Source organism: Hetaerina americana, unplaced genomic scaffold, assembly GCF_022747635.1.
Source record: "Hetaerina americana unplaced genomic scaffold, ioHetAmer1.1.p SCAF_5, whole genome shotgun sequence".
Taxonomy (NCBI): Eukaryota; Metazoa; Arthropoda; class Insecta; order Odonata; family Calopterygidae; genus Hetaerina; species Hetaerina americana.
Window position 1 is genome coordinate 34,166,322 of NW_027287095.1, and position 144,179 is coordinate 34,310,500.

The window sequence follows — 144,179 nt, forward strand, 5'->3', positions numbered from 1 at the left end:
TTGTTGATTCCCTCACCCCACAATGTCTTTTGTTTCACATCCTTCTTAATTTGTCCATGTAATTCCCTCCTGCTCTTCCTGGCAGGATCTTCCCTTCAATTTTTCCTTCTAATATGTTTCTAATTAATCCATTGTGTCTTCAAGGTTTGACCCATCCATCTAGTTGCTCCTTGCCATTGAGTTCTCCATATTATCCTTTCGTCTTCTGCTCTTTTACGTATATAATTCCTCGTCCCTCACTTTATCTGCCCATTTCATCTTCAGCATTTTCCTCCAACACCATGTTTCGAAGGCTTCTATTCTTCGCTGGTTATCTTTTCCAATGAACGTTGTCTATGATTCGGATAGTACCTTCCTTCATATGTGCGTGTGTGGGTGTACAATAATTCACATGGATATATGTAGATATAAGGAAAAAGGATTGGAACACACATACAAGTTCCCTCTGAAAAACCGTCGAAATGAAATTTTTAACAACGGCACTCGATAATTATATCAGGAAAGACGATTTCATCATATCAGGGCTATCCTAGAAGTTGTGGTGTCATGTCTTGCAGTCTCCCAAGGAATTTTACGAGTACATTCAGAAAATTATCTTCTTATTATTAAAATGCAGCCTCAGGCATTGTAAAGCGCAGATATGTCGGATGGTATCTATTCATTTTCCATAAAATTACTTCCTTCGCAGAACAGAATATTGCTTGGTATGCGTAATCACTTGGTTATGCAATGGCTATCTCGAATAAAAAATAACTATTACATCTGATACGCCGGCCAGGTTTACCAAGAGAGGAGTGTGGCTGGTTTGTTTGGAGGTCGAGGACTCCTGGCCTAAGTTACCTCAGCTGGTCAGCTGCCTCCTCTAAAGCCACGCACTACTCGAGGATTCGTGCCTCACGAGGAGATTGAGGTATTTAGTGAAGTTTTGCCTGACCGCTGTGAAACATGCCTCTAGAAATCTGATGAGAAATACGTGTTACTTTCTCTTGTAATTCAAGTGAAATAGCGCTCGTTTTAATGTCGCATGTTGTACCCGAGTCGTTACCAGATTTTCCTAAGAGGAAATCTATGTAAAAATTAATTTGTAGGAAGATGACTGGTACACTAAAACGGTATGATACCATTAAATTTGGTTTCGGATTTCTTCTAACGAATAAGAAGGTATAAGCCACATGATCATGGGATAATATTTTGTGACATATATTCAACTCCCTTTTTAATCAATAAGCACTAGCCCGGCTAAAGGGTTCTCACAGCTCTCCACTAAAATTCTTTTATCGGTCACCCTCTTGACATTTACATTACGCATCTCTTCGCTTTGACGTTGGTCACCATTTGCTTCGACCGCGGTCTTCCTTTAATGTTCTCCCCCTTACACCGTGCCCTTTTCAGGAAGATGCCGTGTCTCAAAATATACCAAATGAGTTTTCCCCTTCTTCTTTTCAGCTTATTCCATGTAAGCTTCGTCCAATCTTCCACGTTAGTCACTCGGCTAGCCCTTTCTATCTCCATTGTTCCCCGCAAGCGACCACATTTCCGTTGTCTCCTAAATTTTTTTCTCTGCTGTTAGCAGGTTCTATATTTCGCATTTACTCTAAAATATTTTACGTGTGTACTCCATTTCTTTACAAAGTGTAATCCGATTTCTAGATATATTTTTCCGTTTCGTAGAGATTTTTTCTTCTTGTGATGAAAATCTTATTATTTTGTGCTGTTCTGCCGACTTCACACCTGCTTGATTTTTCGTAAATGGTGATTTCACTTCCACAAAGAACAAAGCTCTTTCAATTATGGACTCCCATCGCCATTTTTAGATTTACTTTACTTTCTGCCATTCTTAAAAAAGGCGTTTGTCTTGGTTTTGTTCCTCTTGGAGATGTACTATTTCATAATTTTCACTGAAATGAACAGTACTATTCTATAACCTCCTCCCTTTAATTTAGCTGTATTCGATGGCATTGTCTGTCATCGGAGCATACTGACTTTTACCTCTACGCTTACGAATTACTGCGGTATTACAATCCACTTAATGGATTGTCTTGCCAGTTTAAAATTTGACAGTGGCGGTCGAAATTACAAATCCTTGCCAAACTCCTTCGTCATTGCAGTCTATCAGTCTGTACGATCATCAGAACCGGAGATCTATTGAAGCCGATATTATCAAATTCTTTCTTCAAATCCTCGACTTATTTCCATTTGTTCTTTTTTCATCCTCTTTTCTGCTTGTAGCTCAAGTACTAAAAATACAGGGACTCTTATGCCCATGCTCCGTCAAAATCCGAATATCTCATCGCCCAGTAATTCGTTTGCTTCACTTTCCATTCTACCGTAAATGAATCCTGTCAAGCTTTTACTCTTAAAACACGTATCGCAAGGCTGATGTACCGAGACTCACATTCATTTGCTATTCCGTTTCGCCAATATTCACTACTTTTTCATTTTAAATCCAATGAAATTTTCCCCATTGAGCATGTGTCATATGCAGCATTTTGCTGCACTTTTGTTACAGAGGTGTTAGTGTTCAAGCGCTCTCTATAGCAATCTAAGCAGGGAACGGGATACGATTGAAAAATCAAGCTACCTTCTAGATTCGAACCCGGGCTCTCGGGTTCGGACACCTGTACATTAACCACCGCACGATCCCAATCCTCTTAAACCCTTGTCTTGGTCTTCTCTCTGAGCCACGATATCCCCAAGGAGGTTGAATGAAAGCAAGAAAAGGTGAGGCCTTATTTCGCGCTATTCATTTCCGACCTGAGGAGCAAACCCAAAAAAGAATCCATTAGAATCGCGGAACAATATGGCGAGACATAGCAAGGAGGTACTAGGGGAAACGGATTACCGAATGTAGCAGAGGGGCGAAGACCAACCCTTACCTACTCGAGGGGAGAACTAGAGAACAGTGGATAGTCTGAACCGTTTGCATCACACCCACGGACATCGTGGACATGTAATTGACCCCAAAGGAAATCGGTTATGTGTAATAACTAGCTCAGTTCAGCACTAATAATGAGCATAAACACACTAATCAACCCGAAGGTCGGTTAGTCACCCAGTACTAAGCCCGACGGCGTATGAAATTCAGACATCAGGGTAGGGGGCCAGTTCCTTTCCCTGGGCCGGTTATAGTTTCCCTGAAAGATCTGGTACTTGAAAAATCACATAGCTTGGGTGGAGCCCAAAGAGGCTTGCCCAGGAATCGTAACCGAGCAAGCCTCCCTGGGCTCCACCCCTCATGTCATTAGGCCCATGCTCTCTACCCCTGGACTACCGCGTCCCCACCGATAATGATAGTTAATAGAAAATCATTTTCAGCTTTGTAGCTATGAATGATCTTCTACGTTGTAGCCCACAAAGAAAAAAAATTTTATTGATGAGATGCTAATTAATGTTGGATGGATTTTAATGGCCTACAATTAAAATGAAATGTTTATTTTTGATCGGTCTCGGTACTTCAGGGTTAGAGGGTTAGATTACTGACCAAAGGGTCTACTGGCTCGGTTTCTTTTCCTGGGAAAGTCTCTCCGGGCACCCTTAGCTCCATCCAAGCTGTGTGATTTTTCGGGTACCAGATCTTCCTGGGAAACCATAGCCACCATAGGGAAAGGTTCTATCCCAGCCTGACGTGTGAACTTAATACTGGGTCCACCATAATCCTACTAAACGGACCATCGGGTTGATTGCTGTGCTTATTGTGTTTTTTATGGTTTATTTTTGAGCCTTTGAAGAATCAAGGGCCTATATAGAGCAGTAAATTTTAACTAAATGTGAAATTTTTAACGGATTTCACGATGGTTAGAAAATTCTAATAGAATACACTGTTTAAAGGCAATAAGTATCTTATCAGGGGCAGAAAAACACGATTTACCTTACAATCATAAAATGTGATATAATTCTGAAAGCCAATAAGACGCTAATAACCTCGATTTTGTTACATTTTAAGCAATCAATTCTATGCAATTAAATACGACATGTAAGAGCAAGTTGATAATTATTCACCCACATTTTATCATACATTTACCGCTTGTCTTGATTTCATGTACGCGGTTCGAAAGGTTCACTAGAGACACAACGCTGTTTTCATAGGGCTTGTAAATCTTCGGTTCGAGAATTACTGTAAAGATATCTTAAGGGTCTTCCCTATGGCACCGCACTGATCCCATCCTCGTTCGTTGACAAATCCGTTGAAAATTGGCTCAATTAGGGTTAACTGAAACAAGTTAATGATACCGAGAGTTTCTGCAAACACACAAGTCACTTCGGTAGCTCCCCAATGCCCGCAATGGAATTGCCTGCGGAGCGAGTGCAATCGTTGAGCCACAAGCAAAGAGATTTTGTTGCACTTTGCTCACTCTATTGGGTAACGCTAGAACTAATTCAACGTTGTTCAATACGAAAGGCACAGCTTCTTCCACCTAGCGGAACAAAAACTCAACGGATAGTTATCTTTTATTTGTTTTTTTATAAGAATCATTTTTCCCTGCTGTTGAAGTTCCTGGGAAATCTTATAGGTGGCGTGTTGATCGTACATGTTTCCAGCGTCTTGGGAAGTGTTAAAGTAATGTTTGTGCGGTATGAGTTATGAGTAAGAAGGAACTGAAACTGTGAAAACATGCCGGAGGTATTGTACAGGTGAGATTCTTTTTCATGATGTTGGAATATAATTGCATAATTTTTTAGAAAGTTTTGTCATGTACTAGTGTATAAGCATGAGTAGTCCCGATAAATTGCTTTAGAGGTAAGACCTGTCTTTAACATGGCGTATTGTGATTATCAGACACATGTTTAATATGTTATGTCTCTTATTCATGTCTCCGTTTGTTGTACTTAATGGAGGCATATCGAATGAAAATATTATTTGTCAAGTTAAGACATTTTGGGCTGTTCAGGTTATGAGATCTTATATTCTTTAATCGTATTAATTTGTTTAGTTGAAGTTCCAATGTGTTTGTTTTTATTTCATCAAATGCTAATATGTTTTGGTAATTATTCTTATGAATGATGTATAATTAAGTGCCGTTACCAGCACTATTGAGATAAATATATCCTAGACGAATCGACTACTATTTTTTACATGGTTACAAGTTGAGTCACAATAAAAGTATTTATGTATGGCGTGTACATTGCTGCTAGCTGTTACTTTTGTTGTATGATATCACTTGTCTGTAATAGAAAAACTCCATTCCATTATTCATACGCCTAATCTACCAGGCAAGTACGATAAATATATGAATCCCCTTTGATTGGTTGAAGTGATGATTCGTTTTGTGGCTTTCATGTTTGCCTTGTTTACACCCACGAAACTAAATAGTGTGTGGATTTTAAGTTCAACGATAGTTTTACTTTGTCAGGCAAGTTACTTTGCATGCTGTGCGAACGGGAACGTTAACCACGGGGAAGTGCCACTTTCAGCCATCTTTCGTCTCTCGTTTGCGATGCACCTCATGATATTCGTGGAGATGCTGACTTGAATACAACTCATATCAATAGGTCTTCGGAGGTGTTAAAGGTAGTATAATAATACTTAATTGCAAAATAACACAATTCCGACGTAAGCATATACAGATTTCAGCGTTATTTACATAACATGGAATGTATGATGGAAATTCCAATTTCACAGATAAGTCGCTATTTTTTCGTATCCAATGTCCGCTTCTTATTTAATATATAATTATTAATTCTTATATGATAATATGTCACTGATTGGAATGAAATCTGTTCCTTTGCCAAAGTAATGGTGAAATCGGAAATAACCTTTCTTCAATCCCAGTCAAAAATTCATTTGTTATAACAAAGGCGCATTGACAATGATATAATTTTTGTGCCAAAAAATACATTTTTATTATTTTTATGCCATTGCTTCTTAGTTAAATGAAAACTGATGACATAAAACCATCGCCTTTTCGGCTCAGCCTTGGCGAAGATGGTTTCATGGGCTGAAGTAGTCGTGTAGATGTACGCCGCATTGATTAGGAGCTACCATATTTGCCAGCCGCTTCATCTGGCAAGATTTAGTTGTAATTTCAAGGTAATGTTCATTTCTTTTCAATATGTATGCCAGTCGGATGTTTTATCGGTAAAGGTGGTAAAGTCTGTGCATTGTTTCGACAATAATAGAGCGGCTAAACGCCACGCAATCATATTAAACATTAAACGGGTGGGTTAATTTAGATTCATTAGTTAGTTATTAATATTGAATTTTCACGTTAATTCTAATAAAGTCTAACACACTCAGTTCATTTAGCGTCCCTTATTCATAGTGGTACGACGTACGAAAGTGGCGTAGCCATTATCAGTAATAAAGCAAATGTAGGTTTTATCTGTGGTACATGCAAACAACTTATATTTCCACGTTGTGTATGTGTTCTGCCCTGTAGTCGGTAGATTATTATTTCAGAGTATCGTGTGATGTTATCGATTTTACAATTTTCAACGAAATTTATCGTCTAGAGTTAAGTTTAAATTAAGGCAAGGCTATTAACGTGGTATGAAATATTTTATCGTATAATTGACGTTTTATATTTCATTTACGATTTTATAGTGAATGGCCGGCAAACATACTATGCAGATGAATGCTTGCAGGTGCAGCAGGCGTTTGCCTTAGGGAAACCTTTTTGACACAAGGTGTTCAGCTTAGCAACCGCATGGTTAATGCCGCTCGAGGCATGATTGCTAGGAGGCGAAGGGCTAGGAAAAAGGCCGTGGTGGTCGAAGCCACTGCTGTTGCTGGGGGCGAGGAGGAGGAAGAAGAAGAAGGTAATGGTGTTGGTACAACGGATTTGGGGGAAAGTGAAGTTCATGTTGAAAATGGAGACCATAGAATCCCAGAAGATTCTGATGGGGTGGTCAACAACATTTCAGGTAAAGAATCCTATGTGGAGTCGAGTATGCATGAGAAAAAGTATCGAATTCACTAGAGTAACCATTTAAGTATCTCAGATATTATAACCCTATTACACAGTGTAAAAATATTATTGTTATACCTTGCCAGCTGTGGGTTACCCATCTAAAATTGGGATGTGCATGATGTAGAATATTTTACCAACCAAGGCATGAACCTTCAGTTGTACAGGGTTCACTTGAAAATATTATTGGATCTCCTTGGCCATTGGTTGTTCCAATGTATTACCAATCATTTTGTTTTTAATTGTAAATTATAAATTAAAGGAATATATTTTAACTTCAAGCATTTGGATAATGATAAATATTCTGACGTAATCCTATATAGTCATGCCCAAAAGGATATTTTAAGTCTTGTTTTCTAATGACCTGTTCTGAATTTTACCATTAAAATACTCAAAGGCCATAGAATTTGGCTGTATACCCTTGCTAAACTCCAGGCAAGTGTTTTTTATTACTCTTTTAACTGTTTTTGAAGGAAAACATTTTCATTCAATTCATTTCCATGGAAGGCCAAACTATTCTCAATAGATAAGCTTGGAAGTTTATCATAATTAAGAAATATGTTTTGGTGTTGATTAAATTTATATGGGCAAGTGATTCTCTTTGTATTTTCTTAATAAAATGAAGAGAAGTGTTTTCTAAAGGTTCAGGTTCATACCCTGAACATTTTTGCCAATGTATTTTTTAATAAGTGTGCTGAGTACAGAAAATTAGTGAGTGTTAGTCTGGTAATTACTCAAATTTAAATCAAAGAGCCTGAGTGTGTTTCTTCCTTTAATATATTAACAATTTTTCTATGCCTCTGGTTGGCTCATATCTCAGTTTAAAAGTGCATTTATTACAAAAATGTACCTAACTGGAAACAAAGTTAATGGTGATGTTTATGATAAAGTAATGAGTTGCAATTTAAAAGCTGACATTTTTACCATTTTAGCTTTCTAAATTCAAGGATGTTTACAGTGCTTAATAGCAATAACTTGTAGTAATAATTATTAAAGAAAATATTTGTAAGAATGAATAATTAAGAGCAAAATATTTGTACTGTGTACTGCAAAGAAAGTTGTAATTCTTTGATGAAACTGAGTGTAAAACTGGCATGACCTTATTGTGCATGGATATATAAATTTTGACATCCTTAGAGGTTTTCATCGGAGTGGCAAAGTAGATTTCGATTTGGTGGCTACAATTAATTTAATCCCTGGGAGAATACTGTATATTAAAATTTTTGAGCCTGTTATAATCACTCAAGTGCCATTGGATGTGGTTTCTCATTTGATTACTGCATCATTTGAAAGTTTTTAAATTGGCTGATCTAAATTGCTATATTCTGAAAAGACTTCCATTGATGTTCAAATAAAATTAAATATTAAAATGCTTTGCGTGAATCTCAAATGTTACACCTAACAAAACATTTTCCTTTTGAAAAACACAATGTAAAATTCGTTCTATCAAGTATTCAGCTTCCTCTTTAGGGGATGAATCTGTTAAGATTAATGGTGTAGTCATTAAGGGATATCTGTGGGTCTTAATCATTTGTGATCGTTACTTCTTAAAATGGGTCATGGGCTTAGAAGTTTAAAAGTCAATACTCATGGCCAGGTCAAGCAATATTGCCACATTGTTTCTGGAATGCACTGCCCCAAAAGACAGGCATATATAATATTAAGAATTAAGAAAGAAGCTACGTTAATGTTACATCACTTTTCATTATATGGCCAAATAAGGTGACCTTTTAACAGTCTATATATCTATACACTCATTATACCATAGATCTCTTAATTCGTGTCTTAGCTCGAATAAAATTATATCACCAGCTTTTTTACTTGTAAGACAGGAGAGTTGGCTACTGTGGAATAATACTAGGCAACTACAGCCAACTTTTCTTTTTGCTCCTCCATAACCATATTGGTAGTACATTAATAAAGAACAAGTATATCTGCCCTCCACAGTAAGTTTGAATAATCTTCTTTTTATAATTTACCTTGCAAATTATTGCTGCAAATTTTCTCACATTTAAACTTTGGTTTCCCACTTAGGAAACCACACTTGGTAATGACAGCCAGCCACACCCCTCAAGACTTGACACCTTTGAAAACTTCCTAGTTTACCCTTAAAATTGTTAAGACCTAATAGGTCATAATAATAGCATTATATTAATGAACCAAATCATTGAATTTCTTATCAATTTTTAATATTATTGACATAAAAATTTTTTAATAAAAAACTTCATAGAGGGTAGTATGTCTTTCCTAGGCTAAATGGAATATTCATTTGTGTGTATTTGGTAAAGAAAAATATCATGCCATATCTATTTGTAATATTTTTTACAATTGAAGCTAAAGCTCTCTCATAATTGTCACTAGCCATAAATATTTACTTCGTAAGAATAAGAAAGGCTTTGGGTACCATGCATATACCTAAACCCATATTTATTCAGTTCATATCCTTTAAATATATCTCTCGTCTTGCCTATTATTATTATGCTACCCCATCTAATGCCTACCAATATCACCCTAATCTTTAAATCATTAATACACCCTTTGCACTAAAATATTTTGAACTTCTGCTAAGTTTCTGTTAATTTAATGCTTTTTTGCTGCCATGGTGAACTATTTTTGTTGTTTAATGAATAATTTGATTTGAACTAAAAATATATTTCAAATGGAACCCAGGGGTAATCAATTTGGGGGACACTACTCGTAGATATATGTTATTCTTGAGAGGTTTTGGTGAGTGGGCACTATTGCTTGCATGCTATAAAAGTTAATTCAGGCTCTTAATGTGGACTGGTGCTGTTAAAGGTGCCACGTTCGTGGAGGTGAGGATGAATGGAGCCCTCAGTGATCATCTTGTTGAGGAAGAGGACATCGGGAAGAAATATGGCAAGCTGAGGTGCCTGATTGAGAGCGACGAGAACGTTAGTGGGAGAGAGATGTTGCTGGTGGCGGAGGATGTCGGGGACGGCATCGGGGAGTGCTTGGTGATGGTGGAGGACGATGAGTGCATGAGCGGAGAGGTGTGGGAGGGCCTGGTGGAGGAGGAGGTGGTATCGGAAGAGACAATGGTCTACGAGGAGGTGGTAGCAGTGTCGGAGTCGGGCCAAGAGGAGGTCGCCCCACCCCAGGATGGGGCCGTGTATGGCACAGAAGATGGCGGGGACATCCTCGAGTATCGGGAAGAGGAGCTGGTCACCAGTGCCAGCCAGGATACGAATGGGGAGATTATCCGGGAATGGACGGTGGCAGGGGTTGACGAAGAGGAGGTGGTGTCAGAACTGGTGGAGAGTGTGACCGATCTAGAGATGGTGGAGAGTGGTAAGGAGGAGGGGGTGGATATGGTTGTTGCAGCAGAAGAGGAAGTGGTGGAGGAGGGAACCACAGTGGAGAACATTGGGGAGGAAAACACTATGGACCCATCAGACATTGAAGGGGAGATGTTGGCATCACTCCCGAGGTGCTCCCCTGCCTCCCACGTTGAGGAAGATGAAGATGAGGAGGACAATGAGGAGAGTGTTGTCATCATGGGCAGTGCATCATCAGGAGCGCCCTGTCTCCAGGAGACAGTCACAAAGGAGGGGGAACGAGGGAGTTCAGTGAGAGACAGCAGCACAGGTGAGGAGGACACGGGTGATATTGAGGATTACGGTGTTAAATCAGCATCGAGGACACGTGCTGGTAGTACAGACACAAGTTGTTCTTCGGATGGTCCCCACGGGGGTTTGACGGTTGGGGAGATCCCATTTGGTTGCCCTGAGTTGGATTGCGAGGATTTGGGTTTGAGGAGGAGGCGGAGAAGCAGTCGTATTCGTTCACTCCTTGTCTCAGCAAAAAAGTGTGGAGGGAGTGGCTTGACCAAGTCAGAGTCCCACTCAGAGGATAGTGGAGGAGTGAGAAGTACCAGTGTGTCCAATGTCGTTGCCCCCCACGAAACTCAGTCAGCCGTAGCGATATCGGCATCCCCCGCAGACATTCCTGTGGCCTCATTGCCACAGCCAAAGCCACCCCAGCCATCGCCTCCTCTCTCGTTTCAAGATAGCAGCAAGCCTGTAAAAGTCAAATCTAGGTATGTGGTTTTTGTTTTATGTTTTAATATTGTCTCATGATATTTTCTTGCATGTTGTTAGTTCTCTCTACTCTTATCTTTTTGTTTTAGTCCTGTTTGCCCTTGGGTATTAAAAAGCATTTGGGTAGAAGGACCCAACCAAGCATTATTAAGAAAATTGAGTTTTACTATAATGCTCATGAGGTGTGTGCCTCTGTAGGCATCATGGAGTAAGCATTTGGTATCTCAATTGCCTTTAAAGCAATGTCTTTGTCTCAGTAATATAGGAGCACCAGTCTCTTAGAAGAAACTTAGAGTTGCAATCAATTGGTCTCTTGATTTTTGATATCTGCTCATTTGAAAATATCACCAGTTGGAGGTAGTAATTAAAATAAATCAATGAGTGCACCATGACTGATGAAATAATATTTTAGGGCAGTCCTCGGTGATTCAGGTTGGTCTGGTGGGAATTGATAATAGCAATGTTTCTTATTTCCCAATAGACTAAACAAATATGTTTGCAAGTATAAATTTATTTGTACAACATTTGAAATAATGCATAACTAGTGTAATCGCATTGCACTTCTATCATCAGAAAATATTAAATGTAGCCCTTTTCCATAAGAAACTTGTCCACTGAATAATGATGCTAGATTTAAAAAAAGGACATTCACTACACTCTTAAAATTAACAAATATAATTTTAGGGTTCATACAACGAGAGGCCTTGTTCAGTGCAGAAAATGGAAGTATTTAATGTGTAATTTGAATTTTGTAAATTATCAATTGAAATAATAACAATGAAACATTTCTAAACTGCTTAATGAGAAGTACCTTCTATATGAATTTTGTAGCGTACATTATTTTGAAGGGTCACTTAAATGTTATTGGCAGCCTTTGGCAACTCCGCCGTAATTTTAGGGTTCAATAGTTAACTCACATGATGATGATAGGGTGCATTGATTACTCAAGTATAAATTTTTATATCTGTATAGATAACACTAGTGCTGACTGCTATATTCCAGATGCTATTCTTCGAAGCCATAATATTTTAATCACTGCTTTTAGCGAAACTTGTGTATTTCTTCCTTGATTCCTTCATTCATTCAAATCCTTATGACAGCTTGAAATTTTGTTGCCCTTTTTCAATATAGGCAAAGGCCAAAAAATTAAAATCAGATTCTCTTTTAGGTAATATTGACAATGTGGTAAATAAAATGAACAAGCTTTGATGTTTAATGTTTCTCATTTGGAAGAAAAAGAAGCTCTTTTTATCCGGTCGAGTGCTTTAGCCACTTAAGCTACCGAGGTGTCCTCTTAAACTCTGAAATTTTGGGGCTTTTAAAGGAACAAGATGTTGTGACGAAATACCGTACATACAATGTCACAGGCATTTGTATTCGTGTGCAACGCGCCACAGTCCACGAGATTAAAGCCAACTTTTAAACACTTAAGCTGTTTATACCTTGAAAAATTCCAAAGAAACTGCGGGAGATGCCGCAACAGAAACTTTTAACGGAGACATCCGCTAATGTGCATTTCATTCATTTCGTTAAAAGTTACTGTTGCGGCATCTCCCGCAGTTTCTTTGGAATTTGTCACAGTATAAACACCATAAGTGTTTAAAGTTGGCTTTAACCTCGTGGACTGTGGCGCGTTGCGCACGACTATGAATGCCTGTGACATTGTATGTACGGTATTTCATTACAACATCTTGTTCCTTTAAAAGCCCCAAAATTTCAGAGTTTAAGAAGCTCATTTGTTTAAATATTACTTGAAGATAAAGTGATGTGAAATTTGTAATGAGATCCGTTCTCTTTTGGCTAGAGTAAATATACTACCTTGATCAAAAAGTTCCCGGAATAACCACCGTGTGGCGCTCCCATCGTTCCGATTTGAGTTCTGTTTTTTTTGTTACATTGGTACATCTGTTGTTGATATTCCCTTTAAATCTTAGTGTCATAACTTGACATTTGCAAAAGTTACGTAGCCAAGAGTACATCTATCTCTGTGTGTGTTGGCGATTTTTTACAATTGCAGAAATGGATTTAAATTTGCAACAACGAACTTGTATTAAATTTTGCGTAAAAAACGGATTTAGTGGCGCACGGACGTTGGAAATGTTGGAAAAGTGTTTCGGCAACGATTCTCTAAAAAAAACGGTCGTTTACCAGTGGCACGAGCGGTTCAGAAGTGGTCGTGAGTCAATCGAAGATGATGAACGCAGTGGCAGACCATCGACATCGAAAGTCGGTGAAAAAATTGATAAAGTAAAAGAAATGTTGGTCAATAACCGCAAATTAACCATCAGAGAAATAGCGGAGGACTTGAACATTGCCTATGGATCCGCCCAAGACATTGTGGTTAATGATTTGGGTTTCCGTGGTGTAGCAGCAAAGTTGGTGCCAAAAGACCTCAATTTCATGCAAAAAAGAGACCGTGTTGACGTCGCAAAAGACATGATTTGCGAGGCTGAATCCGATCCCACATTCATCAAAAGGATCATTACTGGAGACGAGACGTGGGTTTATGAGTACGACACGCAATCCAGACATCAGGCAAGTGAATGGCGTTCACCAAATGAGCCGAGACCAAAAAAACCACGTCGTTTTCAGTCCAAAAAGAAGGCAATGCTGACGGTTTTCATGGATTACAACGGTGTAGTGCATCATGAATTTTTGCCAGAAGGCCAGACAGTAAACGAAGAGTATTATTTGGGCGTTATGAGACGTTTGCGTGAAGCAATTCGCCGAAAGAGACCAGAAATGTGGGCAGAAAACTCGTGGATTTTGCACCATGATAACGCACCGTCGCACAGTGCTATCATTATTCGTAATTTTTTGACGAAAAATGCAACAAATACCATCCAGCAGCCACCGAATTCACCTGATTTGGCTCCCTGTGACTTCTTTCTGTTCAATCGAGTTAAAAGACCATTACGGGGAACGCGTTTTAGCAGCCGAGAGGAAGTAATGGAAAATTCGCAGGAAGCACTGATGGACATACCGAAAACCGAATATAAAAAATGGTTCGAGGATTGGATCAAGCGCTGGCATAAGTGTGTTGCAGTCGATGGGGATTACTTTGAAGGGGACAATATAGATTTAGATGAATAAACTTGTATTTTTAATTTTCTGAATAAATTCCGGGAAATTTTTGATCAAGGTAGTAAGTGGATGGTGCCAGAGAAGGAATCAGATGGCATAACTTAGTAACTCTTCCAACGAAGATTTTTTCCACTTGAATACTTATTTTTGTACTCTTTTTTTAATAATTGGGCCTTACAGTATATATATATGTATATATTAGGTCATTTTTGTAAGTTGTTCAAGTGTATTTTTTATAAATTCTCTGGGACTTATCTGTCTGGTTGATTGTTGTCATACAATTGATAACTTCAGCTTGCCACAGTATGTACAGCACCAGTTACTCGGAAATGAAGACCCTCTTTAAAGCAGAAGTGATTCTCTGTTCATTGTCCTGAACAGCACACTTTTTTCATATAGACTCCAATCATAAATGTCTTTACCAGAAAATTTAATGTCCGGTGCCTTCCCTAATTTTACATGTCCGATGGAAAGGCCAAAGTGCTGCTTTTTGGACTAATGATAAATAAATAAATACCTTAATCCAGAATCTTCTTCAAATCGGGCATCTAGGAAGATGGTATCAGGAGGATTTATGCCCTTTTTGTGGATAGTAATTTATATAAGAGTTCTAGCTTTGGGCTTTGATTACCCTCCAGACAAAACAACTGTGGCTTATTGCAACAAGTTTCAAATGAGACTTTTAGAATTTCTGCGTCATTTTAAAGTGGATTTTCAGATGCATTGTCAAAGCTGCTGTTTCAAGTGTGCCAGCTTAAAGAAATAACTTCCATTGCAAAGTTTTTGTATTGTGATTGAAGTTTGAGAAGATTGAAGATTGAGAAGGCGGGGGGAGGAGCCTGCAACATTTCCGTGCGTTTTTATGACCACACACTTCTCACCGTACACTTCCACTAAATGGCGATGCATTCATATTGAAGAAGCATTGATTTTTCATTTAAAAAAATAAGTGACCATACTTTATGAATCGCCCTTGTATCTATATATTCATATAATATAATACAATATACACAAATATATATATATACTACCTTGATCAAAAAGTTCCCGGAATAACCACCATGTGGCGCTCCCATCGTTCCGATTTGAGTTCTGTTTTTTTTGTTAAATTGGTACATCTGTTGTTGATATTCCCTTTAAATCTTAGTGTCATAACTTGACATTTGCAAAAGTTACGTAGCCAAGAGTACATCTATCTCTGTGTGTGTTGGCGATTTTTTACAATTGCAGAAATGGATTTAAATTTGCAACAACGAACTTGTATTAAATTTTGCGTAAAAAACGGATTTAGTGGCGCACGGACGTTGGAAATGTTGGAAAAGTGTTTCGGCAACGATTCTCTAAAAAAAACGGTCGTTTACCAGTGGCACGAGCGGTTCAGAAGTGGTCGTGAGTCAATCGAAGATGATGAACGCAGTGGCAGACCATCGACATCGAAAGTCGGTGAAAAAATTGATAAAGTAAAAGAAATGTTGGTCAATAACCGCAAATTAACCATAAGAGAAATAGCGGAGGACTTGAACATTGCCTATGGATCCGCCCAAGACATTGTGGTTAATGATTTGGGTTTCCGTGGTGTAGCAGCAAAGTTGGTGCCAAAAGACCTCAATTTCATGCAAAAAAGAGACCGTGTTGACGTCGCAAAAGACATGATTTGCGAGGCTGAATCCGATCCCACATTCATCAAAAGGATCATTACTGGAGACGAGACGTGGGTTTATGAGTACGACACGCAATCCAGACATCAGGCAAGTGAATGGCGTTCACCAAATGAGCCGAGACCAAAAAAACCACGTCGTTTTCAGTCCAAAAAGAAGGCAATGCTGACGGTTTTCATGGATTACAACGGTGTAGTGCATCATGAATTTTTGCCAGAAGGCCAGACAGTAAACGAAGAGTATTATTTGGGCGTTATGAGACGTTTGCGTGAAGCAATTCGCCGAAAGAGACCAGAAATGTGGGCAGAAAACTCGTGGATTTTGCACCATGATAACGCACCGTCGCACAGTGCTATCATTATTCGTAATTTTTTGACGAAAAATGCAACAAATACCATCCAGCAGCCACCGAATTCACCTGATTTGGCTCCCTGTGACTTCTTTCTGTTCAATCGAGTTAAAAGACCATTACGGGGAACGCGTTTTAGCAGCCGAGAGGAAGTAATGGAAAATTCGCAGGAAGCACTGATGGACATACCGAAAACCGAATATAAAAAATGTTTCGAGGATTGGATCAAGCGCTGGCATAAGTGTGTTGCAGTCGATGGGGATTACTTTGAAGGGGACAATATAGATTTAGATGAATAAACTTGTATTTTTAATTTTCTGAATAAATTCCGGGAAATTTTTGATCAAGGTAGTAAGTGGATGGTGCCAGAGAAGGAATCAGATGGCATAACTTAGTAACTCTTCCAACGAAGATTTTTTCCACTTGAATACTTATTTTTGTACTCTTTTTTTAATAATTGGGCCTTACAGTATATATATATGTATATATTAGGTCATTTTTGTAAGTTGTTCAAGTGTATTTTTTATAAATTCTCTGGGACTTATCTGTCTGGTTGATTGTTGTCATACAATTGATAACTTCAGCTTGCCACAGTATGTACAGCACCAGTTACTCGGAAATGAAGACCCTCTTTAAAGCAGAAGTGATTCTCTGTTCATTGTCCTGAACAGCACACTTTTTTCATATAGACTCCAATCATAAATGTCTTTACCAGAAAATTTAATGTCCGGTGCCTTCCCTAATTTTACATGTCCGATGGAAAGGCCAAAGTGCTGCTTTTTGGACTAATGATAAATAAATAAATACCTTAATCCAGAATCTTCTTCAAATCGGGCATCTAGGAAGATGGTATCAGGAGGATTTATGCCCTTTTTGTGGATAGTAATTTATATAAGAGTTCTAGCTTTGGGCTTTGATTACCCTCCAGACAAAACAACTGTGGCTTATTGCAACAAGTTTCAAATGAGACTTTTAGAATTTCTGCGTCATTTTAAAGTGGATTTTCAGATGCATTGTCAAAGCTGCTGTTTCAAGTGTGCCAGCTTAAAGAAATAACTTCCATTGCAAAGTTTTTGTATTGTGATTGAAAATGTTTGTCTAGTTAAGAGGTTTTCCATGTTCTACCTCGATAAATCCTGGGCCAACTGTATACATACACCTAATATAGATTATTTGCATTTGGGTTCAAAATGTCCGAAGGTATCAAAATATTTACAAAAATTTATTGAAGATTTGTATGATGTTGTCATCCTCGTACAAGAAGTGTTGTTACCACTTGACTGACCATGGAATTCAGAATTAATTTTCGAAAGCATGAAATACAGCCACCATTTTAGTACATAAAGATTGGAATCAATTTTAGATCATCTTCAAAATTGCTTGAGCCAGATTCACGTTCAACAATCATTATCTTTGCACATACCCATTAGCAGTAGCTCCATTAATTATAGTTAAAGGTAGTCTGTTGGCCATGCAAGGTTTTGGAAGGACCCTGACATTATTAGATAAGGTTGTGTCATAATAAACTTTGAACTTCTCTAGCATCATGCTACTTTATGCTTTTGTTTTTGACCTTATTATATGTCATGCTTCTTCTTCTCAGACTAGATACCCTTTAATTCTTTGTGACAGTTTCTCTGCTGTAATTATCACAATATTCTTCTTTGCGTCTTAGTAATTGACATTCTATCAGATTAATGTCTCCTCTTCCAATTTTTCAATTCGTTTTTCCTTTCTGTTATAACTTGATGTAGCTAAAACATTGAAATTCACTTGTAGTAACAAAATATGAGTCATTCCTGTTTCTACAGATCAAGGTCAAACAAGAGTAGATTTAAAATACCATATAAAAATGAAATTGACTGATTAAGAGTAAACAGCTACCCAGTGGCATTTACTGTGTAAACAGGAAGTAAGTAAGTTTGGAAGGATGGGTAAAGGAGCTCCAAATATTTGTGTGAGGAGAATTCAACGTCCCTCTTGGTGAAATGTCTTCATAAAGGAAAAGCATTTGAGTTATTTCTGCTCAAAGATTCTTCCCTGTGTAGACTATGGATGCGTAATGCCACAATGGATTGTTGGATTCTGTTTAGGTTTGCGTTAGACTATGTACTTTTCTCAAATGACACTGTAGCTATCTACATGACAGTACAGTGTTGCCTGGAACCAAGTTTCTCAACACTTAAGTTTGGGCATCCATGCATTGATTCATTAAGGGATCCTGAAGGTCATGCAATAATTTGATAAGAAGTGGAGACTTTTGGATTTTGTGTGGCATATGCCAATAAAAATAAATGTTTGCATTTTTATGTGTGAACTTTGCATAAAAACTCTGTAGATAGTGTTAAATTTACCTATTGAGCATCTTTTACTTGGTTTAGGGATCAATCAGTCTTAATGGTCTTCAATGGATTAGTGGAAGTATTATTATTGTTGCAATTATCTGGCATAATGCTGGGCTGAACATTCAATTGGTACACTTATATCTTCAATTCACAGTCTAAAGCATAGTTGTAACTGCTGTGTGCAAATTTCTTAAAAGTGTTGCAGCATTTAGCTAATTCATTATGTCATAAGGTTGGTCCCCGTGGTCATTGGAGTACATGAGCAACATCTTAGTGTAAACTAATTTTAAGAGAGTTGTGAGGCTAACATAATTGTGTGATAAGTGGCAGAGGGAATAGAAAATGAAAATCTAGTGTTACAAAATTAATTAATGGGTTACTCGGTGCCATGAATGTTATTTCGTGTCTTGTGAACCGTAGTACTCCTCAAGTATTCCTTCTTATTGTAATAAGGCCCTTGCACAATCTTGAGAGTACATACTGCCTACTTCAATGATTCACTCCTACTAAGTGTCATCTGATCCTCAAATTTCTTGTCTTTTATTTCTTGGGTGAGGTATGGATTAGTTGTGTGGTATTCATGAATCAATGGTTGCATGGTATTTAAAACGTGAATAGTCCTCTAATTATTCTAATGAACTCATACATTTATATTCTAAAGGATTTAGTAAATGTTAATATGTACAAGACAAGCAGGAAGATTAAATTTTTGTGCATGGAGAGAGATATTGGAGGGGTTGAAGCTGACAGTTAGAATGAAGGCCGTGGCAGATCTAGAAAACCTCTATTAAGTGGGGAGTTATTTTCATTGATAAGCATAACTAATTTATAGACTGCAATGCACCCTGCCACAGTAGATAATTATATGCTTAGGGAACAGCCACCCTTAAAAATTAGGTTAGGGCATATGGGTAATGTTAATTTTAAAATTTGAGCTGAAAATATTCCCCAAATCAAGTCAAATGAAGGGGGGCTTAGGCCTCACCTCAGATATTTGGCTTAGGCCTGACCCTGGACACTGGTACAAATCCAAAAGTACAAGAACTTTCCATCCGAGGTGCTCAGAATTGTGGATCCAGGGTTTGTGGCAGAGTAAGCAGTGCTCTCACGCCCGGGTGTCTCTCACCGTCAGGTGGAGGCGCTCAAGTGAGCTTGAGATGGGCGGGGGGAGGAGCAGCGATGGTGAGACAAGGACGACGCCTCCACCACCCGCCTCGCCCCGGCTGCAAGCGCCACCACCACCCCCTCCTCCCCCCGTGTCCCTGCCCGGCCCATCTGCCACAGTGCCCCCCCCTTCCGCCCAGACCACAACTACCACCACCACCCCCGAGTGTTGCTCATCCATCACAGACCAGCCTCCCTCCACGTTCATCACTCCCTCTTCCAGGACCGACGGGACCGAAGCGAAGAAGGCCAGCGAAGGGAAGAGTGAGAAGAGGGAGAGAGAAATGGAAGAGAGACTGAGGAACTTCGACATAGTTGATGAAAATATTTATCTCACAGAAAGGTATGTAAAAGCCACAATGTTAATTGATTGGTGTGAGGTTTTTTGGTTATTGGTCTTGGAAATTTTAGGAAATGAGTGACCGTTTGTTACATATAAATTTGAAGAAAATATTGATCGCAAGCCGATTTTGTTCCTTTTTTAAATGGGGAAGGCCAGGCAGTTAGATTATCCATAAAACTGTGGCCTTCTTTTAAATTGAAAGCTTTGAATCCTCTTACTCCTTACACATGCCTTCGCACTTGCATATAAATAAATGCTTACGTATTTTTTTACACACATACTATAATGATGTTGTTTTAAAGTAATTTTTGTGCTTAACATATACTGTTCTTTTCATTTAGGTATAATGGGACCCCAGGCACTAAAACCTTTATGAGGCATTCTTATTACCTTTACTCAATTTACCATTTAGTCTACCTCTTATGTAATGGAAATTGTTGGCCAATGAATACATAACATGACTCATTGTGGTAGGGACATGGTATCTTTTGATGTATTCCCTCATATTCTTAACGGTTTTATTTTCCTGAGAATTGGTCATTTTCAGTCCAAGTAACTGGCAAAGCCATGACACTAACATTTGTTCAAATTCTATAAAATGTTCTATAAGGCAATAAAATGTTCTATAGGACAAGGCCTATAAAAAGTCAGTTGCATAGCTTGAGTCTCTTTGAATATCTTGTAGTTGAGATTTTTTTGGGAAAAACATAAAATTTTGTTTTAATCATGTAAAATGTTATATTATTTAATAATATCATGGTGAGGTTTCTTCCTTTCTACTAATGCATGATAACAAGTTGATGGGTTGCTCAATGTTCATAACTGAGCTGCTCAGAAATTTCAAGTTTGATACATTTTAAATCGAAGCCATAATATAAGTCTGATAATAGTAATTCAGTTCCTTGGAATTGAAAATTTTGGGCCACTTCACTATCAAGTTATAAAGATAATTTCTGTTTACTCCTTCTCATTTATTTAAAAATTTAATGGGTTAGGTGTAAGCTGGATATGATTATTTTTTACAGCAATGGGATTATTCATTAACAATTTTTTACAGCTTGCGGGAAATTGGGTTTAAAGCTCAAATAATATTTTTTCTTATCTTTGGAAATAAGAAGTCTTAATATACGTAAATATCGTAAATACCTGAAAACAAAGCTACCATTCATTTTTTTCATCATTGATGTCTGCCACTGCATTATTTCCCTAATTTCCCTTGATAGTTAATCCAGATTAAAACGATAAAATATTTTTCATTTACAATCTGTATTGCCTATCTCATACATAATTTTATCTCATCATCATGACTGAGCTCCTGTGGTAGTCTCCTGAAATAAATAAATGTTGCAGATAACTTCTTCAGTTGTTACAGCATGCTAAAAAAATGCCAATTTTTAACATAATGCAAAAACCCTGGGACAAAAATATTCTTAGTGTCTGTGCATGCATTTCACCAAAAGAAAATAATGGAGTGGTAAAATACCATGATGCAAGGGGATTAAGATTTATCACTTGCCTTGAAAAGAATCATATGAGCCGTGGATCTTCCTCTTTTGGAATATAACCTACCCTATCAAATGTCAAAATGGAAAATTGTGTGTGGAACTTTCTTTGATAAGGTCATATATCCATAAATCTTAACCAATTTAAGTAATTAAAACGATTAATGGAATTGGTTCTACTTTGCTGGAAAAGGGAAATTAAAGTGCCTAGGATGCAGGCCGCCAGGAAAATTTTGAAGATAAGATTCCTGCAAGCCTCTGCTTTTGCTGACACGTATAAATCTTTTATTTCATTCGGAATATGACATCTTACAAAATTCCAAGCTCCACATATTTGTATTAACTTGGAACAAGAGTAATCATGGAAATTTTTATTTATGTAATCTTTTCCCACAGATATGTGCTAATTCATGCTTTTTTGTTGTATTCCAGGAGTTTGATAGGTTATCTCTTGAACCTGGGATTGAATGATTTCATTTTATTTTTATTTCCATCCTTAAACCATATTTCCTGCTGTACATGACTGTTTTAAAATCCATTGATCATTTTACCCCTCAGGACAAGGAGTAAGGAAGCCAAGCGCATGGTATGCGATTGCACACTGACCAAGGAGGAGCAGACGAGAGGGGAGCCAGGTTGTGGCGAAGACTGCCTTAACAGACTGCTCATGATTGAATGGTGAGTGATTGGGTGATGCATTGAAATTTTGCAATTATCTCATGTAGTAACTGGATTGTTGGTCAGAGGAAACTAGATTTTGTTTAATTTTGGGGATACAACTGTAAAAACATTAAATTACATGATAATTGATAAAATTCAGTCTCTTGCTATCATTGTCACTCACTCGTTTTCATGAGAATTGTTGTTTTCAGTGGTTCACGTTGTCCTGTTGGAGATTGCTGTACAAATAAACGTTTCCAGAAGAAGGATTATGCAAAAACCGAAGTCTTTCGTACCGAGAAAAAAGGCTTTGGTTTACGAGCATTGCAAGATATGCCAGTGTGAGTATGAGCATGAATTAATAAAAATAAAAAGAGCATTTTTTTGATTTATTTTTGTGGTGTTGAAACTTCATGCATGATATGATGTTTAAAATTGTATTTGTAGAAGTGAGATGGCTCAGTGCAAGTGGTGATGTGCTTTCCAATTGTTTATCAATCATTTCAGTGGTACATTTGTGATGGAGTATGTAGGGGAAGTGCTAGATCCTAAGGAATTTCGCAGGCGAGCCAAGGACTATGCACGTGAACGTAACCGTCATTATTACTTCATGGCATTGAAATCTGATACCATAATTGATGCTACCCTGAAAGGGAATTGCTCACGTTTCATCAATCATTCGTGTGAACCAAATGCTGAGACTCAAAAGGTAAGACCTTCACGTATAAAGTGTATACGTAATATCTAGTCTTGGATCTTGTGAGTGAAGGACAAGTATTTATGAAAACCAGTGTTTTCAATTTAAACCATAGGTACTCCATTTCATAGTTTTCTGTGTGTGTGGAATCATGTTTTTGTTTCATTCTTGCAATTTAAATTCAATATTCTATGCTGTTTGATTTTTAGCATGCACTTTCTTTAGTCCTTTCAGTCAGCGTGTATAGTCTTTGTGAGCAAAGGATTTTCCCATTAAGTTCAAGTTTTCTCTTAGCTAAAGCATGAACAGAAACTGGTGTGATGTTCCAATGATTTGGAATTCACTGCAATGCGTTATTAAACTGGGTTGAAAATGAAAAAGCCAAGGAAATTGTTAGAACGAGCAATGTGGAGATTAGTAGAAACTTGATCGATGGAAAAACAGACATGCTGTTCAAAAAGGTGAAATAGTAAATGGTAGATTATAAAGAAAATGTGATATCAAGTATAGGTGCTGGAGATCTATTGATGAAAAGTTAAAATGGATGGAAATTGAAACACATTTAATTAACTATATTTTTAATGGCTGGTTTTGAGATTCAACAAGGAATTTGAAAATATATACTTTTATACTCTTTAGGCTACCGCCTAATATCAGGGTTATTAATGTCAATGTCAATAAATCAATTTTGGCAGTTCTTACAGCTTTCAAAAATTTGTAAATAACAATAGATAGGATAAAGCCAACTTCTTTTTCCACTTGATATAATATTGTTTTTCCAAAGCCCTTGCTGCATTACCTTTGAAATATTTTGACATGTGAGCGAGTAATTGAAACAATGAAATTTGGCATTTAGTATGGCATTGAAATTGCTAGAGTATGAGGATCTGAAGTAAGCAATATTGAAGGTGCATTGATTTTTCTATTGTATTTTGAAAGGTTGCAGATGGCGACTAGGACGTATGATAGTTTTTAGTTGTATCGAGGTAAAGAATGCAGGCCTCATAGTATTTGTTACATTCAGAAAGCATATTAATGTGGAGACCTTAGTACGTTGGTTGCCTATTTTGCTTATAGAGCTGGCTGTATATGGGAGAAAAACTTGTGGTAATACAGGAGATGATGTTAAAAATGGATCTATGTCTGTGATTGCGTTAGGAATGTGGAGTTAATGGAAATGAGTTTTTCTAGCAGATAAGTTTATCTTGTAATAATTTCATTTTTAAACTCTCTTTTAAGCATTTATGTAGCATTAGCATTTTTATTTTTCCAGTGAAATTTTTATTGCTGTTACTGTGGCATAATAATAGAAAATTACTTTGTCTTACAATCCAAGCATAATAGTGGATGGATGGTATTCCTTTTTAATTGATGTTCAAATAGATTGCATCAAGTTCTAGAAAAGGGTTGTTTTCCTAACAAATTTAATTGTTTTGTAAGGTTTAGGTGACTATTAATTTTATATTAAAAACGCCCAATTTTAATCATGTTTTGTAAAATAAAGGAGAAAATATGAAATTTTGAATCGTAATTTCATATTAATTTTTCTAATGCTTAAATTCTTATATACCTAGTTGTCATTTGTTAGCATGGTTGGTTAAGTTAGTTGGTTGGTAAGATGGTTATTCATTCTAATTTTTCGTTTGATTTTATGAAGTATATGGTTGACTGCATATGTATTACAAAATATAAAGAATAATATATAATGTTAACTTGTGTTATAGTAATACTTTACTGTTATCAACAACTTAAGTGGCATTAAGAACTTCTCTTATTCTTGGCTCTCCTAAATGTCTAGCCTTGAAAATTGGCACTGATATTGTTTGGCAAGCTTCAGTAGGCAATGTTAATTTTGGATTCAGCAGGTGTACATATGAAGAAATGTTGCAACTGCAAATCAGTTCATTATTTAAGGCAAGATGATGAATTGAAAATTGCAGTTGTAAATACTTTGAGCATTTCTACATGATTGAAGGACCTTCAAGATTTCATTGAAGCATATTTGTCTCTCTCTGTACTTTGCATGCATGTATAATGTTTGTGAGAAGTAAGAGGTACGATGATGCTTAAAGTGCTTTCTGTCAATTAATTCTAAATGAATACAATTTTCTCATACATACTTTTCGCCTTAATTTTGCAAACCATTTAATGCAATTTCGTTTGTCTTTTGTTCTGACAGTGGACAGTGAATGGAGAGTTAAGAATTGGGTTTTTTTCCAAGGACTTCATTCCATGTGGAGATGAAATCACTTTTGATTACCAGCTACAAAGATATGGGTAAGTACAGTTTTGTATTTTTTAATACCTAGATGTGCTAAAGCCCTGGTGTGCCATGCTGAAATTTATGGAGTTGTTTCAGCTGTAATTGATTACTCCATTTAATTAAGGGCGTTATTTAATATTATTTGGGGTAAAAAGTTGCCATCTGAATGCAGTAGGCTCTTTTTCCAATCTCAACCAATCAGGAATGTGATAATTGGAATGGGGATGAATATTTTTGCTGTATTTTTTAAAAAATTTCAATGAAAAGATGTGACAAAAAAGTATTCCAAATAAACTTTACCGTTAAAAAATGAAGTAAAATTTCATAGCGTAGACTTTTTCTGAGAACTGAGGTATAGCTGTGTGTAGTTGTTACAGTATTATATCATTAGCGTGATCATTTTACGTGTCCTCATTCTGATTACTAATAACTTACATCTTGCCCTATGAGTGAAGTTCACTTGACATTTGGATAATTAATGATTTTTATAATTCGGTAGCATTCTTTTTTCAGATAGTTTGAATTTTCTTGATGTAGCATTTTCTACTGTTGTGATAATGTATTGAGAGAAAAAAGAGGATTTTGTTATATTTGTATATTTTCCAGTCAATATCTCTTAATATCTTGTCATGGTCCTACCTTCCAACCTGATATGTAGCTAGTAGTATAACCTCATTTTCAACATTATTATCATAATTTATTTTCTGCAATATCTCATAACCTTGTATCTGTGAATGTCATTAAAATTTTAAGTAGCCATTTCATGGCAGCTAATTTCACTGGTATGACTAACTTTTATGAAAGAATAATAATGTAATAAATTGATATGAATGGGTAATTCAAAAAAGGAATGGTAATAATGCCCATCCCTCTTTCTTTTGAACGTATTTTTTTAACTCAAAATATCATTATGATTTGAGGAACCTGCTGGTAGAATTTATTAAATAACTCTACCATAAAAAACATAAGTCAATATTTAATATTGGGTACACATTAAAATATAGTGACCTTACTGGAAAATGAAGGAAAGTGTCTACTTAGAGGAAAGGGAGACAAATATTTTGGCTGAAAATGTGTACCACCAAAAGATTCAGCATTGTAAAGTGAAGAATGGATCATAGAATTCAAGAAGTAATGGTATTAAATATTTAATGAATTTGTGAATCAGGTGGGGGCGATTCTATAAATTGTAATCAAATGGCTGAATTATGTAATAATAAAAGCCTACTGCATACATTTGTTGCTCCCTTTGTCGTGACATAATTAATTTGTATAACCTTATGGTCTAATGCTATCAACATGAATTACCTTATTGCTTGTAGGTATTATTCTTCATTTTTTATATTTGTGCTGAAACTGCTGCCTATGTTGGAAACCTCGACATAATCTAAGAATAGAACAGATGATTAAGTTGCAAGAAGAGCCAAATATTGACATGTGTTCACTGAATCCTTTCAGTCATACTTGTTCATGGTGGTTTCATGGAATTCATTTGATGTTGGAATATCTATACAAATACTGTAATTGATGGCACTTAAGAAACACCAGTTTTTCCAAAATTCAAGAAATCAAGGATTTCTTATATATGAAAGTTCAAATTCCATGTAGCTCATGAAGTGTTCATTACTGAATGTTATTTTAACCCCAGAAGGCTCTTTAGACTCTTATATTAAGATTGTTATAATTACTTGTAATTTAAATGAAGAACACAATGTATTTTTCCACTGCTCTTTATTTTGATACTTCTAGTTTCAACGCTTAGGCGTCATCATCAGGTACCCACAATAATAAATAACAGAAATGGAAAATAAAATACTGAACAGTGGAAAAATGCATTGTGTTCTTCATTAAATGAACATGAACTCCCACAAAGTTGAGGCAGAAACAATTGAATGAATATATATTTACTTGTAGTATTTACAATTACATTCAATTGAAAAATGTTGTGGAGGAGATTGTTACTATTAAGCTCATCGCTGTTATTTGACATTAATATTGTTTTGCTTGCTTCTGCGATGTTAGAAGAGGAGGTGCAAGTGAGATATTGAACGAACTCGATCTTATTTTATCTCAACTGATCATAACAAATCAGTGTGTGCTCTTCTAACTGAGACTGCCTTTGAGTTTTCCATGCATTTCATTATAACTCTTGCATGAAATGCAAGAGTTATAATGAAATATGACCGAGGCTAGCAGTGTGTCATGCTTTTGTGTGGTCTATAACTTAGCCCCTATGTCTTTAGTCATGCAAATCGGCTGAACCGGTCTTTGATGATAGAGTAATGAAAAGCAGTGGTGTGTATCATTTATTTGTGTCATTTCTTCTCTTGGTGATTAGGAAGGAGGCTCAGCGTTGCTACTGTGAGAAGGCTTTGTGTCGGGGATGGATAGGTGAAGACCCAGAAAAGGCAAAACGGGGGAACGCAAGCAGTAGTAGCAGTAGCAGCAGCAGTAGTAGCAGTAGTAGTAGTAGATCTTCAACAAGTGGGTTTGCTCGAGAAAAGAAAGAGAAGGAGGCTGCAGCAGCTGCTGCTGCACGTACCAAAAGGCGGGAGGAGAAGAGAAAGGACCCGAGGGAATTTTTTCAGGATATGGATGTAAGTTCAGAGTAGTGTGATATGTGAATTCTCGTCCTTGAAATAAATAAATATTGTAATTTATAGATGGGTGGTAATTAGATAATGGTATTAGTTCTTATGAGCTGGAAAAAAATCAAGAGATTGTAATGTAACATGTAAGATTGGGTGTATTCATTGAAGTATTGTGGCGTTTCTGATATGTTGGTGTTATGCTTTCAATGGAAACTCCGCCGGTGTGTTATTTGTAGGAGAATGGTTTCTTCATTATAAAGTAGCTTAGTAAATTCATACAAGTTGTCAAACCAAGCTTCCATCACTCCTGTGATTAAATTGCATTGTAGTGGTACTAATGCAGTTACATAATCACGCTAGAATATTTCAAATACTAAAATTTTGCCAAAAATTATGGGAAATTCAAACTTTTGTATGAAATTTCTGCCTTTTAGTTAAAAGAATTTGGAAGTCTTGCCGTAAACTGTGTTATCCTGAATCATTGAACATTACAAAGGATATTAAGATTTATCAATCTCAATTTCGCCAATATAAAGTATTTGTGTTTTATCCTCCTAACATCTCACCTTATTTTTCCTTATGTAGTTGGAGGAAGAAATAGAGAAGTTGTGTGCATCAGGATTGAAAAATCGTGCCCACACACTTACTCTGTGCCGACTGATGGTGAGGGCAGAAGAGCGTGGAGCTCGTAGCCGGCTGCTGGCTCTACTTCGAGATGGTGAACAGGCCTGCCGGAGGCTATTTTTAGATTATCATGGCCTTCGTCTTGTCTGGAGTTGGATGATAGACATGGGTAGTGGGGTATCCTCAAATGCCATGGACTGGGAAGATACGTTGAGCCTAAGGTTTGAGGTATGTTGTGCATCCACTGTAGATCTTTTAAATTCACCTTTCTCAAAGCCAAAATGTTTTCTTTGCTGTTTTCTTGGCATAAGTAATATTCACTGTCTTATCTGGCTCAGTCATGAAACACACTCAGATACTGTATTAGATCCCATTTTCTGTTTCCCACTCTTCTCATTTGAGTGCATTTAGAATCAAAGAACATTGGAAGTTTTGCACCAGTTCATTGCAAATAGTGGTTGGTTGCCAAATCACTGTTGCTAAAGGAGCGTTGGACCTCATCTTCCATCTCATCATTGTCACTGAAGTGCCTTCTGGTCAAATGTTCTTTCAACTGAGGAAGCAACTGGCAGTCGGTGGGTACGACGTCAAACTAAAAGGTGGATGGTTGATGATTTCCCATCCAAACTGTTGTCAGAGAGTAACTGTTTGATGGTCTACATGAGAGTGAGTTGTGTGAAAGGCTTTCTACATACTTGCTCAATATTCCTCTTCTCTGGTTCTGAATTGCCCCTTCTGAGTTGCTTGTTAGTCTTGCAATACCTGTCAGTATATGTTGTAGTCCCAGGAACTATTAAGTCAACCAGCAATATCCCGTTTCAATCGTAAAAACGTTGCCGTGTTTTTGCTGGCAGATATTGTTTGCATGAATTTTGCAACTTGGGCAAAGAGGAGTGGAGTCACTGGAATGATTGCGGTTTATGCTCAAGTGCGAAGCAGAACACCCAGATTTCATCCATGATCACATCCAAATCCAAAAAGTTGCCCTTTCCGAATGCAGTATGCCCAAGATATTCACTCATAAAGTCAACACGTTACAATTAGTGGTTTGCTCTGAGCATTTTTGGGACCCATCTTCATCACACCTTCCAATATTCTGACTTTAAGTCAAAATTGTATGAATAGTGTTTCGAGAAACTTCAAAATTACTCTTAATGACACAAGAATTTTCATTGTGTGTGTGTCCACTTTTCATGTGAAGTGAATTTAAATATGTTCCTTGGTTGTTTTTATTTTTCGGTAGGCAGTGCCATTGTTGATTAGATTTTTCCCCATAAGTATCTGCATATTCATAATTATTGAACCACTTGTTTAGGCCTTTTGACTTAAGCCAAGAAAGAAAGCGTTTTTCTTGGATAAAGCACCCCGGCGGAGTAGCTGAAGTTGTTTGTTGAACTGATCTCTGGAATCATTCTCCTCATGTAGCTCATTACAGCTCAGTTTAATCAAGCATAGATGCTCTAATTCTATATAATTGTAATAATATTTTGGAATTCAGTTCAAGATTAAATTGTAATCTCATCAGGTGATCATTATTAAGATTTGGTATCTTATATAATATCATGCTTGATTTTTTTCATGCTCTTATGTTTTTCTCCATCAAATTACTTATTCCATCAGCTTTGAATGGAATTATCCATGTATAAGGGGACGTTTTTTTGAATCATTGAAAATGAGTTCATTTAATATTGAATGAAATGATTAACATTGAGAAAGAAAACAAACAAAGCAGCAGACATGGAGGTAACCCCATTATCACTTGTCCGGCAAACTACTTCAAAAGCCTTAACAGTGGAAGTTCAAGTGTGAGAAATTCTAAAATATCAAGTTAGGTCAAGGGAAGTGATGATAAAATTTCTGTGGCTGCTGCCTTGCTAAGCCAGTTATTCCCTGTGTTGCGAATTTCTAATCTGTTCTTCTAATCAGTGTAATTTTAACAAATTTGATGGATGTTTTTAATTAAAAGACTCTTGCTTAAGCTTTTTTTAATAGAAATGTTAATATTAATTGAAATGGCATGAATTTGACTAGAAAAGTTAGTATTTACTCGTTTAATCCCTATATAGTACTCCATAAGTATTTGCTTTTCTTTGTCAGATATTGGAGACTCTCGCCCAGCTACCCATTCCAAATAAGACAATGCTGCAGGACAGCAAAGTCTTGAGTGTGGTGCAGCGTTGGCTCTCTCAGCCTCTACCCCCTCTCCCAGCCCTCAGCTCAACCAATTCAACGCCATCACCTAGTCCAGGGACATCCCCTCCACCACGTCAAAATTCCAGTGTTAATGGGAAGGAGCAGAGCAGGACCAAAGAAAAGTATGTTGCTGTTACATTTTATTGACTAGTTGTCATGATATATTTATAAAATTTGAATTTACTAAAAACATCCCTTTTTTTAGTCTTTGTGTATCTGTAAGCCAACATTATGCATTGATTTCATTTCATTAGCATGTGTTTTGATGGACTGTGAAATCTAAATACGTGTAATGAGCATTTACATGATCAAAGAAGTCGCCTCTGTTGAGTGCTTATTATCACGGATGCACTTTTGGCATCAATCATTAGCACATTCCTATGACTTTCAGAATAAAATACCCATCACTGTGGATATTTTATGAAGGTTCTGTGTGGAGATATCCTCTGGGATACTACTATTTTTGTTTTATTCTAGCATTGTTGTGATTTTGCATGATTTTTGTAGGATGTGTTGTCGTAATGTAATGATATTAATCTTTTGTAACTTTTGATCTCATTGACTCTCAATGACTCAATAAATATAGTTAGATACCAAGAATAGGTTTGTCATTGGCAAGAGGTTATTGGTCACATCTTGAAATCAATTGCACGAAACATAGTAAAGCAAAGGAAAAATGTTTAATGTTTTACTATAATTGGTCATGTGATAGATTTATTTGCTAAAAGAATTTTGCTAAAAATTTAAGGATCTGGGTTTGAATCCCAGTCTAGTTCAAGAATTTTTGCAATTGTAACTCTCTCATTTGTGTGCACACCCCTATAGACTCCACAAAAGAAGTCACTACTTTGACATTTCCTAAATTTTCTTTGAAGTTTTCCTTTGCTTGCATCAAATCACTATTAAAAATGCAGATTTTCTGTCCTCTCTTTAATTATATTCACATGAATACGTGATGTTTTTTGATATTTTTTTTGCTGTGAAGCACACATTGCGAGGTGATCTTTTCGTAAGGTTTATTGCTATTAGGTCTTATTATACTGGTGTCATCATATGCTGTGCTTGTCACATTAGGATTCAACTATATGTTATATTGTTTGATTAAATCATTCCTTGCCATTGCCTCTTTGTGAAACCATTTGGACTAAATGGTGATTTTTTTTTTAGTCATTACCATTTCACCAATCCTTGATAATTTGTGATACAAAATGGACTAATGATAGTTGGAGTGATGTCATAATGTCTAGGGCTTACTTAATCAGTCTATTATCTTCTTTTGTTAGTTTCTGCCAACCATGACAAATTTTTAAGCTGTGGTTTTCATTTTCTGTATTTTCAGTCATTTTGGTGTAACTGTTTTTATTACTTCAGGATGACATTAGTTGAAGAGGATGTTCCAAGTGACCTCGAGGCGTCATCGAGGCCACGGGGTGATGTGGACGAAAAGGCAGGCGAGGGACCCACAACACTGACCCTGGAGAATGAGAAGCAAGTGGTGGATGCAGAGGGGAACAAAGAGAATGAGGAGAAGGGGAGCAGGCCGGGTGGCAAGGAGGGTGGTTGGCAGGGACAAAGGAGTGTTCGGAGAAAGGGTCAGGCGGGTGGGGAAGATGGAGTAGAGGATGCTGAGGAGGAGGAGATGGATGAGGAGGGGGATGAAGATGAGGAGGAGGAAGAAGAGGAAGAGGAGGAAGAAAGTGGGAGTGCAGTGGAAGGGAAGACTGTGGTGGTGGATGGGGGGAAGGTGGAGGATCGCGAGGAGAGACAAAGGTTGCTGTCGGAAATAGCATCCTCCCTCCTGCAGGGTTGGAGCTCTCTCAAAGAAGTTTTTCGGATACCAAAGAAAGAAAGGATTGAGCAGATGAAGGAACATGAGAGAGAGGCCGGTAAGTGTGTCGATTTGCAAACTGCAATGTATTCGTTCAGCCCCAAAGGTTGCTTTGGTGGCTTTCACCTCATTCGTGCACGAATTAGTCACTGTTAAAATTTTCAGTATTAGTATTTGAAAAGATAGTTTTGCTTGTTTGATTTTGATAGGCCTGTTCCTTCACTTCTTGTGAAACTTCTCACAAAACCTCAGGGCTTACTAATCTTCTGCACTTGATTTATAGGTGACTTCTTTTGAGCATAAAAAATATTAGAATCTAAATTAAGTAAAACTCCATATTTGGACTCTTATAAGGATGTCAGAAAAAGTGTAAAATGTGGGAAAATGCAAATAGCGTGGGAATCAGAATTGTCACTTTTACATGCTTAGTTACTGATGTCGTTGTCTATAGTACCATCATCATCACGGATAACCGAGATGAATTTCTTTATCACAATCGACATAAAATCCTTCTATCTTAAGGCCATTATATTTTGTAGAATCCTTTACTTGATAACAGGACAATGAGGTGTAGTGCGAAGCATCCATCACATTCAATTTGATTGTCTTTTTATTCCTACCACAATCATGCAGGGCCCTGAATTTCTGAACAATCATTCTTTGATATTGTGCCTCAAATGAGTGAATTATACTTAAATCCAGGGGTTAGTGCTCACTCGTACAATTTGCAGGAAAAAATTTTATTTACATTTTTCAAGTGTGCAGTGAGTAGGCTGGACATTGATCAGTAAACTATAGAATATTCCTGTTTTGAAGCCCCATTTTAGCATCCAGACCATGAAGCTCATTCTTAAATATTTCTGAGGTCATTCATGATTTGGAATTTTCTGTATAGTGGGCAACATTTTTCATGTGAGACCTAGGATGAATTGATCAAGTATCTTTTTTTGCTCAGGAGATGACCTTGTTACCCTCTGAAGCATGGTATTTTGGGTTGCAGCATCTTAAAAAATAACCCTGTCATGTTTAAATTGAAAAATTTGGACTATAGCCGTCAAGAAGTTTCTTCAAATCTGACACCCTCCTCCGAGTTGGAGTCTCAACATCAGCATTTCTACTGGCACCACACACATCCTTGTATACAAGATTGTGCCTATTTTTAAAACTATAAAACCAACCATTGGATGCTGTGAAATCTTCGATTCCAAATCTTTTGGAAATGTGCAATACTTTTTCTCTAATGATGATGCGTTTCATGGGGATACTTGATTATCCATCGCTTAAAAACCACTCTGTAAATCTTCCTACTTGTATTTCTTGACATATTTTCTCTTTTTAGACAAATGTCCACTCTGGTTTGCATGTTTCGTAATCATGATTTTTCACTATTGTATTAGGTGTAGAGGCCTGCAATCATAGATGTTTCACTAGATCAGTACAGATTCCATCATGAGGATCAGCTTGTTTCAAAATATTTATTTAAATCTTAATTAGAAATGTTCCTTTTTTACCTCATCTTTTAATTGTCAAGCTGGATAAAATTGTTCCTGAGTAATTGAGAAAAACTTGACCAAACAGAATGTTAGCTACCTTACTTTTTGACTAGTGCCAACAGTTGCCAGACGTCAAAATTGTTTGAAGAGCATTATTTGTGATTATGTATAGCTTTAATTTTTTCAATGGTAATCTTTGATTGAGTTTCAATACTTAAAAATATTCAGGAGCCAATCAGTATTACATCTGTTGTGTCAAGGCAGTACAAATGATCCCAGTTGTCAGTCACCAGTTCTTGCATTTTTCTAGCATTATCATGTTTGGATCAAAGTCATGTGCTGTATTAATAGTATTTCTCAGGTGTTATTACAATCCATACATTACGTAATTATCTCCTAGTTGCACAATACACTCAGTTCATGGCATGAATCTTTCACTGACAGACTGAGATTATGAATTCAAATAGTTGACATTTCAGTTGCTAGTGGCATTCTGTATTGCTTCTCTGTACAATTCTTAACTGAAACCATTGAATTGAATTCTCATTACTACTCTCTCCCATCTTATTTAAATGTACATGTATGAAACGAATTCAACATTTTTTCTGAAGGCTGATGCACATGAGTGACTGTTCTAGAAATGTGATTTTTTTTAATCCAGCACTTAGTGGGAAAATTGAAACTATATAAACACAAGATTCCACATATGTTGGGAAAATAGGAAATTGGGACATAATAAAAAATGTTGTCCATTGCAGGGAAACAAATTCTGATTATGCAAATATAGGATTTTGCTGTTCATTGCAATTTGCCAATAATTTCTCAATTTTGATTTTATATTATATATCACCATGGATGATGTATTCTCTGTGTGTACTTAAATTTCTTGGTGTGGCAAATTTTCCAGACCTGTACTTTTTACAATGGAGACACTAAGGAATCTTAATCTATTAATTCATAATTTCACTTGTGAGGGGATTTAAAGCTTATTACCTCATTCTTGCTACTCAACTACACCCACTCGAATTAGGTGTTACACTGCCATGAAAATTCAGGTGCAAATATAACTCTTAAATGGGAAATATAGCAAAAAATGATCTGTATGAAGCAGAAAAGAAAAATACCACTTTCCTGGAAAAAGCATTATGCTTAGTAAGCATTAATTACCACCGTAGATATGCGATTGAAAACTGTCCATGCCCAGCTGAAGGGTAGATTTAATTTGAATATGAAGTGACTTAGGAAGGATGTACAGTGTGGCAATTAATATCATGGACCATTGAAAGACATACACCAATTAACTGGAATTTCAGCTATCCATACTAAATGTGCTAATAATGTTGCCCCTGCATCCCATTATTTCTATTGCATTAACCACAAGCAGCCTATGACCCTGTAAAGCTACAATTCATTGTTCTGTACCAAGATGCACACAAATGATTTTGCCAGGAGATGGAGTTATATAAACATACAAGTGAAACGATCATGTGAGTAAAATATTGACATCAAAGGCCATTATCTGCCATACAAATGATGAGCTGGCACTTAAATGATTTCATATGTGTGAAAAATAGCTCTGTGATATTGGTTTAATATTCAGTACCATGTATTGATGAACCTATTCAGCATGTGTTGGTGTGCATTGATCCAAGAAAATTAAATAAACTGATGGCATTGTTAATATGGTGCAGTTTATTTTCTCTCTAATATGAAAAGTATTGTGTAAGATTTGTTTTTACATGGAATATCACTATCTGACATGTCAATTTCTTCTGTATTATTTCAGATCGAGGTTATAAGGAATATTTGGACAAAGAAGGGCATCATAATAAACAATCATATGACAGGTAAGTAGATTTTTCATTTTACTTAACCTTTTATGTTAGTTCTTCAGCCTTGGGAAATGCATTAATACTCAATGTTTTATATACCTTTGCATTTTATCAAGTAAATCATAAATTTACCTCAGAAACCAAGTTATATGAATAAATATTTCATAGGAAAGTGTTGTCATCTGTGAAAGTGTAAAAAAAAATCATAACTTGGCATTTACTGAAAGTGCATACTTTGTTGTAGTTAAGGCATTTGAATGCATAAGTTTTAACTTCCTTTTAAATTATTATTAATTATAAAACTAAATTTTTTGTGTTTATAAAATAAACCAGGCCCTCGTAATGTTGATCAAAGGAAGAATGTTTCAAATCATTTCAGCCTTTCTGAAGTTTAATGTTCCTAATTTCAAGGCAAAGCATTCATTGCATGATGCGTGAGAATGGATACAGTTTAGAATGTTATTATATAGGGACCTGCCTTGAGTTAAAAAAAAAGTGGCTCAAACCATTTGCAGTTTCAGAGCGTATCTTCACTAAAAGGGGAGTTTCATTGAATTTTATATATAAATAGCTTTATGTTATGTGTCTACCATTTCATGATCCTCTCTCCTGAAAAATAGGCATTGGAGGCATGACAGATTTCGAAGTGGTGATCACCATGACAAGAGGGAAAGGAAAAGAGGGCGTGGCAGCATTGATTCAATCAATAGTGATAGACCAGCCAAGAAAAAACCACTACTTGCTGACAGGTATAGTAAAACTGTTAAATCTTTTTCCTCAGAATTTACATCCATGTGCTTAGAACGTTTCATAGCCAATTCCATTTCCATGTAAACTTAAAGAAAGCACATCTCTGACCATTAGAGTTGTGCAAAAATTTGTTGACTGTAATTAGGCTTGGCATAAGTATAGGCTTTCTTACTCAGCCATTTTCCAAGAAGGGAAGGTCGTATTGATGTAGTATTTGCATATATGTGTATGAATTCATTGTTTTTTTTTTATAAAAGTTCTATGTGAAACAGAGTTTAGTAGAAGTTTATAAGAGAAGTATAATTTGATGCATGTGCTGTTACTTTTCCAAAAAGTGCCCCAAAAAAAATTTCCATTATTTTTATTATGATATTTTATTGGAGGAGCCAGGCTCGATTCCCTGGGATGCCTCTGACCACCCTCAGCTTCACCCAAGCTAAGCTGTGATTTTTCTAGTAACAGATATTTCTGGGAAAATATATGTGCCTCAGGGAAAAGAACCAGCCCCCTACCCTGATGTGTGTCTGTTGGGCTTAGTATTAGGTAAACTCTCACCTTAACCTATCAAACCAACTTTCAGGTTATTAACTGCTGTATGATATGGGAATATCTATTGACTCCAGTTTGTATGATCCTTCAGGAATCCTAACATGAGCAAAGCAGAGAGGCGTCACCTGTTTGCAATGAAAGTACAACAAGAGGAGGAAGAGAAGCAAAGGCGACAGGAGCAGATGTGGCAGCAACAGCAGCAGATGCAGCAGGCAGCATTGGCATACACTGATCCGAATATACCAACCACCATGTATGACCCTGTCACAGGCTATCCGCTGTACTATGACCCAGTGTCAAATGCGTGGGTGCCATATCCTCAGGTGCCTCAACAGCAGCAACCATCTGCCATGATTCCAATCCCAACTCAGCCCATTATGCCTCATTCTGGTAAGTATCCGGTTCAACTAGGGCTTGTCTGTTTACCCTTAAATCATATTTTTCTTTAAAATTGTAATTAAATTTTGATCAAGTTTTTATATGAATATCAAACATTTAGATGACTAATGATTGAACTAAATGGAACTAACTAAATTGAACTAACTATAATTGTCTTGGAGAACTAAATATTTTTAATGCTTTTTGGGTTAAGGTCAAGGGAAGTGGTTGCCATCAAATAGCATTGAGAAATTTAATCTAAGTCCAGTATAAAATTTATTCATGAAATATCCCTCTCTCCTATTAACAGGATCGCACAAATGTTATTCCATATTTCTTATTACAGTAAACCTCATTCGTATAAATTGAAACGAACAAGAAACTGCCTCATTACAGAATTTATCAAGAACATTTTTCATTGTATATTGATTAGATAATGCTGGGGGTATAATGTTTGCCCACTTCTATGTTATTACTTCCTTGAAGTATTTAATACTTAATACTCATTAATAAATGGAACGTAGTAGAGTGTTGGACTCCTGACCGGAGGGCCCGGGTTCAATCCCTGGGCATGCCTCCCCCTGAGCTGAATGGTATTTTGGGACTCAGATCTTCCTGGGAAACCATAGCTGACACAGGGAAAGGCTCTGGCCCCGGTACCCTGATGTGTGATTGTCATTCGTCATTGGACTTTGTAATGGGTGAACACTACCATGACCTATCAGACAAACCTTTGAGTTGATAATTGTGTTAATTTTTTTCACTTATTAATAAGTATTTACTATATATGTTACAAGCCTATAGTTATAATAGTTATTTCTTATTCAGCTAATTGCAAAATGTAGTGTATATATTATGATTAGAACTAAATTATAAGTTGTTTTATCCAGAATCATATGCCCGAGTTGAATAATCAGAATGTAAACAAATTATCAGGGCTTGGTATGGTTAAAAAAACAGCCTTGTGTTAACGGCGTAATTTTAAAAGTTGATCTGTCTTTGACTGTAGCTTAAGTAGGCTTTTACATGTATTTTCTATTTGCTTTTCATTTTATCCCCAAATTTAATTGTTTATGTAATCTAATAACTGACATGCATATGTTTATTATATATTGTATATTTTAATATCATTATATATGTATATTGTATATTTTAATATCATGGAAATAAGGGCCCATGCTAATGCTATCTATGGTGATTTATTTTTGTCTCCTATTGGTCAGGATGCCAAACGATTTTGCTTGCTTGATTGGTTATCAATCTGATGTACTTCTCCTCTCCTTCATAGATCCAAATGGAATGCCTCATCCTGAAATTGGTGGGTATGAGCCTCACATGACAAACCCTCACCCTTCCCCTCACCATTTCCTCCAACTGAATGCTGCAAACCAGTCTCAACCTCCTCAGCCGCAGCAGTCACCCCTCCTACCCACACCTCAGCTCCCCATCCCCAACCAACCACAGCCCAGTCCCCTCCTCCCACCCCCACAGTCGCCACACCCGCATCAGTCATCACCCATCAATGGCGGGCCCCCACACCAGCCCATGCAGTCCCCGCTCCTCCCCACACCGCAAATACCCCCCCTCCTGCCCACCCCGTCCCCCCTTCATCCTAAACCTCCCCAGCCACCACCACACCAGTCATCCCCACTCCTGCCCACGCCTCAAATTCCACCTCAGCACCCACCCCAGCACCATCCCATCTCACCCCTCCTGCCCACTCCTCCCCACCCACCAATGCCCCAGCACCAGCCGCAACTCTCCCCCCACCTCCCAAACCAGCCGCAGATGCCACCCCATCAGCATCCCCCTGTCATGCCAATGCTCCCCCCACTCCAGACCCTGCCACCACCGCAACCGCCCCTGCCTCCCCTCCTTCCCACCCTGCCACCCCCCACTCACCCCCAGCCCAACATCATTCGTCCACCCCACGTGTCCCACCCACCACCCCTCCCAACTTCCATCCCACCCCAACAAAAGGGGTTCGAACACAATGGACATTCGACTCCAACGCCCCTCTCCCCACTCGACATCCCGCTGCCTCCAGGTGGGCCACCACAACATCAAGCAATCCCCCAGTCATCACCATCGCCATCAGTATCACCCCAGTTGGCTCCTGCGCCCGAGTTCATTCCCCTGCCATCTCAGCCTCCACCTCCCCAGTATTCGGTGAATCCAGCTGTATCCACACCACAGCCTGTTTACACTCACGCTGTCCACCACACTCAGGAGGTGAGTTTTCTGGGTAATAATGATCTGTGTGTAGTTGTCAGTTCAGTGTTATCAGCTATACATGGAGTTAAAAATCCGGGAACTTGGACAGACATTTCAAGTAGATAATTTGTTTGGAAGTAGTTATAAAAGATAGGCTCAAGCCCTGTTTATTTCTCTCCGTAAAATCCTGTCAGGTGTTAGAAAATCATTAATGGTGCCTTAGCAGAAGTTTCAGATAAGATACTCAAGAAGACCAAATGACCATCTTTTCGTACAAATTTCTAACTTCCTGTTTGTGTAGAAAACCACTGTGCATGTATCATCACCCTGCAATCTTGATTCTACATAACACTGACATAGATAGTCCCCAGCTATTATGTTATGCTCTTTCTTATTACCCAGTTATTTTGTTATATAATTAATATTAAGTTCTACTGTATTGTTAGTAAGCCAACAGTGACTTACATGGGAATGGCATGCTTTTTTTTATTTGCATTGTAAATTGTGTTTATATTTATTAGTCTTTTATTTCCATCTGGACATGGCTTTTGATTGCTCTTCAAAAGCTTAGAATTGAAGGAATAGGGAAAATTGCTAACTTATGGCAATACAAGGGTGGTCTGAAAAGTGTCCAACCTTACAAAGATACAAGGCATTTTATCTGAATTTTTTCTATTGTTCAACATAGTCTCCTTGTAACTGTACACACTTCTCTCAGCGATGCTCCCATCTCTGTAACCCATCCAAATAGTACTCTGCGATTTTCTCTGCAAAATAATTGTTCTTGAAGGCAATTGCCTCCTCATTTGATGAAAATATCTGTCCTCCGAGCGGAATTTTTAGATGAGGGAACAAAAAGAAGTCTCTTGGGGCTAGATCTGGTGAGTAGGGCGGATGGTCAAACAGTTCAAACCGTAATTCGTGGATTTTCGCCATGGCAACCGCTGAGGTGTGAGATGGTGCGCTGTCTTGGTGAAACAGGATTTTCTTTTTCTGCCAATGTGGCCATTTTTCTGCAAGTTCTGCCTTCAGCTTGTCAAGTAATGATGCGTGGTATGCTCCTGTAATGGTTTCTCCTTTTTGAAGATAATCTATTAAAATAACTCCATGACTATCCCAAAATACAGTTGCCATCACTTTCCCAGCCAAAAAAAATAGTTTTTGCTTTTTTTGAGCCGGTTCCCCCTTTGCAGTCCACTGTTTGGACTCTATTTTTGTTTTGGGCATATAATGGTGTATCCAAGTTTCATCTACAGTGATTAATCGGTGCCAAATTTCAGATTTATTGTGCTTATACTGCACTAACAGAGCGTTGGAAGTGTTCATTCGAACAAGGTTTTGGTCTTAAGTTAGCAAACACGGCACCCAACGCGCGGACAGCTTCCTCATGCCGTAATGGTGATTTAATATGTGACAAATACGTTCTTTTGACATGTTCATAACCTCTGCTATCTCTCTCACTTTAATTTGGCAGTTGTCTAGCACCATTTGGTGAACTTTGGCTATGTTTTCGTCGGTAGTTGCAGTTTTTGGACGTCCCGAACGTTCATCATGCCCAAGCTCTTACGGCCACGTTTAAATTCAGCTGCCCAAAATTTCACTGTGGTAAATGATGGTGCAGAGTCCCCATACACAGAATCCATCTCATCTTTGATTTTCGTAGGCGTATTGCCTTTCATAAATAAATATTTAATTACAGCTCAATACTCGATATTGTCCATTTTCACAAAAACACATCAACTCACTCAAACGACTGTTACATAACAAATGTGCGTCCAAAATGGCTGAAACTTTGGTGAGTAACTATCGACAAACGAACAACAAAATTCACTAGCTTTTATTTAAGAGTGCTGTAATCCTCATGTGGAGGTCGGAAACTTTCAGACCACCCTCATAGGCTGATCTGAATAAAACTTAGAAGCTAAACATGAGAGAATGGATTTAAAGATATAAAAACTCAGGGAAATTAACTCAAATATTTTTTGAAGTCAGGGAAGTTTTGCTGTATTTCACACTATAGTATTCGTTTCCACTGGGTAATGATAATATATTGCATAAATGTTAGGCAGTTCTGTTGTAGAAAATCCTGAATTGGCAAGTCGCCTGTGTGCTTTGTATGATTTTGTATTTAATGGTTAATTTATTGCCTAGTATTAATATTCTTTCTCCATAATTTTCCAGGCTCCCCTCCCACATGGTAATCCACCCAATTACAACCAATCAGAGCAGCAGCACCCTCCAGTTTCAAATGTGGGACAGTCAGTTGTCAGTCAACCCTTGCCAGTGGCCCCACAAGCCACTGCTGTGGTCACAACGCCTTCCCAGGCTCCCCCGTCCTCCTCAGACCAAATCACCCGTCTCCCCTACCCCCTCGGGGTGGTTGGTGGTGCTTATAACCCTCCTCCACCACCACCTCCACCACCCCCACCAGTGCAACTGCCCCCAAAGTGGAAGGCGGCAAAAGACGCAGAGGGGCGAACTTATTACTACCATGTGAAGCTCAGGGTGCCTCAGTGGGAACCCCCAGCGTGGCCCCAAGAGACAGAGGGTGCATCGTCCAAAGTGCCAACAATCTTGGAAGAGGTGGAGGAGGAGGTAGAGTCAGAGGAGGAGGATGAAGAAGAGGAAGAGGAGGAGGATGAGGAGGAAGAGGAGGTGGAAGAAGAAGAAGAGGAGGAGGAGGAAGAAGAGGAGGAGGAGGCCGAGGAGGCAGCTCCGGCATATGAGGAGGGCATTTCAAGCTCGGAAGAGGAGGAAGAGGTAAGGCATTTGAAACAATTATACTCCACCAATGCCCAACTTCTTGTGGAGTAAGTCCTGCTCCTGAGTTTTGATATCCAGTGACCTTTTTAGTGCCACTTCACCTAAAGTTTTGTCCAATAATTGCCATGCCATTTGAGACATATTGTACCATTGGAAAAACATTTTATCATTCCAAAGGTTTGCCTCTAGCATGTGAAATATGGAAGCATTATCATAAAATTGAATGCCAATCTTGGGAAACCTTTTAAGTTAGATAAATTCATTAGAATGCCCGGAAATTGCAATATTCCGAGTTGCAGAAATTATATTCTAAACTGAATAAGCCAGCTTTTAGTAAAGGATTCCAAAGTCTCGGCAGGGTAAATAGGTAATATGGTTGAAATGAACAATGGATACTACTGCTTCTTACTTCTTAGTCCGATCATCGGAAAATTGTGCCAGCTTGGATAACTTATGGAATGTCTTTCTTCCCTCTTGTAACATTCCTTATGTGTGATTAATTTCAGTTGCATTAATTTTTTTGTTATTCAGGGGATATGTCTTTAACTTATTTATTGATATAAAACTGATTTCTTGTTTTGTGAATGATTTTAACTTTCTTTTGATTGATGATATGAATAAATACTAAATGGCAACCCAGAGATACTTCCCTCACCTCTGGTGAAAGTTAAGTGTCAGTTAAGCCTTCAAAACACCTTTGAACACTGGATGAAAATTCTCCAAGAAACTCAGGAAATTTTTGATGACTTGATGGCAGGAAGACTAAGAGTTGCAATTTACTGTGACCAGCCTAATTATTTAATTTTTAAATAGCTAAAAAGGGCATTTCTCTGTCAAAATTCATCTGATTAGTCACTGTACTGGATATTTTCTGTTGGAAAAATTTAAATGATGGACTGGAAATGTTGGGAAAATATGTATAACCAAACAAGGTTTCCTTGTTGATGTGCTAACTTTTTTCCCATGAACACATCAAGTAGTGGTATAGATAAGATGAATGGGAAAGTATTTTTCAGAGTCACGTTAGGAAAATGTTTGTGTCAAGATTAATTGGAAACGTTGAGGATAGACACATTAGCCAGTGGTATTATTAGCTAATCAAGGTAAGGCCAAGTCTTGGTGGCTGGCACTCGAGACTGCTGCCTGAATTGGGTAAAATCACCGCTGCAGACCCTTTTTGCTTCCCCAAATACTAAAGGGCTTTATGATCATTTGTGAATTTATTTTGATTTTGAATGTCCTAAGAAAAAACTCACATGCTTCATAGAAAAAGAATTGTTTTTGTAATAAGTAGAACACATTAACCACTTTTTGATTAGAATGCTTGTAAAAGGTATGATTAACTTTTAATCAAAAACATAACTTTTCTTTTTTGTTAATATTTTGTGCAATATAGCATAGCCTGTGAGTAAAATTGAGAAATAGCCTTTACTCATTACAAAAATTAACCCTTTTGTTTATGTGCACAAGTGAGGATTTCTGACAATGTTTCGTTATTAAAGCTGCAATTTGAGCATGCCTAAACTATTTTTAAGCCTGATTGCATTACAAAAATTTCTTCCTTTCTCAATCTCCCAAATCCCTGAACTTGGCGCATCTGCCTAATATCTTTAGGAAGGTCATCACTCCAACCAATTTGGAAATTCCCTCTGGAATGGCCAGCCTAAGTTCTCAGTAGAGTGGTCATGAAGCTTCACTTCTTTATTTTGGTTGTTTTTAGAGCAGATACTACTGATCCAAGTATTTTATTTTTATTCTGATACTTAATAGGTACCATTTTTTTAAATTCACAGCTTAAATATCTTCACTTTCTGAACAGTGTCACCCACTTAATATAATTCATAAGTTCACAAGTAAAGAGCCTTATTATAATAATTGCATCAAATTGTTGACAAAGTGGTTTTGCAAAAGCATTTTCCAATGTTTATATATATGAAATGAGCAATTAGTAATTTTTTCTTTACTAAATTTAAAAAATAACTTGAGATTTTATTGTTGCACATAAAAATGTGATTTTTAAAGTGTGATGATATGGTTCAAGTAAATGTGTAGAAGAATGAAATCAGCGCTCATGTTTCATGGGCTGAGCATGAAAAATTCAGCATTAAATTTAATGAAATGTTGTCTCAGGAATAAATTTATGGAATTCTCCAAGGTATTTAAATGAAGGAAGTAGCTTTGTAATTCCACGCACACTTCAATTAAAGTACGACCTAGGTTTCGGAGTCAGACAGTTTTAAATAATGTCTCTGTGGAATTACAAAGTGGCTTTCATCATTTCAGTTACATTTTATGATTGGATTCCATAATGTTCAAAGAATTATTTGAGCTTTTACCCACACTGTGAGTAGGTGCTGCAGCTTGGATCTTCTAGAGTAATTTATTCATTCTTGGTCTCCCAATGCATCCTTTTTAATTTGAATGCATCGTAAGTTCATGAATGCCATGGTGTGCCAATCTGTGACATTCAAGAGAAAAAACCTTACAAATTATTCCAGAAATCGCACCCTGGAAAAGTCATTTACCTATACTAAGGTTTGAACCCAAATCTCTTTTTCCACCCAAGTGATTTGGTCACATATGCTACATCCATCTGCACTGTGAGTTTTTAGTGGTTTTAAAGTATTAAGATATTCTGTGATTTCTATGCACGCAAGTCTATGAAGTAATTGTAGTCTTGTGAATTGTGTTACAGCCCAAAAGTCGGCAGCCAGAATTTAAACACATGAGTGTTAATGTTGGATTCATTCAAAGAAATGGTGGAAAATGCCACAACAGTGTCAAATATGGTTGAGTTACCTGCTGTTGGTGTGCGCACAAGTTTGAGATTTTTCTTGTAATAATATTTCAAATTCAGATCCATAAATGGTCAGCTGAGTGTTTCTTTGAATTCTTTTATTTTTATCATTAGCTCTTTATTTTGTTTACTAATAACTAATTGCCGATCACATATTCTTTTGTAATTACAGTGGAATCCTGACATAATGACTGCAACAAATAATGAGTATTGCCCAGGTGCAGTTTATTGCCTCATGATTTGCATTCAAAGTAAATTGGTAACAGTGAAGCCTGCATCTTGCACTCACAGTGATCATTTGATATTGCAAGTGATTCAGTTTGTCCTTAAAAATGAAAATCTTGAAGTCCAACCTGTAGTTTATTGAAAGGCGGATACATTTTCTATTGTCCCAGTATATCCATTCATAATTTCCAGGCATGCATGCTCTTCATGTTTCATTTTGTTTTTCATGGGACCTAGTCACTTTGGCCAGACTGCTCTACCATAAACACTTTAAAACGTATTCAAATTAAAACTCCTGACATCACATCATCTGGATTGTCTTCTTGATTGATTTTGTTAGCAGAGATCAACTGTTGTATAAGATGCTTACGTATCTGTCTTACCAGTTATATCAGCAGCCGAAGTTACCCTCCTATTTAGGTGAAAGCTGGGGGAGGGAGAGGAAATGTTGAAGGTTATAATATTCCGATTACCTTTTAACTGGGATCAGGGAAATGTTCATATGGAATTGGCTGCCAAGTTCTTCACTGCAACATGGAGAATAAAAATAGTAATAACACCAGCATTATTATCAGAAGGTGAATGAGGAGGACGTCTATTATCGCCTTCCTGATGAAACACTTTTTGGATAATGTGTCGCTGAAATATGGTTGCATAAGGATTATTTTAACATTAAGAAAAAATTCTGCCATCCACATTAGGGCATTGCATTTATGCATAGCATAGACCTGGAAACGAGATTAAATAAATTTATTATTCCAGCAATTGTCACTCTAATCCTTGGTTGTACAGATGTTGTGAAGTACCAAGATTTGACATCAGACGTCAGTATTGATGAAAATTTCAAGCAATACACATGCTCTTTATTTGAAACATGATGGGGTTTTTTCATTTGCTTGTTTTGTTTATCTGATTCTACTGTTTGTTAGCCTATTAATAAACAGGTTTTCATATGTGTTTTTATTATCATTGTTTTAGCAGATGTTGAGAATATGCTACTTTGTGCCAGAAACATGACTGAAAATATGAAAGGGCAACATCCGTGATACTCAAAGAAATTTTTGAGCATATATCTATTTAAAAAATTTGAAAGCTTTCTGTTGATAGTCAACTTTTCAAGCTATTCCAAGATGTGACGTACATAGTCTGTCCCAAAAATAAGTTGAATAAATCTTGGAAAAACATTTATAGCAGAGCTTAGTTCAGATAGATTACTAAAATTATTTTAAATTGCACCCTTGTGCACTGACATGCTGATGCAGTGTCTGTGCAATGCTTCCTGGAAGTCATTGATAGGAAACCATGTTCAGGCATCTTATCATGGCCTATTTTGAACCTATCCAGCATTCCTAATTGGTTTCCTTTCAAGCTCCTTTTTATTCTTGGGAGCAAAAAGAAGTCCAGCAGTGTTACATTAGAGATGTAGGGCAGCCGGGGCAACATCAGCCCCTTGTCAGTGGCCAAATACTCAGTCGTGAGGAAGTCAGTGTGAGATAGCACCTGTCATGGTGCTGCCTACAGTTGGCTATGATCTCCTTCCTGACACAGGGCTCTTTCTGCAGTCTTTCGAAGACTTCAACGTAAAACTTACTGTTTACTGTCTGTTCCTTGGGCACCCACTCTTTGTGGATAATACCTTTTGAGCCGAAAAAGATGAGGACAGACCCTATACAACCTCTAGCTATGCCATTTATGAGAAATGAAACTCATGCAAACCAGGATCAGTTAGCTAAAAATTAGAAAAATATGGCATTGGAAATTGTTATAAGTCTCAAAATGTATGATAAATCATAATTGATAGTTTCCCAGTTGATATCCTAATAGCAGTGCTGTAAAAAACTCACAGCAATAGCTGAAAAAGATGGGAGTCAACTAATGAGTGAGTATAAAATTGCCATTGGTGATGATAACTTGATACAGTGAGTAACGTTTCAGGGATTCTGAGCTCTCATTAAAGGAGATTTTGCTGCGGAAAGATTCTGAAGGCCTACAGTTTTTATGATTTATTTTTTAGAGTTTTGTACCTGTGTTAATTAGTTGATGGTTTGAAGGTATGATTGAAATTTTTGAAAGGGGTAAGATACAAATTGAACTCATTTGGGAAACTGTGATGTAGTTATTTGATTTTGCGTTACTGCACCATTGGAATCTTTAATCATATAGTTTGAGCTAAGATATGAATTCCAAGTAATTTTGGTGATTTCTGTTTCATTCCTGTAATATTAGGGTCATAATGTTAATTTGTTCTTCAATTTCGATATGATTAAGTGCTCTTGTGGCCATTTCATTGAGTAAAATGGGATGCTCTTCAAATATGTTTAACTAATCTTATAAAACCTAATTTCTGTAATGTAATGATAGAGCCTGATTGACTGCGCCAAACAATTTGTAATTACTTTAAAAATGCTATTTAATTGAGGTTAATATATCCGACATACACTGATTTTTAATTTTATTTACTAATTTGTTTCACATAATTAAGTGAAATTTCCCATTGCAGATAATGGTCTCGAAGTTCAATCTTTCTCCAAATATGTTACTTGCCCTGGCATCATTGTCCTGTTTTTAACCTGTTAAGAAATTAGAATAGTTCGCAGTTTTCTTTTCCTTAATATATTGTGTACAGTAACATTCCTATACTGCATTTGTTTCTTATTTTATTGATCTATGCATCAATAACACAGGAATCCACCTCGCAATGTATCATTCATGCTAGTATAATGCTTAGGGAAGTTGCATGAGATAATAAATTCTGAATGATTTACTAATACATAGGGCAATGTCCACTTTGTAGCAACGGCAATGTCCAAAACCAGAGGTGAAACCTTTTTTTTTTTTTTTTTCAAGATAAAAAAATTGCTTATTGCACCTGTTGCCATCATGTACATGCAGTTAGTTCAAAGGAGAGAACTTGCCGGATCCGCCTGATGAATGAAATGCTTTTCAACTATCCCAAAGGTCAAAGATTTGAAACTCAATTAGGGTGTGGACTTAATCATTAATATCTTGAACTATATCAATGATGTGACATTGTAATATTCATAGGAGAACCTAAAGCCTTACAAAAAGTCCTACTTCTTCTCATGAAGGGAAAGAGTTTACTATAGTTGGCTCAATTTGGGGATTTATCATTGAGATACAAGAATGAATATATTTATGAATGCCATGAAGAATGGGGATGAACTGAAGGAATGATTGTGGCACAAATATGACAGAGAAGACATTCCTTCCTATCAAGAAAAGATTATGTGATAAGGTTCAGCATGATCGACTTGAATTGATATGATATGGCAGGGATGATAACAACTCAATACAAGAAGTTTGTCAGTTTCAACCAATCTACTGATAATGGATACATACAATCGCTCTTTCTAAATGTTTTTTTTTACCTGAAATGAATGTGAACTATTTATGTGTTATATTTATAACAAGTAAATGAAAATATTCCGCATGTTTGTAAGTTTGTGCATTTTGCCATTTTTCGAAATTGCATGTATGACCTAAAAAGGTATTTGTTATTGGCTTGATGATCTGCAATGCATTAACTTCCATGCATGCTGATGGAACATTTGTTCATTCCTTAATCACATTTTTATTTTTTGTGAAAATGTCAGAATCATTAAAAATTGGCTGTAGTCAATCATTTCCGGAAAATTGGCATAGAATAATGAAGCTATGTCTGCAAAAATCATTTTTTCGATCTGTGACCTAAGAAATGAAGTAGAAAAATCCTCCAATCAACATTTATCATGAACTGCACATAAAGTATGGTACCTGACATTTTGATAATTCCTGAGAGATGAAAAACATCCTTATTGCCACTTGTAAGACTTGCGATGTGTTGTGGTTAATTGAAGTCCATTTCCTATCTTACAAGGCTCATAAGAGATGATGAGCAAAATTGAGTGTAAAATTGAATAATATTTATAAATGAATTCCATAAAATGAAGAATTGACTGGAACTATAAAATTAGAGATTATTAGTATTTGAGGTTGAATGCAAATTATCATATTTTAACTAATCTTTTAATTATACTGTTTCTGCATGATGGCAAAAGAATATAGCCATAAAAGGTACTCGTAGTGTGTCTCTTGGAATTTTCAAAATTTAAATTACATGTTCAGGAATTAAAATTCAAAGGGTTTCATCATCCTTGAGCGATAACGACTCAAATCAAGATTAAGTGGATTTTGATGTACTAATAATGTCATGTTGAAAGAAATGTCATTAGGTGCTGCTTTCCTATGCCAACTCAGCATATAATTGTAATTTAATGTTCCTTCTGGTGCATTCAAACAGTGCATTGTCAAGTATTAGTTTCCTTAAAAGCTGAACTAAAAGATTTTGCCAAGCAATGAGGCTATCAAAATTTGGGAAACTAAGAATATCTCTTAAAATGATGGAAATCTCAAGGAATTGACCATCCTAGCTTCCTCTACTGTCAAACATACTGTAAAATTCTAGGTACTGTTCATGATTTACATTAAACGACAGCCTGAAAACAGATTTTCATAATGGATAACTGTAAATAATTCCTAAAATATAAATTTGATGAATTAAATTGGCACGGTAATATTAAAATCTCAGTTAAGCAGCAGTAAGTCAGTACATGCGTGTAACCATTTCCCATGATTTGTTTTCATATTAAAAGCATGTTTGAATAATATTTTTTGTCAGTCGTGGTACTGTGTTTGAAATGTCTCATGGTTGATCATTTCTCGGTTTAATAAACTTTTGCATGCCAGTTAGAAATTATGAATACTACTTGGCCATAAAATAATATGCATGGAATATTTCACCAATATCTACATTCTAGTTTGACCAAGTACCTAAAGCCTAGTTTGAATGAGTATCTAAGTCCCTGTGTTAACCTTCTTAATTTCATAGTTGCATTAGGAACGTTCACCATAAATGAGTTCAGATTATGTTGCACATTTGTGTGAATAAAAAGAATGCCTTCTTTGTGCAATGAAATTAATCTACATGTATTCTTTCTTATATTTATTTAATGTTAATATGTGACTGTGTCATTTCCTCGCAATTGAGATAGTCTTATATTTTGGCCTGAAGGAACTCGATGATCCATTGTAGCTTAATTGCAAGATGAAGCTGTTGAAATCGAATTTTATTTTTACGGAGATAAAAGTGAATGCTGAATATTAATGATTTTATTAGTAGCTCTGGAAGAACATTTAACTCATTGATCAAAATTTTAAGTAGATCTTAGGTATTTCATATGAATGTTATTCATTGAATGATCATGTATTGTTTTGTGGATGATGGATGGTTAAATATTTACTTAATTAAAATGTAAAAATGTGGTTAGTTTTTAATTTGTCATGGTAGATTTTGTTAATATAAAATTAGGTGGAAACATTTTTCATTTGTATCAGTTACTGCATTTTACTTGTTTTTTTTTCATTTGCATGAGTTTAGGTAACTTTCCTTTAATCTTTTAAAATCATATTTTGGCTTTTCCATCCCTTTTATTTTTTGTCTCTCATCATAGTGTCACTCAGTGCTATCCAGATGCATAAATGGATGTTATTGTGATGGGAAAGCTTTAAATGTTTATTCTCCTGTTATCCTTATTATTGGGTAGTTGCTGCTGTATTTTCCACTAAGTGTTGCATTAAACTGTTCTCTTTAAATCTATGGAGTGATTCTTATGTGGAATTTATCAAATGTTGATTGGTAAAGTAGTCTCTAGTTGTTAAGAATATTTTTGATCGGCATTTTTGACTGCCTTAGTTCATGTTTCCCACATCCTTGGGTCACCTCATTCTTGATTGAGGCTGACTATCTCTAGATACACCCTTGTCTGGGTCTCTCCCAAGAAGAAACAGGCATTGAGTTGAGAAGACGCTTGGCTTGCAAGTGTCATGCTAAAGATTGCTGAAAAGCTTTTTGCATTGCAACTGTTAGAGCAGGTGTGTAGTGAGTCATGTTATTCACTCACGTGTACATGATTTCTCCTCAGATGGAGGAACAGGAAGAAGAAGAGGATGAGGTCGTTGAGGGTTCTCATAGCTCGGAGGCACATTATGAGAAGGATATGATCCATAGGAAGGTTGCTGCCCATGATAGACTGGCGGTGGTTGAGGAGGGTTGGCGGGGCGAGGGGGGAGGAGGCATGGAGGAAGATCCAAGACAGAGGAGACGTCGGAAGATGGTGGCGATGGTTGCTTCTTCAGCAGCCAAGAGGGAACAGAGGGAGCGTAGAAGGGAGGGGCTAGTGCAGGAGAGAATAATAAGTGTGAGTGGATTCCTTGAGTTGAAACAAAGAAATGCCTACAGTTATAAAAAGTAGATAAATAATTATGCACCATTCACCTTTTCATTTTTTCTTTTGTTTCGGTTTTATACCTGTTATTTTTGTTTTCACTCTTTTCAGTTATTTGTTTTTTTTACATCTTTGTAGTGGTTTTATTTTTCAAAGTATATCCGGATAAACAATCCCTTTTTAAAGACTATTTTTACTTAGGGAAACGAGTAAATCTGTCCTACAGGTGATAAAAGTAATACAATTTCAGACACTGTAAACAGATATCGGGATAAAGTTCACTTCCCTATGTTCGCTCTGATGATAGTTTTGAAAACAGTGATGAGAGAGCTATTTCTCCCGTCGTAAATGAGCTGTCCGATTTTTGGCCGTTCTGCAAAGAGTACCGTTTGACTTTTTCTGTTTTGTGTGTTGTAGCCTCGGAGGGAGAGCGACCACAGTGAATCGGATAAGGTGTACCGCCAGATCAAGGATCGCCTGAGACGTCACAAGATGGTGAGAGAAGCTGCGGCGGCGGCATCCATGCAAGGAAGTTCGATGATAGTGCCACCCCAGAGCATTCCCTCCCCAACTTCGGGTCAAGCCAGACGGCATGGGAACCACAGGCATCACCACAGACATCACCATCGAAGGCCTGGCTCTCCCAATTCCACGATCTCAGGCTCCTCACTTGGTTTGCAACGACTGGAGGAGGAAGGGGTTGAGGAGGGCGACCTTGAGAGGTCATTAAGGCAGATGGAAGAAGGTGATACGGAGAGAGATGAGATGGTGGAAGGGGATGAGAGGGAGGGCACAGTGGTGGCTGGTGCTGACACGTCTTCATCAGATATGGCACGTCGAATCAAGGACAACTTTAGGGTGAACATGGCTGGTGTCATAGTCAGTTGTTTAAATCAGCACCGCCGGCCTGATTGTAAAAATGGAAGGATTGTAAATACGGAAGACTTCAAGCATCTGGCAAGGAAGGTGAGGGAAAAATGTTTGATTTTTTCTTGAACAGTGTTGGTATATTATGGTATTCATTTTATACATCAAATTTGGATGCCTTAGATCTTGTGAAATAATGAAAGTTTGATCTTACACAGATATTTGTTTCATACAATGTGTCTCAACACTTATGCATATAGTACAGATATAGTACCTGGTGATGATTTAAAAGCATTAAAATGCTTTGTATGGAAAAAATAGCTGTGGAAGAGTAGTTTTATTATTTCACAGTGTGGTTAATTTCCACAAATTAGACCATGCTACTATTACATATGTGCATGAGATCTGTTGTCATAAACCAAATGTCATTAGTTGAAACTTCTGGCTGATGATGTACATTTTTTTAGTGTTATACACAGGTAAGTGCAAGGAAAAGTAATGGATTTTAACACCTTGAATCCTATGCCTCAAGAGTAGTTTCCAATTTTGAATTGACAAATATCATATTTTAAAAATCATTACAAATAATTTTGGTTGATAAATTTTGTTATGTGTAAAATCAAAGAGTAGAATTTTAGTTAATTAGTATACACAATGTGACAGCATATACCCAACAATCTCTTTGATAAGTTTTCAAATACTTAAATTTTTTGTCAAGAAAATCGTTTCAGGGATGTAGTTTTGATAATTAGTGGAAGAATGATTTTTTTAATAAGAAATCTTGATTCTCAGCGCAACAATGTGTTTTTACAAGTTTTGGGCTTTGTGTACTTGTATTAAAAGAAAATGTTTCGGTATAATTTGGCTTTAATTTAGTAATTTCTAAATGTTGGAACTTTATTAAAATCAGAGCCTGCATTTTGATTCCATAATTCTTGTATTTCAATGACATCCAGAAACTCACATGAACTCATGCCAGGTAAATAGGGTGTAAATATTAAGAATGAGTCACCATAGAAGACAATCATTCCATATAAAGGACAAAAATATTGGTCTTGATCTCTCTCCCATAGTTTTTCATACATTTTTACTCCTTTGAATAAACCTCTTATTTAGGAGAGTCTCTCGCGTAAAATTGTTTTTTGCCTTGAAGATGGTTAATGGCCACTTCCGAAAATTAAAAAGGTAAACATCATTTCTGATTCCGTTTTTTTTTTATTTTGTGATCACGTCAGAGGAAGCCAGGAATTTTTTAGTTGCAACTATCTGCTGATCAGCTATTGAAATGTTCAAAAATATCGATTGCTGACTATAAAGTACTAATAGTATAAAGCTGCTGTAGTTCATTACCGAAATAATCTCATAGAGTCTATTCTTAAACTTTAATTGTTTCAAATTACGAGTATATTGTACCTCAAATTACTTGAATATTGATCGTATTAAAATTTCAAGGCACATTATTTTATACTATCACATGTATTTCACATAAAGCTAATGCTTTGCTGTGTTTGCTGTTGAAATGATTTTTTACAGTCTAAAAAAATGACTGATTAGGGAATAGACATTCTGGTGAAATCATAAAAATTTTACGACAGTAGATGCAAAAGATGATGACTGAATTAGTTGGAATAGGAACTTGGAATGTTAGGACAATGTTTAGAACAGGAAAATTAGAGAATACAAAGCGGAAGAGATGGAAAGATGAAATATAGATACGTGTGTGTTAGGCCTATGCGAGGTGAGATGGAAGGAGAGCAGGGAGACCTGGAGTGATAGTTACCTGGAGTAATATACAGAGGGACAGATTTCCTATGAGGGGATGCAGCCTCTGATACAATTTAGTGCTCATGAAGTGTAGTATCCAATTCAAAAAGATAATGCAGGGGCAGTAGGTTAGGAAATGGAATTTAGAAGTGTAAACTAGAATGATAAGGAAGGAGTATCAGCTGCCTGTCGAGAAAATCATGGATGACGGTAAAGAGCTGAGTACTATCGAAGAAAAATAGTGAAAGGAGAAGGCAACCGTGGATCATGGATGAGATGATTACAAAGGTGAATTAGAGAAGAAAATGGAAGAGTGTAAACACAGAGCTAGGCAAAATGAAGTACAAAGAGTTAAATAATAAATTGAGACTGGCAACAAATAAAACAAAAGGAGCATGGTGGAAGGTGCAGTGCGAGGATATGGAAAGTTTGCAGAGGAAGGGTGAAATTGGTGCGCTATACAGCATTGTTAAATCAGTATTGGGAAGTAGGAAAGGAAGATCTGTGCTAACAGTTAGAGATAAGTCGGGTAAGATAAAAGTTTACACAGAAATGATCCAAGAGCAATGGGAGGAATAAATAGAAGCACTGTATGGTGTAGAACTTAAGCCAACAAGGTTGGACATAGATAAGGAACATGACGTAGTGGAAGATAGCTTAGGTCCTGGCATACTTGACGATGAGATAGAAAGGGCATTAAGGGAGATGAAATCAAATAAGGCCGTGGGAGTAAACAACATTCCTGCAGAACTACTAAAAGGTTAAGGAAAATGTGAGAGGAAGAGCCTATATGGACTAATTCGTAGTATCTATGAGGAAGGAATCTAGCCGGAAGACTTAATGAGATCAGTGTTAGTTCATATTCCGAAAAAAGTAAAAGCTACATCATGTGAGGACTACATAACAATAAGTTTGATTTCCAATGTAGCTAAAGTAGTTCTCAGGACCATCAGCAAAAGGGTGGAGAGTAGGGCAAATGGGGGATGATTAGTTTAGGTTTAGGAAGGGGAGAGGCATACACAATGTCATTGCAGTAATGAGATTATTAATTGAGAGGAATATAGAACACAACCAGGAGGTATTTGCCTGTTTTGTAGGTATCAAAAAGGTTTTTGACGTTGTGCATTGGGAAAAACTAATGAGTAGATTGCAGAAAATTGGAATAGATTGGAGGCACAGGGGGCTATCCATTATATCTCCATCCATTCTCCATACATCCATATCCATTCATATCTCAGACTGCTCAGGTATGAGCGAAGAATAGGGAGTCCAGATGGGCAGTTGGGTAGAGGTTTAAGGCAGGGTTGTCCATTATTGACGGTGCTGTTCCACTTATATGAGATTTGTTCAAGAAGTAAGGGGACTTATCAAATTTCATGGGCCATATGTATTCAATTTTTGATTTTTTTTTGTTTTGTTATGTTGGTGTACATGTTCCAAACATTTATTTACAGTTTCAACAATATAATATATTTAGTTAGTCATTGATAGATATGTGTTTTGGTGAGCTCAGGGATTTTCTGCTATGAAAAATATGGAATTAAGTTGTCTAAAACACTTGAAATGTTGACAGTGGAATATGATGATTGTGCTCTGAATAAAAAAATGTTCATAAGTGGTACAAGCTCTTCCAAGATGGCTGAGAGGACGTCAATGACGAGCCTTGTTCTGGGCGGAACAGCACGTCAGCAACAGATAAAAACGTGGAAGAATTGAATTGTTTTGAAAAATCCTGGAATCACGATTGCAGAAGTTGCTAAAGATGTTGGCATATCAGTTGGCTCGTGCCATGCAATTTTTTTGGATGTTTTGGGTATAAGATGTGTGTCAGCGAAGTTCGTTCCGAAACTGCTTAATTTTGACCAGAAGAACGGCATGAGCATCCCTCAGGAGCTGTTGAATGAGGTCAATGGTGATCCTGGTTTGCTCAAAAGGATCATAACTGGTGACGAGTCATGGGTATATGGTTATGACATCGAAACCAAAGCCCAATCATCCCAATGGAAGAACCCAGGAGAACCGAGACCAAAAAAAGCACATCAAGTTCAATCAAATGTCAAGGTTTTGCTTGATGTTTTCTTTAATTGCTGTGGCGTAGTGCATCGGTAGTTCTTACCACAAGGTCGTACGGTCAGCAAGGAGTATTGGCTCGAAGTTATGTGCCGTTTGTAAGAAGCAAAACGGATGAAACACCCAGAATGGTGGAAAATACAATCATAGCTTTCGCATCAAAACTATGCACCTGCTCACTCATCGTTGTTTGTGAGAGATTTGGCCAAAAACAACACCGCAATCATGTCTCAGCCTCCATATTCACCAGATTTGGCCCTCTACGACTTTTTACTGTTCCCAAAACTGAAGATACTGATGAAAGGACTGATATTTGCAACAATTGAGGAGATAAAGACTGCATCGCTGGAAAAGCTCAAGGCTGTACGAAAAAGAACTTATCAGAATTGCTTCGTGGATTGGAAGAAGCATTGTTTAAGTATGCTACATCTGGGGGGGATTACTTTGAAAGGGACAACTTGAATATTGAAGGATAAATATTTTTTCATAAAAATATAAAGTCACCTTACTTTTTGAACGCATCTCGTACATGGAGGTAATGATTAAAGAGGCATGGGAAGAACTGGAGGTAGGAATGAAAGTTGGCGGGGAATTTGGTAAATCAGTTAGGTTTGCTGATGACCAAGCTTTAGGTCGTCAGTCAGCCAAGGGGTCTCGGTAGTATTTTGGACCAACACGGTCAAAGTAGTAGGGACGTAAGGAGACGAATTGCGCTAGGCAAAGGGAAGGGAAGAACTGGAGGTAGGAATGAAAGTGGGTGGGGAATTTGTAAAATCAGTTAGGTACGCTGATGACCAAGCTTTAGTTTGTCAGTCAGCCAAGGGGTTGCAAGCATTGCTAAGTGAATTGGAAATTCAGTGCGACAGGTATGGGATGAGAATCAATATTAATAAAACAAAGTTTATGCGATTTTCTAGAAAGAAAAAGGCTAAGCTAAACATTAAAGTAGGAAGGTAAACACCAGAGCAGGTACAACAGTTTACGTATCTCGGAAGTGTTTTGGACCAACACGGTCAAAGTAGTAGAGACGTAAGAAGAAGAATTGCACTAAGTAAAGAGCCTTTCTCAAGGAGGAGGGCGTTGATGACAGGGAAGTTGAGTAAGGATGTTAAGAAAAGTCTCATTAAAACTTTGATGTGGAGCGTAATTATGTACAGTGCGGAAACATGGTCACTGAAACAGGATGATAGAAGTAGATTGGAGGCTTTTGAAATGTGGGTGTGGAGAAGGATGGAAGGTGAAATGGACCAAAAAGAAAACAAATATAGAAGTGCTGGGTATGCTGAGCGAGGAGAGGAGATAGTTAGGAGAAATCATAAGGCAGCAGGAAAAATGGATGCAGGGCATATTGATCGGCAGTGGAATGTTAAAGATGATAGAGGGTAGAATGTTGGGCAGATATGGAAGGGGCAGGAATAGGATGGGAATGTTGGACGGGAGGAAGGAAGTACACAGAGATTAAGAGGGGCTTGTTTTAGGGTAAGATATTGGGTTGTGTTTTGTCAGAAGAAACAAAATATTTCTTTGGTAGGTGTGTCCATTCAAAACCTACTTTAACCATTAGATTAACTATTACCTAATAAATTTGTAACTGCATTCATGTCATGTCACAACTTCATGGAATGGAATTTACTTTTTCCTTTTGAAAGAATATTAATAGAGTAAATTTCTAAAGAGTTATGATTTTCTTCTGGTTGTTAAGATTTTTGTGAGCTGGAGCTGGTCACCCTCTGTACAAATGACCTCTCTGTGTATAAAATGTTTTCCTTGGCCCCAAGGAATTTGTCATTATGGCCTGGTAATATTCAAGTTCATTATTACTTGTGAAAAGAAAGTAGTTTGAAAGTGATTATTTGCCATTATCTTTTTCATAAAGTCGTCCGAAGATGGAATATTTTAATATGCTTCATCAAGATACTTGAGATAAATATCAATTAAATAGCTAGTTAACGTGAAATATTATTGTGAATTGCATGTAAAAATCCCTGGTTCAAATCCGGGATGCAGCAGATATTTTTCAGTGGTATCCCGGTCCCTGCTTGAGGTGCTTTGTGGAGAGTACTTTTGATTGAGTGCACTGTCCATCAGATGGGACATTAAGCTGTGAACCCCTTGGTATCTTTTGTTAAGAGTAGGCTAATGTAGGGTTTCTCTACACCTTCCATCCTTTCCTGTCCGACCCTAATGGTGCAAATAACCTCAGCTGTCAGTCGCCCCTCCTAAATACTACTACTACTTTGTCTAGACATTATTCTATAATAGAATTATTTTGAGAAATTGAGAATATCGATGCTACGATCTATTTACTACGTTATTACATCTGAGTAACGCTTGGTGATACCTGTATGACTCCACTTAAAAGTATATATTTACTCTGGGTATCAGGCAAATTCTAGAAAAAAGTGGGATAAACAGCTCAGTTTTCTCAAAAAGTGGTTAGTTTGATGTATGAATCGGGAATATGTGGAACTCAAGAATTTCAGTTGAGAAAGATGTTTCTTTTAATAGTGATATTAGTTCATGTCTGTTGTTGATCATAGTCAACAACATGGACCAGGTCCTGGCAAAAACCAAATCTATAGTTACACCACCTGTGTTGATAACAGCATATTTATCTGAAAAAAGTCAGGAATTATAATCCATAAAATAAGCAGCCACCACATTACATTGGTTATATTTAATTCCATTATAATCATCTTAACTTAGTTATCCTCCACCTGTGAAAATCACAGTGCATAAGTATCTATACTTATGCATTGTGATCAAAGGGACATTCTTATACATATGGTACACATGTTGTCTTGAATGCCAGACTTTGTTAATTTTCACAAACACATTGCTTATAATAAAAATTCCACTCCTTGCATGAACATCTTTATGCCCTTATCTTGTGTTTCTTTTGCACAGCCTGTGGACATACGTTTTTACAATTACAGTATCACTCAGTACCTCAAGGGTATTTACCAGTAAACGTAAGTTTCCTACGTAATTAGTAAAATAAATGGCATTTTAACAATTGATATGAAACTTACAATTGTTGAAGAACATGCTTCAATTGAAAAATCAGGAGATATGATTAGTTGATTGTTCATCAGTCAAGAATGATTTAATATTTTTAATTTTTTAGAACTAAAAACACAAGTTCAAATTAGAAATTTTTCTAGCTATTCAGTATCTCTAACTTATGCCAAATTTAAAATTATGCTTTTTTTCTTATTACACGCAAATTATCATATTCCCTGCATATTGTGAATATTTTTATATGGAATAAAGAATAGTTTCTATGGATTTGTAGCTTAAAAAAACTAATCCAGGCAAATTGGTTTATAGGTTTTGAAGGTTTGTCAATTGGACCTACAATGGCTGAAGATTTCAGTTATATTGCCTCTAATTTTAGTATCCTCATTTACATGTATTAAATGCCCATGTGGAACATGGTTAATAAAGGAATACGTAACACTAACTACATTCTTTTCCTAAAATTTCAGTTGACCCATTTTGTGATGCTGAAAGAGCTGAAGCACTGCCGGAGTGTGGGAGACCTGGAATGCAACGAAAATGTCAAGCACAAAGCACGTGATTTTGTACGTAAATACATGTTAAAGTTCGGTGCTGTGTACAAAAGGCCCACCAGTGATAGGGAAGAGCATTAAACAGCAATTTGAAGGCATCTTGGAATGATGGACTTGTTTGTGGCTGTGATTGCGTTTACTGTGCCAATGAGTTAGGTTAACCCTATCCTTGACTCTTTTTAGAGTTTATTACTTGCCAGGTCTGGTTCCACTCCAACAAAATGCAATACTTAAAAAGAGATTATCAGAACTAAGTGATATCTACTCGTACATGGTGTGTTGAGAATCTCTTTAAAAGACCAGTTAGTAAAAATATTTTTCATGGCCTTATCATGGGGCTGAGACTTTTTTTAAAAGAATGTTCAAAGTGAATGTAGGTGGACACCTTTTCATCTCATTGACAAACAAATCATTGTTGGGTGACATGTTTGCCTAAGGCTTTTCTAGGCACTGATTTGTTACCTTAATCGCTGTAAATTTTTAGTGGATTGTGAAGTGATAATTTAAGTATTCATTCCTACCTTACTTCGCATTTTAAATATGTTTACCTTTTCCTGTTGTTAATAATGTTAGAAATTTACTTTTCCTTTTATAAGTCCCCATGTTTCCTACATCCTCTAATGTCAGAATATTTTTTGGTGTTGTACTGTTGCAAATGATTCCACTGGATACTCCGCATTTATTTGTTGTTACAGTTTTTGTGAATAATTGCCATATGTTATCATCAAGTGTGATTCTAAGCTTTTTGCATAAATATAGGTGAAAAATGACAATCCTTACAAAATTGGAACGATGAAAATTTTTAGAGTTAATTTTCAGTTGGTTAGAAAATATCTCTTACTTTTATGTTCTTGTTTTTATATTTTAAATGAGAGATATTTTCGTGTGAATTGTGTATCATAATTGTCCTGTGAATTTGCTATTTCTGTGTATATTTCCATGGATGCCAGTCACAGTTTGTTCTGTGTAATTGGCTATGACTGATTCATTTTTACTCGGTAACAATTGACACATTGGGCCTGGAAGCCCTGAGTGTATATTTTGAGTCAATCCAATTGCCAAAACCTGTCCCATCCTGTTTGAAACGATCACTAGTCTAGAGATATTCATCAGTTTTTTAGAGTGTAAGATTTTAGGACAGAGTTGTAAATCTATCGATTAGCATACATTTTGGCTTGTACAGGCACCATGTGTAATAAAGTTAACAGTTGATTCAAATTTATATCTTTGATTTTTATTTGTTCTTCACATGTGTTGAATGTCTGTTTTCTCATAAAGTGTATTGAAGTTATTGATTGAATTTAGTCTTTGAATGATGTCTAAAAGTAATATGTCGTGGATGATGATGTGAAAGGAGAGTGTACATATTTATGGTGAGTATGTTGGTATTTACAAAATAAGTCCATGCTCAGCTCAGACATATTCTGTGTTGCATGACATGAGAGCAACCAATTAAATTCCCCCTCAGTAGCACAAGGTTCCTTGTTTATTAATTCTCTAATTTTTTTGTGAATGATTTGATTTTCACCTATTATCTTATAGAATTTATGTAATATATTGAGTTGCTCGGGGTCTTTTCATAAAGCTGACCCCACAAGTTTGGGTATAGGGATGTTTGTCTCCTGTTTGTTTGTTTCAAGATTATCATTATGAACCATTTATTGTTGCCAATATTTTGTTAGATCCTAGTCCTATAATTAAAGCCTAATTATTCCTCCACTGTCCCAAATTCCATAACATTGTTGGGAGTATCATAGAGCTTTTTTACACCTGGTGTATAAAAGAGTCATAGTGTGTGTACCACATCATTTAAAGGTCTCAGTGAAAAAGGAAGAGATCATGGTCAGTTATGATGTGGTGTGGCTATTCATCAACATGACTATCCAAGACTATGAGGAGATCGTCAGAGGACTTACCACATCAGGCTTACCTGAAGACTTTCCAGAATTGGTGGAGCATTTTCTAAGGAATACTTTCTTCCTGTGGAATGGCGATTACTACGAACTGACAGAAGGAGCAGCAATGGGTTCACCACTTCGCCAGTAGTAGCCAACTTGTACATGTAGCGATTTGAAATGAACGTGCTTAACACCTATGACAAGAAACAATGCTTTGGCTTCGATATATAGACGACACCTCCGTCATCTGACTTCATCACAGTGAAGAAGAATGACAAGTTCCGGGAACACCTAAATGCACAAGGAAATAGCATCCAGTTTACAATGGAGATGGAAGAAGGATGAAAATTACCAATTCTTGACGTCATCGTAAAGAGAAAAAGCAATGGGAATTTGGTGCACGCCATCTGCAGGAAGTCCGCCCACACGGACCGGTACCTCAATGCCAACTCGCATCACCATCCATCTCAAAAGGCCGCTTTGATGTCCACTCTCATGCTCCAGCCGTACACCTTAGCTGGTACACTGATTCCTTAGAGACAAAATCGGAACGACTGCACTACGCAGTGATGGATAAATGACCGACATGATCGTAAAAAGGACCGTGAAAGTGGGATTACATCAGCAAACCACCCATGACCTCGGAGATAATGAAGCGTTATAACTAAGGGCGTGGGCCACCATTCCATATGTCGCGGGGACCTCCGGAAGGATAGCCAGGATACTCAACAAACTCGACGTGGTGACAAGTTTTAACACCGTGACCAAAATAGCCTCTTGCATGGACCGAAAGACAACATCCCTTAGGAGTTATCAGAAGGCGTGTATAGTACAGTAACATGCTCCTGCGGCAGATCTTACATCAGGGAAACCTGCAGATTAAAGAGCATCGCAGGGCGTCGGAAAAGAAACGATTTAACTTATCAGCCGTCGCCGAGTGTGCTTGGAGTGAGGCGGGACACGTCATCGATTTCGAGGGAGCGAAAGTAATAGCGTAGGACAAGCGCTAATTCCCCCGGCAAATCCACGAGGCACTTGAAATCCTTAAGATACCACGAGCAATCAACAGGGACGATGGATATCCATTAAGGAGTGCGTGAAAAAGGACTATCCAAGCGCAGTACTTGACCACCAGCCTTGTATAAGGCGGTAAAGAAAGCTTCGGAAGTTGTCTGAAGATTCAGGGAGGATAGGGATATCAGGGCCTCCAGTAGACGATCCAGTCGTGTAGGCCCCTCAGCCATTCTGGTGTTCAATACACTTCTGAGGCCGCCAGGTGTTAGCGGCTAGGATATTCAAGCACTGCAGGGTTTTTTTAGATTGTAAAGTGTGGTTCTGCGTGTTGGTCAAATAAGGGGTCTCTAAAGTATTCTACGACAAATAATTAAGCTTTAAATTAAACGAGGGTGAGTGGTAGAGATGCATTCAACGGGTAACTCTACCTAAATCAGATAGCATCGGACGAAAAATTTATAAGGCATTCGAAAGAACTAAGAACACGACCCCCGTTAAATATTCAAGTGATCTTATTGCCAAGAAAACATTACTTGAATGTGTAGTTAACTGCTAGAGTTATAAAAGTTGTGGCGCTTAATAATCTTGTTGTTGAATATCATCACCTGCACTAGTGCAGATATGATGAATCAATCATTGGAACTGAAAGCTAGTTATCCACTGATATCGCCGACAGTGAAATTTTCTAATATCCTTTTCCGTTTACAGAAAAAACAGAGATCATAAAATCGGGGGCGGTGTCTTTATTGTCGCTAAAAACTCCTGCGTTAGTAGGCCTTAATCCAACATTTCTACCTTCCGGCCGGCAAAGAAAATTTTCTCTCTCAGATAGCTCTCTCTTGCGTCGGGAGAAATCTAGAGAAGAAAACGTTTTCTCTGTTCTCTCGAAGGGAATGTTTTCAGACTTGGGACTCAGAATAAGCATTTTTTTCATAAATTATGGAATTAAATTACTTATTCAAAGACGGTAAATATATTTGGATCGTAACTTAACTATTTAAACTGCCGCCATTGAGGTACGATCGTCTTGCCTCTTTTGTTTTCTCTCGGTGATAAAGTGGTGATAAAGCACGTTGAATTGTAGGGTTGTGTCGGGTTCATTAAAGATTAAAAGTGAAATAGCTACGGTACTGTAAAAGCGAGTGCAAAATCGGATTTATATAGTTCTACAGCGTGTTCTTAAGTTGTTTCTTATTATAATAGTAACTGTCGTTTCTCAAGTTTGCAAAAATGGCAATGCGAGTTCAGTTTGAAAATAATAACGAAGTGGGAGTTTTTGCTAAATTAACAAATACTTACTGCCTAGTTGCAATTGGAGGATCAGAGAATTTTTACAGGCAAGAGTCATAATTTATTTTGATTTGAAATTAATTGGAAAAGAGGTCTGAAATATCCTTTTTACAGTGTGTTTGAATCAGAATTGGGAGAAGTGATACCTGTGGTTCATGCGTCTTTAGCTGGTTGCAGAATTATCGGAAGGATGTGTGTGGGTGAGTGATTAATTAACTGTCTCAGGATTTATTTGTATAGAAGCTCATTTGTTGTCATCCTCATCGGTTTTTGTCAACTCCCCTGAATAATTTTGTAAGTTGGTGCCTATCATTTTATTCCAATATGTCGTTATAGAAGCATATATTGCTGCTTTTGGCTCTAGCACTGATTTCGGTTCGGTATAGATATTTGTGTATAACATTTATGCTGAGAACAGGAAACCTGGAGAATATTTGTACTTACCTTAAGTAATACTCCCTTAGTACACTGAAATGAGGTAGTATTTAGCTGATGTCAAGATATGTGCTTTGATATAGGTAATCGTCACGGACTGCTTGTTCCCAGTACCACCACAGATCAAGAATTACAGCATATTAGAAATTCACTTCCGGATACAGTGAAGGTACAGAGAGTTGAGGAGAGGCTGTCGGCGTTAGGAAATGTCATAGCCACAAATGATTATGTGGCTTTGGTGCATCCAGATCTTGATCGAGTAAGACCCGAGAAGTGAAGTGCTTGAAGATGCACACCTCTTCTTGAAAATAATATTTTATTGTATTAAAATAAGTTGTGTTAAATGATAACAAATTTGGGTGTGCACTGAAGTTTGAATTTAAGTGATAATTGTGTTTTACTCGGCCAGGAAACAGAAGAAATACTATCAGATGTTCTTAAGGTAGAAGTTTTCCGGCAGACTGTTGCATCTAATTGTCTGGTGGGCTCTTATTGTGCCTTATCTAATCAAGGAGGTCTTGTCCATCCACGAACATCCATCCAAGACCAGGATGAACTTTCATCGCTCCTGCAAGTCCCCCTCGTGGTGAGTTTAGTGTGTATTTGACAATTGTTGAGAAAATAAATCGAAATTGGCTGGGGTTGAGGAATGGTGAGTGAGCCATTATCCACCAAACAGTTTCGCTTGGTTTATTTGAACGTGCATGTATTGTGGAAGGTAATGGGCCTAATAATTGACACGGAATAAGATATATAGTAATTATTCGAATGGAAGGTATGTTTGAAGGGTGACCGCTGAAGGCGACCAACTGCTGTTAGTGGTATGGGTTGAAGGTGGGTTACCTGGGGTGTGAACATCAAAACTATATCGGGGATGAGGGGAAATATAACATAATCATTTTTACTGTCACAATGTCCATCGCTTAATGCAGGAGGAAATACATTTGTTTCTCTGGCATTGTGATAATGGTTTGTTGGAAACTATATTAATGTGGGTGGACTGTCCTAGAAGGTAATAGTTTTTCTCGAGGTTTTTATGCTTTTTGCCCTGATCACTGGCCGCTTTTAATGTCGATTAGTTGAATAAGATAAAAATTATGACCGAAGTAGGCAAGCGTCTAGTTAGGTGATTTATTTAACCGTGTCAGGCATGACTTGTGAAATTGTAGAATTTAACGTTCGCCATCATGCATCTTTGAACTGACATCAGTTCTGTATGTGATTATTTCAACATTCACCGCGTCCTACACACATTGATAATTATGCAGTAGCAATTGAAACCTGGATCAGTAAACAACAAATAAAATATATCAAATTGTCTCTTGTACGTTACAAAATGGAAGGGTGGAGAAACACAAGAGATGAATGTGAAATGCGGCCATTTCAATTTTGCTAAACCATCGTCAGTGATCTCAAAGCGAATTGTTGGCTGCATTTGTAAATCAAAGGAAGGCTACTGATGTTAACTATAAATAACTGATATCTCATATGTTAACAATGGTTGCAATGTTTTTTGCTAAACCGAAATGCTAGTCACTAAAATTAATCTTGATCAACTATTTTGTGCTAAATCATTGCAGATCTGTTCTGTAACTTTCTCTGTTATCTTCTTTTATGGGCCAAAAAAGCTTACTTTTACATCCATTTGCTGCAACTTTGAGGTACAATGATATAGTTTTTGCAGCAAAATTGTTCTCATTCTAGCAAAGGCTAGAATGAAACCCATGCATTTTCCTTTGCTTTGTGTTAAGATTAAAAACCGAAAAACCCTTTAATTTATGTGTTCTTGAAAATTCAAGTATTTCTCCTTAGTGTTTGAAAGTTTATAAAACAACCCTTTGTATAATATAATTTCCTTCTCTGTATTAGAACTACATCAATTCAGAGCAATGAATCTAGGCAGTGGAGGTATGATTGCAAATTGCACTGAAAAACTTTGGATTGGGAAATTGGCTTCATGCTGCAAGCATTGACTGCATGTAAATACCATCAGATAATATGTCCATATTAAAGAAGATTGTAATTATCCACAGTGTGTGGAAAATTAAACTCCTTTAATGTGGGCATCATGCAACTCCACGAAGTGAAACCTGGAAGTGTGAAGTATATGTTTCATGATGCCTTCACATGGAAAAAGTAAATAATATTGGGCTAAATTCAATTTTGTTTGTCTTTTTCAGTCTGGATATTATGAATATAATTAGATATCCACAGAGAGAATGAAGGTGATTAGGAGGGCTGTTTAGTTACGTGCATAGGTCATATAGTATGTTTTATTCCCAGTTTTTATGCTACATAATTTTTGTATCAAAAGAAATGGGATATAGTTGGATATAGAGTGAAATAAAAATCACCTTGTAATGAAATACTTCCATTAGTAACGCCACCCTACTTTGTTTCTGTTTTATATTTGAAGTGTTAAGTCACCAAGACAATTTAACGTACCATTGGTGACAAACTTAAAATTGAGTTGAAATCTTATGAGTCTGAGAACTTGTGAAATATAAATTACATACACGGAGTTGATGCTTAGGAGTTAAACTTATGGTTCATACATTGCTGGTTTGGTGTCAATTTATGCCAGCATGAAAAGAAACATTCATTTTCATTTAAATCTTTCAGGCAGGAACTGTAAACCGTGGCTCTGACGTAATTGGTGCAGGAATGGTAGTCAATGACTGGAGTGCATTTTGTGGATCTGACACAACATCAACTGAGCTTTCAGTGGTGGAGAGTGTATTTCGGTTAAATGAAGCAACACCATCTGCCATTGCCACAACAATGCGAGCATCATTGATTGAGAGGTTAGTGTACTTATATATATTGATATTTATGCTTAACTGTTTCTCCTGTGTTTTGAGTATTTTCTGAGCAAGAGTCTGCTTTCTATGCCTGCTCCCCTTAACAATTCTACAATTGTTTTGATGTTAACCAGTGGATACTGGTATGAAGATAGGGTAATTGCTTGAATAAATTCTGTGGAAAATGTGACTTCAACATTAAGGTAACTGACTAAAGTCCTTAAAAAAATTTTTCTCTTATTATCCTGTGATTAAATTTGCATTCTCACATTGCAAAACATGGAACCACATTGAGCGAAAATAGACAATGAATACTAAACTGAAACATTTAAAATGGAATAATGGCTGGAAAAGTTACTGGTACTGCTGCTGTCTGTGTTTCACATTAGGATTTTTTCCCGCTTATTGGAAAGTATGCTTTTCGTCGAACAAAATTTGACCTTTTACCTCATATTTCACTCTGTTTGACATTCCAGCCCTTGCCTCAATTCTAATAACATGAAATTCTTTTACTCATATCATTTTGGATTGCATGGGTCAAGTGTGACCTGTCTCTTGGTGAGGCTAGGAATGGATCAACAATATAGCATTTTTTTGTCCGTATTTTTAGTTTAAATGATGATGGGAATGGCAATATTCAATTAAGGGATAACTTATCACACTTATTTTTATTGTCCAAGACCATTGTGTATCCTGTTATCAAATTGTAATTACTATTTCCATAACATGATTCAATACTACTTGTTAATTTTTAAGTTTTATGTTTTTACTGTAGTAATTATTTTAGCTACAACTTAAAACTACAAAAAATCACACAAAAACATCCTCGAGTAAGTTTCAAAAACAATAAAAAGGCAAAGTTAATATATTTTTAAACAAAAACTTATTTTTGCATAATTCATCATTATGAAATTTGATTTTTCTCTTTCTTGTAATGATTTCTTGCGGTAAATGTGGTACCATTCATTGGCCTGTTTTGGTAGATCATGTCACTGATATTCTACCCTATTCAAAAATCACAACAAAAATAAGTATGTCATAACATTTAAATGAGATTTTCCACAATTACTATTAAAGAGTATTAAATCGCATTACTTAATTAAAAAACTGCCTTAATGTCAGATTAATTCCATGTACTTAGTTTAAACTGGAAAATTTTCAAATATATCCAAGTTCTAAAAATGCTAAGCTGGAACTGTAAGGGGGTTGGGGTATTGTCACAATGCTGTTGAAGGTCTTCGAAAGCAGATGCTTGTCTCAGCTATTGGTTGACGGTCAATGCCTTCGGAACAAGTTTAGAGCAGATCTTTCGCATTGCCAAATTTTCAGTGATAATGTTGTGCACTGTCATCTTATCAATGCCAATATGATCTGTGATCATGGGTGCATTTTGCTCACATGTCAGGAAAACATTTTTGCTGATTTTTTTTATACAAGCCTTTTATCATAATGCTATGATTCAGTTTATAAAACGTAGTAATTTCCATAGTTTCCTGATAGTAATTAGTGGTGCAGTGCTTTTTACTTGCTTGTGTGAAGGGATGTAAAGTCATCAGATTGAAAAAGTTCAACTATGAATATACATGGAAATGGCATGATAAGATGTTCATCTAGCAAATACGCTGGGAAAGCACCAGATGAATTGATTTTTTTCTCAAGTAATCAGCTACAGTTATGTCTCAATCTTAATTGATTAGATAAAAGATTGCTTCTAACATGTTTACTTCTAAGATTAGACGACTTTCATTTCTGGATGCATTATTAGACAAGGTCATTTGATATGTCAGTTGTATACCCTTCATTGTGTCGTTGAAACAAAAGCAGTGAATGCACATGGGAGTTGGTTTGTTCATGTGTCCACTAGGAGGGATTAGTTTTCCTTTTATCAGACACTGTCCTATTCAAGTAACTATCAAAAGTGGCTTATTTCAACACTTGGATGGTTAAGCATCCACTCTATTCCATATCAGAATAAACATTATTATTTCAACCAAATCGTGGGGATCGAGATGGTGCGGGGGCTAACGTACTGGCTTCCCACCCTGAGGGCGCGGGTTCAAATCCCGGCGGTGTTGAATATTTTTCAGAGGTCCATCTCGATCCCTACTTGAGGTGCTTTGTGGAGGGCACTTTGAGTGAGTACGCCGTCCGTCGGATGGGACGTTAAGCCGCGGACCCCTTGGCGCCTTTCGTAAAGAGTAGGCTAATGCCGACGCCGGGTTTCTCTCCACCCATCATCCTTTCCTGTCCTTCCCCTATGGCGCAAATGACCTTAGCTGTCGGTCGCCTCCCCTCAAAACTACTACTACCAAATCGTTCGAATCAAACATGAAAGTAGACCAGTGATGAAGTTTCCTGCCCATATAATCAGTATAAAAATAATGGGTGTAAGAACTCTAGCTAGGTATATTCAAGCTAGGCATACCTATAGCTAATTGTGTGCTTACTTTTGTGGTTTCATGATAAAGATTTTTTACTTTCATTGGTATTCCTCTTAGAAGAGTTAATCTGCTAACTATCCTTTATTCTTTGTTGCATTAAATGGAAAAATATATGAAGGTGAAATTTTTCAAGCGAAGAAAGTGAACTTGTGATTTGTGCAAAATGGGCCTTAAATATAATAATTGCTTCCACTTGAGCAGTATCATTTAAATTACACTTATGTTTTACCTAGTTATGTTATCAACAGAGAATGGAATTTTTTTGGCATTGCAAATACATTTGCTCAAAGAAAGGAAAGATATATCTGTATGTAATAAGCGTTTATTTTTAAAAACTGTTAATATGTTACACATTGTTTGATTTCTTCTGATTTGTATTGGGTCTTTTGCCTGTAATTTCATCAATAAGTAATTAGTAATATGATAACAAGAAACTGATAGCAAGCGATGAAAAAATTAATCATTACATTTTTGTGTTCTTAGATTTGATAAAAAATTGAATACTGAACTAGAAATGCAGACGTTTTGATCATTAGTTTTGACCACTTGATTTTTAAAGAAACCATTGAAAGTAATGCTTGCTTCCCTGCCTTCATCACTCAGTATATTACATTTAAGACTATTCGTAGGACTTGTAGCTTTTAGAAATGGGCCCCTAATGTTCAACAGTTCAGTAGTGTCCACTCTTACACCTGAATGAAATTGGTGACAGGAGCCATACAGTCTTACCCCCGTTTGCATGGAGATAATTATTCTTTAAATAGTAAATCATTAAAATATTATTTTTATTGCCTCATTAAAGAGTAAATCCCTGAATGTGTAAGTTTTCTATAGTTTAGGTTAGTGTTTTACACATCGTAATTGCATGGGGTAAATGCCTGAGTTGGTTTTCCATCACCTTCCTCTGTTGTGTTTTCAATGCAATGCCATTTCTTTGAATGGCCTCCTGAATAGAGTCCAAGGATCTCAACAGCCACCTTGCTGAGGAACAGACCCTGCATGAAGTATAGGTTATACTAACCTAGAAACTTACATAGTCACTTTGCAGCAAGTGATGGTTCCCATCCTTCAAATAAATGATTAGAAGCCAACTCTCCTAGTACCTCACGTGAACCATCGCAAGGTTCTTGGAATGCTCTAGAAATACATAAGGTTATCTCATTAGTTGTACATGATCAGTTTTTCTGAGCCATGACCCTTGGTTGACATATAAAAGCCAGCCAATTTGCTGCAAAAATGCTATTAAGTATTTTTCCCCTCACCATGAGAGAAAATGTTTGTCTTTATTACAATTTTCATTAATATCTCTATAATAATCTGTTTTGACTTGGTAGTAAGTAACAGTTTTTTATATTTTGTTGAAAGACCTTCCTAAAAACATTTCCAGGGGAATTCATAAATTTCTACTATGTAGCGCGTCTAGTTTCATCTCACATGTGGTACTGCCACAAAACAATATGCGTTGGGTTGGTAGTCGTTAGGATGTTGTCCTTCTGCTGATAAATTCATGCAATGTATCTCTCGTTAAATCTCAGAATCTACAGGCATTTAACCTTAAGTAGTCAGATATTTTCGTAAAGGCATAGAAAGTTATTGCTTGTAATACAAAGTTCGATCATATCAAAATATTAACTGGAACTAAGCATCGCGTAAAAAGTAAAAATGATGATAACCTCATAGGATATTAAGAGAGAAAATTGTCTTGCAAAGTTGAATTTAATCTTGTAATTCATGAATTGCACTCCAAAACACGAAACAGGGCAGCTTAAAGGCATAGGCGATGATGATACAAGAATTGAGGTAGCAGAAGATGGATTTAGTTAAAGCTTCCACTGGAACTGCCATTTGAATATGAAAAAATGGTTATAAGGCACCAACTCATGACCTTGAAGTGATGCAAAGAATGAAATGCACGTCAATTTCTAGTGTTTATGATTAAATAAGTCCTGATGGAAAGTTTAAGTGGGCAACATATTCGTAATGTCTTTTTGAAAATATGAAATTGGCAATATGCTACATGGAACTGAAGATGACATTATGTAAGAAGAAGGTGACAACCCTTTTGAAAATAACTGTGGAAACCATTTAGCAGCAGTGATGACAAATTTCTGGGATTCTACTATGAATAATTGTTGATGTATGTGTAGCTGCTAATTTTTAAATGTAACTTTTCAATTTTCTTCATTTTAAGAATTAGCTACAAAGTACTTCAATCTTTTTTGTCTGATACGAGGATGTTTTATAAATTCTAAGCTGAGAAATCAGGGTGTCTTATAGGCTGAAAATATGGTAATTCTTCTGTTAAGGTTAAGAGGCAAAATACATTCAATGTTTATAGTTGATAATATGAAGGGTCCCTCTCAATGGACTACAGCCTTGACGTGGTTTTAGTGCTTGTGTGATCCTAGGTGGCGGGGGTAATGATAACTGTTTCTGTTAGGATAGCCTATGCCAGATAGGTCAAAGGGTTGGAGCTGATCGAAGGTAGTCTATGCATCATCTGTTCTTCAAAGAGGCCACTGTGAAAGGCATCTGACCCCAATGGGGCTGCCATTTCAGTGATTTTGTCACATTAAAAACACTCGAGTAAAGTAATCGGAAACCGCCTAAATTATTTATCCCAGGAAATAATTATGATACAAGAATCAATATGAGTTCTGGCAACTACAGGACTCAGCCCGCTGCACTGTGTGGTGTGCCCAGAAGTTATTGCAATCATCATAACTCTCATCCCGTAACTATCACACTGGCTTTCTAATTCACTCAGCAATGATTGTAACTCAGCAACTCTAGGTTGACTGGCTAACAAAGCTAGATCATTTACAACCAGAACTGATGTAATGAATTCCCCACTGACTTTCATTCCTATCTATAATTTTTCCTGTGCCTCTTTCAACATTTCTCCTACATACTATACGTAGAAAAGCAGAGGTGATAATGGGCCCCCCTTTTCTTAACACTTCTTTTTGGGATCGGAGCTATCTCTGTTGCACTGCTCAGTAAAATTTTTGCCGTCAAATTCCTTCCTCATAAATGCTTCAAATTAGCCCATTAAAAACTTACATTTTCCATATTTTTGTAAACCCCTTCGTAATTCTCAGGAGATGTTATATATCCCCTCAGCCTTCTTAGGCTTCAATACCCGTAGTGGCTTGTGTATCTCAAAATCAAGTATGCCTATACCTAAACATTCCTAATCTATCATATTCTCTTACTATATTAACATTTTTTGGTCTAATATCCTTAACCTATTAGAAACTTAAATATATTCTTGCTAACTCTCTTCAATCTTTCTTGGTTGAATTAATAATTTCCATGACATATCTTTAATAGTGTTTCCAAATTTTCACTTCTTATTTGCTCATTGTGCTTTCACCTTCCTGTAGAGTACACCATGTTTACCTTCCTTTTTAAACTTTTCAAGTCTTCACACCACATCTTCAACATGCTTCTTTTGCCCCATTAGTTTCCTCTCATCATTTTATTGTCAATCTCTTTGTGCATTCTTCTACCTAATTAATTTCTTCTTCCATTTCCTTCCCTCATCCATGTTCTTAATCTCTAATCCATGGTTTCCTTGTCTGGCATTACACTCTATTAGTGCTATGTTATAACCTAGATTCATATCTGCTCCTGAGAAACTGAGAAATGATTACTCTGTTCCTAAATATGTGCATAAACATAAAACATAGTGTCTAACTGAGATCTTTCTGAATCCCTGGGCATTTACATTGTAAAACTACATCTTTAAGCCAAATGTTTGAGCCTTGTCTACTGCAGAACTCATTTGCATTCTCCCCACAGTCATTTTTTACTCGTTATCCATCAACCCCTTTGCCCACGACCACAGCCCAATCCCCTGCTGTAAAAGGTCTCCTCCCTGGGGCACCCTCAATTATTACGTCTTAATTGATTATTTACCTCATTTATCCCTCCTAATGACCGATTCTAGGTGTATAGACCTGTGTAATGAACAAGTTTGTTGAATCAACTTTTACTTCTGCTAATAATGTTTGATCACTCACATGCTCTGTTTCTTTCCCTTTTTCATAAATGTTTGTTTAATATCAATGTCACTCCTCTTTGGCTCTCTCCTTCATCCGCTGTATATTATTCTTTGGATATCACTCCAATGTTATTGGTTATCTGGTGACAACCAGCATGAGAGCATGACACCCGCGACAATGGGCATTCTCATAGAAATATGGGCTTATTTTCATATGGGATTCTATTGTGATTGCTGATCCACTGGGGTCAGACACCTTTGCAGCTGCTTTACTAACAGATGCTGCGTGGACTACCTTTTGTTTGGCCCCTACTCAGCAGCCTCTATGGCCTACCTGGAGCAAATATCATTGCTCTGGCCAGCACTGCTCTAGAGATCATCAGAATGCAAAAAGGCCTTCCATCATGTCAAGTTGGGAGGACTAATAATCCCTACAGAGATACCGTGAATATATGGGATGCTGGTATACAAATAATAGCCAATCTGATGATCAAAAAGCTATTCAGATATTTGCTATAAAACTTGGTACCCTGAGTAGCTTCTAACTTCACCTTTATGGTGGAGTTGTTTTTGGAATTAAAATGTATGCCAATAAAATTTATTTCATTGCTTCTATCATTTTGACATATTTCTATTATTTTGCAGTGTGCCTTGATAATAAAATGGAACGATTGCTGTTTGGTGAGATGCGTGCTGTGCCTGATGGAAACTGATGTACTCCTGCATTCCACAAAATGAATTTGGACCTTTGAATGCGATTGTTTCATTTTATTTGGTGGCTATCTTCATAATTTTTTTTAATAAAATAAATAAAACCCACTATTAGATGAATAATTTGTATCCTAGTGTAATAAAGTGTAAAATGCTCTGGTGTATTTCAAAGTTGCCATGGATATTTTATCCTTGGAATATCTAAGACGCAGCTGTTACATATTAAGTGTTGCAAACACTGAGGGTGAATTGTTTATTTGCACCATAAGGCCATCCCATGGTGTGGCTCTGTAAGCTAAAATGTACGACAAATTTTCCATTTGGAGGAAGTGGAATATTTTTAAATCATCTTCTTGGATTCCTTCCACCACATCAAGCTTCTGTTAAGTCTATTGTGCAGTGATGTTTTCACATAATGTTTTAAGGGAAAATAAGGAAGAACATGATTTATAGCCTGGAAAACTTGTACAGGTAAGATATTTAAATTGATGGTGACTCCAATCTCCTGCCTGAACCAGATTGCATGTAAATGTCTTTCTATTTTGAAACTAAACAGCATCGATAATATGGTTGAGTGAAATGGGACACACCCCTGATATGGCAGAGATTTTCTCCATTGTGTGTAGGATAGTACTGCATGGAATTGTGTATGAAATTTATTTTTGTTGAGATTTACTTTCCCATCCACTACAAGGTTTGTCCCAAAAGTAGTAGGACTTGAGTGGATTAAAACACATGTATTGCTAGAATTGATACATTCACTCAAAAGTCTTTAAAGTTGCACCCTTGTGCATCCACACACAGCTGCCAGTGGGTTTTCTTTGCTTTCCTTCCTTTTATCCCTTCTGGAAGGCGGTGTCCAGAATGCTGCTAAGCTCCATCACAACCTGTTGTAATGCTTCCACTGAGCCTGAGAAAATTTGGATCCTCACTCACATGTTTGAGAAGCTCTTGGCATATCTGTATGAGAGTTTTCTTCTTGTTTGCCCAAGAGCACTCACAACACCAACTTTGCACACTCCTTTCTTATCTGAGACCGACTTTTCGGTCAAAAGTCGATGCACACCAAGTTCATCAGAAACCATTCGAATGCTTAATCTGCAATCCCTATTCAACAAAGCCTTCACTCTTGCAAGATTTTTAAAACTTTTTGAGGTCTAAGTGCATCCTGAATGTTCGACATCTTCAACATCTTCTCTACCCTCCCAAAACAACTTGTGCCACTCAAAAACAAACCGATATACCTATAGTGTTATCACCATAGGCTGCCTAGAACATGTCATGAGTCTTGTGCTCATGTCATGAGATTGTGCTCAGTTTCACACACAATTTTGTGGTGTAGTGATGTTCCAATTACCGGTTTATGACTGAGTGTAATGAGGTCACGTTATAGAGGTTTTGCAAATGACCGATATGCACTCTGCTAAGGCTGGGAGCCAACTGTCATCAGCCTGCAGCTGTTCCTGAGACTCCCCCCTGAGCCAGAGAAAGCGCTACCTCTCCGTCTGTCTGGGAAAAAGTAAGTCTTACTGCTTTTGGGAATGACCTTGTATGTTTCCCTCAATGTTTTCTAATGTTATAATGGCTTTTTTCTGAGTTTTCAAAAGCCATTATGCAACATTACTTTAATTTTGTCACCACAATGTATGGAGCTTCTTAGTGAATTACATCAAAGCAAGGGTGTAGAATGTTTTGGAAGTGGACATGAGATTTATTTTTTCACGCTGAAAGTACTTTCTCTTCATCAATTTTTACAAACTTAGATGTACATTCAGTGCATGTTAATAATATGTACATATTGCAAGATTCTGGTGTACCAATGTGTCAAAGGTGTTTTTGAATCTTGCTCAGCACAAACTGTGGTTCACTGTTGAAAGACATTAAGTAGCTCTGGCTACCAACTGTCAATTCATACCACTGCATTTCTTTCTCCAATCCATTATTAATAAATGAATTATATTTTGATGATGGGTTATTTCTGCGATTGACTAGTATCAGTTGGAAGAGAGAAGGTTTGGAAACATTTAAAGAAGTCAATGAGATAGCTGCAGTACTAACTGAGTCTGGGTGGACTATTGAAGACTAGTAGATGGTGGAATACTGTATAGTATCCGCCGTCACTTCGTGGAAACGATTCATAATGAATAAGAATTACTTAATTTTTCCACACAATCTTTTATTTTTACGACCGGGTTTCGACGAGGATCGTCATCATCAGGTAATTTTTACAGAAATATACACACATATATATACCATTGCAATGCTGTCTCTTACTCCTTCACCTCATATTTTCAAGCATTGCAATGGTATATATATATGTGTGTATATTTCTGTAAAAATTACCTGATGATGACGATCCTCGTCGAAACCCGGTCGTAAAAATAAAAGATTGTGTGGAAAAATTAAGTAATTCTTATTCATCAAGATGGTGGAATGTTGAGTAGGTGAGGTAGTGGTGAGAAAAGTAAAGCCATGATGGATGGAATGGAATGTTACCGGAAATATGTGGATTGGATTCATGTAGGTTTTAGAAATGTGTCAGCTGGAGCTTAGAAATGTAGCAGAGCTATGTATGTTGGAATCATTGAAAACCTTCCTTAACAAGAAGGTTACTCTTAATAATGACAAGTATCTAAGCAAATCTAATGATATTTTTAGGCCAATTGAATTCGTAGAATAATAAAAATTTCAGATTCCATGTAGTTCACCAAAGGTATGTAACTTTTGATTGTGCTGTGATGGAAAAAGGTATTTTTCGTTTACTTGGTGTGTTTCAGTTAAATGGGTGTCTTCAGATTGAAGAAGATGAAACAAGATGGGGGAGGAAATGAAATGTGCTAGAACTAATTGGAACTAAAAGAAGGGAGTACCAGATGGCAATGAACTAATTAATTTAGTAATAAGGATAAAATATTGAAAGCCACAAAATTACAGGAACAATTGTATTCATAAGAAGCAGGGAAACTGGATTAAAAACAAATTGATGATCATGGTAAACGAGAGAAGGAAATAGAACAATGTAGCCACGTAATTGGGTGGAAGGTTGTACAAATAGAAAATCAAGTAATTAAATGAGATGGAAACTAATATAGTTAAAGGAGCATGGTGGCGAACAGTGTGTGAATATTTGAGTAATTAACAAAGGAATGGTGAAATAGGTGTTTAGTGCAGAAAGGGGGAAGCACTCTCCCTGAGTAAGAAGGAAAACTCCAGGCCCTCTACCAAAGATACAGGGGGAATATTATTAGTTTCACCAGGAAAGATTCAAGGTAGATGGATCAATAGCACAGAGAATTAATTGGGTTAAGATATTAGTCTAATCACTGTGGTAGAGAGGAGAACGTCGGGCAGACAAGGGAGGAGTTTGAATAGGATGGGCATATTTGATGGGAGGAAGGAAATGTTTAGGATAAAAAAGATTTATTTTAGGGTGGGATATTAGGTTCTCGTATATAAAAAGAGGTTAAGAGGTATCTCTGTACTGTTGTAAAGTATGTGAATAAAAAACCTACCTTAATACCAATAATAATTACTTCTGCCATGAAAATATAGGAAGTAGATGAGGATAGCATGGTTTCAGGCATACTTGTTAGTGAGATTGAGAAAGTATTGAAATCAAATCATTCTGTGGGGATTATTAAGTTCTCCATGGAACTACTTAAAGACAAGATGATTACAGACCATGAATGCATTCAGGCAAATTAAAGCCAAGCTTTTCTGTAGTTGAAAAAATATATTGTTAGGGTATCAGCTGACTTTTGACATTGATTCAGTGGAGTAGATATCTTAGCCTTGTCTGTGTGTGGAGGATGAAGCCAATCTATTTTTAACTTTCATTTTACTCAGGCTGGGAAGGTGGCACAACTTGAAAAAATTTAAGATTGGGAAACCCTTGCTGTGGAAATCTCTTCACAACATACTTGGTTTGAAGACATCAATCAGCAGCATTCATATAGCCTTTCCCCTTTACAGTGACAGTGAGAGTTTGTATGAGTTTTACATAGTGAAATTCTTGCAGTTTGGTAGACTTGAGCAGATGACTCCATTGAAGTATCTATCTTGGCATTTTCCTTATTTCTTTCAATTTACTCTCTTCTTGCTTGACATCTGACCTCCCTAAAAGTTGCTTTATACATCCTTCCCATGAACATCCCATCACTCTCCAAAATGTATACTAATGTATTGTGTGAAACAAACTGAAAATTTAACTTTCATGCAGCACTGTCTTATTTAAGGGATTTTCATATAACTTTTATGTTGGCGACAAAAAATAGATTATTCTTATTCTTTATAATTTGGTTTTTTTTTATTGATAACACAGACCTTTTAGAAATCTTCAAATGCAGCCAAGTTTACTCGATATGTTTTTGCATAAATGTACAATCTTTATCCTGTAGTGCTGTACTGGAAGAAATATGAGTGAATTTGAATCTTAATAAAATATATGAAAAAAAATTAAGTTGAATTTTACTGATTTTGACTACCATCATATAATAGTATTTACATAGCTTCATTCACATAATTATTATGACAAAGCAAGTTTTAAGGCATATAATTTTTCATTTAAACTGCATCCTTAAACTTGGAATTGCAAAAGAAAAATTGCCATTGCCATCAAAGCCTGTTTGGTCATTTGCCATCAGTCTGTTTGATGTCAGTAAAGAATTCTAACTGTGTACTGAATACTTAGTTAATCTGGTTAGATGAGTGCCGTAAAAACTGCATACTTGCTACTGCACTACATTTGGATATTGATTGTGAAATAGTTACTTCTTGGGATGACTTGTACTTGACATAGTATCCACTGAGTTACTCTATATTGGAAATGACATTTTTCACTTAAACTGAATCATTTTATTATTATTTAGTATTGTCACTTGTGTACAGATTTGTATTTTCCAAATACCAGCAGTAACAAATGCATGGCATGCATTCCATAACCTTCACATAACATTTGATACAAGAAGATGACAAAATTCTAAATTAGGATTTGGTGCTGGGTGATATGTACCTTGAGCTGGGTCTTTTATTCAGGTGAGTAATCTAATTTTTAAAATACTTTGTATTAATTCAATATCTACCAACGATTATCTGTACTAGAGGAGAAATTGCTGAAATATTAGCGTGTATAAATTTAGCAGTGTTGGTAGAAACACATCGGGGTACAATGTTATAAGTGTAGCAGCACAAAACCTTAACCATCAAAAATAAACATTTTATCGTTGAAAATATAGAATCAGAAACCATGAAATCGAAAGAAAGATGTGAGAGGGATTGTTTACTACCCTTTACCCCCGACATATTAGGTGCACTTCTTAATTTATGACAATATAATTTATGCTGTTGATCTAATAAAAGGAATTGAATATGGCTCCGCAATACTTATATTTTAAAGGAATCTGTTAAATTAACACAAAGCTCTGCTAAGGTGGCTTAAACATGGGCATGTAAGCCAATATAAACATCCACCAGAATAACTGGCTAGCAAATAATATCTGAAGGAGGGTAGTTCCTTCGGCTGTCTGTAGAGAATCACTCAGATGGATTAAATGCAGGCGACCAATAGTTTTACCGTTGGTGATGCAACTCCCAAATTTAGCTCAATTTTTTATTAAGGTTATCTACCAGTTAAGGTAGATTTTGGCTGGGTACAGTTACCAAATACATTTTTGTTTCTTCTGACGAAACACAACCCAATATCTTACTCTAAAACAAGCCCTCCTTCATCTTCATGTACTTAATTCATTCTGTCCAACATCCCTATCCTATTCCTTCCACTTTCCCATTTGCCTAACATTCTCCCCTCTCTAACATCCCACTACCGATCAATACACCCTTCATCCATCTTTCCTGCCTCCTTATAATTTCTCCCAACAATATCCTTGCCCACCACTTCATTTGTTTTACTTTTTGTCCACTTCACCTTCTCCATCCTCCCATTCTACAAAGCAATTCTTCAACATTCAAAAGCCTCCCATTCTACATATATCTTTGTGATTCAATGACCATGTTTCCACGCCATATGTAACTCTGCTCCATATCAGTGTTTTGACGAGCCTATTCATAAGATCCTCGATCAACATCCCGGTCATCAACTCCCTCCTCCTTGTGAAAGCCTTAGCCTTTCTCTTTCTGGAAATTTGTATGACCTTTGTTTTATGTTTATGGGTAATTAAATTAAATTGGTTATTATTGTTAATTTAAAGTTCTTTTATTTTCAAATATAATGTTACTATTTAAATTCCAATAACAGTTAACCCAGTTTCATGTTAACGCTTAGCATTGCTTAGTAGTTTTAGGATTAAGTTTGTGAAAGCGATGTTATAGAAATTATACTTTAATGTTGTATTTGCTTTAGCAATTGCGACTGGTTCAGCCTCAATAAGGTATCTTCTGGCAAAATTCTGAAACAAATATCTTAATAAGCAGGAAGTGAGGGCAGGCCAGTGGGGGGAATAGAAGGCAAAAACTAGACCCATGGAAGGAGGAGATCTGGGTAAGTGTTAAGGGGACGAAGGATGCCTGTGGCCCAAGAAGAGGATGACCATTGGCAAGGTCCATTTTGAAGTGTGTGCATTTTGACTCATTTTTTTCCAATATCTCCACATAAACAAAAGTTTGTTGCTTCAATCAGCCATCCAAATGAAATCACATGTTGGAAAAACTGAAACTTACACAGCAGTCTAGTGGGAGATGAAGCTAACTAAAAGTAAACCTTCTCTCGTTAGAGTGCCTTCTCCTAGATTTTCCAAGGAATTATTGAATGACCAACATACTATTGAAAGTGTTATGATACTTAATTGATACTCGTAATCAAAAATACATTACATTTGTGTATTCATTTAATTATATTTACTTATGGAGCAATGTCACTAAAGTAAAATACTCCGCGAATTTAAAGTTATCAGTCTTTGATCTTGGTGCAGAAGGGCAGTTGGTCTGGATCACAGAAATACTGAATGTAAGTAAAATATTCTTTGTTCTTTATAAACAAAAATGTCATCCAGTACATATTTTGGTACGCTGAGTTTGATCATTATTTTTATTAAATAGTAATACTTTGAGAATTGGTGAGAGAAAGAGACCCCTTCAAAAATTCATAAATGCAAATTTTTTATTAAAAAATGTTAATAACCTGGCCTATAAATTCAAATCTGTAGCATGGTTAAACATGTTTTTTAAGTAAGCTAAATGATTTAATGCTTTTGGTTTTTCATGTCGAAACATTTAGTAAAAAGCTTTACATGTAAAAATAAGAATCATGCCAGTGAAATGCTGTCACTAAACATTTTGTAATGGCTTTCACTAAAATAAAAAGAGCGGGTGGTGTGATACCAACATATCTGATGTACCTGTATTCCCTTGTTTTCTTATTTGAAGTCCAGTACTGCTTTGGTTAAGAACAATAAATGAAATGTTAACCATGGTTGATGCATATACAATGAGCATAATTTGTTCTCTGATTTTTCTCGTTTATGGGAAACAATTTTTCCCTTATAAATTAATATGAAATATGTAAATGCAGTCCATATTGAAAAAAAAATCAATTTTGTACAAGGTTTATTCAAAGAAACTTTTTATACAAAGAAATTATGCATACATCGTTTAGGATAGTGGATCATCTTTACTTCTATGATAAAATGATCCAAACTGGAATGTGAACTCAACTTGTAAAAACAAAATTCAATCAAAATAAAAGTTTATTATTCATGATACATTTCCTATTCTTTCTTACGAGAAAGCTGCCTGGAGACATTCTTTTCTGGCACTTCTAATTTTGTAAATATGTGACTCAGCATTATCATTAAATAAAATTCTAGCAGTCTTAGCCACTGCTTTATTAATATTGCTTCATATGCATGGTAAAATGCAAGTTTCCCATGATATCCACATCACATTTAGCCTGCTATTCTGGACTCAAACCCAACATTGAAGGCTAATAGAGTTTCTGAATGGTTAGCAAGCAGGGGTTTAATTTTAATTCAGTGAAAGGCCAAGCAGTGTTATTAGTTTGGCTACAGAGCAATTCAATGAAAGTGTAGCATTCTGTGTCAGCCGTCACAACCCTTTGTGTTTAAAACTGACAAGAGTGCTATTCTTCAACTATTCAAGGGGCTGGGAGAAACACACTAAAGTGATTGGATTCTTTCGATAACATCCCCTCCCATAAATGCATTCTCATCTCCCTCCTTCCTTCCACTTTGCTTCCCTCTACTTAACTCCATCGTGTCCTTTCCATATGTGCTAGACCTGCTATTTGAAAATTGTGAAGGAGCCATGGTGTCACTAGTGAAAAAGTAAAGTTTATGCCAATTAGTAAATAAGGTTCTCACCATCAGCTACTGGTTTTAAGCTGGATAATTTTGTCTTTCCAGGATTATTGCTTGGTTCGGTGTTTCAATCTTCACCATTATCTCTGCTAATGCCAGGACTGTATTCATCTGATTTGAGCAGCAGCTATTAATGTTTATTTTTAATTTTAATAATTCCGTAAATGCCTTAAAAAGAAAATGTAACTGAGTTATACATAGAGTGGGGGCTTCTTGTGGGCAGTTATTCTGATGAAATAAATGGAATTAAATCCTTTCGGAAGGTGTTAGGCGGTAACTTATAATTAAATCCAATATTTTGTATTCTTTGAGTCATTGACATCTGCTGTGAAGAGAAAGTCGCAGGGAATTTTCTCAAAAATGTTGAACTTTGTTTGTTGAAGGACCATTCTCCTCTTGGCTTCTACATTTAAAACATGAAACATGATTGCTTTGTGGCATCCCAATTACACGTATTTTGCAAATATTAACAAACAGCAACAAAAACAATGTGCCAAATTTCGATTGGTTAACAACATCTCGTGAATTATGCAAACTGAAAACCATGTGTTATAGGAAAGTGGAAAATAAGGGATGGATAAATATTTGGCGGCTGCATCAGAGACGAGGAAAATTATTAAAATTCAATTTGATATATAACGAAAAAAGTTAATCGCAGCACCAAAGACTTAAAACAGGATGAAATCAATGGCATGATGTGCATAAAATAAATAGTTTTGAGATCCCTGATGGCTTGATTTGTACGGATACGCAAGAACTGTACGGCATATGAGCAGTGAACCTTTTTGTCTCCGATATTCACTGAATGAGATTTTAAAAAGTAAACAACGAACAAATGACAATATGAAAGCGGGTTGAATAAAAGCAAAATAAACATATAATAATATTTATCTGGCTCTTATTGTTGCTGTACCTTCTTATTGGGCGATATATATCAGGTATTAAAGTACCACGAACCCAACTAGATGCCAAATTGCGCTTAGATGAGAGGATGAAAATTGACCATGATCGACATATGAAATATTAATGAGGTAAAAGATAATAATTGTTGCAACTCTGTTGCTGCAACTCAATCTCTGTAAATTAAATGGTCCTTTTTTTTACGAAGTATTGGCTGTCATGGACGCCCATGAACCATACCAAAAAAATTATATATTTGGCAACGACAATCAATCTTGCAATAACTTTCAAAATGATCCTAAATTACGAATATTAAACAAAAAACGCAAGGCAAATCAATGTAATGCCCCATTAACATGAAGCATTGTAAATGCAACCGATCCTGTGACGCTAGACGAATGATTCCATCGCTGTTTAATGTTATGTAACTTTTATTATTTCATGAAATATTTCAAATACCTAGGATAACTATTGAGGAGAATGTAATTATCATTTAGCAGCGTAAAGGAATAACTGCATATCAGGCGGCAAATATGAACTGAAACACGAAAATACGCAGTTCGAAAGCAACCGTAAACCCCGAAAATCCGGCGTTTCAGAAATTTGGTATCCGGCGTACATAACATGCAAGGAGGTATCCTCACGGAAGGCTGCACTTAACTCATACTCCTTCCTCCGAAGGAAAATTCTCCCCCTTCCCTCACGCTCGGTAGTACCCCATTGGAAGAAAAAAACTGGAAGGCGGAGTTCACAGAAAATATAAAAGGCAATCAGCCAATCCGCTGATATTTTCCATTCCCCATTCCGGACAGCGGAAAAAAATATGATTGGCCAGTTTTTCCTGGGGAGGGTCGAGGATCCACCTACTTGCCCGCCTGCGCCTGGTGGAGTGGTGTGAGGTAATTTCCGCAGTACCAGGAGTCAAGTGGAGCCTTCTACGAGGATACCTCCTAGCGTATTATGTTCGCCGGATACAATTCTCTGAAAATCCCGATTTTCAGCGTTTTGTGCCCAGGCTTCTCTGGAACTACGTCATTCCTTCGTGTTTTTTGCCGATTTTCAAATATCCTTCCGCGCTTTTCGATATTGCATTCTTTTAATATTTATTTAGGGTTTACTTTTTAATTGGTGAATCACAATTCCATAAATTTCTTACAGAATTTATAAATGGCCTTATTTCTCAATATCGCCTCAAATTTCAATAGTTTCCCGTTTATGAAAATTACGAGCATTACTTATGATATGCATCTAAAATAATTTACGCTGAAGTCAATTTCGATGTTCAAATTATGCATTTTCTTTGTAAGACTTCTATCGATTTTGCAAAAGAAAATATTTCACTTGGACGCGACCAATCGCTACAAAAGTTACACTTAAGACTATATTTTCGTCGGGTATAGAATATATTTCTATTCGATGTTTCGCATCATAAACACCTTTTTTGTAACCTTTTTTGATCATGGAAAATTACATATAACTAGAATCATTATTAAGCAGAATGTAATCTATCATGTAGCCCAAAGGAGTTATTGAATATCAGGCGGCAATTTGAACCAAATGAAACTCGAAAATGACGAACTTAGACGCGGAGAGGCTACTGCAAACGCTGAAAATCCGGCGTATCAGAAACTTAGTATTCGGCGTACATAACATGCAAGGAGGTATCCTCGTAGATTGTTCCACTTGACCCACGCTCCTGCTACCGGAGGAAAATTCTCCCGCTCGCTCAAGCCCGGTATTACCCCATTGGCAGAAAAAACTGGAGGGCGGAGTTCACAGAAAAAAATAGGCCATCAACCAATCCGGTGATATCTCCCACTCCCCATTCAGGAGCGCGGAAAAAAATATGATTGGCCAGTTTTCACTGGGGAGGGCCGAGGATCCACCTACTTGACTAAAGGGCCAATAGGCCGCCTGCGCCTGGTGGAGTGGTGTGAGGTAATTTCCGCAGGAGTCAAGTGGAGGCTTCCCGGGAATCAAGTGGAGCCTTCTACGAGGATACCTCCTAGCGTATTATGCTCGCCGGATACAAAAATCTGAAAATCCCGATTTTCAGCTCTGTTATTTCGCGTTTTCCTTTGGTTCTGTCGCAGAATTTGATATTATTCTTTGAAATTGCATGATATTTTACCGCATTTTGAATATTTATATTATATTTACAAACAATTTTGATGAAATAAAATATCATAAGTAACTTTTTAGGTTATTTTAAAACAAAACGGTTTCATTTCATTTCACCGTTGAAAATGTAGGGAGATTATCATATTTTCGTCAAATAATATTTATGAGAGCCGAAAATTCTTTCACGTAATTCACGACGCTGGCTAGAGGTATATTATATATAGATTAAATATAGAGGCTACTGGTATATTAGCTGGATTTAACGTTGGTTCTTCAGGCCACCTTTTGCTTTGTGAAATGTGAAAGTGCTAGACTTGAGCAAAAGTCTTCTAAAACGAGCGCGTGTGTATATTTTTATTTTTACCATGGTAGATGATCGCCAAAATTATCAAGCCCAACATATGACTGAAGCAATCAGGTTTTAAAGTACCACGAACTCCAGTGGATGCCAAATAGCGCTTAGATGAGCGAATGAAAATTGATCACGACCGACTAATGAAATATTAATTCCTACTATGGTAAAACTATTCAAAAAAAAACCACCACCTCCAAGGTTTGGAAAATTAATTAAAAGTCTGTCTGATGAGAAAAATTCATTTGCAAAGTCCATGTGCGGGAAATTCAGAAAATTATAGTTGAGGATATAAATGCCGAGGATATAAAGAAAAATAATTCATGCGACCACACGAGAAGTCATTTTATTGGCGTTATGTAGTACATAGCATACAGGCAAGTCTTGAATACATGAAATTTCACTCCAGTGCAGCATTCAAATACTTCCATGAGAGACGAATCGTATCAATTTCATTTGGAGCATTGATTCTTCTTTGGTGTAGGCCAATATGGTGAGTAGTTAAAGCTTGACCACACCATTGTCGATTGCTCCACCAGCTGCATCACTGTGACGTCACCTAGGGCAGAATGATGCTACGCAGGCCTGTTTTGAAAATAAGAAATCATTAGCTTTTGTAAAATAATGGGTACCCCTAATTGAATTTTTCCATGGAAATACAAATAAAATAAATTTTAATTGTTGTACAAGCTGTACCTTTAGGGTGATTCTGGAATTAAAATTAACCACTGCCACATTATTTGAAATTCCTGTCTGATAAACGATCAAGATAATTTTACCTACTAATGTGAAACTAAAACTGTTCATTTCATTTTAAACTCCCGAAGGTAAATTGTGTAAATTTGTGTTGGCGAATACCACCGAAATCACTCCCATTTCCAAGCCTTGCTTTTCCATAGTACGGGTATGTTTACTGTGGAGTAAGATGAATGATCTTACTGGCTCGAATACAAAATGAAATGTCATTTACTTCAAAAATAACTTCAGCATAGCAAAGCCAGATTATGCATGCTTATTTCTCGACTTCTACTGCATATGCAATTTTTGTAAATGAAACCCACGAAAAAAAAACTATTAATGATTATTTGCTGGAATCATATTAGATTTCAAGCCAACAGTATTCAAACCATAATATATTAAATTATTTTATGGTATTACAAACCTGACTCTGATGTACAGCCTGTATAATCTGGTTGAGCTTAGAGTAGCTTACAAGTACATATATTGTCGAACAACGGAATGAATTTTGACATAAAAGCACTCAAAGCGAACCTCACTCCCGTCTTAAATCATAATTTCTTATATTTAGCATTAAGTGATATCCAAGACTGATTCTGACGAGAAAGATAAGTTTAGATTCTAAGAAAGCAACATATAGTCAAGTAAAAACTGGACTATCTATTAATACAGATGGGGGGCCGGTGGCCCATTGAATTGTTACTAGCTGAACTGTAATAATTTTATCAAAACCTACCTGAAGTATTTTAGGAGTAAAAAATTTTAAGGGTAACTTTGCATTTCATATCATTTGATCAGATGCTGAGCAATGATGCTATCAAATGGCAAATTGAGTGTTCTATACTTTAAACATTTTTTGACAGCGTTTTGACCAGTAGCCTCAACCTTTAATGGTAAATTTACACACCTAAAAGAATATTTGCATGCAGATGCCTGGATTTTTCCATAATTCTGGTAGCTGATGCTCATGATTTCCATTGATAGAAAACTGAACTTATCACATGACTCTTTGATGAGATACAATATTCAAAATACATGAGAATGCGGCCAGTACACGATGGGGTTGAGCCAAATAAAAACGATTCATAAATGAAATATTCATTTATCATCGCCTAGAGAACTCATGCTATATCCTGCCGTGATCAAATCAAGTATCCACCTCTCGGCGTGCCAAATAAATAAATATGTGTGATTACATATATATATATATATATATATATATATATATATATACACATATATATATGTGTGTGTGTTTGTGTGTTATATATATACTATATGTGTGTGTATAGGGTGCAACAACAAGCATTTAATGGAATATCAATTTTTATTGATGATACACAGATTCAATAAATTTGTATGCATACATCAATTGAACTAGAAATTGTTCTTTATGGAAGGACTTCTGATGATTTGACACAGAATTTACCTGGAATTGTATCTCATCAAACATTTTTGGCATTAAGAATGCCATCATATGCTGTAAGGACCATGATGAGGGTACTGCAGCAAATAAATAAATGCATAGAGTTGTGAATTTTGTAGGTTGAATAAAATAGCAGATAAAGATATTAGAATTTGGGAAGGGGGGGTAGGTAGGGTGGAAAGGGAGAGGGAGGGGGGATACATTATTGTATACTCTAGGTGATTACTGTATACATCCCCACTCTGCTACGTCCCACCCTTTCCTTCCTACCCTCCCTCCTTGCGCTCCCTAACCTCCCATCCCTCACAACCCTATCACCCATCCTTCCCTACCCAAGGGAGTTTTCCCTTTATTCAAATTGCAGTCCAAGCAGTTAAACTGGAATTCATTTTTCAAAGGGCTGCAAGGGAAATGAACCAAGGACACAGTCAAACTGATTCTGGTATAAAACAAAATTTGAAGGAAATTTACAACTTGTAATAATCCCTGCGACTCTCTTTTAACGTTTTAACCCAAAAAATTAAGTATTTCCTCATGCATATCTGCCTAATTCATCTGAATGCCATTAAAACTGCTGTGAGAAATTTAAACTAAATACAGTGGAACCTCACTTAATGAGCACCTCAAAATGAGTGATTCACGTTACGAGCAAAATTATTGGTCTCAAAAATGTCTTGGTTAGCGAGTGACTTTTCACATAACAAGTGGCGAGGAGAGGGGAATTCCCGGAATGATTGTGGATCTACTTCCTCAGTTTGAGTTTAGTAATCATTCCACTAGTGATCCAAACTTATGTTCAGATTTAGTTAAATTAAATTAAACTTAATAAAGTGCACAGTGATGAATTTTTGGAAGAAGAGCCATTCCCTCCCGAATGTTTACTGCATTGGTAACTTTGAAATGGAATGTATAGACTTGATTGAATACTTACGCATCACCCTCACTCACAACCTCTCCTGGGTGAAACATATAAAAGGAATATGAGGACAAGCTAACAAAAAATTAGGATTAATTAGAAGAGTACTGGGTGTATTTGATGAAAAGGTCAAAGAGAAATGTTATCTTTAACTGCTTAGACCTCATTTAGAATAGGCTGCTAGTTAAAGGGATCCTCACGAAGTTGGATTGATTGCCGCATTGGGTCACATACAGATTGGTGGAGCTAGATTTGTAAAACTTTGTTATGATAGACTGAGTAACGTATCAAAATTATTAGAAGAGCTGGGCTGGGAATTACTCACGGAGTGAAGGTTGAATTTCAGATGAAATCTCTTGCATAAATTTGAAGGATGTCTCTTTAGCAACAGTGTTGTAAAAATATGTATTATTTGTGACATCGTACTATGGTAGGAGAAATCGTACCAATAAAATGAGAGAGATTATGTGTAGAACAGATATATTAAAGATGTCATTTTTCCACAAAACATAAGGGATCAGAATGACGTTGTCTGACCACAGTAGGGATAAAAATATTTGGGTCAAAATTAGGCTGTTTCGTATTCACCCCCTGCCACGGTGGTGGCTTTACAGGGTACTTAAAAATACTAAATTAATCTTCTCAACCAGGCGTATGCTAGTCAGTGCCCCTGAGATTAATGTTTTGCACATAGTAAACACTCAGTTTTTTGCTTTTCACAGTTAAAATATCTGTAAAACAGGACCAAATTAGCCGCACTGTCTTTGATCAAGGCGCTCAGCTGGTCTTACAGGATATGGAATGTGGTGGAAGGATAATTTCTTCAGAAAAAATAGTGGGCCTGAATCACATCCTTCCCTAACAAACTAAGTCAATCAGAATGCCAATTTGCAATTGGTTTTCCATGTAATACTCTCATTTCAAATAATTGCTAATACCTGCTATTAATTCAAGTAAATAACTATTAGCCTGGTAGATTAATATTTGAAAATTATCTTTTCTCTTCATATAATTGTTAAAACATCTTTGTCTTTTAAAAATCGATTTTACCATGAAAAAGAATGTGGAATAGAAAACAGTTTTCATTGCCATTTGGATATCAAATATGAATGTAACATTTGTTCAAAATGGTAATGATAAACCTTACATGAGCCACATTTCTACACATTATAAACCAATGCATGTATTTCAAGAGTATGTTGTTCCCAAGGTCAACTACATGTAGCATAGGGTGTGACGAGGGAAATATTAGTTAACATATACTCAAAGCATCATATGGTTATAATAAGTTGAAATATACGATATCTTTTGACTTTCTCTCAATTTTATATTTTTTGCATTCTTTGGAACTCGAGATTTTATTATAAAATGAAAACTGAGAGGCTATTCAACAATTACTGATTGAGATGTTACTTGGTTCATTTCTCTCAATTCTACTGGTTTGCTCAAAGTGCAATTATTGATTTCATGTATTTTTATTAAAATGTATATATTCATTAGATCCCCCCATGGACTACAACCTTCACGTGGTGGAAGGGCCTGTGCGTTCCAATGACCCCTACAGCTGTGCTGGTGGGAGTAATGATAATTGCTCCTGGTAGGGTCACCCATACCAGATAGGTCGAAGGTTAGGAGCTAGACGAAAGGTAGTCCACACAGCATCTGTTCCTCTGTGAGGCGGCTGCAAAGGTGACCTTAGTGGAGTGGGCATTGAGGGATGGTGTCACGTTAAAAACACTATTGAGAAAGGCAACAGGAAGCCACCTCGATTGTCATTCCCAAGAGCATAATGATGGACAAAATATAGAATATGAGTCCTGGCAACTACGGGACAGCCCAATCAGCCATGGGTCATGCCCGGCAGTGGGAGAGGCAAGGCTTCCATGGTGATCATCTCACGAAATCCTTGCATAGCCATTTCGACGGCAGCACAGAAGATGCAAAAGAAGAAGACCGAATATGTTAGAGTAGGAACTTGGAATGTTTGGACAATGTTGAGTGCAGGAATATTAGATAATATAAAGCAAGAGATGGAAAGAGGAAATATAGATATTTCCTCTATCCATCTCTATTGAAGGGAGTGCCTAATTACCAAACATATACATTAACATTTACATGTTGCCAAAAGGAGTCGGAAATTTGGCAATGCCTTCAGTCAGACAGTTTTGAGGGTGGGTGGCAGGCTAGGAAATGGAATGTAGAAGCATCAAATGGATTGACAAGGAAGGAGTATCAGCAGGCTGTAGAGAAAATCATGGAGGATGGTTAAGAACTGAATACTATCGATGAAAAATAGAAATTTATCAAAAAAGAGATATCGAAAGCTACAAAAGAAACTATAGGAACTGCTAATAGGACACCGTCACCATTGATCACGGATGAGATGATTACAAAGATGGATGACAGAAAAAAATGGAGGAATGTAAACCCAGAGTTAGGCAAAATGAAGTACAAAGAGTAAAATGATAAATTGAGATGGGCGACAAATAAAGCAAATGAAGCATGGTGGAAAACGCAGTGCGAGGATATGGATAGTTTGCAGAGGATGGGTGAAATTGGTGGACTCTACAGCATGGTTAAATCAATATCAGGAAGTAAGAAGGGAAGATCTGTGCTAACAGTTAGAGAACATATAAGCCAGGTAAGATAATAGTTAACACAGGAAAGATCCAAGAGAGATGGGAGGAATATATAGAAGCACTGTAAAGAACGTAGGCAAACAAGGTTAGACATAGATAATGAACTTGACGTAGAGGAAGATAGCTTAGGTCCAGGCATGCTTGATGATAAGATAGAAAGGGCATCAAGGGAGATGGAATCAAATAAGGCCGTGGGGGTACACAGCAGTCCTGCGGAACTACTGAAATGTTTAGGAAACTGTGGAAGGAAGACTCTTTATGGACTGATTCATAGTGTCTATGAGAAGGAATCTGGCCGGAAGACTGTGACATCAGTGTTAGGTCCTATTCCAAAAAAGGTAAAGGCTACATGATGTGAGGACTACTGAACAATAAGTTTGATATCCCACGCAGCTTAAGTTTTCTCAGGATCATCAACAGAAGGATAGAGAGTAGGGCAAATGGTTACTTAGGGTATGATCAGCTTGAGTTAAGGAAGGGGAAAGGTACATGTGATGCCATTGCAGTAATGAGATCACTAATCAAGAGGAATATAGAATACAGTCTGGAGGTATTTGCCTGTTTTGCAGATTTTGAAAAGGAATTGGATGGAGATAATTGGGAAAAACTAATGAGTATATTGCAGCAAATAGGAATAGATCAGAGGGACAGGAGATATGCCTGACTCCTCAGGTGTGAGTGGGGAACAGTGAGTCCTGATGGGCAGTGTTAGGAAGAGGTGTAAGGCGAGGGTGCCCATTATCACCATTGCTGTTCAACCTATATGTGGAGGAAATGATTAAAGAGGCATGGGAAGAACTGGAGATAGGAATGGAAGTCGGTGGGGAATTCATAAAATCAGTTAGGTTTGCTAATGACCAAGCTTTAGTTTGTCAGTCAGCCAAGGGGTTGCAAGCATTGCTGAGTGAATGGGAAATTCAGTGCAACAGATATGGGATCAGAATCAATATTAATAAAACAAAGGTTATGCGATTTTCTAGAAAGAAAAAGGCTAAGCTTAACATTAAGGTAGGAGGGCAAAACTATAGCAGGAAGAACAGTTTACGTATCTTGGAAGTGTTTTGGATCAACATGGTCAAAGTAGTAGGAACATAAGGAGAAGAATTGCGCTAGGCAAAGAGGCTTTCACAAGGAGGAGGGAGTTGATGACAGGGACTTTGAGTAAGGATGTTAAGAGAAGACTCGTATACTTTGATATGGAGCGTAGCTATGTACGCTGCGGAAACGTGGTCATTGAAGCAGGAGGATAGACGTGGACTGGAGGCTTTTGAAATGTGGGAGTGGAGAAGAATGGAGAAGGTGAAATGGACCGAGAAGAAAACAAATGAGGAAGTACTTGATGAATTCTATGGTCTCGAGCTCAACTTTGTGGAGGTTCATGTTCGTTTGAATGAAAATACTTTGTAACTTCCACACAATTTTTATTCATACTACCGGTTTCAACGCTTCGGCATCATCATCAGGTACCTGATGATGACGCCGAAGCGATGAAACCGGTAGTACGAATAAAAATTGTGTGGAAGTTACAAAGTATTTTCATTCAAAAGAAGGAAGTACTTGGTATGGTGGGCGAAGAGAGGGGTTTGTTGGTAGAAATCCTATGGAGGCAGGAAAAGTGGATGAAGGGGGTATTGACCGGCAAGGGGATGTTGAAGACTGTAATAGAGGGGAGAATGTTAGGGAAACGAGGAAAGGGAAGGAACAGGATAGGGATGTTGGACGGGATGAAAGGAGGAAGGAAGCACACAGAGATGAAGGAGGACTTGATGTAGAGTAGGTTGCTGGACTGAGTTTTGTTAGGAGTCACAAAATATTTTTTTGGTAGTTGTGTCCATCCAAAACTTACCTTAACCGGTAGATTACCTTATAATAATAATTCATTAGATGTCTGTATTCTCTAATAAATTTAATTTTGGTTCAGTTCAATTTATAATTTTTTCTATGTCATATTGTATTTATATGAGGGGTGGTCAAAGAAAAACTCAACACCCACCACAATGTGATTGTGGAATGGTTTTATTCAAAAGTAATGACCAAAAGTTCTGTAATATTTATCCCACTGGGAGACTAAATGATCAATTTCAGTTTTGTAGAATAAATAGGGCACTAACAGTTCCACAACCACACCCATTCTTACATTTCCTTGTCCAAATTATACCGACGCCCACGATTGTTTTTCTTTAGGTCCCCAAAAATGTGAAAATCACAAGGTGAAAGATCCAGGTGGTACAGAATATGTCGAAGTGTTCCTGGATAAGGCCATCAACCCACCCTATCACATCAGATGTAATGGCTTGATAGGGCTGTCCTGGGTGTGCATCATCTGTACCCTTCTTGGAACGTCCTATGCCACTCATCAGTGACATGCAGTTGTCCACCATACACAGCAGACATGGGATGATAAATTTTGCACACTGTAGCACCCTCAGGCACCAGAAAATGAACCATACCTCTCCGCTCTGCTTGGCTTGCCTCCATTTCTTATGCCAAACGGTCATCTCAGTTATCACTATGTAGTTCTCCTTCCACAGCGTATCAGTATCAATACATAGCAACAGTGTTGTCACCTTTTGTGCAGGATGTGATATGTTGGATGTTTGGATCCTCATGTACACTGCATCTTCTGCACCCCAGTACTATATATATTATAGTCGTCTTACCTTTTACAAACTCGTCAATAGCCATTCTGATCCATTATGTGATGTTCGGTAACTGTATTTCGTGCTAAGTTGGCATTAGTTTTCATACAAGGTGTGTTCAAAAAAAGACGAGTCTATTAAATAAATACCTGATTATTTTAGTTACCCTTTACTTATTGCCTTCAAAACAGATCCCTTGGCTGCCAATTTGAGGTATCTCCCACAGCATAGCGTGTAACCTTCTCATAACCTCTATATAGTGTTTCTCATTTACTATTTGTCTTTTGGGGACGTATTCATAATAAATAATCCCTTCCCAATCGAAGAAAACGATCACACCACCTTCACGTCCGTTCGTGACATCCGAGTTTTTTTGGGTCGAGGGTAAGCTGGCCCCTTCCATCCCCGCTTCCCCAAGCACTGTGCCCGACTCATAGTTTCGTTGCCGAATGCATCTTGAATCACTACATAATTTTCAGTCACACTTTCCTAGTGATTAAAACAAAATTCAATGTACACACGCAACACTTTCATTCTCATCAACACAAGAATTTGTACAACAAGCGTTTGCAAGCTCAGACAAGAATCGCTATTGTGCGGAAACAAAGCGAGATAGGGCCACGGCCAAGGTGGCATTTTTCTTTTCACAGACACCGCTACCTCACAAGTTGTGACCTGTCAAGCAGTTCGCGCATAGTCTCCAGTCATACCAGTATCATGTTTTTTTGTGCAGACCTTGTGAATGGAGAAGCCTTGACATAGCATGTAGAAATTAGGATTCATTTGTGCACCCCAATTGGGAGACCGGCTTTGAAATATTTTTAATTTTAGTAATTAAATATAGTACCTCACTAATTAAGTATAGCAACCCACTCAATGGGTTAATATATGTATACTCCTGGGAATACCGAGGCGCTGTAGCCTATTGCTGCACTCGGATACATCAATAATTCGCAGAAGCTTACCAAAGCCCTCACCTCAAATGGTTATGTAATTAGATTTTCTGGTTTTCAATGGACAATAGCACCAATGTCATTATTATTGGTCATCAAAAAGCAGTCAAGTAATGGTGATCATGGAAACATTGATTCATACTTTTTTATTTTTTTTCAGTTAACCAACAAGGGAAAGGAGTTTTGACGTCATATCATCGATAATGCTAAATATAACTGACCAATGATCCTTAAATCTTTTGTGAATCTCAATGAAGCTTTGTGATTACCATTGCATTCATGTATTAAAAAAGAGTGCCCAAATAAGGTGCATAATACACTAAATATATATTGATAAGGAACACTAATATGCACGGTTTTCCATTAATCTTAATGGTAACCCTCATTTAAATCCCTAATTGTTCCACATACACAGAAATAGCCCTAGTGGGGTGTCCAAATGATCAATTAAAACCATAGGCATAATAATTGAAATCAATATTTCCATTATTATGCATATAGTTTCTCAATTTTATTTTGAATCAGAGGTTAAAATAATTTTTACCTAACTTATAGCTCCACTAAAGATTACCACATGCCCTGATTTTGAAGTGAAAGGCTGCAGTGAATGAGGTCACCCACTGACTTGGCTCAAGCTATCTTTTATACTACCTCTGCATGATCTTTACTGGCTCAGCCATCTCGCCCAACAGCATTGAATGCTCCCACCAGGTTCTACAACGAGACTAGCTAAATTTCTTTATGATTGAGCAACTGCAGAAAATAAGTAATGGTATCAAAAAGGAAAATACATACATTACTTGGTGACATCTCTCCTCTTCTGGCACCTGATTATTTGGAGGAAGTCCAGGCTCAAGTTCATAAAGGGAATTTTCAGTCACATCCCACAACCAAAAGCAATCACCATTCCACAACCTCAAAATGTTGCAAAAGAATCCCCAATGAAATCTCCCAAGTTTCCAAACTTTCAATTTCCAAAGAAACCTTTTACAACAGATGTGAAAGGACTCCATGTTGCAAAGTCTTACAACATATTGCCTGATTTAAAAATTTCCCTGATCCAATAGGATTCTAATCAGGGGGTTCTAGCAAAATTACTTCTTCTGTTTGACATTACGGGCATTTGGAATAATAATAATAATGCATTTATTTGTCTGGAGATTTGTTGCATATTCATAAATACACAAATGTGGGACCCATCAGATATAAAATTCACAATTTTAGAAAAAATCCAATATACTTGTATATTATATTGCAGAAAAGAACATTATTTTTTAATAAATTGAACAGCTTTTTCTTGAAAACAGGTACTTTTTTCATATTTAATTTTATGCCGAAGTTTATAGAATAACCTTAAACCCATTGCTTTTGGCCCATGAGCAGTATTGTGTGTTCTGACGAATGGCTGGTATAGGTCCTGCATTATAAAATGCAGGGCCTTGTATAATGACTATGGTAGTCATGGTTGGGCCTGTACTGAGAAATATTACCCTTTGCATGCAAGATGACATTAAATATATATATGCAAGGTACTGGTAATAAACCAAGTCTTTTGAAGAGAGGTTAACATGGTTCATCACAAGGAGCATTGCTCATAATACGTATAATCCTCTTTTGGATTTTGAAGATTATGTCCACGGAAGGAGAAGAACCCCAGAAGAGGATACTAAAAGCAATACAAGAATAAAATTCACCACAGTAAATGGACCTCTAAATTTATAGAATATCTAATATTTCTTATGAGGAAGCATAGAGAACTTAACTTTCTACGTAATTTGAAAATGTGTTCCTCACAAGACATGTTTCTATGCATGATAACTCCGAGTAATTGGGTACTGGAATTTTGGGAAATGCTTACATCTCCGTCTTACATCTTGCTGCATCTACTGAGATTGCAGTGGAAACTTTGTTTTTAGTAGTGAAATAAATCAGGCTTGATTTGTTTAAATTGGGTTTCAGGATGTTAAGAAGACATAAATCATTGAAAATTTGGGCTACTTCAGCTTCTCTCTCTGTCAAACTGCCCACTAAGGAGGCTGACACAATAATACTTGTATCTCCAGCATACAGTAAAGGGTCTATTCCCTTAATGGACTTCAGCTTACATGGTAGATCATTTATATAAATTAAAAAATAAAATAGGGCCTAGTATAGAACCCTCAGGAACACCCAGTGTTACTTCTCTACCAGGAGAAACAAATTCTGAGCCTTTTCTTGAAAGCTCCACGTGTTGATGCCATTCACTTAGATACAATTCAATCCATTTGTAGGATGTGCCTCTTACACCATAATGTTTCAGTTTATACAAGAGTAGCTGATGATTGACGCAGTCAAAAGCTTTAGTGAAATCAAAAAATAATCCTAAAGTTTCAGTTCTATCATCCAATCCTAAAAGTATTTGATTCACCATGTTATACGAGGGTGGTCCCATAAGTACCCCGCCCGACCTAGAGATGATGGCAGTTGCTTGAAAAATATCACTGTATTAGAAAGTATACAATCTATAAAGCATATCTTTCAAGGTTGTTTCATATTTGTTTGGCAGCCATCAATAGTGATGTTTTCAGAGAATTTCTGAAATTGGAGAAAATTGGTCATCTTTATGCGATACAATACTTTTATTTGAAAGGCCTCAGCCCAACCAATATAAAAGGTGTACTGGATTCTACTCTGGGTGAGTCTGCTCCTTTGTTTACAACGGTAAAATATTGGGTAGCAGAGTTTAAACAAGGCCGTAGGAGCTGTCAAGATGAGCGTCGCATTGGTCGGCCAAATGAGGAGATGACTCCAGAAATGGTGAAGTAAATCCATGAAGAGATATTGGATGATCGTCAACAAATCACCACATGGTGCCTGTGTTCCCAGTTCTCCCTTTTAAAGATCTCTCCGTATCTCCACATGATACTTTCAGACCAATAGAATGTATAACTGGGAAACAGCTTTTACTTAATAAGGACAGATAGCCTCTTCAAGGGCTGTTGTCAAAAATGAGTGCTTCATCAGATAGGCTATTACCATTTAACAATGGGTATTGCTCATGATGTGGGGAACACCAGTCTGCAGTTTGAAGGGAACAGTAAAGACAGGATTCCTATCACTAAAATGAGGAGTTGTCAAATATTTCTAAGAAAGAATCACACCTCTCTAAGAGATTTTCTTGGTGCTTAGAGAATTTTAGGCTAAAATTAAGGGGTGAGCATGACTAATTTAGCCCTCGCATACAATCGGTCTACATCAATAATTTGCACAATCTAGAACAAGGAAAAAATTAAGGAAATAGATGCTTCACAGAGAGGGACAAGAATATCTACACAATTGCACAAACATGGATAACAAAGTTGAAAGGTTGCTTCTCATATGGATAAATGAAAATCAATGGCAATGCAAGACTTTTTCGGAGAATATCATTTTTGAGAAGGCAATAGTGATTTTAGCCAATCTTGCTAAGAAGATGCCTGGATTATCAATGACCGAAGAAGTATTTAAGGGAAGCTGTGTCTGGTTTGAGAAGCTTAAGAGAAGAACTGGCATTCATGGCATTGTTGGACCTGGTGAATCAGCAAGGTGTGCTACAATTCAAGGGCAGTAGAGAAATTTGTCAGTGACTTAAAGAAGCCGTACATGCTGAAATTTGCCTGCCACGACAGTTTTTTAATTGTGGCAAGCTAGGCCTCTTTTGGGAGAAGATGCCAAAGCGAACCTATACATGTACACAAAACAGCAGAGGAGAATGCAATTCTTATCACAAGCCAATGAAAGGCCGTCTTACATTGATTTTTGTGCTAATACAAGCAGGAATATGAAAATTAAAAACCTGCTAGTTTTTCAGACACTTCATGATAGAAGAGAATATGAAGATGATCAACAATCCTAAACAAAGTATGCATATTTTTTTAATGGAGCTTGTGCATAGTTTTTTTTTGCCAAGGATCACATTGTTGTACTTACATTAATTCCTATGGGAAAAATTGTTTTGCTTTACAAGAAAGATCATGGAACAAATTATGCTCGTTGCATGAGGTTCTACTTTATTCCTCGGCCTATCTGCTTTGATAAAAACTTTTAATGATCAGAGAAATATGATTTCCAATGTCTCTTGGTTGTAGTTCCTAATGTCTTTTTGCCCCATTTTCTGATACATAGAACTGGGAATTACCTCAGCATTGGGAATGGGGGAGAAGGGAGGGTAGGGCACCAGAGTTTTCACTCTGGTGCCCTACCCCCATTTGAGGGACATGACGCAATAAATTGAGTTCAAATTAAGTGTGACGTCATATTCAAATAGATAACATAGGGAAGACAGTTGACAAAAAAGAATGTAGAAGTATTAACTGGGATGATTAAAATAACATTAGGCTGAAGAGAAAAACACGTATGAGCAAGGACAGGGAGTTGGGCACAGTAGAAGAAACTTGGGAATATATCATAAAATAGATAGATATTGTAAGCTGCAAAGGAAAACAATAGGAACAGTAACACGGTAGAGGCAAGAAGAATATTAATTACTGACAAGGTGATTAGGAAGATAGACAAGAGAAGGAAATGGATAAATGTTAACAAGTTAGGTAGAAGAAAGTAATAACAGTTGAAAAATTAACGGGTAGGAAACTAATATGGAAAAATGAGTGTGTGAAATATTCAGGGCAAGGAAATGGAAAGTTAACAAAGGAAGGGGTGAACTGGTGCACCATACAGGAAGGTTAAACCAGAACCAGAACTTTGAACCAGAAAATATCCGAGAAGGATGGAAGGAATATATGGGAGCATTGTACAGTAAAGACAATAGGCCAGCATGGTTAGACATAGACAGAATAAATGACATATATAGCTTAGGTCCAGGCATACTTGATGACAAGACATTTCATTTTCCAATTGAAATCCAATTTTATAGGAGCAAAGTGACTTGAGGCCCTAATACATAAAAAAGGGCATTGTAATAAGATAAATGAAAACAAAAACCATTATTTTATTATTCAAGGTTTAAGATGCTGATTAAAAATGAAAATTGCTTTAAGAGCAATATTAATTCTAGCCTACTGTTTCAGCCAGCAGCCTTAGAGAAAAAATTTCATGGCACAAAATAAGAGCAGGACCTGCAGATTGGGAATCCACAATCTAAGCCAGTCATCATTAAATAGATAATTAGGCTCTTACAAAAGTTTAAGAAAAAATCTGCAAGATACATGAACATTAACCTTATTTTTTTTAAAGAAAATGTGACTGCCTTGAATATCATACCAAAAAAAGAATTTCAAGTGTGTAGAGCTACTTAATACTCTAAAATGTGCATGCACAACATTGTACCAAGTGAAGGATACAATAAATACTGCCGTAGGAAAAAATATATCGACGAAAGTAGCAAAAAAAATCCTGAAGGTCCACAAATAAAATCCACTCATACCAAGATTTAGTAAAAATAATGTAAAAGCTGCTTGTTAGCCTTTCAGACATGCACAACTTCCTAATGTAGACTTGTACATGGAAAAGACACCAAGGGAACAGAGTAGTGTATGTATATTGTCTCATGGCCAATATGTCATGGTCCAGTTCACCATGAAGAAACCACTGTTCAAATTCTACTCACGGTCAGGACTCCTTAGGTGCATCTCTTTCTCGGGCCCCCGTGGTCTGGGGTGTCCAGATGCTTGCATGCTGTGGGAGACCTGGGCCTTATTTTATATCTTCTGCCTAAAAATACTCATGATATCCTGGTGAAAGAACTGAACCTTTTGATCCCCACTTGCAAGAGCAAGAATAAGGAACTACAACTGGTACCGCATGTTTTCTTTAGTTTTTATTGGGGCAATTGTAGGGCAACATCACTCAGTTGGTGTATGGTACAGAGTTGCTGTAGCTTGTTCAGTGGGATGACTAATATGGCTGGGCAGGTACATCAGTTGGCAGTACAAATTACCAGTGCAGTTCCTTCCAATTACCAAGCAAAGAATCTTGTAATTGTGCCCAAAACTTATAGACAGCTAATGTTTTCTAAGTCATAGGTACTCCATCATACTTTACAACTATTCTCATCAAGTTCTACAATGCATTGTTAATGGCAACTGTTGGCAGTGGCACCAGTATAGATGCAGATTTACTGGTTGTTGGCAACATTATTTTGGTATCACATTGCCAATATACCCATGAAAAATAATGTCAGAGTATACATTATAAAATTTTTATTATTGCCAAAAAATATACCAACTGTTTTATCACAATCTGAATGAAAGGCAAAAATACTGCACTCATCCACTTGTTTGCATTCTGTGATAAGAATAAGGACTATTCTGCTTGTTTTATGCTGATCAAAGTTTAAATTTTAGGTCACTATCATCATTACCATAAAGAATTTCTAAAATGAGAAGTAGATCTAATCAAATTGCAAATTGCAATGTAAGTTAATCAACAGAACTGAATTCTTTCTAAAGATTTGAGTCTAGGAAGATGTTAAATTTCTCGCATTGCATCTATTCAAAGGATAAAATTCCTATAAAAATTAAGACTTCCAACTACTGCAAAAATTCAGCTAGACTTAAATTGCATATGCATTCAATTGCATACTCATATGAACTGAATGAATACTTTAAATAATCATGCTTGTTTTCAATATAACATTTCTTCAGGACAATTCAAATGCCAGCTAGACATTCATCAACAAAATCAGCTCATCTAAATGGAATGTTTTTCAAATACTGGAAGATTTTAGCCAATTATATTGCATGTGGAATGCAGATCACTAAATTAACAGAAAAGCCTATCTCAGAGAATGATCTAAATGAATTTTTAAGTAGATGACTACAAAAAAATATATGCTCCCTCCAACTATACATAAACCATAAAAACAGAAGCTTTAGAGGTCTCAATGAAATGAAATATTTTCTGACATATGTCAACCTAATATACACAACTGGAAATGATTCAGTTTTCTGAAACTTGAGGCTTTCATGCATTGATTAACTTAACAGTATTAAGACTCCCTTCAGAGTTCCTGAGAACTGCCAACTTTCATATTGGGGGCTCTAAGAAAGATTGGGGACCCCCATCTCCTCCCTCTTCACATCTGAAAGATGCAAAGCACCCAGTAGGAAAGAACTGAACAATCTAGCAAAAATTTATATTTATTGTTTTACTTATAAAAGTATTTAGTCTGCTGATGGCAAAAAATTTTTTGAAAGTTAATAATTTCTTTATTCAAAAGATTCTTTCAGCGGTCCTTCAAAATATTGTGACTCTTTGGAAGCACTCCCTAAAAATGTTTAATATTTAATGAATGACTTAATTGTAAGTAATTTTCAAGGATATATTTCTAGCATTCTCCTGATAAAGAGGATTTACATATTTTATAGGCTGCATGACACACTTGATTTTCTCCTGCGACCTTATCATTCTGGCTACATCATGTGTCACCTGCATCAATTCAAATGAAGTATTAACACTTACTTTAGAATTTTACCTTTCAATAAATACTAAAATGACTGAGATTAAAAAAAGCTCAACTGGATCTTAAATTATAAAATGGATTTTTTGCTTACCAGGCATCTATAAGGTATATAATTTCAAGGCATTTGATTGGTAAACATGATAAAGCTAAGTGCTAAATATATGAATGGGCTTTGTGACCCATTAGGGATATATTGAAGGGCACAGGGAAATAATTACCAGTCTTGTCCAAGGGATTAAATCCTTTTTACCACAATATTTATTCTATTTGCCTTTTATGCTTTCAGGATGTTAGCAATAATTACATATTTATATTGGAAAAATTTATTTTTATCATAATCAATTACATTCCATCATACAAAACATCTCCTAAAATGGAAATATTACAAAGACAGTCTTGTCCCAAAAGGGATTAAATCCGAATAAATACCACAATTTTACCCAAAAACTTAATCATTATGTAGATATTTAAATGTAAGCATACATTAGACTCATAAATGCAAATAAAAATACAGTGAAAAATAAATTTTTACTGCCCATCACGCACACATTTCACCTGCAAAAGAAATATCAAATATAAAAATAGGACAGATTAATTATTTTGGATCAATTATTTACGCATATTATTTTAAGCATATTACATCATATTATTGACACATTCACCATAACACATACCTTGACTACTTCCACTTCCAATTGCTGAAGATTTGGTGCATCTCTGCATGAAAGTGCCTAAACCGGCATACATTTGGTCCCACGATGGATAGTGATACACCTAAAATTAAGTTTGGAAATATAGAAAAATATATTAGTTTCATCTTTCAATATGCCCATTATTTATACATATGCTACATATTTTTGGCAATGGCATTTATATTTAAATATTAATTTCAGACATTAAATCACATGCAATAGCAATTAGCATGAATTTCAATCCGGATAATTTAAAAATATTTTGTTGGAAACATCTGAAATGACATTGTAACTCTTTTCTTGTGACTTTTATTGCAAGTCTTTACCCAAACTACAATTTGAAAACCGTGCAACAAGAATTACATTCACAAAGAATATCATGCAATTTTAACGACTTCCCAATCTCAAAAATTAAAGGAAACAATAAATAGAGCTTCTCACTAGCTTGACTGAAAGGGGTTAGACCTCCAACAATCTATATCTTTTGCAGCTTGTTGGTCAATCAATTCTACAAATAGCCATTGGTACATTAATTCTAAATTAAGTTTCCAGCATAAACAAAACAAAACTAAATGGGAATCTAATTTATTTCTACTGATTGTTTTCCAAGTAATAAACTGGCATTTCATTGCAATTAAAATACACATTGAAAATATTTTGGTAGATATTATTATAAACAATGTTTTTGACAAAATATTAATACACTTTAAAATGATAAAAAGTCAACAAATCAGTGATACATTATTTGGTTCAATGATGTCCATGTGGTTTGTCCATATGTTAACACACAAAAAACCAGAGTAAAAAGCCTTCTACAGGCTAGTGAAAGTTGTAAAATGCCAGAATATACATAGCTAATTAATTTCAAGGTTATAAAACATTTTATTTTCTCTTCAATCAAACAAGAAGACCGTAAATTGCCAATTTTCCTTATTTAATGATTAGTGAGAAGTGAGCTTATAAAAAAGGTCATACCATATTCTTTATCCACTTTGAAAGTCCTTGGGTGTATTTCTGGTTTTTGGAAAATCTATCATCAAGAAGTATGATGGCACCCCAATCATTCCGATGACGAATGCAGCGACCCAATGCTTGGTTTAATGCCCTGTTGATACCAATATTATGATTAATATCTTTGGATTCATGGAATGTCAATAGGTACCTACATATAACATACATGCATAAGAAGTCACTGAATTGGTTATTTTACCCAAGAAAAATGGACTTAATATTTGAAGAAGAATTTGCACAAGACTAGTGAGTGAAAAGAGCTGAGCAATTACAAAACAAAAGAAAGTACAAGTTATTTGCATAGAAATTGGAAGAGGGATGAGGTAAGAAGAAAAGGGGGTATCAACCTCCTATTACTTCACCAAGATCTGGGATTGAGCAGAGGACATTTGACACCCTTCTGCCTAAAAAGTAATTAATGAAAGAAATCCAGGAAAGAAAGTTTAGAAACACTATTTTGGAAATAATATACATTCAGTGCTAGGTAGTAGTTAGCTATAAGAACCTACCTAGCGTACTTTTCACATTTTTTGCTAAGGAGCTCTTATAGTTAGGAGTTAAAAATAATTCTTTTATCTGTACCTATTACAAGAGCTATGTGCTAATATTAATCTTCAGATTACATATCTTTAAATATAGACCGTTTGTATATTCCGTTTGTTGTGTGAAAGTGTAAGCTCATATCACATTAAAGGATATTCCCAAACATGAAAATACACTGAGCATGTTGAAATTCCTCTCAAGACTTGTGAAATCAATAATAATAACATAATAAGTGGTGCATGCAGAAAATGGGGTTTATATCTGTCTCAAAGTATGCAATGCAATAAGACACCTATGAATAAATCCCAAAAACCAACAAATTTTGCACAACAAATAACAATAATAATAGCGGCATCAAGTTCCTGATACTTAATTCACCGCAGTATCCTAGCAATTCCTATCGCAAAATGTTCATGTTGGCTGACAGGATAATAGGTAGACATTTATCTTTTTTCTAAATTTACCCATTTTGTGCAAAAAATAAGATCTAACCCCTCAAACTGCTATCTCTTAACTTCTCACTCATCCAATTATGGTGCTCACCCTAATTCAACTTCATTCAGTACCAATATAATATCAATCAAATCATGTAAAAGCCCTTCAACATAAGCTCAGTTCAACTTGCTACTTATTAAGACACCTGCATGAAACTACAAGTAAAACTGCACTACTCAATTTATACTATGGGGATCAGCCGCTATTTCTCAAACCACCTTTAAAATGCAAAAGAAAGCTATTAGAATCATATCCAAGAAACCTCACAATGCTCCATCAAGGCCCATTTTCCATGAATTAAATTTGCTACCACTCCCGTGCATCTACATTATGTTTTTAATTCTATATTTAAAAAATAACATTGGCAACTATTCTCTTAACTCTGCCTATCATCATCATTACCCCAGAGGAAGGAATGACATCCATAATGGGAATATAAGAACTAAAGCATTGAAATTAGGACCCAATGAAATGGGCATCAGATTATATAACAAACTGCCCAAAAGTATCAAGGATATAAAGGGAACTGCTGCATTCAAGCATAAATTAAAAAGATATCTACAGCACAATATGTTCTACTCGGTTGACGAATATCTCAGCAATATTCCCGACCAGTAAGTTCATACTTATAGTTTCTAGAAATGGTCATGGTCTGATTAACGTTGGTGATCGATGATTTTTCTGAAATTGATATTGCATGTGCATGTTACAGCGAATGCTCATGGGTTTGTGCCAAACATTTATGTAACTATGAGCATCATTTCTTTTATCTTTCTTAATTGAGCCTGTGTCTTTGCTCCTTTTTGACGTGCCTTATATCATGTACATACACCACCTACCTGGTATTTTTGTATTGTGATCTCTGGGCAAATAAAAAGTAAGTAATAATAATAATAAATATCTGCCTACTCCTAACACTATAAAATGCTACTTATATCCTAATGGAATGTACTCATAAAAATAAAATTTGAAATATGCACGTCCCTTCATTTCCAGTTTCACATATCTGAAATACTTATAACAATAAAAAATTAGGTGATTTGATAATATATTTTACGATGGTGGGGTGGAATTTTTGTAAAAAATAACAATGAAGGAAGTAATAGAATTAAAACTCAAGAAATACAGCTTTTCTTCTGACTTCCTTCTTCACCCAAAAGATGCAGAACATATTTACCGAATGAATATGTATTTCCAAAGCATAACGTCATGAGTCAATGTTCATGCAAAATATTACATACCTGAAAGCCTGTATTTCATACCAATCACTTCCACTCAGCAACCCTCTGTTTCCAGAATGTGCATTGTTATATTGTCGCTTTAATTCAACTTGTGTGTCTTTGAAATTTGGATATGGAATTCCAACCTGAAAGAATTAAGAAATTAAGCAATTTCATCAGCTCTATGTCAAGTTCTATCAAAATTCAATGCAAGTGAATTAAAATACACGCCAGTTGAAACTCATGCAGACTTTTAGGTAAGACATATACAATGAATTTCATTTGAAGTACAAATTAAATACCTTCACATAAGAGTAAATACAATATGAGCTAAATTTTACATTTTCAGTCCATAGGTGTTGGGTAGTACTCTGTAGGAGTAAATGCCTATCAATTTCCTCAAATGGTTTTTAAGTGGATAATAATTTATTTTAGTTAATTAAAAAAATGAATGATTCAACATTCAATGACAACTATCAAGATACATTATTATAATATCATAAAATTTAAAGAATAATAAAAGCATAAACTTTATCAACGGATGGCTGATGCATCTTGTTAGTATCATTTCTTTTTCAGTATCAATTTACAATATGCCCTAATACACTGACTAACATTTTGATAATAATTTTGAATATGCTTAATATACATTATTTTCTACCCTGGATAATGTATAATAGAATCTCTTTCCTGTGGTTTCTGTGGCCTTGTCCTCATACCTATTATATATAGGATAAAAATACATCATTTTGCTTCACATGAATATTGGTATTTTTTAGGGCTAGTACATAGATTCATAAGATTCTTTTTTTCACATGGTGATATCATTTTGTGCCCACAGCATGAAATCTAGAAATTCACCTCCAGCTTATATGATCAAAAAGAGACTTTGACAAGAAAGAGGTGCATTTGTAACCTATTCTGTGAAAACTCTATGCTGAAGACTGCAGTTTTGGGTTATGTCATCTCTCATCTCTCACCACTGATCAAAGAAAAATAGTGCAATTGCATCACAGAGCATCCTCTTTTTTTTGGATAGAATTGAAGGAGGTCTCTGGAGAGAAATGAAAGGTTGGAAAGAAAAGAAGGGAAGAACATAAGTGGACATCGATCAGACAAACCTAAGAAGAAGAGGAAGGAATAAGTCATGGTCACCAAAAGACTAAAAATGGACGTGGAAATTTGCTAAAATTCCCTCGGGAGACATATGATCTGAGGTGCCAAGCTTAAATTTTAGCATTACACTTTCGAAATTTTTTATTAAGTTACTTGTGAAATAAAATATCTCATAAAATATGTATGATAAATTTTTAGAAGAACAATGATGAAGTGTGATGGATTTTTTACATATGCATACTACAGTGTCATTGTTTTCTAAAAAATGACATTGCTACCAATAAGATCAATAAAAAACTGATTCTTTATGAAATGTAGGGAATTAACCTGACATTCTGAAGAGGATACACAACACAAGTATAACAGGAAATCTGGCAGTGTATGTAGTAATCAAAGGTCACATAATCTTCAAGTAGTAGTTTTGAGGGGAGGCGACCGACAGCTGAGGTCATTTGCGCCATAGGGGATGGATAGGAAAGGATGAAGGGTGGAGAGAAACCCGGCGTCGGCATTAGCCTACTCTTTACGAAAGGCGCCAAGAGGTCCGCAGTTTAACGTCCCATCCGACAGACGGCGTACTCACTCAAAGTGCCCTCCACAAAGCACCTCAAGTAGGGATCGAGATACCTCTGAAAAATATTCAACACCGCCGGGATTTGAACCCGCGCCCTCAGGGTGGGAAGCCAGCACGTTAGCCCCCGCACCATCTCGATCCCCCATAATCTTCCAGCATTATATATAAGGCTGGGGATAAAACTTACATATTGTAACATCAATGATGGTATACATATGGCATTCATGCACACATGACCAAGGAGACTAAAGATGCATTGGTTTCAATACATGGAATGCTAGCATATTTTGAAAATAAAATAAAATTAAATAGAAACAAATGAGACAAGTGTTATTAAGAAAATAAAAAAGGAATATGCATTACTTCACCAGGATGGATTTCCACAACTACATTCATGGAATTTTTCCTTTTTATTAGGTTGCAGAATACAACCAACAAATTTGGCAGTCACCTTGTGAAAATTGCATATTCAACCAGCACCAAATGAACTACTATTGAACTTGCATATTTTTCATTCAATCTATTACGTAACACCTAACAAAAATAATGAACTAACCTTATCAAATTGTCTACCATGTTGAACCATTGGGAAAATCTTATCACTAACTGTTGATCACATTCACTTAATATTCTAATGGTTAAGTTGATCAGTAGATAGGCTTTGGAGCATTACTTACACTGATCACAGCTCGAGCATTATTATCCGCAAAATCTAGGCCTTCACTCACTTTCCCACGGCACACAGCAAGAAGCAATGGTCCAGTTGGCCCTCCAGGATCAGGGATGGAAGTATTTTCAACTACATGATAGAATTCTCTAAGAGTTTGCTCAAATTCCTCACCACCACGGCCTCGAGATTCATGAAGCAGCACTTTGTGGCTAGATAAGAGCTCCTCAAGACCAGTGGTTTGCCATCTAAAATGGATGGATAAAAGAGATTCATTCTTATGTCATTCAGAGTACTTATTCTATCACAGGTTCATTCTGTACTGTTACAAGGAAATAATATGGTGTTAAAAGATCAATGTTGGTCTGGCAAGAGATTTCTTACATTTCATACACATAAATTATATGCATTTCGCTTTTATGGCACCAGGGATATAAAGAATAAATTTGGAAAATATAAAACCTCAGCAGATACCAACAACAAAGATGTTTGCACTACAATGATTTTTCCACTGTTACAAATTCACATCAGTCAGAGTTAGCTAAAAGTGATAAACCTCCAGGCAGGCTTAAACCTTATTACCGTCAATGTTATTCTGAATGATTATGAAACATTAAAAAAATGAAAAACTCCAATAGCCGTAAACAGTTGACCTTTCTAAACAAAGTACACATGAGATTAGTTGGTTAATGCCACAAGTCAAAGTTGGGGTAAAAGGTAGAAAGGAAAGGGATAAGAAAGGTAAATACGAATTTGCGTATTTCGGCCACAAAATAGCCCTCTTCAGCGTACTGAACGTGAATCGTCACAATAGCAAAAGTTGAAGTGAGAAAGGGTAAAGGGCAATCCAAAGTATATATGGTGTAAAATGTTGGGGGAGGGGGTGAAGGGGTGGGTGAAGGGGTGGGTCAAAGGGACAGGAGCCAATAGACTAAGCTGATAGTTGAGGAATTTGAAAATATAGGTTATGTAGTGAAAGGGAGGGGGAGTTGCACAATTACAAAAATGACCGTTGTAAAGCGGGGGAGGGGACAAGTGAAGGGGAAGCTTGGAACAAATTTTGGGCGTACATTAGTGTGGGGGAGGGAGAAGTGAAAGGCAATCTACAGAAAAATAACCGTTGAGGATTGGGGGCCGGGGGGGGGGTGGGGGGGGGGACCGTTACATAGAAAGAAGCTGGATATGTCCTGATTTTATTCTGTAATCCTCTCAATAAGTGATCTCATTACTGTTTGACATTGTGCATGCCTACCCACTTCCTAAACACAAACTGATCATCCCCTAAGTAATCCTTCTCTCCATCCTTTTGTTGATAATACTGAGAACAACTTTGGCTGCATGGGAAATAACACCTATTGTTCTGTAGTCCTCACATAATGTGGCTTTTACTTTTTTCGGAATAGGAACTAACACTGATCTCAAAAAGTCTTCCGGCCAGAGTCCTTCCTCATAGATTCCACCAATCAGTCCATATATACTCTTCCTACCTCATTTTCCTAAACCTTTTAGTAGTTTTGCTGGAATTTTGTATACTCCCATAGACATTTTTGATTTCATCTCCCTTAATGCCCTTTCTATCTCATCGTTGAGTATGCATGGACCTAAGTTATCTTCATCTACGTCATATCCTCTTTATACGTCTAAACTTGTTGGCCTTAGTTCTTTATCATACATTTCTTCTATATATTCTTTCCATCACTCTTTGATTATTTCTGTTTTGAATATTATCAAACTCGACTTATCCTTAACAGCTAATAAAGATCTTCCTTTCTTACTTCCAAAAAGTGTTTTAACCTTCTTGTATAGTGCACCAATTCTACCCTTCCTCAGGAAACTTTCAACATTCTTGCACTGCATCTTCCACCACACCTCTTTTGCCATATTTGTCACCTGTATCAATTTATTACTTAACACTTTGTACTTGCTTCTGCCTAACAATGTGTTTATGTTCTTCCATTTCCTTTTCTCATTTATCTTTCTAATTTTTTCATCCATGATCCGTTTTCCTTGTCCTTTTCCTATTAAAAGTTCCCATAGTGTCTTTTGTGGCTCTATATACCCCTTTTTTGATATTTTTCCATTTTTCCTCAATAGAACTCAACTCTATTCCCTCACTCATGATTGCTGCCTGCTGATAGTGTGAATTGATCATGCTGTTTCTTAATCTGTGCCTAACCATAATATAATCTACCTGATATCTTTCTGAGTCACCTGGCATTGCCCTGTATCTACACCTTCTGCAGGGTCTAAACAAAGTTTTAGTGATAACTAATCCCTGTCTTCTGCAGAACTCAATTCCTTTCTCCCTGCGATCATCCCTCGTGCCTATACTATAGTCCACCACCTCATCACCATCTCTTCCTTTGCCTACTGTTGCATTCCATTTCCATATCACTAGCAAATGTTTCCCTGATGGAACACACGCGATTATATCATCTAACTCATCGTATATCCTATCAACCTCTTCCTCCATATGGCTGCTCAGTGGCATGTAAACCTATACAATGACCAAGTTCGTCAGTTCTGCTTTTATCTCTGCCAGTAATATTCTATCCGTTGCTTGTTCTATGTTGACTATGCTTCTTCCTACCTCTTTATTTTATATTCTGGCTACACTTCTGAAGTTCTGTCCCTCTCTTCCTTCATGAAGGTGGCTGCGACCACTGAAAATTCGAAACTTAGTGAGTCTCTTTTTTGTGTGTTCCTGTGTTTTTGTCAGTGTCCACTAGTGCAAAATTTTATACATTATTATTCACGTCCGTGAGACTTTCAAAAATATACACACTCACACACATATAAATGTATATACATACACACGTGGCAGTAATTCATTCCTTCTTACAGATAATAGAAACTCAATATGCAATAATAAGAATTGTACTTCAGAAAAGGTCCCCTTTCTCAAAAAGTTAATCAAATGGAAGTTGTTACATGCAACTTGTTCATATCTAATTCACCACTCCATGAGCAGATGAAGTCTTAATTTCTTTTAAGCTCCTCAAAATTTTTCACATCTAAATTGTTAATTTGGTAATCACCCATAAATTTCCTTTTAAGTCCATCCCTCACAGTTTTCCTTGAATTGCCATGATCAGTGATTCATAATATTTTATTTGGTTGGCATAATACATTATCTAACCAAGATTTCCATGAAGTTTTTGTCATTTATTTTGAAAAACTTCACCACTTAAAACTCTTCATTCAGTACTTCTGAGCTCACACTATTCTGAAAACTTTAAAAATCATTGACGCTAACATGAAATTATTTTAAACAAAGCTGATTACAGAAAACAGTAGATATGCAAGATGTATACAAAAATATTATACTTTACCTCAGAACAAGTTTCTCCAGCATGTTGTATGAAGGAAGAAAGCACAAAACTCCATGAGGGACAACTTTACAAACATCAAGAACAACTTTGCCTATTTCATCTTGGAAATCAAACGTTTCTGCATTACGAAATGTTGCATTCAGGCTGTAATTATTGGGGCCGAAACCCACAGTGGCCACATAAACCTAATTTGCAAAGAAAAAAAGGAAAAGCTGATAGAGCCCCAAAATTTATACAAGAATGCCTAAACATACTGAACAATATAATTTCAGTTTTAAATGCAAATACACATGCATACTCCTCAAAACAGGAACAGCATTTTTAATGAGGATTATGAAAGGCATTTCAACTTACCTGTGATTTATCTATGACATGATTTGCTTCAAGACGAATTGGAAAAGGAGTACCCAGTTCTGATTGAAATGAATTTACGGGTGCTAGGGTACCAGATGTTAAAACAATGGATCGGGTGTCTTGGGATACTCCATTGAAAGCAACTGCAGCATTTAAACACCAAAAATTTAATGTCAGCTTCCATCTTGATTGGGCAACCCTTCTGGATTGGAGCCAGCCATTTTCTTCACCCTAGGAATTGGGATTAGCGGAGAATTACAGGGGTTACATAGGGTAGGGAGGAAGAACTACTTTCTCAAAGTCAAAATTTCCAAACCATATAATGAAAAGGAGGTTTGGGGTGGAATGGGAGGTAAAAGGAAGAGTTGGCACAGCCTCATGCGGATAATTACATGGAGATAAATTAGTATTTGTAACCATCCCTCAATTACACATTCATTTTGCCAATTTATGACATCCTGATTTACTTCTTGGTGAGATATTTGAGCTCACACTATTTTCCCTTTGATAACTGACAGCTAGGATTGGCTCATGGTATTGTTTTTCCTTATCACAATCTAGAGTTGATAGTGATCTGTGTTGTAATTATACGATAGGCTTTCAGTTGGCTAGTTTCTCAAATGCTCTTGGGAAATCTTAATTCTCCTTTCCTTCTCAATGGATTTAAATGCATGAGTATATCTGGAGATCATCTAAATTAGTACATACTTCTGATTTCAACCAATTTCATGAGTATTCAAAACCAAGTTGTGGAATGATAGCGAAACAAAGTCATTTTTTTCCATTATTTTCAAAAATTACATACTTCGAATAGGGGGAAACTGTATATAACCTTTGCAAATTTATGTTCCTAGATTAAATCAACTAATTTAAAATTTTCAAATAAAGCTTCGAAGTTGAAATGAAAAACTCGCCATACTTTTTCTTGAGAATCGCATTGGTTTAATTGGTGATTGATAGCTTTGATAGAAACTTATGGCTATGGTTTCATTTGGCATTACAACTGAGGGATGAGGCCTCTCAGCAGGGAGATATCAGATCATTCTCCCTATTTTTTCCGAGCCATTTTAATTTAGCATTTGACTCCAAAATTGGTTATGGAAAAGAATAGGATTTTTGGATGGAATGAAATAAGAATGAATGCAGAATTGAAGAAGGGTTCATTGTAGTAAGGGGTGCCAACTTGTGTCTTGTTAAGAGAAAAGAGTAAAGAAAGAAAGACTAAGAAAGATAGCTCTGTTCAGTATGAGTCTATTCAAAATACACCTCAAACAGAAGGCTGCCAAATAATAATAATCCTACTATATACATTACACCTGAATTATGGGCCACATAGGCTTGGAAGAAATATACATTATTGAAACAAAAAAAATTAAAAACATTCAAAGACAAATTAAGATTATTGTAATGATTCGATAATTAACACTGAGCATTACCGCTCACATATAATGGATCAATTATAAGTCATAATTTTCCATGATTCAGATTAAATTTCATGAGGAAAATGGATTTGAAATATATAACATCCATTATTATTGGAGACTACAAATATTACCACAACAAGCGATGATTGCATAAAATATTCTGCTTACCGGTGACCTGTAATCTCTAGTTAGTGATCGCACTAAAGCAATGCGATAGTCATCCCTGAATGATTTTCCACTGCCAATAATGTTTTCCAAGATAAGAAAGAGACCCTCTAATGTGGTCTTCGTAGCTGCAGACATACTCCGTTTCTGGTTGCTAGTCCCTTGATCATCCCATTCATCTGTCATTTCATCAGAACCTGCCTCATCCATCATTTTGAGGTGAGCCTGAAAAACAAGTCAATGAGGAATTTATTGGGTCTAATCAATTTGCTAAAATGGAAGGTCCCCATAGGAATTGCTCCAAATTCTTAATTGTATACTTCTGATAAAAAATAAATTTTTCATTCTCATTAAAGCATTAATTTCTGGTTACATCTTGTGTGTGACAGAAAAGCACAACACGCAAATAAAATTGCCAAGCTTGAGTGCAAATGCTGAAATAAGTTTGGAAATCATCTTAATTCCATTACTATAAAAAGCTACCTTAATGGCAATGAACCACAATAAAAGCTGGGGATATTAATGGATACAGTATTTAGCAGACACAAAACATATTAATTGAAGAGAGCAAAAGATTTTAAACCATTATTTACAATTGATAAAAGGGCAATGACAAATCGTAACAATCCATCCTGGACAGTAGGTTATAATGGCAGCATAACAGTATCAAATCTGTCTATCAATCTGTTTTTACCCCATGATTGTTCTTAAAAATGTTTAAAGCAAAACATCCAATCAACTCGGCAAAAACATGAATCATTGACCATAATACACAGTACACATTACAATCACATGGGAAATGAACAATCACTATGCAAAAAATTTCATTAAATGAATTCTAATCATCAAAATTATGAATTGACAGCCAGTTCTGCCACACTTCATTCCCAAAGACAGCATATTTATTATTTGATATCAATGGTTATCAACTAATAAACACACAGAAATAGCACTATTGGTAGAAATTCAGGACTGACTAACCAACTTAATTTGGTTTGCTGCTAAGAGTGCTGTGCATTGCAAAAATAGAAAATGGACATGGAAATTTTGGTTATCAGAAATATTGAGAGAGAGAGGCTATGATAGCTGTTGAATATGGAAAAGAAACAAGGTCATCACTTTAGTCTTGATGTAAGTTTACTTCATCTCTCATTGAGTATAAATGGTTGATTACTTCAGGAAATCCCACAGAATAACTGTGCTACACTACTCTGGTGTCTGGTCCTGGATATTAAGGTTGTCCATGCACATTCATGTGGATGTGAATTTGAAATTTACATAATTGGCCTTAAAAAGTTTTTGCAACATGCACTGCTAATCCATGCATTGAAATACTAAGTTTGGCTTGAGATCACATCAGTATTTCTATCTTACATGAATAACAAATGATTTTAAGACAGATTAATTTGATAAATGTGAGAGAAACTGGCATAAAAAAATCAAAAGAATGTTAAAATATTAGTCACTCATTGACTAACCTTCATTTCTGCGAAACGATCTTCACCAATCCCAAGATTGCTGAAAATTGCAGACAGCTGAGTCCCAGTCCACACTTGTGATGCTTGGTTAAAGTCTCTGTAATCATTTATTGAATCTTTGGTTTTATCCATCCAAGTTCCCAGTATTGATAAAAACTGGGACTGAAAAGTAAATAATGATGAAGGAACATTACATTAGTTGAAATGTGAGCAATGTTAATGCAGCAATACTACCAACTTAACTTCATGGGATTTGTAGTTTTATAACATTTAACTGCAATTAAGAATTCATATTGGGGTGACTGAATTTTGACAATTTTATAGGTCTTGATAGTTTTGATTTTTCATCTTTATCCATTCACATTAATAACTGCTCTGCACTATAGTGTTAGAAGGAAAACTCCAATTCCAATGAATTTGACAAGGATCTGATTCACAAACAGTAATATATATATATATATATATATATATATATATATATATATATATATATATATATATATATATGTAATCAATTTAACAAGCTTTTGAGAACCTACAAAACTCAACATACATCTGAAGAATTTTATGTGACTTCATTAGCTTATCTTAAAGCCATAATGCTATTTGAAGAAAGAAAAAAAATGATGATATGAGATATTAAGAGTTTAAATAATGAAAAAGAATATGAATTAATATGAGATCAGAAATGTTAAAATTAAGTCAATACATTTATAATTGGATAATAATTAGTTAATTTTCTATATTCTGCATATTAGGAGACCAGAACTTTACTCACAAAGATTCAATCTTTACAATAATGGAAATCAAGTGCATTTCTTGGGTACTATTAAAAACAATAATGTGATTTCTTAAATCCGATGTCCGATTAGTGCTAGCCTAGCAATTAAACAACTTGTAAAATTTGATGAATGACAATGAAAAATGAAGAAATACAACCAACCTTAAGAGAAATAATTATGCATATAAACCGTTGATGATAACTGGTGTTTAAATCCAACATTAGGAAAACCACATGCACAACAAACAAGAGAAACTTACAAATGCTGCATAGCTATCAGGTATAGTACTTTTCCTCCCAGTTTTCTCACAATCATCCATTGCATCTCGGACTGTATCAATGTCTAATGACATGCTAGCAGCTTCCCGTGCAGCATCTTCCATGTTGTGTGCTTCATCCAAAATGATTACCTCACCTCGCAAATGAATATCCACCTAAGCGACGGAAAGAATTAAGGGAATAATTGCCGGTAATTTTCAACATACATTCTCAGAAAATATTAAGGGCAGCATGGAAAAGGTTTGACCTTGGAATAAAAGTGGATGTCAAGATGATTGAACCAGGTTTACAGATAATTAAACGATGGTGAATCAGACAGCCAAGGGATTGAAATTATTAATGAGTGCTTTACAGGAACAATTTGAGAGGCATGGGAAGAGGATAAACCACAAGAAAACTAATGATAAGAGTATGTGGAGCAGTTCATGTATCTGGCTGCATATCCATGTGCACATGTATCTACGATATATAGAAAAAAGGGGTATAGTATGTGGAAATTAGGGGAAGAATTAAATTAGCATATGAAATTTGCAAGAGAAGAAGAATTTATGACAGGTACACTACATGAAGATGTGAAGAAAAGATTAGCGGACACTTTAATATGCAGTGCATTGCTTTATGAATGTGAGAATTGGTCCTTGAGGCAAGAGGATGAGTATAGATTGGAGGCTTTTGAGATGTGGCTGTGGTGGAGAATGGAGAAATAAATATGACAGAGAGGAAGACAAGGGTTGAAGTATTAAATAGGGTTAGCAAAGTGAGGAGGTACTGGGGTAAATATGAAAAAGGCAGAAGAAGTGGATGGAAGCATTATTGAAAGTTAGTGGTAGGAAGACAGTGAAGGCTTCAGACAGCAAGAAAGCAGACAGAAGTTATGCATCAAGAAGGACTAGGACGAAGGAAGAGGATGTTCTACCAATTTTTAGAACTAAATAGTCCTAAATAAACATCAGAAATCTACCATTGAAAAGGTAATATATCTTAGAAAAATGAGAAGAATGATTTTACAATTTATAAATAGCTAAATATTTTAGTTAAAGTCACACTAACATCTTGAACAAATTACAATAAATCTTATAAAATTAAAGTGCATGGCCAGGGAAACAAAATCCCCACACTATTTCCAATGTTGAAGTCGGCTTAAATTTCACTTCCAACCAGTGTCCAATCCTTATTCTCTTGGTAAATTTAATTCGCAAGAAGCTAGTAGCAGGTCATTTTATTTCTTAAGGGATTCTACCATTCAAGGTGGGTTTTAAATGGACACAAACTGTACCACGACACATTTCTTTGCTCTAACTTTACACCCCAATACAAAAAACCCATGTTCAAGTCCATGTATTTCTTCGCTTGCTTTGCTTTCTGTCTACTTCACCATTTCCATCTTCCTCCACACCCACATTTCTAAAGCCTCCAATTATCCCAACACTTTACACTAGCTTCAACGACCATGCCTGCATTCTTACTCAAAGTCCCCGTCGTCAAATCCCATTCCCTTGTGAAAGTTCCTTTGCCTTCTTCTAATGGCCTTCCTACTTTGAAAATTAAACTCTTCCACCTACACTAGTTAATGAGCTCCTATTTTAATATTTAACTTAGCTTTTCTCTTTTTAAAAAAATTCATAACCTTTTTTATTTACACTTATTCTCATCCCATATCTATCGCACTGACTTTCCAATACCCTCAGTAATGCATGTAATACCTTGGCTGAGTGACAAACTAAAGCTTCATCATTCGCAAACCTAACTGATTTAAGAATTCTCTGCTGAATTTCATTCCTATCTCCATTTCTTCCCATTCCACTTCTACCATTTCCTCCACTGATACATTGAAAAGTACCAATGAAAATAGCCATCCATGTCTTACCCTCTGGCAAACACACTCCATCCCAGCTCTTCATCTCCCACTTGCCTCTGAGCAGTCTGAGACAAATACAGGTTGTGAATAAGTCGCGTTCTTCCAATTTCTCCCATTTTCTTTGATGCATTCATTCCTTCTACCCAATTTACTCTTCTGAGTGGTTTCTTGAAATCTACGAAACACATATGTATATCCTGATTGTATTCCGTTTTACTCTCCATTATGACCACATCACAATGTATGATGGCATCAAGCCTTACTCTCCTCTTCCTGAACAGAAAGGGACAATCCCCTAAGAAATCATTTTCCCTGCTCTCCATCCTCTTATTCATGATAAAAACTAGGTGGTTCCATCATTTAGACAAATTTTATCCCATATTTCCTGGGTCTTGAGATATGCCGCACAAAAATTAGATCAAATAAGTCATTAAATGAGGAATAATTGTGCCTACAAATCTTGTAAACATCGATATCCATATTACATATATTTTAGACCCTTGTCCTTGCATTAGAGGATAGGCATTCTACATATTAAGTCAACTGGATGAGTAGACAGACTATAGGAAAATTATATTTTCACTGTGTTATTTACAATCAAGTGAAACTTACATTTTTCCTAATCATAGGGCTGATGAGATAGCTATATGGGCATAGTATGATCTCTGACTGCCCCATAAGTTCTCTGGCAGCAAAATAAGGACAGCACCTAATCCTCTTTCCAACTTTGATGATGTCCTCAAGGTCCCATGGTGTTGGTAAACCACTATTTTTTAAGGCATGATGGTTAGCCATGGTCCTAACATTTCGGTGATACATGCATCCAGGGCCTGTCTGTAATGGTGGGAATAAAATGGGTTCATTCACAGGAAATTTAATATATGTATAGAGCATTTGGAACTATTCCAAGAAAATTTTCAATAAATTAATCATATAGTGTTAAAATTTAATCAAAATCTAATGAGGTAATGACATTAAAGACAAAAACTCTTGTGATTGTTGATAAAAACGATAATTTCAAAAGGTGTATGAATATGAGTTCTCCTTACATGATACAAAAATTGACGAAAAAATCTTTTCTTCATTAACTGATATAGACTAAAAATTGAAAATGGACACATTTTTCACCAAGCATGTATCTTACCTTTTTCTCAGCTTGTTCCAACAGCTCATGACAAAGCTCAGTTTTACTGGCCATCGTTCGAGGTTTATTTTGTAGGCAAGTATGCTCCCTACTTGATAGTATGGTCATCCTTTGGGGCAAGGAAAAGAAGAGAAGTATTGAAATCAAGCAATAATAGACCATGCGAAAAAATTGTCTTTTTCATACACAACACAACATTACTGCAACATGAGGGTACTGATAAAGTATTAAGAAAAGTTTCTCATGTGCAACGACGCTTGACAAGAGCTGAAGAGGGCAGCGGATCCCAGGTAAATCTCAATATTTTCGGCCATACAACCAAAATTCCAAAATTCAATACTTTCACTTCGCATCATAACTACCGGCGTCGCAAATGAATTTAGATAAAAAGGAACCCCATCACGATGACACATTGCAAGTTTGGAGATGGACTACATGACTATTTCATACATACAATGCAACATTTTCAGAATGAAAAATCATTCGCCTTGACCACGAAAATTTTTGCAGGAAATTAAATGAATCTTCAAGAAAAAGAATGAAGAATTACAGACGAAGGTGCCAGATGAGATATATAGAGCAAATAATAGCTGACATCAAGGAGGTGAAACATGCAGGCAGGAAAAGGTTGGCCACTAGAAGAAATGTGTTGAAATCTGCGTCAAACTAATATTGGCATGGATGGTCTGTGAAGATGACAATTTTTAATCGGATTCCTTCAAGGCCAGTAGCCGAATCCTTTAAGTTCCATTTGAGAACTATCACCCCACTTAGGCCCACCATGCTTCCCCTGAGGAAAGGGATGCGGGTTTCAACACAATGACTACGTCAGTCGGTAGGCACTTTGGCTCGAATGTGCCATTTGAGTGTTTTCCTTTGCAGCAATACTGTAAGAACAAACTACAGTAATCAACTGAAGGTTTACTTGATTGGTGAGGACAGATTTCATCTAGTATTAAGCCCTATACCGGTGTGTGTCATTCACACAACAAGGCAGGGGGTGAGGTGTTATGTGGTGGTTTCCCAGGAAAATCTGGCATCTGAACAATGGCACATCTTGGTGAAGCTGAGGGCGCCCAAAGGCGTCACCCGGAATTGAACCCGATCCTCCCGCCAGTAGCTCTGCACTCTATCCCTTGGAATATCACGCTCCCCCCACAATTGTGTATGAGTTTTCTCGCATACGAGTCAAAAAACTTAACTGTACGATGCCGGATGATTACAAGTACTAATTGCTATTCCGCATTTTCCTCCCATCTCCCAACACTGAAGATGGGGGGTGTTTAAGTCCAGGGGTTAGATCATTAAACTAGTGACCAGCGCTATAGATCAGAACTGCTTACCCAGACCGGGTTCGATTCCCGGTCACGCCACCGGATACTCTCAGCTTCACCCTACCCGTGTGACTTTTCGGGTTCAAGGTCTTCCTGGGAAACTAAAGGCGGCACAGGGAAAGAAACTGGCCGCCCGTATGCGTGAATTTCACACGCCGTTCGTCTTAGCAATGCGTGAGCTCTCACCTATCCAACCAACCTCAGGGTTGATAAATGTGGTTGATTACACATCGAATCTGACACTATACAATTAATCGTTATCCTTCCCTACTGCGTGGCCTCAGAAGTTTTTATTTTATTAATATATCACCCTGCAAGCCACCGCGAGGGTGTGTAACAGGGGATGATTACACGCCAGGTTACTTTTGGCCCAAAATATTTTCCCCCTGGCGCGGTCGGATAACGTTTCCTGCATCAAATTCCATTACCGGCTTCCAATATCGCCGCAGACACGAACTTGAACCGACCAGAACAAGAGCAGAATTTTTAATTCCAATAATCCTCACGCATCCTCGATGATTGATTACTGTCATTCACATACCTAATATCACTGTAAGCAGTCTTCTTAAGTTCTCTCACCACTTGCTCAATTTGCTTATGTGTCCGAGTACCAAAATAAATTTTAGGAATCCTGTAAAACAAACAGAGCAGTTTCATTAAACTATGTTAACAGTATAAATTTGGCTATATATATATATATATATATATATATATATATATATATATATATATATATATATATATATATATATATATATATATATATATATATGGAGAGAGATCAAGGAAAGCACTAGAAAATTCTACATGTTCTACAAAGAATGGAAGAAAAAAGTACGATAAAGATGTTTAGGATCGTAATTTTAGAAATTATGACATTTTTCACGATGGGAAAGCTATAATGACTACTTCAAACTATAGTTATGACAGATTAATTTTGGAAAATAAAATTGTTCAGGTATTTAATTCAAAACAATGTCGAATACTCACCTAATTTTGGGCATAGGTGGAATTCCATCTCCGCCATAATTAAGATATTCTTCATCATTCATCAATGGGTCTTCATTTTCACTGTCATATAATTGGTCATTACTTTCCTCATCACAGACCGTGATCTTCATCCCTCCGATCTTGGCGGGACTAGGGGAACCAGATGCCTCACCTTCGGCAATCGGAATGCAACGATTTTCCTTATGCACAAAGAGAAATGAGATAAGATCACTTATTTTAGGTGAATTCGACGTACAGTTCCGTAAAAATATCACTGAAAAATCAGGTGGAACGTTGAATGACATTAGGGAGGCGTCACGAGACAATCAACAAAATGTCATCACCTTTAGTACCTTTTCAAAATTGGATACTGAACCGAGGATACTGAAAAGAGGGATTAAGCGCCCGAGAACGAGGAAATACGCAAAAGATTTTTGCACTAATACCATGCTGAAACTACAAATGTTGTACAATAAGATTGTAGTTTTTAAAGGAGTCCCAGTTAACTACCGAGCCAACCCGGTCTGCTCCGATATAATCATTTCCCACCTTAAAAGAATATAATAGACATGTTCGGTAATCCGATCTCTTTGGAAGAAAAATGTAGGAGAAATATTAGGAAAATGTATTTAAGAGTTTTTGATCTTTCGACGGAAAATGATAGGTACAAAAATACCATATCTTACCTGCCCTTGATGCTTCTGCCTAGGCTTTGGAACTGAAACGAAATCGTCGTCGTCGTCCGAATCAGGTATTTTAATCACTGTGAAGCAAAAGAAAAGTATGTTAAACATGTTAAAAAATGCCAAAATCTTATAAGAGTTACGAATAGAGATAAATTTAAACCGCTTTATTCTACCAAAATACGTTCAGTACTTATCGGTTTGGTATCACATGGAAGAGAACAATGGCTTCAAAGTATCTTAAAATTAATGGGCCCCTTAATGCTAAGACATGCAACTTGTAAGAGGCTATTCCGATGCTCATATCAACGCGATAAAACTATCGAAAAAATTCGAGCTCCCTATACTCTATTCGAGCTACCTATATTCGATTAACGACTTTTTGAATGGTTGGGTACAAAGAGTAGTGATAGATGGAGTTAGCTCAAATGTAGTAGAAGTTACTTCAGCTGTTCCCCAGGAAACTGTTATCGGACCTCTTTTATTCCTACATTGGGTTAACGACATTAACTCCGTAGTCACTAGTAAGATACGTTTATTTGCCGATGATGCAGTGGTTTATCGTGATATCCATGATCCTAAGGACACAGCAGCTTTATCAGATGACCTTATTGCTATACAACGTTGGTGCGATACTTCGCAATAAGAACTAAACTTAAAAAAGTGCGTAGCGATACATTTTTGGAAAAAAGAACAAATCCCTCCCGAACGCCTACTGCATTGAGGACACCGAAATGGAATGTGTAGACTCAATTAAATACTTGGGCGTTACCCTCACTCACGATCTCTCCTAGGTGAAACACATACGGGGAATATGTGGGCAAGCTAACAAGAAATTAGGATATAGAAGAGTACTCGGTAATTGTGATGAAAAGGTCAAGGAGAAATGCTATCTGTCATTAGTTAGGCCTTATTTAGAATATAGTATGCTTCTAGTATATGGGATCCTCACGAAGTTGGATCAATTGTCGAAATGAATCGCGTGCAGCGTAGAGGAGCTAGATTTGTAAAACGTTGTTATGGTAAACTTAGTAGCGTATCCAAAATATTGGAGTAGCTAGGCTGGGAATCACTAACAGAGCGAAGGTTACATTACAGATTAAATCTCTTGCAAAAATTGGAAGGTCGTCTCTTTGGCGGTGATGTTGAAAATGTATTATTACACCCCCATTGTACTACGGTAGGAGAGATCATATTAATAAAATTAGAGAAATTAAGCGTTGAACAAATAGGTTTAAGATTTCATTTTTTCCACGAACGATAGGGGATCATAATCACATTTTTAGACCGCGGTTGGACCATGTTCGGAAAAAATTATTCAGGTGAGTATTCACCCCCTGCCACACACCCTGGCAGTGGCTTGCAGGGTGTATATAAAAAAATAATAAATAAAATAGAATACCGCATAACATATAACTGGGAAACGTGTCAAGTGTACTTCTTCGTTTACGAACAAGTGTTTTAGTGGAACCTAGGGAAAAACTTTAGAAGAACAAATTTTGGACTGAATAGATTTAAAATTTAAAGATTTTTCATGGACGATGTCATTCATCTCACAGTTATTGGAAAATAAATTGTTACTGACGAACAGTGACATTAATGGGTAGTAATTTTTTAACCGAATATTAAAAAAGATTAACCGTAAATTATTTTCATATGAAAATTGAAAAAAGTCAAAGCGGTTACATGGGTCTATCGGACTCATCGCAATCTACGGCGTTCTAAAATACCGCCCACCTAACCGAGGGTAATAATTCTGAAACAATCAGTCCAAAGCACAATTTTTTCGCCGTAGAGCACCCCACAAAACGCATAGAGTGCGCACTTTAGTATATCGGTACTTTTAGGGAAACATAAACAACAATCGTGAGGCTTGAAATTGTTGCGGATGTAATCAGCAGCCTTAGGAGCCTAAATACTATGGAATAGCCATGGAATGATTTCACTTACATTGAGTATTATATGACGGACAGGTTTGATAGCGTCTCAATAAACCGTAGGTAACATTTAATCTCCAATTAAAGCTAAAACTCAGTTTTCTGATAGCTATTTAAGTTCAAAGCCGATCTTTAAATTGCTCGGTAACTGAAAAGTGGACAGAATGTTCACGTTCCCTTATGGCCAGTCTTAATTGTTTCTAAAATCGGATTTATCGGTAATATCCACGTTGACTTTCAAATAAACTAACAATTAGACTAAACGAGCTATCATAAAACCAGGCCTGTATCTATGGCGACGAATAGAGAATGGAGTGGACATCATGGTAGAGAACATGATAGAGCTACCACACACCCTAGCGGTGGCTTGCTGAGAACTGAAAATATCAAAGAAAGACGCTATATGCTGAAAGTGTGCTTCATGCTAAGTTCAGGTGAGAATTGCACTCCCACAAAATCATGTCCAGGAAATGCTTGCCAAATCGCGAGTGACGGATTATGTGATCTCATCCAATAGGGACCGGAGAAGAGTTCTAGTTGGTTGGTGATTTAGATACTTTTTGCTCTATTATCCGTGGTCGTGGGCATCCGGTGCAATCGGTTATTCCCGTGTTTCGATCTTTTCGAGTCGTGCGGACACCTTCGCAGGAGAGTGAAAAAACGGAGACATTTAAATCAGATTGATCAATCTCCTTCTCCAATAAAAAACTGATAATTTTACGCATTTCGTTGCTGATTTGTTTAACATTTTTTTATAAATAGGGCCCCACAATTTATTTTCTCCACGACTTTTTAACCGATGTGCTGATCTGAGTGAGTTAACGACAACCTTGTACGATCGTTTGTTTCTATCTTCGAAAGGACTTTTGAAATTTCGGCTATTGTCATTCATTACACGATAGAGGTTTATCATTGACCGATTTGTTGACAAAAGGTTCACATAAAATTGCATTTCCCAAGGAAGGACTGCTACATAATTTCGCTGGTAGAATATTATTGAAAAAGGACCAGCTAAATTTCAGCGGAACAGTGAAAAGCATTCAGCGTACCTAAGGTCACAGGTTCCAGTAAATTGCGATCCTCTGAACCACAACAGCAATATTTATATCGCATCACTCAAACCTTATCACTAAGTCCAGGCCAAACGAAACGTCCTTGCACGTCATGGGGTTCGAATCTCCGGGCTTTGGGTTTCCGGGCCAGTGTGTTACCAATCTCCGTCCTGAAGCCGACACTACTCGACTTGAAATCGACGGCACCAAAGAACGGATGCAGATGATCTCGGAAAACGACTCTAAAACCATTCATTTGATGAAGCTCAGTCATCAGAATACATCTCAAATTACTGACGACTTTTCCCGTTCTGATAATGGAAGCGAATTATTGTTCGAATATCCTTTGTCGTCCATTTTCTCGTCAAAACCCTTAATGTTCAAAGACAAGAATTTCAAGAATGAAATTGTCCAACGTTATCGGAAATCATTGACAATGCATTCAATTTCTATCAAATTCCTTTCCAATGACATTTAAGAGAATTCCACGACGGGCTTTGGCAAATATTATTTCCATTATACGGATCATTGAAAAAAACTACAACGACTTTTTTGAGAAAAGGTTCCTAACCCTCCTTTGCTTAAACTAAGGACAGATTATCATCAGGGAATCACAAGCAATGGATCTTATTTGCGATTTTAATCAACGCCATTGTTTCTCTGCTCTTGAAGAAGAGGAGGAACTGGTGCTCCATTTTTTTAGTTCACATACGATGTAGAGCATTATGCGCGTTGTAAATACCTGTCACTCCTATGTCATTAATCCTTTTCCAGTTCGTGCTCAGGAGCAGGAAATTTTGTTGGGTGTGGTTCCACATCGGAAGCCATGCAGGAATCCTTAGTTGACATGACGAGATTGAATTACATACTGCTGGAATTTAGGAGTGGGGTTTGAGTACAGAAAAGATGTATGAAAATGATTAGAATGAAATTTTGTCCCTTGTTGACAAATTAATAACATTCAAGTCTCAGGAAAATCTATTCAGTAGAAAATATATCGAGTCGTGCATTATTAACCATTCTTTTTTTTTCAACCAGGCCAATGAGAATGATTATGACGCGCAAAGCAGAACACATCACTTGGATCGGTGCCGCAATCGAGAAACCGAGACTTAAAAAGAGAAAGGCAATTCGAAGGAACGCTAATCACGCAGAATGGATATCAGAAATAAATATTTACGCTCTCGCGTAACCCACTCGAGACTCGAGCGCATGTCGTCGATTTTCCGGCTTAATAAAGATCCCGGGGCCGTGAATAATTCATTAACATTCATCCAGGATCCAAAATCGTTTGATCTTAATGCTGGCATAGCAGCGATAGCATTTCGAAGGGGAAGCCGGGAGGGCCGGAAAAAAAAATCCTCCACTATCGGCTCCCTTCAAGTCCGACACTTGACCGCCGGAGACTAAAACACTGCAAAATTACCCCCCCCCCCCTTTTCCGACGACCGATTCGCAGCTTACACGAAATGTCAGGGGTCAGGGGGGGAGAAGGGAAGGGAGGGGGGGGCGTAAGAGGAGGAGGAGGAGGAATAGGAGGGTGCCCATTCGCCTGGGACGGAATAAAATATAACATGAAACAAAAAGACTTTCCACATCAAAGTATGAGCATCGGACATATAAAAAAGGCTTTGTGCCGTCCTTTTTCTCTGATAGAAAGAGAGAGACGGAGGAGGGTAAGAGAGGGAGACCCGCCGTCATACCTGAGCCCTCTTGATTCCTCTACCTGCCCGCGGTCAAAATATTCTTTCTTTATTCGTCCTTCACATTTTTGTTCAGGGCGCGGAAGGAGGGTGGGGGAGAGAGTCGTGGCAGGGGAGGATTTGGGCACACGTACAAGTATCCTCTTAGGCGCCAAAGGGTATTCGACAAAGGCACGGGGATATATTTTCTTTTGCCCTCCTGGACTGCCGAGTCGTGGGAGGGTATGGGGGAGGGGGGAAGAGAATTATTACCTCGCCGAACATGTCGGCCAGAGAGAGGGTCTCTTTATTAATCGGGCTACGTATTTCCTTCGCCCGGCCCACTTATCGGGTAGTGAGCTCGATATGAACACCCTAGCGACGCTAATAACCGCTCGCTCAAAGGACCGTGCCAGCGAGCGAGCGAGGTTGGGGAGGGCAGAGTTGGTGGGTGGGGTGGGAGGGAGTGCAAAATGACGAAAAATTACTCGGCGGGGGTCGGATTTTGCCCGGGTGGAATTGAAACCAAAAAAGAGCCTCGGAGAAGGTAAAATTCTGGATTCCGGGGGACGGTGGAGGAGAGGGAGAGGAGGGTAGGGGGACATGGGTCACAAAGGTATGCGGCATGAATTTGTGGAATTTATGAATATGCGATACGAATATGTGGGTGTTGTTTTGTCCGTAGATGCGTTTAACGTTTTGGGACTGGTGGGGGGGGGGGGTTGGAAGGAGGGGGGGTGGGAAGAAGGACGTGATTGAGTCCGGGGAAGAGAGCGCGCGATGAATGAAGTAGGCAGCCGGGAACGGCAGTTGACCGGGAGGTGGATCTTAAAAATGGACTCGGGAAATAAGAAAATTGTCCCAATGAAACAGTGACTCAAGCTTCATATTAAGTCGGAACACTTTGATGCGGCTGATCCGCCATGCCGACGGATCCGCTAATCGGAAATTGTTACTTAAATTTTCGGCTTGCTAACACCGCAATGAAAATCACATGCGACATATTACAATAACTACCTGCATGGGTGAGAATATTAAAAACCTCTTCACATTAGACATAAGATAACAATTAGATAATTCCAATCAAAAAGTAATAATACTGTTCACATACACCGCATCGTGCCAATTTTTCATCGAATTTGGATGGTGAGATGTATGCACAAAATATATATCGTAAGTGCAAAACTTTTTATTTTTCTTTACAAAATGGAATGCATTGCAGTACAGAAGCAAACTCTCAACTGTTAAGTAATTATGTTTTTGATACGGAAAGCGATACAACGCTTACCGTTATCCTACAATTCTCCTTGCCTAATGGTTACGGATTATTGATTGATTTATTCATTCATCGATTTCTCATTGGCCTTTAAATGGAATGAATTAAAAATTTCAGCGAGGAATTATTACTTACACTAATTAATGGAACCCAATTAGGAGACATGCGAGTACTTGATTGAAAATTGGTTCCAAAAAGATTTTACTTAGGTCAATATCAAGAGAAGGACTCAACTGCAACGCAAGAGCATATGCAAAAATACGAGAGTCAACCGCGAAATATAAGATTCGGATTAGTTCAAGATCCCTTATACGATCTTATCTGAATATCTCTGCATTCATGTGAATTAATTGTATTGTGTAAATTCTTCAACCCCCAAAACATTATTAGGATTTACGTTAATATTTTACTAAAATTATCTCGGGGAATATCAAGTATGAGAATGGATTAATGAAAAAAAATTAGCTCTATATTGTGGTGTTTACGCAAGGATTCATCGGTGCTCGAAAGAGATCTTTAATTGAATATTTTGGGCATCAACAGCAAAGCGTGTCAAACTAATTATCAATATTAACTTATAAAAATATAATATATTCGAACATGCTCACTAACCCAGACAAAAATTACCTAATTAGTATTTTTATTCCAACTGATTAATTCTTTAGCACGTTTTTTTTAGACCATCCATTGAGCAATATCAGATCTGTCAAACAATATATTTTGTCAATAACAAAATTCTGTTGGATGGGTGAAATGAAAACTAGTAGCTATTTGTTAGCATTACTTCTTTTAAGATTAAATGAATGCTGACATAGATTGATCGGATTATTTAAATTACGCAAATACGCAATTTTATTGGCGCTAACTTCTGGCAAATCTTTTTCCACTTAACAATCTGAAAAAAAAATCAGATCTCAAGGCAGTGTATCCGCAGATCTTATTTGAAAATAGCAAACAAGACTAGCTGAATGAATTATGAGTATAATATATACGTGTATTTTTTTCTTATTTTGAAATCCAAAGCCGCGTCTATTTCGTTATTCCTTATTTCTGACATGGAGACTGTTAGAATGGCTCCGACTTCAGCTTCCTTAAAATGATAATACGAATTAACTGGCTGCATGCGAGGGATCCAAAATAAATTGCTCGAGGGAAAAAGAAGCTTTCTTTTTTTCTAACTGGATATGTATACCATACAAGCATGCCTATATTAGGGTCATACGCACCGAACACGGAACATAAAATTATGCATTCTGTGGGAGACTCAACGAACGAATCCAATCGCTCCGCTACTACTACGCTCAACGAACAAAGGGAATTACCCCGGTCCCAGAGAAGCCCTTGCAGAACACGCATTTATGCGTACATATCTTCTTATTTAGTCCACTCAGGCAATGCGCGCCTTTATACTGCCGGGGGCTTCAAGGTTGCTCTGGCGGGTCTCCGTCCCTCTCACCCGAAGGAATGGAGATTTATAAAGCGAACAAATAATACAATGGACATCTGAGGGGATTTAAAAGCTAAACGACTCGCTAACGTCGAACGATACCCTGTTTCCCTCCCCCTTCCATCCCTCTGTGGCCTCTTCTCCCTCCCAATGCGGAACACATCACCTCTTCTCTGGCTCCTCCAACTCCCCTAATCCCTCCACTACGGACCCTTCTTTCTCCCTCTTTCGAAATCTTCCGCCCCTGAAAAGCCTCGACTCACCTCCTCGACCTCCCGACCTCCCCCGGCCGCTAATAATTCCCACAGGGTCCAGCAGGAAGCCTCCCCTCTCCTTTTGTCTCTACTTCCTCTTTACCGCAGTCTTAACCCCCTCTTACCCCTTTCCACCCTCGCGCTCACCCTCCTCGGCGTCCCCTCCCCCGGAAATATGTATTTACCCACTCTCCTTCCATGCCACCCTTCCTCCTTTCTTTCTTTTGGCTGTTGGAGAAAAGACTTATGCAGCATTTGGAAGGTTTTTCAGTTCCTTCACTCTTTTTCTTGTTTTTTCTTTCACTGGGGTGGAGGGTTGGTCGGCCAAGAGGGGTATATTTTTTACCCCTCGCTCCTAAGAACGTGTGGGTGTTCAAGGGGATGGTGACCCAATGGTGGTGGTGGAGGGAGAGGTTTCCGTGTCTGCGTACGTGGTCTAACATAAGTGTATGTGAGTGGGGTGGGAAAATTTAGGCGTGGGGGGGACGGGTCAAAAACGTTCCGCGGACCCTACTCCTTTTTTCTACTCCATGAGCCCCTTCGCGCGCACTTGGTGCCCGCCCCGTTAAAACCCTTGCCGCTCCATCCTTCACCCTCTCAACCTCCTCTCCACCCTCACGATTTCTTTTTTTTTTTGGCTCTTCCCCGTAGTTCCCCGGGCCTCCTCCCGGCCGCTGACGCCAAAACCCCTCGGCGAGCAGAAAAAAAATGAATTAACCTCAAGAGGAAAAGCACGGGGAAAGGGACGACGGATTGGGTGGGTGGGCGTGGTGCGGGGAAACGGGAGGGCGGGGTCGGCGGGAAAGGACGTCTTTTGCGGAAAGCGGAGATATGTAGATGTTCGTGGGTGTGTATGTATGCCGAAATATATGTGCGGGGAAAGGCAAAGGGCGGAGGGAAAGGGTGGAGGGAAAGGGTGAAATCTTCCAAAAAACGATAAGCACGGAGGGTCTAAAAAAAACGAGAAGCGGGAAAGGACGGAGTGGAGTTCTCGGAGACCAAGTCGCTCTATTTACTGCGGTCTCTCCACCGCCTAACATCGTCCCTCTTTGCCGGCCTCTTTTATGTATAATTTCGTTTTATTTTCAACATGGCTCTTTTAGTACGCACAAACTCCGCTTACTACTCATTAGTAACCGGGCGGTGAAGAGCTCCGAAGGAGATGAGGACATTTATGCAATAAATCCTCTCGAAATTAAAGTTTTGTCGGCCTCCTTGGCCTACCCAAGACTAATATGGTATTTCCTTAGATTTTGAATAAAAATTTGAATTTAATAGTCATTTGTGAGGCTGGAAAAGGGGTTCAGACGATTTTTATCTCGTTAAATTAGAAAATTTCGCAGGAAAACATGAATTTAATCGGCTCAAGATTAAAAATCTAAAATTCTTCGGCAGAGCGAAAATTATTAAACAAAGAAGCACTAAGCACCACGATGCCTAGCTATTCCTGCTCGTGAATTATAATGTGGCAACTTTTATGAATTCGTGCTCTGGCAAGTACATACAATCGAGGGAAAATCAAAGACTAAGTTTACGCCTAATTCAGTAGGTATTAAATTCAAAAGAAAAACTTTGAGCTTTCATTTACTCTCAAATTATGCAAGCTCCGCCTACGGATGGAAACTGAAATTACTAGGATGAGGTATATCACCAAATGATTTCCTCAAGAAAGAATTGGCATAATGAAAACATGGATTTCCTGCGTGAATCAAGTTTATTCCAACGAGGAAGAGGGGAACTGAAACCTTATTTGAAGATCTTTCTGGAAGAATAGTTCTTTATTCAAAGAAATGAAATTTCTATGGATAAATCTTCATGAAATTTAACCTAAACTTTTTATAGTTGCCAATTTAAGATTCCACTAACCTATTTAGTCAATAAAATTCGATATTATTATTAGTTGTAACGGCTTATGGCAGGCTTTTTGATAACCCCTGGCACTATTCCTTTTATAGATCGACTCGAGTTGGAGGTCTCTTCGCGCAGTGAAGAAGACTGTGGCATCTCGATTGGTACGTGCTATGAAACCCTTATTGAAAAATTCATCATAACAGGTGATGAATCATGGGTTTATGGATATGACATCGAAACAAAACTGCAATCTACCCAACGGATCGGTGAAACATCCTCCCGCCCCAAAAAAAACTCGATAAGTTCGCTCGAATCCCAAGCAGATAATTTTTTTATTTCAATTCAAAGGGGGCTGTACATCACCAAAACCTACTAAAATACCAGACAGTCAACACGGAGTATTACCTGAGAGTCATTAAACACATAAGAGAGAGAACCAGGCGATAACGGCCCGAACTTTGGAGAAGCGGCGAGTGATTTTTTCACCTAAACAACAACGCACTGGCTCCTTCTTCTCCCTGAACGCGTTAATTTTTAGCTAAAAACAAGATCGCTGTGCTTCCCCGCCCAACCTACTTACTTGACTTGGCCCCATGCGACTTTTTCCTGTTCCCCAAACTTAAAATCCCGCTCAAAGGAAAAAGATTTGCTATCATTCCAGAGATAGAGAAAAATTTGACGGAGAAGCTTACGAACATCCCGGAAGAAACGTTTCAGGACTGTTTAAGAAGGTGAAACACGGTTAAAATAAGTCTCTTCGTCGTGGAGGAGGCTACTTTTAAGGGCACCCGGACCAATATTTTGTTAGTGAAGTATTTTTTTTGCAATAAAAAAATTCGGGAAGTTTTTGAACACACCTCTCGTATCTCCCGAAATTTCATCCAAAATGCTACTCAGTTTCTCCTGCATCTACTGCCCTGACGTCTTCCAATTCTTCCCAGTAGCCGCATTTCTTTCTCTACTCTGTCTTGAATTCAGTTCGTTTTGCTGCCCGCACATTTTAATATCTCCATTATTCTCCAAAACTACGTATCAAAAGCCTCCAAATCTTACGTTTTTCTCCTTAATTCGATGACCAAGTTTCCGAAACACACAAAATTAAGCTCCATAGCGATTTTCACTGGTATTTTCTCAAAGGTGCCTATCAAATTCCACCTCTTAGTAAATGTTTCCTTACCTAACGCAATGATATCTGAAATTTGATATAGCTCACAATGACCTGATTAATACCAAGGCAAAACCTTATGTCTGAAATTGTTTAAATCCATATTCCTCGCCTCAGCGTCTTTGTGGTCCCATATTTCTTTACTTCCGCTCACCAATCGAACTATATATTGCTGTTAATATATATTTTCATATATATGGATGGGTATACATATGCACATATAAATATGGACGCGCGCACACACACACACGCAAGCACGCACGGACGCGCCATTTGCGAATTTGCCATTGCACTGATTGACGGCTCGACATAGCAAAGATTATCGCCGTAGATGAATCACAAAGCCCCAGAGATACATATGAGCTTGCACAACTGCAAACGGGACTTCGAATAATAATATGAGCCACAAATGGATCGCTTGTTGATGAACGCATTGAACATCTCGTAGGACGCGAGGCTAAAAACTAATGCACAATTGCTTGTAGACCACAAACAAAAAAAAATGGCAAGATCGGGCGAAAAGTACATTAAAGTACAATTCTTAAGTTTCAAAATCATACATTTATTTTCCAACATTGTCACCGTCAAGGTTAACACATTTCTCCCAACGTGTAACAAGTTTTTTCATTCCGTCACTGAAAAACTCTTCCGACTTTTCTCGAATCCAGGACTTGGCAGCTGCCTTCACCTCATCATCCGAGGTGTAATGATTACCCTTGGGATGTCTCTTGAGTCGAGGAAAAAATTAAAAATCGCAAGGTACAAGATCGGGAGAATAAGGAGGGTGTGGAATTGGCTCAAATTTCTGGTTTCGCAGAGCCTCTCCAGTTGCGCGCGCGGTGTGTGGACAAGCGTTGTCATGTGGCATGATTATTGGCGCCAGGCTGCCTTTAACGAGACAACCTCGACGTCGGAGGTGTTTCAGAGTTTGTATATACTGAGAAGACTTTACCGTTGCCCCTCGACCCAGAAAATCGGTCACATAAACTCGGTGAGCATCCCAAAAACACAGTCAAAAGATGTTTCATCAACAATTATGGCTTTTCCAAGCTCGCAACCACGAAATTTTACTACCCATCGATTTACAGTAGACCTATCTACAGCATCGTAACCATAAACAGCCTTTAAAAGACGATGAATCTCAGTAGGAGTCACTTATTCAGCAGTTATAAATTCGTTAACGGCACGCTATTTAACTTGCGTTGACATAGCACTAGAACACGTCTCCATACTTCCGCTTCTCTAACTACAAAGGATGAATGAAACGACCTCAAACCTGCGCATAAGTGTTAAGGGGAAATGTTACTTCCACATGCCACCAGGAGTGCTCCTAAAGGCCATTTGTTTGGGGCCTACAAGCATATAAGCATTAGTTTTCAGCCTACACTCATAAAATAATAACTTGGAGGTAATACTCGTATATATAATTATCATATAATTCTAACTTGCAGGTATATATTTCAATAGAAAGCGGTATAAAATTTTAATATATTTAAAAATTTTGACTGCGCGTCTTAGAAGAACTACTTGAATAAACAATGCATTTAAAAAGTGATTACAATTATTCTGACACTTAATCCTGCAAAAATCATGAAAAAAAACCTTAGACTTCTTTTTCATTAAAAATAGTAGACCTCGCCGACTACGTTATAATTTTGAATCTTGGACCAATAAAGAAAAAGCAATTGGTATTTATTAGGGTCGATACGTATGGGCACAGAAAACATAAAATTCATTTTTACAACAACTTTTATCGAATTGGCAACAATATTTCGACCGAAGGCGAGACTCTGGGCTACTTTCTTGAATGAAAATAATCGGAAAACCTCACTTTCACAATAGCTTACGGGAAATTAACAATTGAAAATGTGGTGGGTGTGTTGTTCACCGCCGGTACTCTAATTTTGTTCTTCAGAATGTGGTAGTGGTGAATTTGGTGACTGATTTTTGGATTCCACAAAAAAATGACCAAATGCAAAAAATTAAGAATGCACTTCCAACTAGTAACCGAATTCATCAATACCACAGCCTGAGTCTTACAGGGGCAGGGGTCAAAGAGAGTCAAATGGCAAAACACTCTTGCGGTATCTTCATATACCAAAGAGTAAAATCACGAAAAAAAACTATAGTCACTGTAAATACGATAGCGAGAGTCTTAAATTCAATCTCGATATCCTCCCAGGAAGGAATAAGCGGGATGAAAAGTTGTTACAATAAGAAGACTAGTGTAGCAGGCCTTTTAGGGGAATTAGGCTGGGAGCCACTTGAGATGCGAAGAGAACAAGCGAGACTTAGCCTTTCTAAAAGGTTCAGGACAAACGATTTTAACAATGACACAAATGGAATTATTATGGCTCCACACCATTTAGGTAGATCAGGTCACAAAGAAAAGATAAGGGAGACAGATTCCAGTACAGATAGATACATAAACTCGTTCTTTCCCGGGACAATCAGAAATCATAATAGTAAGAAACCAAAGTCATTACAGAAGTATTCAATATATTCAAATTACAAGTCAGGACAAGATTATTCGTCGCGCGGACATAAGGTATATTCGTAGGCGCATGCATATGTTAGTTGATAGTATATATACTTGAATTCATCTAAGTTACAAATATTTTTGCATGCGGTTTCATTCTCTTTTACAGGTGGTGACCTAGCAACCCCCGCCACACGCCCTTGCGGCGGCTTTCGGGGCACTATGCAGATGTAGATGACGTGAGTTAAGTACCCGAGTTGGGAGTTCGAAGGTAGGTTACCAAGCTGGCAGCAACGACAGCTAATTTTGCGACGAAACACGTGTAAAATGGCGTCACATTTTAGCGCGTTGTTTTCCTTTAGCAAATGGGTCACTGAAAATTTTTGTGACCAACGACTCGTACATCCTTTATTTTCAAGACGAACCTTCGTTGATACTGAGAACTGACTAAGAACGACAGCGTGTTGAACAACGAAATACCACGGCCCAATGATAATGGAGTTTCCCAGGAGCATAGGTAGATTGTGTGTATGTTGCAATCAAAATCAATTATTTTGCAATAAGTACAAATATTTGCCCTTCCCAAACTACACTCAGGACAGTAAAAGCGTAAGCCGAACAAGGATTAGCGAGAGCGAGGTAAATGGTTATAAATAAATTTCCATTGGGTTTAACTGCTGGGAATCAACATGCATGTAGGTGACGCCCATGGATTTTGCAGCGGAAGAAGACCTCCCGGTAGCTTAACCGACCGTTGATTGATTGACCACTTGGTTGAAAACCGCGAGATTCGAGTCAGGGCCCAGGCGAGAGGTTGGAAGCCAGAGTCGAACCACGATGAGAAGGATGCTCCCGCCGTTAACCATTCGTTTCGTCTCAGGGTTTGACGGCGACACCTACGGGGAGTAAGGAGGCGGAGGAGGGGATGACATCAAACCTGCAGACAGCACCTGACGGATGGCCATGCGATCCAAGCGTTAAGCCTCAACTCCGTGTCCCCTCCTCTCCTTCTCTCCCCGGCGCCCTCACGGGAGAGTCGAAGGAAGAAGAAGAAACCGCGAGACTAGTAGCGAGGCCCGGACCTCAAGGGCTGTGCGGGGGTCGGAGGTGGCTCGGGCATCGGTGGGTGGGGTTGGCAGGAGGTCTCGGGCAGATCGTTCCCCGCCCGTTGCGAGTGTGGGAGGTGGAATGAAAGGGAGGCTACGGAGAGGAGGCGGCGAGGGGGGGAGGGCGGGTGGGTTTGAAGAGAGAGAGAGAGATATAGGGGATTTCCATCTCGGTACTATTTTGCACGCCCTTTGTGGGCAAAGGGCGGGAGTTCTCAAACCTTCCATCGCCCTCGTCTCCTCCCATCTCTCGTCCGTCTCTCTCCCGCATTCTTTTTTTATAATCTCTCCACCACCACCACCCCCCCCCCATTCGAATATAAAAGAAAAATCCCCCCACTCCTCCTCCACAACACACGCGCACACACATGCACACCAACCTTCCCCTCGGGAGTAAAAAAAACAAACGAAACGCTCGGGCGCAAAGGAGGATGCGAGGCGGAGGAGGGAGGACGGAGTGAGAGGGAGATGTGGAAGGGAAGGAGGCGGGGTGCCTGCGAATAAAACGAAAAGGGAAATAACCATCCCCTTAGGGACATAAGTCCTGCAAAGGCGCTGACCTCCGCGGAATATTAAGTGCTTCCCTCGCCACACGGAGCCGTTCCCTCGACCAACCCCAACTCACCAACCCCTCTACGCCCCCTTCCCCCCCCCCCACACACACACCCACAACCCAGAAATACCCCCTTGCCACCCCACGGGGACGATTCACTCCCGCCGTCCGCAGCTCCTAAATCCACCGTGGTGCTCATTAACGAGGGGAGGGGGGAAGTGAGGTCGAGTTCTTCTCTTACCCCCCTCGCGTGGGTGGATGACGTTGGAGGGGGGTGTGTGGAGGGGGTGAGGAGGGAGTCCACGGGTACCGCCGGGAGTGTTTGTGTGTGGGAGGGCGGCGAGGGATTGGCCGTCACGTGACCGTCTTCGAGTTGCTGCACTCCGGGGAGAGAGGGGGATGAAGGGCATAGGAGCGGGGGAACGTAACCTCCCGACCACGAGGGGTCGAAGCTAGAAGTTCTCCTAGATAACTCCCGAGAGACTATCTCATGAACTGAAATAACGATGCCTCAGCACATATCGCGCTAACTGCCTACTTAACATTGAGTGCGCTGTTTACACGGCTTCACATTACATTTACAATTGTTTTCAGAGGATTCGTAAATTAACTTTAGGCTTGAAAGAAACCACGGGGTGAGAGGGTTGCACCCTGGTTCAGGGGATCCTGGTACTTTCTCGTGACCGAAGTTTTGCTGCGACATGGTCATTTGCAAGTTCTGGGTCGCCACGTTTGGTCAGCATAAATGTATCACTTTGAACGCATTGAACGTACACATCCACAGTAAATCCGCATTTATTTATCATACATGAGCATTTTAAGACTGGAAAGCTTTAAAATTATTCGCCAAAGCTTTGTTAATGCGACTGAGGCTTACATCATCTGCAAAGGAAATTAAATGGATGACGGATTCTCTGCAATTCAAGTTAGAAGTAGCTAACAAGATTATAGACCAATTTATTAAATTTAAATACCTTTGTGCAGTAGTGAAAGCAATGAAATCGGCCTGCTATTCTATTTCCATTTGTAAAAAATAAGAGCAAGCCGATGAACTAACAGAATTACCGACTTTCTGACACTAAACATGTGGAGCAGGGCACAACTAAGGGATAAAAAAAGCACGAATTTAGAAAGTAATTATGATACCAGGCATAAAAGCAGGAAAAAGAAAATGAAACAAGGAAGAAAAAAAACAACTTGTGAAGAAGATGCCCCTAGAAAAATGGAAAACGTGGAGAGAAAGAGGAATGAGAATATGGACAGGAATCGAAGAAATAGCAGAGTGGGCGTTAAACGAAAAAGATGACATTGATATCGATTGAATGGAAAATATGAGATATATGTAAAATTATCCAGAGATAATATATTAGGCGAGAATAGATGTGTGGGGTGATTTGTGAGGTCAATATGTGAATGGAAAACGAAGAACAGGCTTAGAGTATGAACATATGTTTAGGTGCAAAAATTATTCTCCGAAGCAGGACGACGGAAGAAATTGAGACACGAGCCTCTGCCTGGGTTATTCCGGGCAAAACTTAGTGACGATGCCTTCGATGTTGAGCGTCATCATCACATGCATGAAACCAGGGACACCGGGTCAGCGGTCCATTGTTAGCGAGGCAAATATCTGATTATCGTTGAATAACCAGCCATTTGCGCCTCATCTTCAATTAGTAGGAATAGTACACAAAAAATGCGCCAGGCAACACGGAGATGAGAATTCGAAGATGGATGAAACAACGGAGATGCGGATGTGAATATTCGGCAAAACTCAAATAAAAGTAAGCTGCCAAAATGTCGCATCTTTGATCATCGGGTGGCGCCTGACCGCAGTACGAAAAACACTGAACTAATATATATATAATATTGGGACGGCACAATAGGACACAAATAAAGTAGTAACACTTAAAAGTATCCTTTATTATTATTATTTACATTTCGTTAAAATTAGGCAAATTTCCCGGTGACAACGGTCGAGTGATGCACCCTTATGAAACAAAATGGATTTAAAAACAATGGCGCTTAAAGATTCTCGAATTTCCAAATAGTACCTGTACCATCGCATATGACCCAGCTTCACACCACACACAGCAATGCACAGTCCAACATTGCACTCCGTCCAAAAGCCCACACTTTTCTACATCATGTCCCATCCAAAATCACGCACCGTTTTGACATCACACATTTTAAGAAACTAACTTCTCACGCCGTCCAAATCACGTAAAGAACAATATTTTTGATAAATAAAATCATATCATAAACATTGATAAATAAAATTTATCACACATTTCTTTGCCCAGTGGCGGATTTACACCAATTACTAAAACTCCTAAAATTGGATGGAAAGGGCTCAAACAACCCTCAAGACAGCTGGGTTCCATTCAACAATACTTCTGTTTGAATGTTATTTAAGTTTGCATATTACATAATGAGGAAGACTGAGTGGATTGCCATCCGAATTCCTCTCTTCGTGAGAAATACAGGCACGAAAAACCACTCGTATCAGTGGGGAATGCTGCCGAATTCATAAACTTGCTCCATAATGTCACTGCTCGCTGAATGGGACGTGAAATGACGACGGGCCAAGTACCCATGTTTGACTCCTGGTTAGTCACTCAAGGTGGTACTTGCATCACCCAAATTTCCCGATTCGATTATTTACGCGCTACTACCTCGTTCCCCGCCAGGAAGGGGAATCTCCGTATTTTCTCCTCTATCATATATCATTAACTTGCCCTCCTAACCTAACCACTAACTTCGCAACTAACTCCACCACTCTCGTGTTTCCAAAAATAATTCCCGGTACTAAAATATATTGGGTAGCCACAGTTCTTTTTCTTAGAATTTCCAGGAATTTCCACATTTGTCAATGTTTTTCAAAAATACTAGTCAGATACTTCAATGCTCTTTGAAACAGATGACATCTTTTTAAACTGGATACCCCTCTAGGATAATAATTTGAAGAATCCAAAATATTCTCGTTTTCACTGTACAATGCTGTCTCATGAATATGACCAAATTCACCCAAATATATATTCGAAATTCCTACCACAATCATGCTCTCTTGATGGATTTTTTTCCTTTCGAAACTTTGAGGATTTTAAGGTATTTCTATTAATTTTCCCAACTTACTCCGTTTCTTAGAATTGATTAAAGAGCTAATATTTTATTGACCTTACTTTATCTGGAGTTTACTAGCCATTTAACACGATACAATTTACAATAATTTCTACATAAAAATGCCAACAAATTTAAAATGTGGCCACTTGCAAATAACGGACGTGATTACAAAAACCCCCATGTGATACCACAACGCTCGGCATCTCATGAATTCAATATTCCCCATGCTCAGAACGGAAAGGTCAACGCAATAGATTTCATGCAGAAAAATAACATCTTCACTTCTTGAGTTATGAATAAAGATATCAAACATTTGAATTTACAGGTCCCTCGTGGTTTCGTGACCAGTCAAGCCTCCAATATCTTTCATCCGATTTTCTCGAGGCAAAAGAAGCCCAATATGTAGAATGGGGAATGCTAACGGAGCTGACCGCCCTTTGCATAGCCGGAGGGACAGGGAATGTTTATGGATATCAAAACCCTTTATTTTGTGGAAAAATAATTTAAAAATCGAAATATTCACAACATGCTACAAGTATCAGAAATTCATATTTCGGCTACATTGACATTTATAATATGTATCATTGATAAACTTAAAGACAAAAATTTGAGGATTTAGTCGAACATACCAATTATTTCATGATTCATAATAGGGAGTTTGTGTCTATATGAACTACTTTGCTGCACATTAGCAAGTATATATTCAAATGCATGTATGAACTCATATTTTTGTGTGCATAACTGTGACCTATCTCTTTCTTCTCCACTATGCGTCTTCGTGGCGGTTTGCGGGATATTGTGTAGATGCAGATATATGATGATGCCTGTGTGATTATCCCAAAGCCAAACTGAGTATTGAGAAAGAACAAATAAAAAAAGGACTGGTGTAAACTCCCCGTCAACGGGATAGTGGTTGATTTTTGGGGAACAAATTTTCTCCACCACCACTTCGAATTAATATGGGATCTTTCGACGGTAAAAACAAAGCGAAACGTTTTACTAACATTAAAAAATAACGCCTCTTAGAGAATGAATGGATGCCCGTTAACACTTATACAAGATTTGAAAAATTCAAAAATACGAGAGTGTGTTGCGCAGTTGTTGACTTGAGGACAGATATGAAAATATACAAATAAGTACAAGCAGATGAACGTTGTAGGTACCAGGCGGACGGATTGAATGAGCAGGTATTGAATGCTATACAATTTACACATGACACCAGCAAAGTTGGTGAAACAGTGAATGTGACTTGAAGTTTGGAATAAATTATCGCGTAAAAATGCCTTAAATCAACATAACGCTTTTATAGATATATGTTTGAGAAAGGAATGCATGTAATAAGGTACTTGTAATGCGAGATGTGGATGTGCGTGACGTTCTTCAATACGCCGATAATTCGTTTTGCTTTGTTGAGGGCTAAAACGACCGAAAAGGGGTAAATATACATCATACAAGAGGTAACAAAGAGACTGCAGTAAAGAATGATACCTTAAAAACGAAAGTTTACAATAATATTTAGTTAATAAGGATAATCGGAAGAACGCTATAATAAGTGTAAACGAAGAAATGATAGAACAATTACAGAAGTGTATGCTTTTATCTGAGGCTTATGCTCATAAAAGATGATACGATATTTGAAGAAGGTCGGAGAATACTAAAGAGGAAGGCTAAAGGCAGTGAGTAAATGGAGTAGGCATCAAAATATGAATTTTTGTCCGAGGATGACATACCGAGACAATGCATCGAAATGCAACCCTACCCACCTCATAGTATGGAGGTGAAACAGGGGCACATCAAGATGGGCATTGATTTCGGCTAGCCGCGCTGGGCACGGGGTATGTTACAAGCTTTTATGGCAAAAATGGGAGAAATAGGGTGAGAAACGGTGTGTCACGAAAGGATGTGGATTTGATGCTCTGTTAAGAGACTAATAGATAACAAAAGAAGGGCTGTTTGTCATTTTAGCCATGCTATGATTGGCCCCATTCGGGCCAACAGGAATTACCGACGGAAACTGGGAGGGGTTAAGGGTGATTTTAATGTTAAGTTGGGTGTGTTCAAGTGTGTCACCCAGATTTGTGATCAAAAGTCGTTGGCTCTACCCACTGGGCCACGTTACTAAACGAGAACCAATTCAATTCCTCCAATGGAACTATTGAAATCCAGTTTGAGGAGAAACCCTCATGCGTTTTTCCGGAAAATTAAAACCATCCTTACGAAATGGGGGTAAAAATTTACTAAGACCTTACTTAACACTGACCGCCCCGTTTCCCCACCTCTTGAATCATAACCGACCGGCCGCCAGGACCTCCCCGGGAGACTTTATTACGCCATCCGCGGAAAGCAGAGAGAATTTCAGACCCCCAAATAAACTGCCAAGCATACATTTACGCCAGATGGCGAAATAAAAGCATGGGAGCAAATCGAATCCGAGGAACAATCCCGGAGTTTTAAACTCATGAACGGGCTCTTTTTTTGGGACGGAAGTGACTGGAAGAGAGAACGGCTCGGGGGGAAGGAGGGGGGAGGGATGGGTCGGGGTCGAAGCACGTAAGCAAGCCTCCCTCTCATCAGGGGCGACTCCTTAAAACCCTCTAGCTCCCCCCCCACACACACCATGGGTCACTCAACTTGCCACCACCCCCTTCGTCTGCACTCCTCGGCTTTCTGGACGTCGCCCCCGCCATCACCGGCACCGAAGGCGGGGTGAGGTGTATGAAGGGGGTGGAAACGGGCGGGGGCTTGAAGAGGGAAGAAGACTGTGTGAGAGTATTGGGGGAGAACGGGGAGGGAAGGGAGAGATGGGACCGGGGCCGACCGCGCGGCAACCCGACCAGACACCCTTAATGTGATTTACCGGCGGAGTTGATGTATTTCCCGGAGATGGCGATGTTCGGTCATTAACAGCGCGGCCCTCTCTCCCGAACCCTCCTCCTCCGATCCTCTGCCCCCCCCTCTCCAATGGGACCACGAAATTCGGTAAGGAAACATGGCGGACCGGACGGAAAATGGGATACTGGACAAAAGGGCGGGGGAGGGGGTGTGTGTGAGATCACTCTAGACGACTGAGGGGTGGGGGAAAGAAGTTAGGAGAGAAGAGCGAGGGGATCCAAAAAGGTTAATATACGAGGGTCATCCGGAAAGTAGTACCCGTTCGTGAAATAAAGACACAAAAGTAAATATTAACAAACATAAAAAATTTTATTTGAAAGAGGATACTTTAAACTACTTCTCAACATAATCT

The 144,179-nt window shown here is 37.4% G+C and overlaps 4 protein-coding genes across 9 annotated transcripts in view; 3 read left to right on the forward strand and 1 right to left on the reverse strand.

Moving 5' to 3' along the window:
- Window positions 1–4,533: 4,533 nt before the first annotated feature.
- Window positions 4,534–61,047, forward strand: Set2 (SET domain containing 2). 6 transcript variants are annotated; one of them, XM_071593014.1, is made up of 20 exons: window positions 4,534–4,632; window positions 6,542–6,861; window positions 9,705–10,965; window positions 19,535–19,909; window positions 21,970–22,089; window positions 22,284–22,412; window positions 22,579–22,780; window positions 24,948–25,045; window positions 27,370–27,628; window positions 28,208–28,474; window positions 30,344–30,561; window positions 31,811–32,325; window positions 35,547–35,607; window positions 36,213–36,341; window positions 36,983–37,281; window positions 38,558–39,501; window positions 41,665–42,243; window positions 51,250–51,525; window positions 51,970–52,518; window positions 59,742–61,047. In XM_071593014.1, exons 2-20 carry the CDS (start codon window positions 6,573–6,575, stop codon window positions 59,904–59,906), a joined length of 6,735 nt encoding a protein of 2,244 aa, XP_071449115.1. In that variant the 5' UTR covers window positions 4,534–4,632; window positions 6,542–6,572; the 3' UTR covers window positions 59,907–61,047. The 6 variants fall into 6 exon arrangements, with proteins under 6 accessions (XP_071449115.1, XP_071449121.1, XP_071449122.1 ...); XM_071593020.1 differs by having other exon boundaries at window positions 19,790–19,909; XM_071593018.1 differs by having other exon boundaries at window positions 4,535–4,632; window positions 6,583–6,861.
- A 617-nt stretch (window positions 61,048–61,664) lies between these two features.
- LOC139693609 (uncharacterized) lies at window positions 61,665–62,260 on the forward strand. Its single transcript, XM_071591836.1, has 2 exons — window positions 61,665–61,867; window positions 62,137–62,260. The coding sequence occupies exons 1-2, from the start codon at window positions 61,665–61,667 to the stop codon at window positions 62,258–62,260; spliced, it is 327 nt and encodes a 108-aa protein (XP_071447937.1).
- Window positions 62,261–63,797: 1,537 nt separating this feature from the next.
- Window positions 63,798–74,529, forward strand: eIF6 (eukaryotic translation initiation factor 6). The gene is made up of 6 exons (XM_071591990.1): window positions 63,798–64,074; window positions 64,142–64,227; window positions 64,546–64,721; window positions 64,872–65,048; window positions 67,085–67,266; window positions 74,356–74,529. The coding sequence occupies exons 1-6, from the start codon at window positions 63,968–63,970 to the stop codon at window positions 74,363–74,365; spliced, it is 738 nt and encodes a 245-aa protein (XP_071448091.1). The 5' UTR covers window positions 63,798–63,967; the 3' UTR covers window positions 74,366–74,529.
- A 28,745-nt stretch (window positions 74,530–103,274) lies between these two features.
- LOC139693976 (Fanconi anemia group J protein homolog) overlaps window positions 103,275–144,179 on the reverse strand; it is a 646,712-nt gene continuing 605,807 nt past the window's right edge. The window contains exons 4-18 of the mRNA XM_071592353.1: window positions 123,017–123,093; window positions 122,331–122,530; window positions 121,882–121,971; window positions 120,007–120,115; window positions 119,475–119,696; window positions 116,986–117,159; window positions 115,945–116,106; window positions 114,470–114,691; window positions 112,878–113,108; window positions 112,524–112,708; window positions 109,202–109,439; window positions 106,856–106,980; window positions 104,541–104,670; window positions 103,548–103,647; window positions 103,275–103,428 (exon numbers count right to left, since the gene is read on the reverse strand). Of these exons, the coding sequence (XP_071448454.1) occupies window positions 103,412–103,428; window positions 103,548–103,647; window positions 104,541–104,670; window positions 106,856–106,980; window positions 109,202–109,439; window positions 112,524–112,708; window positions 112,878–113,108; window positions 114,470–114,691; window positions 115,945–116,106; window positions 116,986–117,159; window positions 119,475–119,696; window positions 120,007–120,115; window positions 121,882–121,971; window positions 122,331–122,530; window positions 123,017–123,093 (2,282 nt within the window). The 3' untranslated portion in view covers window positions 103,275–103,411. The remainder of the gene's footprint in view (window positions 103,429–103,547; window positions 103,648–104,540; window positions 104,671–106,855; window positions 106,981–109,201; window positions 109,440–112,523; window positions 112,709–112,877; window positions 113,109–114,469; window positions 114,692–115,944; window positions 116,107–116,985; window positions 117,160–119,474; window positions 119,697–120,006; window positions 120,116–121,881; window positions 121,972–122,330; window positions 122,531–123,016; window positions 123,094–144,179) is intronic.

Bases quoted from the DNA above. Each gene is read 5' to 3' on its own strand.
- Set2 (XM_071593014.1), top strand. From the start codon at position 6,573: ATGCTTGCAGGTGCAGCAGGCGTTTGCCTTAGGGAAACCTTTTTGACA. The intron at 32,326-35,546 runs GTAAGTGTGTCG...GTATTATTTCAG, and splicing joins GGAACATGAGAGAGAGGCCG to ATCGAGGTTATAAGGAATAT. The intron at 35,608-36,212 runs GTAAGTAGATTT...CCTGAAAAATAG, and splicing joins AATAAACAATCATATGACAG to GCATTGGAGGCATGACAGAT.
- LOC139693609 (XM_071591836.1), top strand. From the start codon at position 61,665: ATGGTCAGTTATGATGTGGTGTGGCTATTCATCAACATGACTATCCAA. The intron at 61,868-62,136 runs GTAGTAGCCAAC...CGCCATCTGCAG, and splicing joins ATGGGTTCACCACTTCGCCA to GAAGTCCGCCCACACGGACC.
- eIF6 (XM_071591990.1), top strand. From the start codon at position 63,968: ATGGCAATGCGAGTTCAGTTTGAAAATAATAACGAAGTGGGAGTTTTT. The intron at 64,075-64,141 runs GCAAGAGTCATA...TCCTTTTTACAG, and splicing joins GGATCAGAGAATTTTTACAG to TGTGTTTGAATCAGAATTGG. The intron at 64,722-64,871 runs GTAAGACCCGAG...TTACTCGGCCAG, and splicing joins TGCATCCAGATCTTGATCGA to GAAACAGAAGAAATACTATC.